This window comes from Lithobates pipiens, unplaced genomic scaffold (genome assembly GCF_037356315.1).
Source record: "Lithobates pipiens isolate NorthernLeopardFrog02 unplaced genomic scaffold, aLitPip1_a1.2 Scaffold_16, whole genome shotgun sequence".
NCBI classification, from domain to species: domain Eukaryota; kingdom Metazoa; phylum Chordata; class Amphibia; order Anura; family Ranidae; genus Lithobates; species Lithobates pipiens.
Window position 1 is genome coordinate 6,900,570 of NW_027507748.1, and position 144,179 is coordinate 7,044,748.

Genomic DNA, 144,179 nt, shown 5'->3' on the forward strand with positions numbered 1-144,179 from the left:
GAGGGCAGGAACTTGGAGCTGATCCTTCCACAGATGACGTTGCTCGATCTGCAAAACATGAATGTAAAGTAAAACGTAAGTCTTACATGCGTAGTCATAAAAAATAAAAAATAGTGAGCTGGAAACAACATATAACTGCAATATATAATGATATATTTTATTTTACTCACCAGCTCTCTGATGCTCGGCTGGACCCTTTCTGCTGACTCCAGGGACATCCTCGTCTGCAAGCAGGCGGCCATCTCTCAGCTCTGCCTCCCACTGTCTGAAGACCACAGCCTTTCCTCCAGTAGACTGGGCCAGAAGATGCTTCTCTATCTTTTTATTAACTGACACCTGACAATCATAAAACCTGCAAATGGAAAAAACTAAGATATAGTATAGTTAATACACGTTACAACAATATTATTTTTATTTTACATGTTACTTTTCTGTGTCTGTGCCAAATAAATATTTATGTTACGTTCAAATCAGTTTATTGACTATATATTGACTATATTGTGTATTTTTCACATATATGTGGGGTGTTCTAAGAGTGATATAATATTTGAATAATTACCTGTGCCTGACACCAGAGGGGGCAATGCGAACCTTGGAGACTGCATTCACTGAGCCCCGGACTCGTTCCCAGGCTGCTCTCTTCGCCGACGTTGAGACATTTAGGCTGAAGAGTCTCTGTTTACTACAGCAACCAATGCAGAATTCTCCTCTGGGGTAAATACGGTTCCCCTTGATCTTCCCTGTCTCTTGGTTCGCTGGTGATGCTACAGGTCGGCATCAGAAATCTCTCTGATGTAGGGGTGGACACTTGTTTCTTTTTTTGGACATGCACCCGCTCCACTCCACCTCCATGGGCATGCTCTCTTCTATGCCTTGGCTCCACTCCATGCCTCCGTTCACCTCCACTGTGGATCAAGGAGGGTTGCCAGCCAGTAATGATCCCTCGCCTTGATCCAAGGAATACGAAGATCCTTCCGCAGGCTTTGCAGGATCAGGGAGGCCATGCAGCGTAGGTTAGCTGAGGCATTCTGGGTCACTAAGGAAGACATGATCCGCAACCACCTCCTCCCAGCCACATACAAGTCCACAGGTTTCTTGGGACAGTAAATAATCCCTAAAAGACTGCTGCTTCTGCTGATGCTGAGTTCCAGGCTCCACCTCCATGTTGACACAATCCTCCTCCTCTTCCTGTGTGATCAGCAGGCCAGCAGGAACACTATCTGGATAAAGGGGGCCTTGAGAGATAAGGAAGTCCTCCTCTTCCTGCCTCTGTTCTGCCTCAAGTGCCCTGTCCATTATTCCACACAGTGTATGCTCCAACAGGTGGACAAGAGGGACAGTGTCACTGATGCATGCACTGTCACTGCTCACCATACTTGTGGCCTCCTCAAATGGTGACAGGACAGTGCATGCATCCCTGATCATGGCATGGGGAAAAAAGCAAGCTCCCCTGACCCTGTCCTTGGGCCGTAGTCGTACAGGTACTCATTGATGGCCCTCTGCTGCATGTGCAGCTGCTGCAGCATGACCAACGTTGAGTTCCACCTGGTGGGCATGTCACAGATTAGGCGGTTCTTGGGCAGGTTAAATTCCTTTTGGAGGTCAGCCAGCCGAGCACTGGCATTATTTGACCAGCGGAAATGCACACAGACTTTCCTGGCCTGCCTCAGGACATCCTGTAAGCCCGGGTACCTGCCCAAGAACCACTGCACCACCAAGTTAAGGACTGTCAGGCTAGGAGCAGATAACAGGTAACAGTTCAGGCAGTGGCGGCCCACCCATAGGGGGCGCCCGGGCGCCGCCCCCCCCTCCCCCTAGGTGTAAAAAAAAAAAAAGTAAAAAAAAACGGGCCCTTTAAGACATTAAAAAAAAAAATATGTCATTTAACAATTTAACATAGTGTACTGTGGCGCCGGTCACAGTGCACTATGAGAAGCGCCACGTCGATGCAATCACAAGATTGCATCCATGGCGCTTCATTTGCGGGTTAAAAACCCGCCTTGCGGCGCACTGCAGAACACCGACTAGCTTCCGCCCGTAAAATCATTGTGATTCTACGGGCGGGATCATTGTCAATCTTAGACAGGCAGGTCACTTCCGGCTTTCGGCTGCTTCACGAAACCCGGAAGTGACGTCGGCAGCTCCGTTCCTCAGCCCGAGCGGAGCTGCAAGACAGTGAGGCAGGAGGTGAGTCACCGACTCCCCGCATAAAGGCTTTCTAGTTTCTACTTTGTTGAGAATGTTCATGCATTTAGCTGAATGAATGGAAAAAAAGCTTTCACAGCCAGAAAGCTTTCCCCAGGCCAGGCGACTTTTGCCGTGGCTAATCAGAGAATGAGCTCTGAAGGGGGAACTCCACGCCAAATTTCTGAAAACAAATTTGACGTGGGTTCCCCCTCCGAAAGCATACCAGGCCTTTAGGTCTGGTATGGATTCCAAGGGGAACCCCCTACGCTGAAAAAACGGCGTGGGGGTCCCCCCCAGATCCACACCAGACCCTTATCCGAGCACGCTACCCGGCCGGCCAGGAAAGGACGAGCGGGCGCCCCCCCCTCCTGAGCCGTACCAGGCCGCGTGCCCTCAACATGGGGGGTGCCTTGGGGGAGGGGGGGCGGGCAGCCCCCCCACCCCAAAGCACCTTGTCCCCATGTTGATGAGGACAAGGGCCTCTTCCTGACAACCCTGGCCGTTGGTTGTCCGGGTCTGCGGGCGGGGGGCTTATGGGAATCCGGGAGCCCCCTTTAATAAGGGGGCCCCTGGATACCGGCTTCCGACCCTATGTGAATGAGTATGGGGTACAATGTACCCCTACCCATTCACCTGTGAAAAAAAGTACAAAAAAAAAACACAACACAGGGTTAAAATATTTTATTGCACAGCTCCGGGGGTCTTCCGTCTTTGGGGGTCTTCTCGCCGGACTCCTCCGCTATCTTCTTGTAGCTCTTTTGCTAGCGGAGGAGCCCGGCTTTCTTCCTCGCCGCCGGCCTCTTCTTCCGACTTCGGGGGTCTTGTCCCCCTCTTCGGTTCTTCTGCCGGGCCACCACGCCTTCTTATAGCTCTTTTACAGGCGGTGGCCCGGTCTTCTATCGCCGCGGCCGCCGCCGCCGTCGCCGCCGCCCGTTCTTCTTCTTCTTCTTCTTCTTCTCCTCCAGGAGATGTTGACTCGACGAGCTCTCCGGCCGCAATGCCAGGACCGCACTGCGCGGCCACTTATATAGGCACAATGGGGCGGTGTCACATGGGTTGATGTCACATGGGTTGATGTCACATGGCAACAGTCCATGTGACATCAACCCATGTGACCAACCCATGTGACATCAACCCATGTGACACCGCCCCATTGTGCCTATATAAGTGGCAGCGCAGCGCGGCCCTGGCATTGCGGCCGGAGAGCTCGTCGAGTCAACATCTCCTGGAGGAGAAGAAGAAGAAGAACGGGCGGCGGCGGCGGCGACAGAAGACCGGGCCACCGCCTGTAAAAGAGCTATAAGAAGGCGCGGTGGCCCGGCAGAAGAACCGAAGAGGGGAACAAGACCCCTGAAGTCGGAAGAAGAGGCCGGCGGCGAGGAAGAAAGCTGGGCTCCTCCACTAGCAAAAGAGCTACAAGAAGATAGCGGAGGAGTCCGGCGAGAAGACCCCCGAAGACGGAAGATAAGCCCCCCGCCCGCAGACCCCGACAACCAACGGCCAGGGTTGTTGGGAAGAGGCCCTTGTCCTCATCAACGTGGGGACAAGGTACTTTGGGGTGGGGGGGCCGCCCGCCCCCCCTCCCCCAAGGCACCCCCCATGTTGAGGGCACGCGGCCTGGTACGGCTCAGGAGGGGGGGGGGGGCGCTCGCTCGTCCCCACCCCCTTTCCTGGCCGGCCGGGTAGCGTGCTCGGATAAGGGTCATGTGTGGATCTGGGGGGGACCCCCACGCCGTTTTTTCGGCGTAGGGGGTTCCCCTTGGAATCCATACCAGACCTAAGGGCCTGGTATGCTCTCGGAGGGGGGAACCCATGCCAAATTTTTTTTCCGATTACATAACGGGCGTGGTTTATGAGAAGTGGGAGGGGCCATAATGATGGGTGGGGTCATGATGGGCGGGGTCTGGCGCCCCCCATCCAAAAACTTCACCAGCCGCCACTGAGTTCAGGTGTGCTGATTATACAAAGAGTTCAAAGAACAAGAGCACATACCATGAGCAGGACTAAGCAGAGCAGGTCAGCTGGGACTTGTAGTTCACCGCTGCAGATGAAGGTAGATGTTTGCTGGACCTTGTAGTTCACTGCTGCAGATGAGGGTACTACAGTAGAATCAGGCAAAGCGTAGTCTAGGCAAGCTGGGTCATACACAGGTAGATCAGAGTCCAAATGGTACCGAATCAGAAGCGAGCAAGGAGGGTCAAACAAGCCGGGTCATACATGAAAGACACAGAGCAGATGTAAGCTGGATGAACCACAAATGTAAACTCTAACATGAGCACTGACTGAATGCTGATAAAGTGATTTAAAGGTGAGCTGGCCAATCACTGTTTCCCAGACAAAGGCTGTGTCAGGTGAGTTGTGCTGGGTCCTATAGGGATTCTAGTACTACAAGGACGTGAGCCAAATAGGGCACATGGGTCAGTTGTCCCTGTCGGAGGGCGGAGAGGAGGTTGGTGCCATTGTCACAAACCACCATTCCTGGCTTAAGCTGGCATGGTGTCAACCACCTCTCAGCCTGCCCCTGCAGAGCTGACAATCTCTGACCCAGTGTGGCTCCTGTCCCCCAAGCACACCAGTGCAAGCACCATGTGGCATCTTTTTGCCTGTGCACTTGTGTAGCTCCTTGAATGCCTACGGAGCACTGCTGGTTCTGAGGATAAAGCACAGGATGAGGCCATGGAGGAAGAAGAAGAGGAGGGGGTGGAGGAGAGAGGTGTGTCAGAATCACCAGTAGTATCATTTTGGAGGCGTGGTGGTGGAACAACCTCCGACACTACTGCACCTTGTCCTGCATTCTTCCCAGCTGCCAGAAGAGTGACCCAATGCGCCGTGAAAGACAGGCAACGTCCCTGTCCATGCCCACTGGACCATGAGTCAGCGGTAATATGCACCTTACCGCTGACCGCCCTGTCCAGCGAGGCATGGACATTGCCTTCCACATGCCGGTAGAGATCCGGAATCGCCTTCGAACTGCATGGCAGATCGACATATATCTGGTCAAGCATGTGGTGTCCAAGCAGCTGATGTTTTGGCCACACAGGATATGCTTGAGACATATCTTGCAAATAGCAGCGGTGCGATCTGATGCACTCATCTCAAAAAAGGCCCACACCAAAGAACTTTTGGAATAACGTGCAGAGGCAGTGCCCTGCACATGCGGAGCTCTGCGGTGTGATGCAGTCGGTGTGCTGCCCTTAAGCTGACCCCTGCCTCATTGGAGATGTGCCTCCTCCTCTCTCCTATCAGGCACCCACATGGAGTCAGTGGCCTCATCACCCCCTCCCTCCTCATCACTGGAGCAAACCTGGCAGTATGCTGCAGCTGGGGGAACATGACTGCCAGATTGCTGTCCTTATTGGGCATCCCCTCTCTCTGGGCTCACGTTACTGCCTTCCTTCAGCTGGGTATCATCATCAGAGCCTTCAAAACGCTGGGCATCCTCATGGAGCATGTACCCAACACTGAGCTCAAACTTTTTGGGGACTCCTCAGGAGGACATTGGTGGGGCTAGAGAAGGAGTGACTGATGCCATTGAGCAGAGGGAAGAGGCCACATTGGCAGCTGCTTTGCCAGTACCCTGAGCCTGGATGAGAGAGGATGAGGAGGATGAGGACGGCTTGGTCTTCCACTCTACCAAGTCTTTGGCATGTTGCGGCTCAACAGGACAAGCAACTCCCACGGCCATGTGCTGATGAGGATGCACTGTGTCCATGACCAATGCTATTGTTTCTAGACACAGAGCCTGCTTGCCCTCTTTTATTGGCTTGTGACTGTCTGCCTCTCCTTGTTGGCCTTTCAGACATACTAATGGCCTGCAGGGAGATATAGCTGCACAAAGCTGGGACGTATATACTGATATACTGCAGCTAGCAGAATCAACTGCCTGCCTGTAATATTATTAGTATGAGAACACCAGTAATTGGGGTAGCTTTATGTGCACACTGTGCAGAGTACACAGTACACCGACTGCAATTACTACAGCTGCCTGCGGTATAGGATCAGCAGAACACCAGCAATCGGGGTAGCTTTAGGTGTACACTATACAGATGGCACAATACCCGACTATAATTTCTACAGCTGCCTGCGGATAGGATCAGCAGAACACCAACAATTGGAGTAGCTTTAGATGTACACTGTGCAGATGGCATAATACACCAACTGTAATTGCAACAGCTTCAAATGACACACACTGTCTCTGTGTCCATCTCTCTCCGCTCCCGCAACACACGGACACGGGTCTGGTAGAGATGCTCAGCAGGGGTATCCGAGATCCGTCACAGTGGTATCAACTGTACTACGGCTGCACGGTATTGTGTGTATTTTTTTATATATATATATATATATATATATAAATATATATCTCAAATATACTGCCTGTACTGACTGAATATAATGTTTACATTGTATATATAGGCTACAATGAATGCAGAGTACACACACACACACACACACAGTATACTAGTGTGTATGTATGTATTGTAGAGGGTCAGCCTGGGGCAGGGGTAAGAGGGGGTTAATTGAAGAAGGCAGGTACTTCTCCTTCAGGAATGCTTATTATCAGGTGTGCTGAAAGTGTCAGTGTGGAGTTGTTGAGTAGGAGAAAGAGACGCAGCAGCACGCTGTGTGGAAATGTCCATTGCTGGATGGTGGACCTGCTGGGTGAGCTTTAGGCTGGGTTCACACTGCTGCGGGGGGAGATCCGGATGTGATTCGCACCCGCACTGCAGTGCAAATCACATCCGACCTCCGTAGCGATGCACGTTCAGCCATACAGATAGTATGGCTGAATTCGCATCGCTCCCGCAGCAAACTCGCATGGGACCCTTTTTTTGGTCCGCAACAGAATCGGATCGCATGGGGGTTCACACCATGCAATCCGATTCCTGTGCGAGTCGGCAGATTGCACTGCGATATGCGGACGGATCTGGGGGTGTCATTAACATATCATTGACACTCCCAGCCGTCCGCATAGGGCAGTGTGAACTGCCGGCGGGAGTAATGCGATGCGGGAAAACGCCGCGGATTCGCGGCGTTCCCGCATCGCAGCGGTGTGAACCCGGCCTAAACCACAAAAAGACTGTAGCTGTGTTTGGAGCCGTGTTCTGTTACCTCTAAGCCTGTGTGCTGATGGACTGTGAGCTGTACCTGTGTGCACATCCGTGTGATAAGACATGACTACAGAATGACTGACGTGCTTCAGCTGCTGTACCAACCACCCAACTCCATAATTGCCCCTTCCCATTAAATGAGACCACACCTTCCTTTGGAGTATTTAGTGGCCGTAGCAGCCTCTTTATTAATCAAAATATAATAATTTAACGTATAACAAAATATCAACAAAACATAATTTAACTTCAAACCCTGAACGCGTTGGTCATCTGCAGTAAAACTCCCCCTCTCCACCCCATTAGCATATCGATCCAAACAAGCACTGCGGTAATATTCCTTTAACTAGGCCTCAAGCCGACATGCTGGCTCAAAGACACCGAACTATTTACCGCAGTGCACCCATTCACCATCAGCCATATCAACCTTCACTATATGGCATATCATCAACGAGCCCATATCTGCAATGGGTCCCGCATCAACTTCTCTGTGGGGAGGGGCTATCTTCCTGTACCTGCATCGACCAACACCCGCCAACCGCTACGACATCCAACACCGCAAACCTGAAACAGAAAAGAACAAGTTAGCCTGTCCTCCCCCCCCCCCCCCGGTAGATTCTACCATAACCACTCCGTCCAAGGTAAGGGAGGGAGGGTGGGAACCTTGCACCTTCCACTGACGCCGGGGCGTAGAGCGCGCACACGTCCTGGCGCTGACTCCGCCCCCCGGCCAATCGCTGCAGTCCGCTGTCCTCATGCCAGCCCTGCGCCTACGCCTTGCTCTCGTCTGCGGGCTGTGCTAGTCTGTCTGCTATTATGTTTTTATTTGCTGTTTCATTGAATAAAAGCCACTTTTATTTTACTGGACTGCCTCTGAGCCGGCTCTTCACCCCACTGATCCCCTACTATATATATATATATATATATATATATACTCTGCATTAAGTGTAGCTTATATATACAGTGCATTTGGCGTTGTACAGTATATAATACAGTGTATTGTGGCGTTTAAAAAACATACCCATCATGTCCAGAAGGCCTCCAAGGAGAGGCAGACACTCACAGGCCACTAAAAGAGGACAAGCAGCCTCTGAAATAATATTTAACAGCAGGGACTGTTCCTGCACCCAACAAGAGTAACTGTGAGGGGTTACTGTGTTCTGCAACCACCAACACCTAATGCCCAATTATTCAGAAGAGTATATAGTGCAGTCAGTATAGTATATATACTGCAGTTCAGAGTATATAGTGCAGTCAGGATAGTATATATACTGCAGTTCAGATTATATAGTGCCATCAGTGTAGTGTATATATAATACAATGCAGTGTATATAGTGCAGTATACAATATATAATATAGTGTATTGTATAGTGGTTAAAGGGAGCCCTATGACAGAATTAAGGCAATAACGGCATGGATTTCCCCCCCTGTCCATACCAGGCTCTTTGGGTCTGGCATGGATTTTGGGGGGACCCCAATGCCAAAATGGCATTGGGTCCCCTCAAAATCCATACCAGTCCCAAAGGGCCTGGTAATGACTGGGGGGGATCCACGCTGCTTTTTTAAATGATTTTTTTATGTACCGTATATACTCGAGTATAAGCCGAGATTTTCAGCCTCTTTTTTGAGGCTGAAAGTGCCCCCCTCGGCTTATACTCGAGTCATCGCTGTCTGCCCGCTCGATCAGCGTGTCGAGCAGACAGACAGCGGCCATTCTATAGTTCAAAAGCCGCGCCTCCGGCTCCGCCTTCGCCTGTGATAGGCGGAACACTGAATTTCCCAGCAGCCTGTGTTCCGCCTATCACGGACATCGTATCATCCTCGTACTACGGACGAGGATGATACGATGTCCGTGATAGGCGGAACACAGGCTGCTGGGAAATTCAGTGTTCCGCCTATCACAGGCGAAGGCGGAGGCGCGGCTTTTGAATTTTACAATGGCCGCCGAGGCGCCGACGAAGAGGGCACGGGACGGAGGCAAGGCAACGCACGGCACGGCACAGGACGGGACGGAGGCAAGGCACGACACGGGACGGAGGCAAGGCACGGCACGGGACGGAGGCAAGGAGGCAAGGCACGGGACGGAGGCTCGGGACAAAGGCTCGGGACACAGGTAGGCTGGACACACACACACACACACACACACACACACACACACACGGATGGATACACACACACACACAGGGATGGATGGATGGATGGATACACACACACACACAGGGATGGATGGATGGAGACACACACACACAGGGATGGATGGATGGATGGATGGAGACACACACACACAGGGATGGATGGATGGATGGATGGACACACACACACACAGGGATGGATGGACGGACACACAGGGATGGACGGACACACAGGGATGGACGGACACACAGGGATGGACGGACACACAGGGATGGACGGACACACAGGGATGGACGGACACACACACAGGGATGGACAGGCATGTCTCACCCTCGGCTTATACACGAGTCAATAAGTTTGCCAGTTTTTTTGGGGGTAAATTGGGGGCCTCGGCTTATATTCGGGTCGGCCTATACTCGAGTATATACGGTATATTGCCGGCAATCAGGACAACATTTGGATACTTTACTCATCTCTCTTCTCCTAGTAGAGATTGTGGTCTCCTCAGGTCAGTCAAAGCTCTTCATCTTTGTTAGTGATTGTCAGGAAGGTGGGGGGATTATCAGGGTGGTATACCAATGAGTCCTAGGGGAAGGAAATGAGATGGAAAGGAGGTGGAACTGAACCAGAAGTCGGTATTATTGGTATAAGAATATTTTATTGATAATACACAAGAAAAAAAATAATACGTATGTTAATCAATAATAAAGATCTACTGTATCTTCTAAGTTGGTTGTCAGATAACAAGAAACAAAAGCTGCATTTAAAAAATAATATATTGTATATAGAAAGTAAAAAATCAGCTGTTGAATAATACGACTAAGCACAAATAAAATCAGAAAACATTCAGATACAGCCACCAATGGTCACCAATCCTTCAAGTCACTTGTCAACTTTGAGCCGGAGACTTAAGCTGGCCCTAGATGGCTCCCATTTCTACCAATACCTGCTGAATCAGCTGAAATTGGAGAAGTTGGTGGCCCTGTAATGCCGGGTACACGCGTATCAGACTATCTGGCGGACAAACCGCCGGACTTTCTGAACGAGCTACCTGCCCACACACGGTACTTTTGCAGCGGACTTAGTCCGCCGTACTATCCGCCGTACTTTTAAAACGAATGGACTCACCCACACACACGGAGGAAAGTCTGTTCATTTTGAGCGTGGCTCCAGGTAGCCAGGACCAGCGAAGGAAGCGTCGCTGGCCCCATCACCTGGTATGGACTTAAAAGGGAATCCCTACACTGAAAAAACGGCATAGGGGTCCCCCCCAGGTCCATATCAGACCCTTATCCGAGCACGCTACCATGCCTGTCAGGAAAGGGGGTGGGGATGAGCGAGCGCCCCACCTCCTGAGCCGTACCAGGCCGCGTGCCCTCAACATGGGGGGTGCTTTGGGAAAGGGGGGGGCCACGCGCCCCCCCACCCCAAATCACCTTGTCCCCATGTTGATGAGGACAAGGGCCTCTTCGTCGCTGTCTCTGGTCACAATGACAGGCACGCGGCGGACTAGTACACACGCGGCCGTATGTCCGCCGGACTAGCACACATACGGCCGAATTGTCCGCCGAAATGCGAGTCCGGTGGACATATTGATGTGCAAAACTACTTTTTTAGTCCGCCGGACTTTTGGGTAAAAAAAAGTCCGCCGGAGACCACACACGGGCGGATTGTCTGGTGGACTTGAGTTCGCCGGACTTTTCTACCGGATTGTTTGATCGTGTGTACGCGGCTTTAGTTTCACCAGTTGGAGTTCTTTACATACGGTGTGCTTTGTTCTCATACAATTTCCAGGCTGACAATCTGGGGAGACGTTTCAATTCCTGTCATTATAGTAAGTTGGTTCCATTTCCATCTCCATCTGATCCCTTCTCCTTGTCTTCCTCTCACTCCGATTCTTCTCATCCTTCATCTTCCTCAGGTCATTGACTATAAAGATGAGGAGAACAGTGTAGAGGACAAAGACCGCAATGGGGGACAGGAGGTGACGTATCCCAGGCCAAACTTCTCCTAAATGGAGATAATGGGGTACAATGAGAGAGTTGTACAGAATAGTAAATTTTATATATGAAATCCAGTCAGATCTTCAGTACAGCAGTGTCAGTATAACAGGACAGAACACAATATTATAGGGCTGCACCATCTTTAATGCATCTTTTAGGGTGCGCCCCCCAAATCTCTGTTAGTATAACAGGACAGTCACACTGGTAACAGGGCAGAGATTCTGGTTGTCTTGATAAGGACATAGCCGGCCATTTAACCACTTGACCACTGGGCACTTAAACACCCTTAATAACCAGACCAATTTTCAGCTTTCGGTGCTCTCACATTTTGAATGACAATTACTTAGTCATGCAACACTGGACCTATATGAAATTTTTGTCCTTTTTTTCACACAAATTGAGCTTTCTTTTGGTGGTATTTAATCACCGCTCGTTTTTTTTATTTTTTGTGCTTTAAAAGAAAAAATACAGAAAATTCTGTAAAAAAAATGAATCTTTCTTTGTTTCTGTTATAAAATTTAGCAGATTAGTAATTTTTTTTTCATAAATTTTGGCCACAATTTATACTACTACATATCTTTGGTAAAAATAAGTACAAATTGGTGGATATTATTTGGTCTTTGTGAAAGTTATAGAGTCCACAAGCCAATATCACATCTGAAGTACTGACGGCCTATTTCAATTCTTGAGACCCCAACATGCCAGAAAAGTACAAATACCCCCCAAATGACCCCTTTTTGGAAAGAAGACATTCCAAGGTATTTAGTAAGAGGCATGATGAGTTTTTTGAAGTTGTCATTTTTTCTCACAATTCTTTGCAAAATCATGATTTTTTTCTACTTTTTTTTTTTTCTTCACAAAATTGTCATATTATAAGGTTATTTCTCACACACAGCATATGCATACCACAAATTACACCCCAAAACATATTCTGCTATTACTCCCGAGTACGGCGATACCACATGTGTGAGACTTTTACACAGTGTGGCCACATACAGAGGCCCAACATGCAGGGAGCGCCATCAGGCGTTCTGGAGCACCCAGGCCAATTCTGACATTTCTCTCTCCTACATGTAAAAATCATCATTTATTTACTAGAAAATTACATAGAATCCCAAAACATTATATATGTTTTTTTAGCAAACACCCTGGAGAATACAATGGTGGTCGTTGCAACTTTTTATCTCGCACGGTATTTGCGCAGCAATTTTTCGAATGCTTTTTTTGGAAAAAAAAAACGGTTTTGTGCTTAAAAAAAAAAAAAAAAAACAGTAAAGTTAGCCCAATTTTTGCATAATGTGAAAGAGGAAGTTACGCTGAGTAAATAGATACCTAACATGTCACTCTTTAAAATTGCACACGCTCGTGGAATGGCGCCAAACGTCGCTACTTAAAAATCCCCATAGGCGACGATTTAAAAAATTTTTTTTACTGGTTATATGTTTTGAGTTACAGAGGAGGTGTAAACATTCCTTGTAATAGGAATATGACATGACAGGTCCTCTTTACAGTGAGATATGGGGTCAATAAGACCCCGCATCTCACCTCTAAGCTGGGAAGCCTAGAAAAAAAATTAAAAAAAATAAAAAGATTCTGGCTTTGATCGTATTGGCGAGTCGGTAGAAGCACCGGAGGGCGGCGGGAGGGGGGGGATGTCTATGGCTGGGTATTGCAGGGTATCACCGACTATGGCTGGGTATCTCAGAGTATTACGTTGCAGAGCATTTCAGGGTATTGCAGAGCGTTTCAGGGTATTGCAGAGCGTTGCAGGGTATGGCAGGGAATTGAGGGGTTAATTTTCGGTGAGCAGCGATGTGGGCACTGCAGATGCAGCCCCCAGCGCTGCTGACAACGATCTCTTCCCCCTCCGCTGTACCGATCGGTACAGAGAGGGGAGGGAGGAACCGGCATCATAACATGACGCCGGTTTGTTTACAAGTGATCACTCCGTCATTTGACGGAGCGATCACGTGGTAAACGGCCGCGATGACCCGGCGGTCACGGATGCTCTCGAGTGCGCGCCCCAGGGCGCGCGAGAGCGGAATTCTGGAAGGACGTCATATGAGTTAAACAACCGTCCCTGTAGCTGTCATTCGTCTATGGGCCGGTTGTTAAGTGGTTAATAACTCATCCAGTAAACATGGAGAATAGAAGAAGGTCAGATTATCATCACACAATGACAGCGGGCCGAGTGAGGACATGACTATGTGGGAGAGTCTCCAGCCATTGTTCTATGTTTAACCAGTTGGCTCCGAGCGGCCGCATATTTGCATGCAATAGCGCCAGCAGTGCTGTGAGCGCGTGGTGTGCACGCTCCCGGTACAGTAACCGGCAGACACAAAGTTCCCAATCGCTCCTTGCAATCGGGAGTCTTCCGATCATGTGGCCACCATGACAGCCAATTACAGTGGTCACATGGCCAAAAGCCCTGCCCCGCCTCCCAGAATAGCTAGCACCAAGGGGTTAAACCTTATAAACCATTAGCAGGGTCCCACATACAGCATGGTGTGTTATGTTTTATTGGGTTTGCTGATACCATGGTGTGTTCTTTCCTTTAGTTGTCTATGTAAGGTGTTTTTGACTATATGGCTGTGTGTTAATTGTATAGAATTACATTTTGATAAGTGATATGTTTTTGTTCTAGGTTCTCAGTGGCAGTCTGTCCAGCTGTGTTTTCATATTTTTTTTTTGGATTACCGCAGTGGCGGCCTGTCTATAGGGGCACACGGGCGTCCCCCCCCCTCCAGCCAGTCACTAAAAAAACTGTCCCTTTAAAAAAAAAAATACAACAAAAAGGTCCTTAAGTGCACTGTGTTCAGACGCCGGACACAGTGCACTTATGGGAAGCGCCATGTTTATGCAATCACGAGATTGCTAAGGCGGCGCTTCATTTGCAGGCTTTTATCCCACCTTGCAGCGCTTTCCGAAGAGCCGAGTAGCTTCCGTCCGGTGCTTGTAGTATCTATTACTGCGGCCGGGTGGTTTGATTGACATCTGAGTTAGATTTCACTTCCTATTTTCTCTCTCCCATTGTGCCCGGGAGAGAGAAAACTAATTATGAGAGCGGACTCCTCCATCACCGCTGCAAGTGTGAAGGAGAAACAGCGGGAGAGGACAACACAGCAAGGTAAGTACAAGAAGGGGGGTTTAATGAGGACACAGCTTTGGACACAGGATGAATTTAATGGGACACAGGCTGCATTCAGACACAGGATGAATTTTATGGGACGCAGGCTGCGTTTGGTGGGACGCAGGCTGCGTTTGGTGGGACGCAGGCTGCATCTAAGGAGGGACTCTGCTTGGGGCACCTGATGTAAGGACGAACTCCACTGGGGACACCTGATGGCATCTGGTGAGAGGCGACATAGCCAGTGACACGCACAGGGCTCCCACTGATTCTGCATTATGGTGAGTTGAATGATTTCCTTTTATATTACAATGTAATAATAGAAATAATGTGCTTCAATCATCCTGACACTAGGGATGAGCCGAACACCCCCCAGTTCGGTTCGCACCAGAACTTTCGAACGGACCCCAAATTCGTACGAACTTTAGAACCCCATTGAAGTCTATGGGACTCGAACGTTCGAAATGGAAAGTGCTAATTTTAACGGCTAATATGCAACATACTGTCCTAAAAAGGGTTTGGGGACCTGGCTCCTGCCCCAGGGGACATGGGTCAATGCCTAAAATGTTTTTAAAAATGGCCGTTTTGGCGGGAGCACTGATTTTAATGACGATTAAAGTGAAAAAAAAAAGGTGAAATATTCCTTTAAATATGGTGCCTGGGGGGTGTCTGTAGTATGCCTGTGAAGTGCAAAGTGTTACCCGTGTTTAGAAAAGTCCCTGCACAAAATGACATTAAATGGAAATAACACCATTTAAAACTGCTTGCGGTTTTAATGTTATATCTGGTTCCTGCAACATGGTTGAAAATCATTGAGAAAAATGGCATGGGTAGCCCTCCCTGCCCATTACCAGCCCCTTTGGGTCTTGTACGCATATCAAGTGGAACCCCGTACCCATATTAAAAAAAGGAAATGCGTGTGGCCCCCAGGCCCTATATACTCAGAACAGCAGTATACAGGCGGTGCAAACAAGACAGGGACTGTGTAGGTTTGTTGTGTTAAGTTGAATCTGTTTGTAATTTTCAACTGATACATTTTTAAAGTGTAGCTCCAGTCAAAAAAAATATTTTTAAGCTTTTTGGAAAACATAGGGAAGGGTTATCACCCCTGTATAATTTGTTTTGTCGTCCATCTTTTTTCATCTCACTTCCTGTTGTCTCCTTCCGTTTGCAAGTAGGAGATGTTTGTAAGTTGGATGTTTGAAAGTAGGGGCCTGCCCTATATGCTCTGCAGAAATGGCGGAACAAGGTGTTGGTTTTGCCACAACATTGTAAGCCCTCAAAGTGACTCTTGGTGGGCGCTGGAGCGCCCTGCTGTGAACGATTATATCAAGAATTGTAATTACATGCCATTGTTGAACAGTGGTAGAAAAATTGACCTTTGGTGGTTGTGGTGCTGGTGCCACAACACTATAAGTCCTCACAGTTACTCTGGGTGGGCACAGGAACGGGCCCTCCTGTGAAATATTATATCAAGAATTGTAATTACATGTCCCTGTTAAACAGGGGCAGAAAAATTTGGCCTTAGGCACTGGTGCTGGTGCCACAACACTGCAACCTCTCCCATATACTCTAGTTGTAGTGCAGGAATGAGCCCTGCTGCAAAGCATTGCATCAAAAATTGTACTTAAACGCCCCTGTTAAACAGGAGCAGAAAAATTGGGCTGATGGCATCACCTAGAACCAGAAATGTTCTTCCAACATATCAGCGGAGGAGGAAGAGGATAGACAATCAACATAACAGGACAGTCACTCAGCATCAGCATAGGCAGTCTTGAAGGGATGTGATATTTCAAAAAAAATTATTCGGTTACATCAGCTTCAGGTGCTTGGTAGCTGTGGGTGATCCAAGACTGATTCATCTTGATGAAGGTCAGTCAATCAACTGATTCGGTGGACAGGCGCACCCTGTGATCGGTAACAAAGCCACCAGCAGCACTGAAGGTGCGTTCTGAAAGAACGCTGGATGCAGGACAGGCCAGTAGCTCAATTGCATACTGTGCAAGCTCTGGCCAGTGATCCATCCTCAAGACCCAGTAAGCCAGAGGATTTTCGGTGGGAAAGGTGTCCAAGTCTGACCTTGCCCCTAGGTATTCCTGCACCATGTAAATCAGACGCTGGCGATGGTTGCTGGAACCGATCATACCTTGGGGCTGCGGACTAAAAAATTGTCTGAAAGCATCAGTCAGATGGCCACCTTCTCCACCGCTCCTTCTGACCGATGCCTCAGCAACACGTTGTCCAGGACCAGGAGTTTGTAACCTCCCAGTCTCTGGGAACGCGTTGCACAGACCTTTCTGCAAGGCCTCCCGGAGATGTCTCATCCTCTGCTCCCTCTGTGATGACAAAATAAGGTCGGCAATCTTACCCTTGTACCATGGATCAAGGAGAGTGTCCAGCCAGTAATGGTCCCTCTCCTTGATCCGAAGAATACGAGGATCCTTCCGCAGGCTTTGCAGGATCAGGGAGGCCATGCAGCGTAGGTTAGCTGAGGCATTCGGTCCGGAGTCCTCTGGGTCACTAAGGACAACATGATCCGCAGCTACCTCCTCCCAGCCACGTACAGGTCCACGGGTTTCTTGGGACTGTAAATCATCCCTACAAGACTGCTGCTGATACTGAGTGCCAGCCTCCACCTCCATGCTGACACAATCATCCTCCTCCTCCTCTTCCTCCTCCTCATCATCCTCTTCCTGTGTGATGGGTGGCACAGCAGGAATACTTTCTGGATAAAGGGGGCCTTGAGAGGCAAGGAAGTCCTCCTCTTCCTCTCTCTGTTCTGCCTCAAGTGCCCTGTCCATTATTCCACGCAGCGTATGCTCCAAGAGGTGGACAAGAGGTACAGTGTCACTGATGCATGCACTGTCACTGCTCACCATCCTTGTGGCCTCATCAAATGGTGACAGGACAGTGCATACATCCCTGATCATGCCCCACTGGCGTGGTGAGAAAAAACTGAGCTCCCCTGACCCTGTCCTGGTGCCGTAGTCGCACAGGTACTCATTGATGGCCCTCTGCTGCGTGTGCAGCTGCTGCAGCATGACCAACGTTGAGTTCCACCTGGTGGGCATGTCACATATAAGGCAGTTCTTGGGCAGGTTCAACTCCTTTAGGAGCTCAGCCAGCCGAGCACAGGCATTAAATGATCGGCGGAAATGCACACAGACTTTCCTGGCCTGCTTCAGGACATCCTGTAAGCCCGGGTACCTGCCCAAGAACCGCTGCACCACCAGGTTAAGGACGTGATCTACACAGGGCACATGGGTCAGTTGTCCCTGTCGGAGGGCAGAGAGGAGGTTGGTGCCATTGTCGCAAACCACCATTCCTGGCTTAAGCTGGCGTGGCGTCAACCACCTCTCGGCCTGCCCCTGCAGAGATGACAAAACATCTGCCCCAGTGTGGCTCCTGTCCCCCAAACAAACCAGCGCAAGCACGGCATGGCATCGTTTTGCCTGCGTACTTGCGTAGCCCCTGGAACGCCTACGGAGCACCGCTGGTTCTGAGGACAGAGCACTGGAAGAGGCCATGGAGGAAGAAGAGGAGGGGGTGGAGGAGAGAGGTGTGTCACAACAAATAGTAGCATTTTGGAGGCATGGTGGTGGAACAACCTCCAACACTACTGCACCTTGTCCTGCATCCTTCCCAGCTGCCAGAAGAGTGACCCAATGGGCCGTGAAAGACAGGTAACGTCCCTGTCCATGCCTGCTGGACCATGAGTCAGCGGTAATATGCACCTTACCACTGACCGCCCTGTCCAGCGAGGCTAGGACATTGCCTTCCACATGCCGGTAGAGAGCCGGAATCGCCTTCCGTGAGAAAAAGTGGCGTTTAAGGAACCGCACATTGAGGAACCGCACATTGTACAAACTCACGGAAGGGGGCCGAGTCTACTAACTGAAAAGGCAGCAGTTGAAGTGCTAGAAATTTAGCCAAGTTAGCATTCAACCGCTGGGCATGTGGATGGCTGGGAGTGAACTTCTTTTGGCGGTCCAGCAGCTGGGGCAGGGACATTTGCCTGCTATAATCGGACGTGGGTGTACTGCTAGCAGAGTGCCCAGAAGCACTTGGCTGTGACACACCTAATTCTACACCTTCATTCCTCTCAGAGCAGGTTTCAGAGAGGACTGAAGGTCTAGTGGGGTTGGAGATGCCAGCTGATGAGGAGCAAGGAGAGGTCCGCTTTGTTCTTTGGTGTGGGTCTTTGAGGTACGCTTGCCAATGAGCTGCATGGCAGGTCAACATATGTCTGGTCAAGCATGTGGTGCCCAAGTGGCTGATGTTTTGGCCACACGAGATACGCTTGAGACATTTGTTGCAAATAGCAGCGATGCGATCTGATGCACTCGTCTCAAAAAAGGCCCACACCAAAGAACTTTTAGAATAACGCGCAGAGGCAGCGCCCTGCACAGGCGGAGCTCTGCGGTGTGATTCAGTCGGTGTGCTGCCCCTAAGCTGGCCCCCGGAGGGCATCCTGCCTCGTTGGACATGTGCCTCCTCCTCCTCCTCTCTCCTACCATGCACCCACGTGGAGTCAGTGCCCTCATCATCCCCTCCCTCTTCATCGCTGGAGCAAACCTGGCAGTATGCTGCAGCTTGTGGAACAATAATATAGCTAATAGCTATCAGTGAGTATAAAAAATAATATATGCAAGCATCTTCAATAAGGCACAGGGCAGTAACATAATGGAAAGATATATATTTTTTTCCAAGAAATAACAATTAGTGTATGATATTTTAAAGATGTCAATACTGGTTGCACATTATGCTAGCATTTGTACTTGTCCACTGCGTTAGAGGAAGAGATGAGGCATTTTTCATTGTGAAAAAAATAGATTTTTTTTTGTCACAGTCAAATGTCACAAATAGTTCATGGACACACTGCACACCATGCAAGCATTCTTACTCGCATACAATGGAATATAAAAAGACCACTCAAGTTTAATCCTTAAATAATAATTAGAGTAATCTTTTTTCTGAACTACAAGGAAGAAAAAGTTAAATGAATTGCTGGACAGCATGTACGCCTTATTTTGCTAAAGCCCCATACACACTATCAGTTTTTCTGCTAAGTTTTTCCTTCAGATTTACCAAAACCATGTAGTAGAAGGGCCTGCCTGATTGCATACACATTGAAACTCCTAAGGTTTTACCTAATATTATATGGTTTTGGTAAATCTGAAGGAAAAACTCAGCAGAAAAACTGATAGTGTGTATGGGGCTTAAGATGTAATGTCTAAGCCCCCGTACACATGGTCGGACATTCTGGCAATAAATTCTGACGGATGTGGTCCGGAAGTGGTGTTGCATACACACGGTTGGACTCAGTTGTCAGAATTTCCGATTGCCAAGAACGCGGTGACATAAGCCGCGTACGGTGGCACTAGAAAAGGGAAGTTCACCCTTTGGGCTCCTTCTGCCGATCTCGTGTTTATCGCGTGTTAGTAGAAGTTTGGTGAGAGACGATTAGCGCTTTTCAGATTTGAGCTTCAGTTCATTACTGCTCTTCAGTTTGTGCTTGTGGGTGCATATCTACTTATCAGTGCGTGTAGTCAGTAAGTATTTGTTGCTCATTGTGGACTATATCTTGGTATAGTACACTTTGATTTCCATTGCTTATTGTCTGCTCGTTTCTGGTTTTCAGGTCGTTCTTTCAGGCATTGCTGTTTATCGGTGCTTTCTGTTGTCCGTTCTGACCAGCCGACCGTTTTAAGCCATGTTTCGTGTACGTACTCGTCGTAGAGTTTGTGCTGTGCAGGGGCTTGGTGTTGGGCTTTTAGCTTTGACACAAGCCCGGTCCATGAACAGGGAGGGGAGGAGTTTGTGGAGCAAGAATTGGTTGCGCCAGCGTGATCAGTTCTCGCACATGCCTTTGCTCGGTGAAATATGGGAGAATAATCCTGATGATTTCAGGAATTATCTCCAGATGACGGACCCCGTTTTTCACCATCTGCTGGCTTTGCTGACCCCTTATATCACCAGGCAGGATACCTGCATGCGGCAAGCCATGACTCCGGAGCAGAGGCTCATCGCCACGTTGTGCTACTTGGCGACAGGGAGAAGCCTTCAGGACCTGAAGTTCTCCACAGGCATCTGCCCCCAGGCTCTGGGGATCATTATTCCAGAGACCTGTTCTGCCATCATTCAGGTCCTGCAGAAGGACTATATGAAGGTAAGTTTTCTCCTTTAATATCACATTCTATGTATTTAATGATTGTTAATGTCTTGGATTTCTTTCCTCATTCCCTAATTACCATGATTGCAATATGCTGTAATTGATATGCTATGCCCCTTTGTCCTCATGCATGCTGGAAGCTTATCAAGTTCCTTTTTTGTCCTTCATGCATATTTGCCTTCACTAACTTCCCCAGCATGCTTTTCTGGGCCCATAAACCTATAGTCTAGTCACTTAGCAATGTATTTTTTCAGCTCCATAGTATTGCTTTCCCCTAAACACCCCCTAAAATGTGTACAAATGTTATGTGTGTGCTTAAATTCATGCAGAGTGCCAGATTTTTTTTTTTGGGTGGGCAAAACTCATTAGGAACCCCCCTCCCCCAACTGCTAGGTCAGCTGATAGCAATCCTCTATCTGCTGACTTTGCCAAACCCAATGCACACTATGCCTACCTTTTTTCTGGTCAAATTTATGGATGAATTCACCAAAGCATGTAGTGCAAGGGCCTGCCTCAATACTTTCAAATGCTACAGTTTTTGTTTTTTTTCTCCTATTATCTTGATAGGTAATAGCAGAATGTCAAAATGTGCTTCCATTTGTTCCTTTTTTTTGTATTATGACACTTCTTACCTGTCCGGTGGGTTGCCAATGGTGTAAGTAAGGAGGGGCCGGCCAAAGTATCACACATTATTTATGCATTCAACTCTCAATGAAGTGGAAAGGGTTACCTGTCCAAAACGCTCCCCCTCATTTTTTGCAATGGCCCATCAGATGGGGGGGATGGGGGGGGGGTGATGACTCTGATAAGGGGACCTTATACTTTAGGCTTTAAATATTAATTTCCCAAAATGTTATACTGATATTGTCCAAAAATGTTTGTGTCTAATCTGCTTGCAATGTTGATGTGCAAAATTACTAATTTTTTTTTCTTGTTTCACTCCACAGTTTCCTTCAACGCCACAGGAATGGCAGACTGTGGCCTCCCACTATGCCAGCCATTGGGACTTTCCCAATTGTGGAGGTGTAATTGATGGGAAACACGTCCACATCGTCCCACCCCCCAACTCGGGGTCCTACTATTATAATTACAAGGGGTTTAATAGTATCGTGATGTTGAAGGTGGTGTCAGCGACCTATGACTTCCTGTATGTGGACGTGGGGCAAAATGGCCGGATGTCGGATGGTGGAGTGCTTGCACGGATGTAATTTTACTGGCATCTCCAGAGTGGCAGTCTGGGCTTGCCACCTCCAGAGGAGAATCTGGAAGGACTCCCGTTCATTTTCGTCAAGGATGAGGCGTTTGCTCTGGCAAACCATCTGATGCAGCCTTTCCCAATGAGGACCCTCACCCCGGATCAGAAGATCTTTAATTTCCGGAAGAGTCGTGGAGAACACTTTCGGAATACTGGCCAGCTGATTCCGCCTATTTTTGACGCCAATACACATGGCGGAATATAAACTAAATCACATTGTGCTTTCCTGTTGTGTTCTGCACAATTTTTTGAAAAAACATTCAGCTAACTATGTGGTCTCAGTTGGCCCAGATGCAGACTTGCCGGAAAATGACAGCCTCACGGCCCTTAAAGCTGCTCGTCCTGGCTTGCCCCCCCCCCCCCAAAGCACCCGCGAGGTCAGAAACCAATACATGGAGTACTTTGTGGGTAGGGGGGCCATTGATATGCCAGACAATGTCTGAGAGGCATTATTTTAATATTTCTTTCTTTGAAACTCCAATAATCTTGGTTTTAATTTACTGTTTGGCTTTGTTTTAGGTGTCTCATAGGTATTTTTGCTGTTTTTTTGGGGCCTTTTTTAACAACAGTGCAAACCCAAGTTCTGAGCAAGATGACGTGACAGTCTATTCTTCAGATAATCTTATTATGTTGTGGGTCTGCTACACACACACCTTGTTTTTGTTGATAATGTATGTAGTGCATTACTGACAAAAATATTGCTCATTTTCAGCACCATGGCAGAAATATGTGGGGTCATGAAAATGGTGTGATTGGGGAAATTTACACATCACAGTAGGTGTTATTTACTAAAGGCAAATCCACTATGCACTACAAGTGCACTGCAAAAGTGCACCTGGAACTGCACTTGGAGTGCAAAGTGGATTTGCCTTTAGTAAATAACACCCATTGCCACAGAAAACAACAACTTTACTACAAATACTGCTTTGCGCATTGAAAAAGGAAGCCACACATTGTTGATAATTTCACTTAATACTCAAAGCACATTCACATGTGCATTTAGAAAAGTGTTTTACAACAAACCAACATATTTGGTGTATAGAAAACATTATTTTGGGTAACATTTTTATAACTTGGCATTTTTGTGTAAACAGGCACGTATCAAAGCATAACATACAGAACACAGGAACTTACAAAGTTCAACTTTGAACAGTGAAGACAATATCAGACATGAGTATGTACAAACTGTGCTGATATTGCCTTCATCACATGGGGTGTCACCCCTGGAAAAGCCAAATTTGGAAGATGAACACACATTGAGAATCATAAAGTGGCCAATTTCCTCCTGATCCCATGCCTAATGCCAACATGTGCTATCTCCCATCATGGGGTATCAATGTACGTGTTTTGGGGGTGCAACCCCTTCATCTCAGCCACTTTAGTAGCAAGGAAGGGGTTGCACCCACAAAACACATACATTGATCCCCCATGATGGGAGATAGTACATGTTCACACACTGTGTGTATCTTCCAAATTTGGCTTTTCTAAAAATATTAAAGTGTTTGTGAAATTTGAAAAACGATGCTAGCTAGTTTGGGGTGTTTCAGACAGTCCCCAAAACATCAGTGATGTTCTTCATTTTTTGTTGAACATCATTGATGTTTTTCTGTATATTCTGTAAATCGCGATTGCACCCCATTATCTCCCCAATGAGGATCTGGGCACTGTCACTGGTAAAATGTGATTCTTCTTCCACATCACCTAAAAAAACTGGAAAAAAAAACACCATGTATTATAAATATGCCGACATACAGTGATTAGCTTACCAGAAGCTCTGGTCTCTGACACTCACCTGTTGTGGTGCCAATTTTGCCAATTTCGACAATCTCTCCTTCCTCCTCCTCCTCCTCTGCTTGTGCTTTTGGTATTTCCCCTTCTTTGGAAGGTGTGGGGTCCCTGGTGTCCTCAGATGCCCCAAGTCTTCTCTCCCATAAGAGAATGTAAAAAAGGAATACTTAGCAGACAGAGGGCAGAAATAGGAATATGAAACATTGCTTGGAAGTGTTGTACAATTGTGTTTTTTGGCAGATTTCAAAGGTGAAAACATTATTTTTGACACTTTCGAAAGCTACAATACTTACTTGTAGTGTGAACAAATGTAGTCAAGTGCAATTTGGCAAAACATCGTTTTTGGAGTGGGCTAACAAACGATGTTTATTATGAACGATTGAACTCATGAACATGAAAGTGGCCATTTTAAACTGTACAACATTAAATCAAAGCACATGGAGCATAGGGATGAGCTTTGTGTTCAAGTCGAACATACGTTCGACTCGAACATCGGCTGTTCGCACGTTCGGCGAATACCGAACGTTATGGGCGTTCGTGCCAAATTCGTGTGGAGCTCACGGCCCACAATGCACTGCGCCATCGCAGTGCATTGCTGGCTCATGATTGGCCAAGCATGCACTGTGACCCTGCATGCTTGGCCAATCACAGCACCGGCAGCGAGGAGAGCCATGATTGGCCATAGGCAGGATGCCTATGACCAATCATAGCTCAGGCTGTGTAGTACACGCCCCACACTATATAAGGCCGCCAGCAGCCTTGTGTAGTGTGTTGGCGTCTGTAGGAGTTAGTGGGTGTTCTCTGTGTACCTTCAACACAGTATACACCGTTCATTATCGGCCGATTTTGCGTTCTTGCTCTTCTGTAGTGGGTGTTGTCTGCGTGCCCTGACCGCAGTATACACCATTATATCCACCTATATAGCTAGCTATATTGCTCTTCTCTAATAGAGCTTGCAGTCAGTTGTAGGAGATTGTGCGTGTTGTCTGCGTGCCCTGACCGCACTATACACAATTATATCCACCTATATAGCTCTTCTCTAATTGAGCCATCTGCAGGATTTAGTTGGTGTTGTGTGCCTTCAGCACAGCACAGTATACACCAGTATCTACCCTTTAAATCCTGTTCTATAATAATGGCATCTGCAGGAGTTAGTTGGTGTTGTTGTTACCATGTCTGGAAGGACAACAAGGAGAGACGGACAGGCACGAGTCTATAAAAGAGGGCAAGCAGGCTCTGTGTCTAGAGACAACAGTGCTGGTCGTTGACGAAGTGCATCGTCATCATCAGCACGTGGCCATGGGACACGCTTGTCCTTCTTTTCCGCAGCTGGACGTGTTGAGCCGCATCATGCCGAAGACTTGGTAGAGTGGATGACCAAGCCCTCTTCATCCTCCTCATCCTCTCTCACCCAGGCTCAGAGTACTAGCAAAGCAGCTGCCAACGCATCGTCTTCCCTCGTCTCAATGTCATCATCAGTGACTCCTTCCCTAGACCCACCACGTCCTCCTGAGGAGTCCCCTGAACTCTTTGAGCACAGTGATGGGTACATGCTCCAGGAGGATTCCCAGTGTTTTGTAGACTCTGATGATGATACTCAGCTAGAGGAAGGCAGTAGCATGAGCACAGAGAGAGGGGATGCTCAAGAAGGACAGCAATCTGGCAGTCATGCTCCACAAGCTGCAGCATACTGCCAGGTTTGCTCCAGAGATGAAGAGGGAGGGGATGATGAGGGCACTGACTCCACGTGGGTGCCTGGTAGGAGAGAGGAGGAGCAGGGGGCACATGTCCAATGAGGCAGGATGCCCTCCGGGGGCCAGCTTAGGGGCAGCACACTAACTGAATCACACCGCAGAGCTCCGCCTGTGCAGTGCGCTGCCTCTGCACGTTATTCTAAAAGTTCTTTGGTGTGGGCCTTTTTTGAGAAGAGTGCATCAGATCGCACCGCTGCTATTTGCAACATATGTCTCAAGCGTATCTCACGTGGCCAAAACATCAGCCGCTTGGGCACCACATGCTTGACCAGACATATGTTGACCTGCCATGCAGCTCGTTGGCAAGCGTACCTCAAAGACCCACACCAAAGAACAAAGCGGACCTCTCCTTGCTCCTCATCAGCTGGGATCTCCAACCCCACTAGACCTTCAGTCCTCTCTGAAACCTGCTCTGAGAGGAATGAAGGTGTAGAATCAGGTGTGTCACAGCCAAGTGCTTCGGGGCACTCTGCTAGCAGTACACCCACGTCCGATTATAGCAGGCAAATTTCCCTGCCCCAGCTGCTGGACCGTCGAAAGAAGTTCACTCCCAGCCATCCACATGCCCAGCGGTTGAATGCTAGCTTGGCTAAATTGCTAGCACTTCAACTGCTGCCTTTTCAGTTGGTAGACTCGGCCCCCTTCCGTGAGTTTGTGCAATATGTGGTTCCTCAGTGACAGGTCCCCAAACGCCACTTTTTCTCATGGAAGGTGCATATTACCGCTGACTCATGGACCAGCAGGCATGGACAGGGATGTTACCTGTCTTTGACGGCCCATTGGGTCACTCTTCTGGCAGCTGGGAAGGATGCAGGACAAGGTGCAGTAGTGTTGGAGGTTGTTCCGCCACCACGCCTCCAAAATGCTACTACTGGTTGTGACACACCTCTCTCCTCCACCCCCTCCTCTTCCTCCATGGCCTCTTCCAATGCTCTGTCCTCAGAACCAGCGGTGCTCCGTAGGCATTCAGAGTTACGCAAGTACACAGGCAAAACTATGCCATGCCGTGCTTGCGCTGGTTTGTTTGGAGGACAGGAGCCACACTGCGGCAGATATTTTGTCAGCTTTGCAGGGGCAGGCCGAGAGGTGGTTGACGCCACGCCAGCTTAAGCCGGGAATGGTGGTTTGCGACAATGGCACCAACCTCCTCTCCGCCCTCCGACAGGGACAACTGACCCATGTGCCCTGTGTGGATCATGTCCTTAACCTGGTGGTGCAACGGTTCTTGGGCAGGTACCTGGGCTTACAGGATGTCCTGAAGCCGGCCAGGAAAGTCTGTGCATTTCCGCTGATCATTTAATGCCTGTGCTCGGCTGGCTGAGCTCCAAAAGAAGTTGAACCTGCCCAAGAACCGCCTTATATGTGACATGCCCACCAGGTGGAACTCAACGTTGGCCATGCTGCAGTGGCTGCACATGCAGCAGAGGGCCATCAATGAGTACCTGTGCGACTACGGCACCAGGACAGGGTCAGGGGAGCTTGGTTTTTTCTCACCACGCCAGTGGGGCATGATCAGGGATGCATGCACTGTCCTGTCACCATTTGAGGAGGCCACAAGGATGGTGAGCAGTGACAGTGCATGCATCAGTGACACTGTACCTCTTGTCCACCTCTTGGAGCATACGCTGCATGGAATAATGGACAGGGCACTTGAGGCAGAACAGAGAGAGGAAGAGGAGGACTTCCTTGCCTCTCAAGGCCCCCTTTATCCAGACATTGTTCCTGCTGTGCCACCCATCACAGAAGAGGATGAGAAGGAGGAGGAGGATGATTGTGTCACCATGGAGGTGGAAGCTGACATTCAGCATCAGCAGCAGCAGCAGTCTTGTAGGGATGATTTACAGTCCCAAGAAACCCGTGGACTTGTACGTTGGCTGGGAGGAGGTAGCTGCGGATCATGTTGTCCTTAGTGACCCAGAGGACTCCGGACAGAATGCCTCAGCTAACCTATGCTGCATGGCCTCCCTGATCCTGCAAAGCCTGCGGAAGGATCCTCGTATTCTTTGGATCAAGGAGAGGGATCATTACTGGCTGGCCACTCTCCTTGATCCACGGTACAAGGGTAAGGTTGCCGACCTTATCTTGCCATCGCAGAGGGAGCAGAGGATGAAACATCTCCGGGAGGCATTGCAGAAAGGTCTGTGCAATGCGTTCCCAGAGATTGGGAGGTTACAAACTCCTGGTCCTGGACAACGTGTTGCTGAGGCATCGGTCAGAAGGAGCGGTTGAGAAGGTGGCCGTCTGACTGATGAATTCAGACAATTTTTTAGTCCGCAGCCCCAAGGTATGATCGGTTCCAGCAACCATTGCCAGCGTCTGATTTACATGGTGCAGGAATACCTAGGGGCAAGGTCAGACTTGGACACCTTTCCCACCGAAAATCCTCTGGCTTACTGGGTCTTGAGGATGGATCACTGGCCAGAGCTTGCACAGTATGCAATTGAGCTACTGGCCTGTCCTGCATCCAGCGTTCTTTCGAAACGCACCTTCAGTGCTGCTGGTGGCTTTGTTACTGATCACAGGATGCGCCTGTCCACTGACTCGGTTGATCGACTGACCTTCATAAAGATGAATCAGTCTTGGATCACCCACAGCTACCAAGCACCTGAAGCTGATGTAACCGAATATTATTATTTTTTTTAAATATCACATCCCTTCAAGACTGTCTATCCTCTTCCTCCTCCGCTGATATGTTGGAAGAACATTTTTGGTTCTGGGTGATGCCACCAGCCCAATTTTTCAGCCCCTGTTTAATAGGGGCGTTTAATTACAATTTTTGATGCAATGCTTTGCAGCAGGGCTCATTCCTGCACTACAACTTCAGTATATGGGAGAGGTTGCAGTGTCGTGGTACCAGCATCAGTGCCTAAGGCCCAATTTTTCAGCCCCTGTTTAACAGGGACATGTAATTATAATTCTTTATATAATATTTCACAGCAGGGCCCGTTCCTGTGCCCACCGAGAGTAACTGTTGTGGCACCAGCACCACAACCACCAAAGGCCCAATTTTTCTACCACTGTTCAACAATGGCATGTAATTACAATTCTTGATATATTCTTGATATAATCGTTCACAGCAGGGCGCTCCAGCGCCCACCAAGAGTCACTTTGAGGGCTTACAATGTTGTGGCAACACCAACACCTTGTTCTGCCATTTCTGCAGAGCATATAGGGCAGGCCCCTACTTTCAAACATCCAACTTACAAACGTCTCCTACTTGCAAACGGAAGGAGACAACAGGAAGTGAGATGAAAAAAGATGGACGACAAAACAAATTATACAGGGGTGATAAGCCTTCCCTATGTTTTCCAAAAAGCTTAAAAATAGATTTTTTGACTGGAGCTACACTTTAAAAATGTACCAGTTCAAAATTACAAACAGATTCTACTTAACACAACAAATCTACACTGTCCCTGTCTTGTTTGCACCGCCTGTATACTGCTGTTCTGAGTATATAGGGCCTGGGGGCCCCACGTCTTTCCTTTTTTTAATATGGGTACGGGGTTCCCCTTAATATCCATACAAGACCCAAAGGGGCTGTTAATGGACAGAGGTGGGGGGGGGGGTCTACCCATGCCATTTTTCTCAATGATTTTCATCCATATTGCCGGAACCAGATATTACATTAAAAACGCAAGCAGTTTTAAATGACTTTTTTTCTGTTAAATGTTATTTTGTGCAGGGACTGTTCTAAACACGGGAAACACGTGGCACTTCACAGGCAAACTATAGACACCCCCCAGGCATGATATTTAAAGAAATATTTCGCAATTTTTTTCTCACTTTAATTGTCATTAAAATCAGTGCTCCGCCAAAACGGCCATTTTTAAAAACATTTTAGGCATTGACCCATGTCCCCTGGGGCAAGAGCCAGGTCCCCAAACCCTTTTTAGGACAGTATCTTGCATATTAGCCATTAAAATTAGCACTTTTTATTTCGAACGTTCGAGTCCCATAGACTTCAATGGGGTTCTAAAGTTCGTACAAATTTGCGGTCCGTTCGAAAGTTCTGATGCGAACCGAACTGGGGGGAGGGGGGGTGTTCGGCTCATCCCTAATGGAGCAGTATGCAAGCAATAATAATAATATGAACACACGACAACTACTTACTTTTTTGAAGAACTCGCTTGATCCTTCTTTACTGATCGTGTTCCCTCAGTTTTCAGGTCTGACGAGCGTTTTCTCAGTTGATCCTTGGATCGTCGTACCCCAAAATTCTTCTGAAGACTCTTCACAACTTTAGTCATGATCTTGGCCTCTCTGATATTTGGGTTTGGGTAAGGTCCATACTTCCCATCATAGTTGTTCCTCTTCAATATGTCCACCATCTCCAACATCTCTCCAAAAGACATGTTTGAGGACATAAATCTTCTCCTCCAGGATCGGGACGCTTCCCTCGCCCTCCTCCTTGTTAGTGGAACTATGATTGCGCACCTGCGTTGTCTTCGCCATGTGCTCTCCCCACTGCGCCAAAATAGAAGGGGCAGGGAATAGTCTAGAAAGAACGTCAGGGCCGGGCGGAGTTTCGCGCATGCACACTGTATATAAAACGCAGTACGCGTGTGTCGTACGTACGATCTGTGAGCAGAGTGAGGACAATCGTGCAAACGAAGGTACAATTTTTAACTTGGTACATCACTAGCCTATACTGCTTCTATATAGGCCTATATTGGGACAAGTTTAGGAGAGTTTAGCATGGCATTATTATTAGGGTTTGTCTTGTGTTGTGTCTTGCAGACAAGATGGATCCCTTCAAACACTCAAATTTTAATAGTCATTGATGTGCTCAGGGAGCTGCCCTGCCTGTGGCAGAGGAACAACCCCTTTTATAATGACCTAAGAAAGAGGAAGGCAGCGCTGGAGAAACTTCTTGCTTTGGTGAAGATCATGGTCCCCACGGCAGACATGGCCTATGTGAAGGGCAAAGGTGGTGCCCTGAGGTGTATATATCTCAGGGGGTGAAAGAAGCACCAGAATTCCCTGAGATCAGGAGATCCACATGACATTTATTACCCCAGGATGTTGTAATACAAGAAGCTGCATTTTATGGCAGACCAGGGGGAACCCACGCCACCACTCTTCAGTCTTCCTTCAAGGCTTCCTTTACCCCGAACTGAGGCTTCCGATGTCCAATCTGGGCTTTCCAGGCAGCAACATGTGGAGGGGCCCAGCTTGAGACAGGTATAGAATTGTTGAACATATTTCTTGTCGTACATTTAATGATGTTAAAGTGGTTGTAAACCCTTACAAACCACTTTGACCTACAGGTAAGCCTAGATTAAGGCTTACCTGTAGGTACAAGAAATATCTCCTAAACCTATACGGTTTAGGAGATATTTACCTGAAGACAGCCACCGCTGTCTACGGTGCATGAGCCGTAGACAGCGGTGCACAGGTGCACTAAGCCGCAGATTGCGGCGATATGCCGCGAGTGTCGGCTTCCGTGCGCATGTGCGGGAGTGACGTCATCGCTGCTCTGGCGAATCACAGCGCCGGAGCAGCGACACCCACCAAGAAGATGGACGCTCGGAACTACAGGGGACAGCGGTGACATCGCTGGCTCCTGTGTCAGGTAGTAGTCCATTATGCTTTACCTTTGCAGGGAATCAAAGAGGAAGTAAACTTATCAGGGTTTACTTACTCTTTAACTAAATGTTATTATTGATCAGTAAGTTGTGATTTAACAAAGTGGTTTACATCTCAATAGACAGTAGTGACCAAAAATGATTGGGACGAGAATGAAAAATGCTGGGCTCAGAATGATAGTCTGTTCTATTTGGTAACATTCAATTTGCAACAGTCATGAGCTCAAAATTGTGTGACTGATGACCAAAAAACTAAAACTATGTCCCATTTTCATACACAGGAAGACCTCAGCCGGGAGGAAGCTGTGGCAAATGGCAGCCGGGAGGTCGACCATCGCCCTCCTCCTCCTCCTCCTGCCACAACTACAGGAGCCGAGCCACAGCCTGGAAGGAAGCCTGGAGGGAAGTGCCCAAGGAAGACCAGAGAGCGATGGCCTGGGTTCAGTCTGATCTGACAGAAGATGCAACCTCTTGTAGGACCACAGCCTGGGGACGTAGATGGCATCTGCTCTCTTGGACTGCTCTCCCTGAGATATGTACTCCTCAGGCCACCAATTTTGCATTTTCAAATTAGTTCATGTCTGCCCTGGGGGCCAAAGGCTTCGGTAAATTGACCAGTTTCTCCAGCGTTGCCTTCCTGTTTATTTGTTTGACACCTAAATAAAGTTTTTTTGGTTGAAGAAATACTTGCCTATGTGTTTTACTTCAAAAAAGAACAGTTTATTTGTGAGTAGGCAGGTACATTTCAAAAATACAAAGTCATGAACTTCCGGTTCCGGCGCCACATGGAGAGGAGGTAAGAGGAGATCGCTCCTGCTGTACCCCTCGCAAAAATCTTTCTAAACACCGGCGGACGATCACAGGGGCCCCCCTCCCTCACCCAGAGACCGGCCGCAGTGTAGATGGATCGGTTTGTGGAGAGATCCCACAACCGATCGGCGCCTGAAGCCACACAGCCTCCCGCAGATCCAGCGGCGGCCGCGGCGAACATGGCGCCCGCCCCCAGCCCCGGAGACACAGTGCCATGCTGGCCGAACACAGCGCATGGGGATTCATCATCCCCGGAGGGGATAGCACAGGTGGTGGTAGCTCTACTGACACCGACGCTGACAGCCACTATAGATACCGCCATACACAGGGCAGTTGATCAGATTCACAAAGAGATTCAAAATCAAGCGCAGCGCCTGACACAGTCAGAAGACAGAATCTCCCTGCTGGAGGATGATGCCTCAGCACAGGCTGCAGCTCTCGCACGCCTCTCTAATGCTAACAGAGACATGTGGGATAAACTCCAAGATTTGGAGAACCACGCACGGAGAAACAATCTGAGGATTATTGGATTGCCAGAATCTGTACCATCAACCCAGCTAATGGACATCTGTGCCAAACACATTCCCGAGCAACTGGGATTGCACACACCATGTGTAGTGGAAAGAACGTATAGGATTGGCCAACAAGTGGAACATAGAACCAAGCCGAGAGCGTGATAGTTAGGTACCTCAATTATGCGGACAAAAACATCATCCTTCAAAAATTCCAGACTCAAAAATCACTTTCCCTTAACGGTGCAAATTGAATGCTGTTTGCCGACTACTCCGCAGAGGTGATGGAGCAGCGTAAAGCATTTGCATCAGTCTGCTCCACCCTGTTCAACAACCAGATTAAATTCACCCTGGCGTACCCAGCAACCCTTCATGTCGCAACTCCCTCGGGAGAACGTCTTTCTTTCACATCTCCAGATGAAGCAGATCAATACTTCAATAACCCCTCGGAGATGGATACCACTCAGCAGACCACGAGCGACCACTCTCCTTCCAGGAAGCCTAAAGACTCCTGGCTGCCACACCGCACTCAGACGACCCCAGAAAAGCCCCCGTACAAACGCAGCAGATCCAACAGGCAACATAACCGCACCGGGGTCCGCTGATTTGGACAACAGTTTGATCAGGTTCTGCATTTTCCTTTTGGGACGGTAAACTAACAATTTTGTTTACAGGTTCTATTTACTGTTTCTTCTCCCTGAACGGTTCTTAGACTGGATCGACAGGGATCTTTCTGTTTTATATGTTTCAATTTGTTATTGTTAGCTGTAGCAATGATTATCTTAAAAACAGTGCTAATTTTCTTTACCTACCAGAGCTAGTCTAATACCCCGCAGATCTGGGATTGTACTCACGGTAATTTGTGTCAGCCCCCACAGGGGAACTGTGTAACAAACTCCCGGCCGGGATCATGGGCAATACCCAGCCCTCTAAATGCCAGGTGATGGTAAAAGGTACATGAAGCCCACTCAATCAGTTAGCATATACCCCCTGGCTCACCCATCCCTCCATATTCCCTTCCCGTCTAATCCTTTTTCACTCCCCCTCTCCCTCTTCCCATTTCCCCTCCCCCTCTCCCCCTTTCCCCCCCCCTAACCTAGCCTCCCTCTGTGACCACTACTAGTTGAGGGAAAAGTGCTAAGCGGGGATGATATCTGGAATATAGGTACCATGCGGAAAGTTTACCCCGTCATCTGCCCACCATACCCCAAACCCTCTATTGTTTATTTGGGTTATTGGGTGCTCTTGAACTGGTTGCCCAGTATAGACATGAATATTTTGAGGCTTCTCGACCTATATACACCCAGTGTAGTGGCCTGCATACACCCCCCACATGCCTAAAGGTTAGAGCAATCACAGTATAGCCTCTGATGGCAGATTATGGCTAATATAGCTAAGAACAACTCTCTCAAAATTATTTCATGGAACGTTAAGGGACTCCGCTGCCCCTGCAAGCGCATGCAAATTCTGCTTCATCTAAAAAGGCTTCAAGCTGATGTGGTCCTCCTCCAGGAAACCCATCTACCCATACATGACTTGCCACGATTACAGAAACTGTGGGTAAGGGAAGTTTATGGGTCCCCTGCAGAGGGTGGCAAGGCGGGAGTTGCCACCCTTTTGCACAAAAATTTGAAAAAAAACATTAAGGATGTGAAAGCAGACTCGGAAGGCCGCAAACTTACGCTACGCCTCACACTGGCGGATAAAGCGATGGCGATAACTAATGTATATGCCCCTAATTCACCTGATAACACCTTCTTCCAAGGGTTAGTATCTTGGATATCACAGATCCCTGAGCCACTCCACTTAGTGGGAAGGGACTTCAATTCAGTTATGAATACACTGGAGGATCACACTTCCTCTGTACCACAACGGATCCAATCATCCTATTTATCAATCCAAACAGTGACGCCACTTGGCAGAGCCGTGTCAGCTATACAATTCTTAGATGCGTGGCGCTTGACACACCCGATGGACCGCAACTTTACCTTCTTCTCACCTTCCCACAAGTCTTTCTCACGTGTAGACTACCTTTTTGTATCCCATAACCTATTAAAGACAATAAGCGAAGTAGACATACATAATATGGTCATCTCCGATCACAGCCCCATTTCTCTACTCATAGCACACGACAAATGGTCAATCGCCCCCCCCCCCCCCCCCACCCCCCACATGGTGCTTCCCCCTCCTATTTGGCCAATAGTGAAGACTTTAAACACGCGCTAGAGACCTCTTGGGAGGAATACACCCTGGCGAACGATTCACACCTGGACAATCCAAACCTGTTCTGGGAGGCCGGTAAGGCCTTCCTGAGAGGTAAGATCATTGCCTACGTGTCACAATTTAAAAAACAGTCCAAACAAAATTACATACGGACCAGTGAACAAGAAAGAGAAATGCGAACTTCAACCTAACACTTTGTCGAAACGCGGAAAATATCAAAGCATGGCAACTTGCCAAACAGAACTTTGATTTTTGGACGGAGCAACAAGAATCCATCAATTCCTCCTATTTTGCACTGCAACTATATAAATATGGTAATAAGGCAGGCAAACTCATGTCCCGCCTAATCAGGGGCTCCAGAAAACCCACGCATATCTCAACTCTCAGACACAACGACGGACACATAGTCTCTTCTCAGACAGAAATCAATACTATTCTCACTGACTACTACACTTCCCTCTATACAAAGGACATGATGGACTCTTCCATTGCGAAATCTATCTTATCTAAAGCTTGCCTCCCCCTACTTGACATGGCCCAATTGGAGGTACTGAATGCACCGATAACGTTACAAGACATTCAAGCGACGATTGCGGCCCTGCCAACCGTGAAAGCGCCAGGACCCGAAGGGTACACCACAGAATTTTACAAGTTGACTACTGATTTTATTCCTACCACGCTGACTCAAGTATTTAACATCATGTGGGAAGGGGGTACTTATCTACTGTCGGGTTCCCAAGCGTACATCAAATTATTGCCAAAAAAGGGAAAAGACCTGCTTCACCCAGGCTCGTGCAGGCCGATATCCCCAATTAATGTTGATGCTAAAATTCTGTCAAAAATAATCGCATCGCGCCTTGCCACAATCCTTCCATCACTACTTCACCCAGCCCAATCTGGATTTGTCACAGGGCAGTCAGCAACTCTGAACATTCGCAGGGTGTTGATAGCCCTGGAACATGCAAAGGCAAACCCTGACCAAGACATTGCGATCATGTCATTAGATGCCTAGAAGGCTTTTGACAACATAAGCTTCTCGTGGTTATTCAAGTTACTCACCCAGTTCGGATTCACGGGCCCATTCATAAGATTCCTACACCAAATGTACGATTCCCCGACAGCATGATTGTCGACCCCAGACTTCATTTCCAATACAATACCTTTCCAAAAAGGGACCAGGCAGGGGTGTCCTCTTTCACCCCTGTTATTTAATCTAGCAATTGAACTGCTTTCCAGAATACTCAACTCCCCAGCAGGTGTTAGCGGTGTTACCATAGGAAACCAAATCATGCGCTCCGCCCTATTTGCGGATGATATTCTTTTGTTCTCATCTAACCCTACAGCGGACTTTAATAGCCTACGGGAACTCTTGGCGGCCTTCCAACTATGCTCATGATTCAGAATTAATTATAACAAAAGCGAGATCCTAACCCTAAACCCCCGCCTTGCCACCAAATGGAAAACATCCATACCTTTCCCGCTAGCAACCCATCATATTACCTACTTGGGAATTCATTTTGATCGAGATCCCTCCTCTGTGTACACCCTGAACTTCCCACCATTAATTACCAAAATTGTAAAGGAGTTGGAGGCTTGGGCAGCCCTTCCCCTGTCTCTCTTTGGGAGATGCCACCTATTTAAAATGATATCCTTTGCAAGACTGCTATACCCATTACAGACCATACCACTCTTATTGAAACATAGCGATATATAAAGGTTACTTACTTCACTCACCACCTTTCTGTGGTCTGGTAAAAAAGCACAAATAGCCCTCCAGAAGCTATGCTTACTGAAAGTAGGGGGAGGAGCAGGGTTGCCCAATTTACGTTTTTACAATATTTCATGCCTACTCAGACAGGGACTAGATTGGCTGTCGGGAAATTCCTGTTACTCTAATCATGATCTAGAGGAAGCTCTGGTATACCCATATACCCTCACAGCAGTCATTCACGCCTCAATTAAAAACCTTCCTTTGCACCTAAAGGCCAATATCCTCATTAAAGACTAGACATGGGCACCGTCAATAAATTTGTTTCGTTCTGTTTCGATTCATAATAAAATTAATTCATACATCGTATTTCGTGTCCGAAATTCTGTTCTGTTTCGTACGAAATACGAATTGTCGTTAACGTGTACGAACGTTCTTTACGATGAATTTAAAGGCGAAAGCATTGCTCATTATGCTTATTATGACTTGCAGAAGACTTCTGTAATAGAAGTCAATGTAAGTTGCCTGAAGACATCAGTGAAGGACTTTCCTCCTCTCTGGGCTGCCAAGAAAGGAACAAAGTGATACAATGGTTCTTCTTCAATGGGCTGAACTCCCTGTGTAGAAGTTCTCAGTTTAACCATTTAAAGACTAAATCTTTTCTGACACTTGTTGCTTACAAGTAAAAATCCTGTAGGTCTTTCAAACGCAAGTTAGCCCTTTTTTTTTCGGTCGACCTCTAGGGAGCAGTGACATCAGCAGCGTGACATACAGCAATGACACCAGCACCGTGATATACAGCACTGACAGCAGCACCGTGATAGAGAGCACTGACATCAGCAGCGTGACATAAAGCACTCACACCAGCACCGTGATATACAGCACTGACAGCAGCACCGTGATAGAGAGCACTGACATCAGCAGCGTGACACACAGCAATGACACCAGCAAAGTGATAAAGGGCTAACTTGCGTTTGAAAGACCTCTGCGCAAATACCGCATCACATAAAATATTGCAACAACCGCTATTTTATTCCCTAGGGTCTCTGCTAAAGAAATATATATAATTTTTGGGGCTTCTGGATTTTTACTTGTAAGCAACAAATGTCAGAATAGATTAAGGGCGCGTACACACGGGCGGACTGTTCGCCCAACTTTGTTCGTCAAACAGTTTCGGCAAACAGTCCGCTCAAAATTAGCATGGACGGACATGGCCACACACGGCACTTTTTGAGCGGACTGTTTCAGCGAACTGTTTGCCAAACAGTTCGCTCAACTTTTGAAATGAACGGACTCGCCCACGTAAGGCGGAGGCAAGTCCGCCCATTTCGAGCGCGTGTACAGGTAGGCAGGGCCCGCGAAGGAGACGTCGCGGGCTCCGCCGCCTGGAATGGACTTAAAGGGGAACCCCAACGCCGAAAAAAATCGGTGTGGGGGTCCCCCCAAGTCCACAACAGACCCTTGTCCGAGCACGCTACCCGGCCGGCCAGGAAAGGGGGGCGAGCGAGCGCGCCCCCCCTCCTGAGCCGTACCAGGCCGCGTGCCCTCAACATGGGGGGTGCCTTGGGGAAGGGGGGGCCGCGCGGCCCCCCCACCCCAAAGCACCTTGTCCCCATGTTGATGAGGACAAGGGCCTCTTCCCGACAACCCTGGCCGTTGGTTGTCGGGGTCTGCGGGCGGGGGGCTTATCGGAATCCGGGAGCCCCCTTTAAGAAGGGGGCCCCCGGATACCGGCCCCCCACCCTATTTGAAGGAGTATGGGGTACAATGTACCCCTACCCATTCACCTGTAAAATAAAAGTACCCAAAAAAAAAACACAACACACGAGAAAAAATATTTTATTGCACAGCTCCGGGGGTCTTCCGTCTTCGGGGGTCTTCTCGCCGGACTCCTCCGCTATCTTCTTGTAGCTCTTTTACTAGCGGAGGAGTCCGGCTTTCTTCCTCCCCGCCGCCGGCCTCTTCTCCCGACTTCGGGGGTCTTGTCCCACTCTTCGGTTCTTCTGCCGGGCCACCGCGCCTTCTTGTAGCTCTTTTGCAGGCGGTGGCCCGGTCTTCTGTCGTCGCTGCCTTCCGTTCTTCTGTCGCCGCCTTCGGTTCTTCTGCCGGGCCACCGCGCCTTCTTGTAGCTCTTTTACAGGCGGTGGCCCGGTCTTCTGTCGCCGCTGTCGCCGCCGCCGCCTTCCGTTCTTGTTCTTCTTCTTGTTCTTCTTCTTCTTCTCCAGGAGATGTTGACACATCGCTCTCTCCGGCCGGAATGCCAGAGCCGCGCTGTGCGGTCACTTATATAGTGACAATGGGGCGGTGTCACATGGTATATGTCACATGGGTTGGTCACATGGTGACCCCGCCCCCTTACGATGTCATAGTCCCCATGTGACATCAACCCATGTGACCAACCCATGTGACATATACCATGTGACACCGCCCCATTGTCACTATATAAGTGGCAGCGCAGGGCGTCGTGTCAACATCTCCTGGAGAAGAAGAAGAAGAACAAGAAGAAGAACAAGAACGGAAGGCGGCGGCGGCGACAGCGACAGCGGCGAAAGAAGACCGGGCCACCGCCTGTAAAAGAGCTACAAGAAGGCGCGGTGGCCCGGCAGAAGAACCGAAGGCAGCGTCAGAAGAACGGAAGGCAGCGGCGACAGAAGACCGGGCCACCGCCTGCAAAAGAGCTACAAGAAGGCGCGGTGGCCCGGCAGAAGAACCGAAGAGGGGGACAAGACCCCCGAAGTCGGGAGAAGAGGCCGGCGGCGGGGAGGAAGAAAGCCGGACTCCTCCGCTAGTAAAAGAGCTACAAGAAGATAGCGGAGGAGTCCGGCGAGAAGACCCCCGAAGACGGAAGACCCCCGGAGCTGTGCAATAAAATATTTTTTCTCGTGTGTTGTGTTTTTTTTTTGGGTACTTTTATTTTACAGGTGAATGGGTAGGGGTACATTGTACCCCATACTCATTCAAATAGGGTGGGGGGCCGGTATCCGGGGGCCCCCTTCTTAAAGGGGGCTCCCGGATTCCGATAAGCCCCCCGCCCGCAGACCCCGACAACCAACGGCCAGGGTTGTCGGGAAGAGGCCCTTGTCCTCATCAACATGGGGACAAGGTGCTTTGGGGTGGGGGGGCCACGAGGCCCCCCCTTCCCCAAGGCACCCCCCATGTTGAGGGCACGCGGCCTGGTACGGCTCAGGAGGGGGGGCGCGCTCGCTCGCCCCCCCTTTCCTGGCCGGCCGGGTAGCGTGCTCGGACAAGGGTCTGTTGTGGACTTTGGGGGGACCCCCACGCCGATTTTTTTCGGCGTTGGGGTTCCCCTTAAGTCCATTCCAGGCGGCGGAGCCCGCGACGTCTCCTTCGCGGGCCCCGCCTACCTTCACACGCGCTCGAAATGGGCGGACTTTCCTCCGAGCGGGAACAGTTTGCTCATTTCGAAAGTGGCCTACACACGGGCGGACTGTTCGCTCAAACAAGGTTTCAGCGGACAGTTTTTCGGAATTTCCGAAAGACTTTGTCCGTCCAACTGTCCGCTGAAACTGTCCGCTGAAAGCCCACACACGAGCGGACTGTCCGCCCAAACACTGTTCAGCGGACAAGGTTGGGCGAACAGTCCGCCCGTGTGTACGCGGCCTTAGTCTTTAAATGGTTAAACTGAAAACTTCTACACACTGAGTTCAGCCCATTGAAGAAGAAACATTGTATCATTTTGTTCTTTTCTTGGCAGCCCAGAGAGGATGAAAGTCCTTCACTGATGTCTTCAGGCAACTTACATTGACTTCTATTACAGAAGTCTTCTGCAAGTCATAATAAGCATAATGACTGAGATCCGGAATTCGTAAACAAAAGTTCGTATTCCATACAGAATTCGGACGCACGGCAATTCGTATTTCGGATCCTCCCGAATTTGAGATTCATACGAAATGAAGCGCACATGTCTATTAAAGACACAGTGGTCGCCTGGGGGGAGACGAGGAAACTACTAGATCTACCCTCGAATATCTCAAGGCACCTTCAGATCCAGGGAAACCCCATGTTTATTCCATACACCATGTACAAAAGCATACAAAACATGGGGGTTGCTCAGACTCAATAAGGTGGAGTCACTGTTTAGAAACGCCTCAGGGCAATTCAAATCTTTCCATGACCTGGTTCAGGAGTACTCTATACCCCCGACCCACCTATTCCACCACCACCGAGTGGTTAACTTTTTCAAAACATGCTACGGACCCAGAACTGATCCACTTCAAAAATCCTACCTGGACGCAATGATTCAAAACAATACCTACTCTATTTCTATGCTATACTCGCAGTTGATTGAGCACCAAGCTACCAAATACCATATCACGCCATTTTGCAAGTGGTCCTCTATACTCAATGATAGCAACATGTCGGAAAAAATTATTCAAGGCCATAAACAAATCCTAAAAATCATTAAGACGGAAACGTGGAGGGAAACCCACTTCAAAATAATTCATAGAGCATACCTTCCTTTTCGCACGAGTGGATCTGATCACTCACAAGCACAATGCTCTTGGTGCTCCTCCCTTCGCCCTACCTTACTTCACTGCCTTTGGGACTGCCCAGTGATCACTAAATTCTGGGAAACAGTACTCGAATACATTAACCAAGTTGACAGCAACGTAAAGCTTACCAGAGACTCAATTTTATGCTTATTCGGGTACAATTCGCAACACGATGGATCACTACTAAAAAACAAATCGACTCCGACCCAATGGACTAATTTATGCCTTCTGGCAGCCTTAACTAGTAGCTGACCACTGGCCGTCAAATGACGGCCAGGCGGCGCACCTATTGTGGCGGGAGGTCGTCATATGACGGCCTCCCATTTAAACAGGGATGCGCGCGATCGTGCGCGCGCATCCCTGTTTCTTCGGTGGCGGCGTGTCACGGAGACACCGCTCGCCACCGAAGGGGGTGAACAGCCATTCGTTATGGCTGTTTACCACGTGATCAGGTACTCGGGTACTCTGATGGGCTGGGACAGGTACTCGGGTACTCTGATGGGCCGGGACAGGTACTCGGGTACTCTGATGGGCCGGGACAGGTACTCGGGTACTCTGATGGGCCGGGACAGGTACTCGGGTACTCTGATGGGCTGGAACAGGTACTCGGGTACTCTGATGGGCTGTGACAGGTACTCGGGTACTCTGATGGGCTGGGACAGGTACTCGGGTACTCTGATGGGCTGGGACAGGTACTCAAATACTCTGATGGACTGTGACAGGTACTCTGATGGACTGTGATTGACAGGTACTATGAGGGGTGGTGACAGGTCCTCTTTATTGGGGGGGGCAATCAGTATGTTTGGTGTACACTGTATGCGGTGACTTCATCACGGCCGATCACAGATGGTCACACCCCGAATGTGCACGGCACATGCGCGTGATCGCGAGCGCGCTGCGCGTGCACGTCGGTGGCGGCGTGTTCCCCGGGAACACTGCTCGTCACCGACGCTGGTAAACAGCCATTGGCCGGCTGTTTACCCACGTGATCGGCTGTGATCCTTTCACAGCCAATCACTAAAATGTAAACAAATCGCGGTAACGGGATGTTACCGGGTTCTCCTCCTCACACACCGATCGTGTGTGAGGAGGAGATTGCGGTAACATCTCGTTACCGCATACAGTGTACACCAAACATACTGATTGCCCCCCCCAATAAAGAGGACCTGTCACCACCCCTCATAGTACCTGTCAATCACAGTCCATCAGAGTACCTGTCACAGTCCATCAGAGTATTTGAGTACCTGTCCCAGCCCATCAGAGTACCCGAGTACCTGTCCCAGCCCATCAGAGTACCCGAGTACCTGTCACAGCCCATCAGAGTACCCGAGTACCTGTTCCAGCCCATCAGAGTACCCGAGTACCTGTCCCGGCCCATCAGAGTACCCGAGTACCTGTCCCGGCCCATCAGAGTACCCGAGTACCTGTCACGGCACATCAGAGTACCCGAGTACCTGTCCCAGTCCATCGGGGTACCCGAGTACCTGTCACAGTCCATCGGGATACCCGAGTACCTGTCACAGTCCATTAGAGTACCGAGTACCTGTCACAGTCCATTAGAGTACCGAGTACCTGTCACAGTCCATCTGAGTACCCGAGTACCTGTCACAGTTCATCTGAGTACCCAAGTACCTGTCACAGTCCATATGAGTACCTGTCACCGCCCTTCAGAGTACCCAAATACCAGTCACCAAACCATCAGAGTACCTGTCACCAGGCCATCAGAGTACCTGAGTACTTGTCACCAGGCCATCAGAGTACCCGAGTACCTGTCACCAGGCCATCAGAGTACCCGAGTACCTGTCACAGTCCATCAGAGTACCCGAGTACCTGTCACCAGGCCATCAGAGTACCTGAGTACCTGTCACCAGGCCATCAGAGTACCCGAGTACCTGTCACCAGGCCATCAGAGTACCCGAGTACCTATTTGCAGCCCATGTCTCATAGAATATACGTTGGGGTGTTTACTTTCTTGGTGTCCAGGACCTTCAAAAGTGTGATGGGTAGGAATGAAATGAGATGTGTCATTTATGCTCCTAGAACGCCTGAACGTACTACTTCAATGTTCAGCCTCTCTATGTGGCCAGGCTGTGTAAAAGTCCTACACATGTGGTATCGCCATACTCGGGAGGAGTAGCAGAATGTATTTTGGGGTGTAATTTTTGCTATATACATGTTATGTGTTAGAAATATCTTATAAATTGACAATTTTGTGTAAAAAAAAAATGCGTTTTAATTTTTTTCCACATATTCCAAAAACTTCTGGAAAAAAATTAACCATTCAAAAGACTCATTATGCCTCACAGATTATACGTTGGGGTGTTTGCTTTCCAAAATGGGGTCATTTTATGGGAAATTCCATTGTGCTGGTACTCCAGGGCCTTCAAAAGTGTAATAGGTGGTTGAGAAATGAGATGCGTCATTTTTGCTCATAGAACGTCTGAAGGTACTACATCAATGTTGGTCCTCTGTATGTGGCCAGGCTGTGTAAAAGTCTCACACATGTGGTATCGCCGTACTCGGGAAGAGTAGCAGAATGTATTTTGGGGTGTAATTTGTTGTATGCATATTCTGTGTGTGAGAAATAACCTGATAATATGACAATTTAGTAAAAAAGAAAAAAAAAAAAAAAAAATCTTAATTTTGCAAAGAATTGTGGGGAAAAAATGACAACTTAAAAAAACTCACCATGCTACTTACTTAATACCTTGGGATGTCTACTTTGTAAAAAGGGGTCATTTGGGGGGGTATTTGTACTTTCCTGACTAGTTAGAGTCTCAAGAAATGAGGTACACCTGATGTACTGAAGGCCTGATCAGAAGTGATCAATTTTCAGTGATTGGCACCATAGATTGTAGACTCTATAACTTTCACAAAGACCAAATAATATATACTAATGTGGGTTATTTTTACCAAAGATATGTAGCAGTATAAATTTTGGCCAAAATTTATGAAGAAAAATTACTAATTAGCAAAAATTTATGACAGAAACGAAGAAAAAGGCATTTTTTTCACAAAATTTACGTTTTATTTTATTTATAGCACAAAAAATAAAAAACCCACTAGTGATTAAATACCACTAAAAGAAAGCTCTATTTGTGTGGAAAAAAGGACACAAGTTTCATATGGGTACAGTGTTGGATGACTGAGTAATTGTCATTCAAATTGTGAGAGCGCTGAAAGCTGAAAATTGGTCTGGTCAGGAAGGGGGTGTAACTGCACTGTATTGAGGTGGTTAAGGATGGTCATGTCCCACTGGATCGACAAAAATCCACCTTCTCTACGCTCAGTGAAACTCACCCTACAGTCGCTGTTTCAACATGAAAGACTGGATACAATCCTATCGAATTTCCAATTAAATATAAAAATTTTTGCCAGATGGAGAAAATTTATTGAGTATACCTATGACACCAAGGAGATTTCATCGAAAACTTTATCCATTTAGATACACAGATTGGTACCTGAAACACTCAATCACAAATTCCTTGGGAAAACTTACAATTCAAGACCGCTCCAACCCCGGTGAGCCGGTGATATAAAAGATACCCCAATATAAAGGTAACCACAACCAACTGGATCAACTGAGCATACATAACCCCATAACTCAGCCAACTTTACAACGAGTAGTTCTGGATCGCAATGACCCTCTAATACAAGAGACCTATTAAAGTAGATTCCAATAGGGTCAATTTAGCAAGCCTCCACTTCTACAGGTATACTTGGGCAACGTATGTGAAACATGGCAGCCACCCCTTCCCTGCCCCTTTACTTTATTACATATGTCTATATTAAGATAATTTTGCTTTATTGTTCCTTTATCTAGACATGTGCAGAGTAAAATATTTCGTTTCGGAATTTCGTTTTCGTCCGAAAACTTAATTTATTTAGTTACTCCCGAAATTCGTTTTTATTTCGTTTTTCGTTCAAAACTTGCATTCGTCCGAAAATCCACATGAATTACGGTCTTTGAAGGCTTATGGTGTCTGTCGAATGTATAAAGAAGATTCGACGGAGCTAGTGTATAGCATACTTTAGAACCCCTATTAAAGTCTATGGGACTCCAACATTCAAAATCTAAAGTGCTCATTTTAAAGACTAATTTGCAAGTTACTGTCCTAAAAAGTGTTTGGGGACCCGGGTCCTGCCCCAGGGGACATGGATCAATGCAAAAAAAAGTTTTAAAAACGGACGTTTTTTCGGGAGCAGTGATTCTAATAATGATTAAAGTGAAACAATAAAAGTGTAATATTCCTTTAAATTTCGTAGGGGGGGGGTGTATAGTATGCCTGTGAAGGGGCGCATGTTTCCCATGCTTAGAACTGTCCCTGCACAAAGTGTCATTTATGAAGGAAAAAAAGTCCTTTAAAATCACTTGTGGCTATAATGAATTGTCGGCTCCGTAATACAGAGAACACTCATTGAAAGTCATTGATAAAAAAAAAAAAAAAAAAAAAAAAAAAGGAGTAGGGGTCCCCCAAATTCAATTACCAGGCCCTTCAGGTCTGGTATGGATATTAAGGGGAACCCTGCCTCAAATTAAAAAAAAAATTGATGTGGGGGTCCCCCTGAAAATCCATACCAGACCCTTTATCCGAGCACGCAACCTGGCAGGCCCTCCTGAACCGTACCAGGCCACATGCCCTCAACATTGGGAGGATGCTTTGGGGGTCTGTGACCCCTCAAAGCACCTTGTCCCCATGTTGATGAGGACAAGGGCCTCATCCCCACAACCGTGGCCGGTGGTTGTGGAGGTCTGCGGGCGGGGGGCTTATCAGAATCTGGAAGCCCCCTTTAACAAGGGGACCGCCAGATCCCGCCCCCCCCCCCTGTTTGAAATGGTAAGGGGGTACAAAAGTACCCCTACCATTTCACAAAGAAAGTGTAAAAAATAGTTAAATAAGACAAACACACTTTTGAAAAATTCCTTTATTAAAAAAATAAAAATAAAAAAAAGATTCCAGCGGTGGTAATCCACTCTTGCTATCCAGCGACGGACGGTCATCTCTCCAGCGATGGCTCATCTCATCCAGCGCAGTGAATACATCCTTCTTCTGTCTCCGCGGAGGAGACACTACAAGGATTCCGGCGGCCTGACGTTTCTTATATACGAAGGGCGGGGCCACCCGTCACCTGACCCCGCCCCCTCTGACGCAAGGGGAAACACGGGGTTCCCTGTGACGTATGGGTGACCCCACCCCCTCTGATGTAACGGAACCCTGCCTGTGTTACATCAGAGGGGTGCGGGTCACCCATACGTCACAGGGAACCCCGGGTTTCCTCTTGCGTCAGAGGGGGACGGGGTCAGGTGACGGGTGGCCCCGCCCTCCATATATAAGAAACGTCAGGCCGCCGAAATCTCTGAAGTGTCTCCTCCATGGAGACAGAAGAAGGATGGATTCGCTGTGCTGGATGAGATGAGACATCGCTGGAGAGATGATCGTCCGTCGCTGGATAGCAAGAGTGAAATACCGCCGCTGGAATCTTTTTTTTATTTTTTTTATTTTTAATAAAGGAATTTTTCAAAAGTGTGTTTGTCTTATTTAACTATTTTTTACACTTTCTTTGTGAAATGGTAGGGGTACTTTTGTACCCCCTTACCATTTCAAACAGGGGGGGGCCGGGATCTGGGGGTCCCCTTGTTAAAGGGGGCTTCCAGATTCTGATAAGCCCCCCGCCCGCAGACCTCCACAACCACCGGCCACGGTTGTGGGGATGAGGCCCTTATCCTCATCAACATGGGGACAAGGGGCTTTGAGGGGTCACAGACCCCCAAAGCATCCTCCCAATGTTGAGGGCATGTGGCCTGGTACGGTTCAGGAGGGAGGGGGGCCGCTCTCTCGTCCCCCCCTCTTTTCCTGCTGCCTGCCAGGTTGCGTGCTCGGATAAATGGTCTGGTATGGATTTTTAGGGGGACCCCCACGTCAATTTTTTTTTAAATTTGACGCGGGGTTCCCCTTAATATCCATACCAGACCTGAAGGGCCTGGTAATTGAATTTGGGGGACCCCCACGCTTTTTTATTTATTTATTTTTTTATTTTTTTTATCAATGACTTTCAATGAGTGTTCTCTGTATTACGGGAACCGACAATTCATAATAGCTGCGAGTGATTTTAAAGGACTTTTTTTCCTGCATAAATGACACTTTGTGCAGGGACAGTTCTAAGCACCAGAAACATGAGCCCCTTCACAGGCATACTATAGACACCCCCCCCTTCGAAATTTAAAGGAAGCCGGGAAAGCGCATCTTAGGGGGCGCATTATTTGTTACGCCACATCCTTTAAACGCAACGCTCTTCAACACTACAAATCGGCCAGCGCCAGACTACACACTGCTCAACAGCAGCTATCCTCCTCTAGTTCCTCTATACATCACGATGAATGGGTATCAGCCAAGTCAGCTTTTGATAATTGGGCTGACACCCTCGAACGTATGAAGAAGGCTCACTTGGATGCTACCCTTCACAGATACGGTAATAAAGCTGGGAAACTTCTTTCCAGATTGTGTAAAGGTGGCCATCGCCCTACACACATAACCTCCCTTTGCGACCACACGGGACGCACACACTCCTCCCCTCAAGCCATTAATGAGACAATGTTGCGATACTGCACAAATCTATATGCCCCAGACCCCATTTTACAAGAAAAGGCTCGGTCCTTTTTAGACAATTTGTCACTTCCCCCGTCTAGACGGAGCAATTGGAGACCCTCAATGCCCCCATCACTCTGTCTGAAATAGAGAAAACCATTCGCCATCTCCACTCACACAAGGCACCTGGCCCTGACGGCTTCACTAGTGATTTTTACAAAACCCATATCCATATCGCAGCACCCACACTTCTCTCAGTTTATTCCTCTATCTGGATGGGAGGTCCGTATCTCCCTTTCGGGAATCAAGCTGTCATTAAACTCATCTCTAAAAAAGGGAAAGACCCGCTACAGCCCGGATCGTACAGACCTATCTCCCTTCTTAATTTGGACGTGAAAATCCTCTCAAAGATCGTTGCCACAAGATTAGCCGATATCCTACCTCACCTAATCCATCCAGCCCAATCAGGGTTTGTCAAGGGTCGAACAGCCACTTTAAACATCCGTAAAGTTTTACTAGCTCTCAAATCAGCCAAACAAAACCCCAAGGGTACCTATGCCATCGTTACTTTAGATGCGGAGAAAGCCTTCGCTAACGTCAGTTTTGATTGGCTCTCCATGACACTCTCCAAATTAGGTTTCTCAGGCCCCTTCAATCACCTCATTAACTCGATGTACTCTTCCCCTACCGCTAGTCTGGTAGCGGCCGGCCTCCTCTCGCCAAGTTTCCCCCTACACAAAGGTACCAGACAGGGCTGCCCTTTATCTCCTCTCCTCTTTAACATCGCCCTGGAACCTCTCTCTAGATACCTATCCCATACGGCTCCCCTCCACGGTATAAAAATAGGAGGCATGGAACTCCACACCTCCCTGTTTTCAGATGATGTCCTTATCTTTACTTCTAATCCTGCGGCTGACATACACACCATTAAAAGTGTTTTCGATGAATTTAGGTTATGCTCAGGGCTCCACATTAACTATTCCAAAAGCGAGATTTTACCCATTGGCTCCCATTCCACCCCGTCCTGGGCTAGTGGCTCTCTCTTTTCTGTTGCCCCTTCCTTCATCACCTACCTGAGAATTAAAATTGGGAAATTGCCATCCTCTTTGTATCAGCTGAATTATCCCCCCTTGTTATCCAAGATATCCCAAGAAATGACCAACTGGATGGGTCTGCCCCTTTCGCTCCTGGGAAGGTGCCACCTAGTAAAAATGGTCAGCTTTGCCAGACTCTTATACCGTTTGCAAACTCTCCCACTATTGCTCAAGCACAAAGATGTTACTTCATTCGATTCGGCTATCTCTAAATTTCTATGGCACGGCAAAAGACCACGTATTGCCTACAAAAAATTACACCTTCCCAGGGGCAAAGGAGGTATCAGTTTACCTAATGTTCAACTATATTATTTAGCTTGTTTACTTAGAACTAGTCTAGATTGGATCACCCACTCATCCAGGTACTCTAACTTTGAATTGGAATCCGCTATGGCTTACCCGTTCTCTTTGTCTGCCCTATTGCATTGCCGCTGGAAATCGGTACCCTCCCCCCACCAACACAACCTTGTCTTCAGAGACACAGCGATAGCATGGAGGGAGTCTAGGAAGCTGGCCAGACTTCCACCTTTTATATCTATCCATCTGCCTATTCAAGGAAATCCTTGCTTCACTCCAGGTCTTCACTGCAAAGCTTTCTCAGTTTGGTCTGCACGGGGCCTGTCCCTTTTCTCCTCCCTTTGCGACCCGAATACAGGCAAGGTGATCAGTGAGTATGAGCTGTTTTTACAGTTTTTTACTCACTGATCACCAGTCTAGTGTAAACACACAACATGCCACACAGTGTAAACACACATGTCCCCAAAACACACATGTCCCCACACATGTCCCCAAATAATAAAAAGACATGTCCCCAAATAAAAAAAAACATATGTCCCACTAAAATCACATGTCCCAATGATTATCTGCACACATATGTACGTGATCACCTGCACACATATGTACATGATCATTTGCGCACATATGTCCGTGATCACACAAACCAATTATTATACACATAACAGCATTTTTTTTACCAAAAACATGTAGCAGAATACATTTTGGCTTAAATTTATAACAAAATAGAAAAATAGAAAAATATTGTTTTTTTTCCAAATTTTTGCTTTTTTGTGCTTATATCTCAAAAAATAAAAAACGGAGTCTTGAATAAATACCACCAAAATAAGGCTCTATTTGTGCAAACAAAATGATAAAAATGTCATTTGGGTACAGTGTAACATGACCGCGCAATTGTCATTGAAATTGCGAGAGCGATGAAAGCTGAAAATTGGGCTGGGAAGGAAGGGGGCGAAAGTGCCCTGTATTGTAGTGGTTAAGGATGCGGGAAGTTGGGAAGTTGCTCCTTCATTTTCTTTTGCTAACCAAAGCCCTCCCCTTCCTGTAAGAATATAACTTATTCTCCTCCCCGCTCAAAGCCTGCCCCCTACAACTACTGACCTATCCTGTGCCCTTAACTAGGTCCTAACAAGCCCCTTTTAACCCCTGTCATGCAGGCGCTACGTCTAGTGCATTCTTTCTTTTCACTCCGGGGCCTTTCTAAAGGGAAGGTCACACGTCACTCACCTGGACAAGGGTCTTGTGTCTGATTGGTGGATCTCTCACTTATGCTGTTCTTTGCTGAACATCTGATATTCCAGGAATGGGGCGGTGACACAGGAGGCACAGTGACACGGACTGTCCGCTCTGAGCTGGTGACATCATATACCTCCAATCCTCCACTCACAGTCAGGTAGATGGAGGGGTCAGTCCCGATCTCCACCCAGCAGGAGATCTCAACGCTGCCATTCTGGAGACACCTCACATCCAGGACTGGATCTGATACCGGAACTGAGAGACACAGAGATGGGGAGATCTGTAACATTGTACTATAATGAAATATGATTTCCCCTGTAATACCCCGTCCACCCCAATCCATTACAGTCATACAAAGTCACAGAATTCCTGAAATATCTTTGCTACAGAAACTTTTATTGCAAGATCCTAAAGGGGCCAATTGTGTGACTGGGATTCCTAGGCTTTAGTTGATCTCTAAAGGAGGGGACCAGCAGCCAATAAAAATCTACTCCTTCCTGGGGGGCGTGGCCAGCCATGGAGCAAGATGGCTACTTAACCACCCAGCTCTGCTCAGCCCCGGGACAAACAGCTGCTCCCATGACTTACCAGCAGCCGCTCCCTCTCCCTGATGCACCGGAGGGGAGCCCTCATCCTCAGCGACTGGACGGTATGTCCAAGAAGAAATACAACAGCCTTCACAAGCTGCGCCGCCTCACCGACTATTTCCCACAGCCGGCCATGCAATCATCCAAAGATGGCACCGGTGCAGTGCCTTGTGATCCCTCATAGGACACAGGCATCATGCAGGGACCTGCAGACAACTCGGAGCCCATGGAAAATCTCACATCAGAGCCTACCTCTCCCCAGCAATCACCTTCAGATAGAGGTGAGTGGGCTGCACTGTCCCCAGCACTTTCCCCTGCTAAGGAACTTCTGATTAAGAAGCAGCACTGGGATGTCCAGAATGCACAAACCCTGAGGAAAATCACTCAGACTGCCTAGCAGCCCTCCCTGCCAGTGACCAGCCAGCATCTGAGCACACACTAAAGCTCATTCTGCTTTCTCTGCAAAGAGACTTTCATAATGAACTGCGCTCCTCTATAGGGATGGCCGAACTATTTGCCCGGCAGTAGTTTTGCGTGTTCGCGATTCGCCCGATCGGCGGACTATTGCCTCTTTTCCCCCTGCGAACATATGTGTTTACAGTGTGAGAAGAACTTTGACCTATGATGACACATCCATCATGGGGTACAGGACAGCCAATTGAGACATTTCAGCACATGGACAATTGGACATTCCCCCTACCTTATAAATAGACCTGATCTGGCGGCCATTTTACATTCTGTCTTATGTCATTATAGGGAGAGGACGCTGTGTGGAGCAGGGAGAGACTGTAGTGACACAAATTGTACAGGGAGGGACAGGATGCTGTGTGTAGCAGGGACAATGAGTTTAATCACTAGCTATTACTATTAGGTCCACAAAGGTCCTTCTAAGGACTGGTATAGGTGTACAGAATATAGGGTTGTACACGTATAATATACTTTCTACCAAATATAGAAAGAATATTATACTTGATGCCGCCCTATTCTGCAGCTGTCCTTTATCAGGACTGGTATAGGTGTACAATATATAGGGTGCTGGTGCACTGCTGCAGATTATTGCCCTATTCTGCAGCAGTCCTTTATCAATGTAGGGACTGAGGTACAGTCTGAAAATCACTAGCTACTAGGTCCACAAAGGTCCTTGTAAGGACTGGTATAGCTGTACTATTTGGTGTGCAGAATATAGGTGTGCAGAAACGGTTCTGGGGAGCTGGGTTTTTTTTCACCACGCCAGTGGCTGCTCATGCGCGATGCATGCAGACTTCTGTTGCCATTTGATGAGATCACCAAACTGGTCAGTCGCAGCCATGGCGCCATCAATGAGATGGTACATTATGCCTTCTTTATGGAGCGTGCATTGTGTCGTGTCATTGATCAAGCCGTGGAGGAGCGGGAAGATGAGGAAGTTGCAATGCTGGATGAATTCCCGGGGGGGGGGGGTCTACTCTATCTGAAACAAGTGAATAACAGGAGTCTGAAGAGGAGTCAGAGGAGGATGGTGCCGGGGCGGATGAGGAGGAGCAAGAAGAGCGTGCTTTAAACCTTTCTGGGATCCCTGTTGTTGTGCGTGGATGGGGAGAGGAGAATGAAGAGGACGACATTATCCTGGATGATGAGCAGGAGCCAGGCCACCACACCGCTTCCAGTTTAGTGCAAATGGGGGCCTTCATGCTCCAGTGTTTTAATAGGGACCCCCGTATAAAAAGCATAAGGGTTAAGGACCAGTACTGGGTGGCAACGTAATTAGACCCCCGGTACAAACACAAAATGGCGGAAATGTTACCGTCGTCACAGAGGGCTGTCAAAATGCAGCACTTCCAGGCCTTGCTTCGAGAAATGCTGCATTCTGCTTTTGCGTGCGCTGGCAGAGGAGCAACTCCCACTCCCAGAGAAGGAGTTGCGGGTACCAATCCAACAGCGCCTGCAAGAAGAGGCCGGTTTGAAGATGTGTTGGTGACTTTGGATATGAGGTTATTCTTTCAGCTGACCCATCGACAGGTGTCATCCGGATCCAGCATCAGGGAATGCCTAGACCGTCAGGTGTCCGACTACATCGGGTTAACGGCCGATGTGGACACTCTGAGGAGTGATAAACCCCTGGACTACTGGGTGGGCAGGCTTGACCTCTGGCCAGTGCTTGCCCAGTTTGCAATAGAACTGTTGGCTTGCCCCTCGTCCAGTGTCCTGTCCGAAAGAACGTTCAGCGCAGCAGGGGGGATCATGACCGATAAGCGTACTCGGCTAGCTCACGACAGTGTTAACTACCTCACATTTCTAAAAATGAATGAGGCATGGATCTCGGAGGAATTCAACACATGTGACCAGTAGACCATGTATATGTCTATAAACAATTTTTTTAATCAAGCACACAGACCTTCTTTCTTCATTTGGCTCACTTCCTTGTCCAAAAAAAGCACACCGTACTATATGCCCGTACCCTCCTGTTTGAAGAGGTTGAGCGGTGTCATATTTCTACTGGGGCTGCTTATTATGAGGGGCTCCCACCATCCCTGTGCTGTGCTGACTTCCTCCTGGGGCTGCTTATTATGAGGGGCTCCCACCATCCCTGTGCTGTGCTAACTTCCCCCTGGGGCTGTACCTCTGCTGTGCATATTATGAGGGGCTCCCACCATCCCTGTGCTATGCTCATTATGAGGGGCTCCCACCATCCCTGTGCTATGCTCATGATGAGGGGCTCCCACCATTCCTGTGCTGTGCTGACTTCCTCCTGGGGCTGCTTATTATGAGGGGCTCCCACCATCCCTGTGCTATGCTGACATCCTCCTGGGGCTGCTTATTATGAGGGGCTCCCACCATCCCTGTGCTGTGCTGACTTCCCCCTGGGGCTGTACCTCTGCTGTGCATATTATGAGGGGCTCCCACCATCCCTGTGCTATGCTCATTATGAGGGGCTCCCACCATCCCTGTGCTATGCTGACTTCCTCCTGGGGCTGCTTACGGTGCAGGTGTCAGTGCTCTCTATCATGGTGCTGGTGTCAGTGCTGTATATCACGGTGCTGGTGTCAGTGCTTTATGTCACGCTGCTGATGTCAGTGCTCTCTGTCACGGTGCTGGTGTCAGATCACTCTATCACGGTGCAGGTGTCATTGCTGTATGTCACGCTGCTGATGTCAGTGCTGTATATCACGGTGCTGGTGTCAGTTCTGTATATCACGGTGCTGGTGTCAGTGCTTTATGTCACGTTGCTGATGTCAGTACTCTTTATCACGGTGCTGGTGTCAGATCACTCTATCGCGGTGCAGGTGTCATTGCTGTTTGTCGCGCTGCTGATGTCAGTGCTCTCTATCATGGTGCTGGTGTCAGTGCTGTATATCACGGTGCTGGTGTCAGTGCTTTATGTCACGCTGCTGATGTCAGTGCTCTCTATCACGGTGCTGGTGTCAGATCATTCTATCACGGTGCTGCTGATGTCAGTGCTCTCTATCACGGTGCTGGTGTCAGTGCTGTATATCACGGTGCTGGTGTCAGTGTTTTATGTCACGCTGCTGATGTCAGTGCTCTCTATCACGGTGCTGGTGTCAGTGCTCTCTATCACGGTGCTGGTGTCAGATCACTCTATCACGGTGCAGGTGTCATTGCTGTATGTCACGCTGCTGATGTCAGTGCTCTCTATCACGGTGCTGGTGTCATTGCTGTATGTCACGCTGCTGGTGATCATCTCCTGCACCCTCTTCTTTGCCTGCCCTGACCTTCCCTCTCCTCCATTGCCTTCATGCGCTCCACAGTCCTGAATTGTCAGAATTTCACATATAAAAAAAGAATGCTTGTAGTTGTCTATCCCAGACTCACCTCATACATGTGTTATGCCATTGGCCATGTGGTGGGACTATGTTTGCACAGCTAGTAATTATTTTGTGGCTGCAAATTTGACCTGTAGGTTTGCAAAGTTCGCCTCCAATTGAAGTCAATGGGGCCTGCCGCGAACGTTACGGTTCGCGAACTATCGGCCGCGTTCGCGGTCGGCGTCCGCGAAGCATCCCGTCGAAAGTTCGTCCATCACTAGTCTCCACTGCAATCTCTGCCACAATGAAGGTAATACAGGGGTCCCACGTAGTCTGGGGGTCCCACGCAGCTCTGATGGCGTTTCCCTTCCCCCCTGGATACCGGCGGTCCTCGTGCTAATGGAGGTGGGGGGAATGTGGTTGCGAGCCGTGCATGTCGGTGTGCACGGCGCTATACTGCACAGGCGCCAGGCGGCAGTTTTTAAAAGCCCAGAGCGTCAGGGGGCTGTAAGTGGAGACACAGGAGCTGTGGGCAGTAAGCATCCCAAGGGATTGGATCCAGGCAAACTTAAGACACCTACTCAGGTTGTGCAGTTTAAGCATATATATTTATTGTGAGACTTTAAGCACAACAGTGATTGCACTTTGTACTAGTACCTCTGCTTTGTAGCTTAGGACTAGGGATGAGCTTCGAGTTCGAGTCGAACTCATGTTCGACTCAAACATTGCCTGTTCAGCGAACAGTGAACAATTTGGGGTTTTCGCTGCAAATTCGAAAAGCCGGAACACCCTATACAAGTCTATGGGAGAAATCTAAAGTGCTAATTTTAAAGGGTAATATGCAGGTTACTGTCCTAAAAAATGTTTGGGGACCTGGGTCCTGCCCCAGGGGACATGGATCAATGCAAAAAAGTTTTAAAAAAGACCCTTTATCCGAGCACGCAACCTGGCAGGCCGCAGGAAAAGAGGGGGGGGACGAGAGAGCGCCCCCCCCTCCCTCCTGAACCGTACCAGGCCACATACCCTCAACATTGGGAGGATGCTTTGGGCGTCTGTGACCCCTCAAAGCACCATGTCCCCATGTTGATGGGGACAAGGGCCTCATCCCCACAACCCTGAGCCGTGGTTGTGGGGGTATGTGGGCGGGGGGCTTATCAGAATCTGGAAGCCCCCTTTAACAAGGGGACCCCCAGATCCCGCTCCCCCCCGTTTGAAATGGTAAGGGGGTTCAAAAGTACCACTACCATTTCACAAAGAAAGTGTAAAAATGGTTAAATAAGACAAACACACTTTTGAAAAATTCCTTTATTAAAAATAAAAAAAATAAAAAAAAGATTCCAGTGGTGCTAATCCACTCTTGCTATCCAGCGATGGATGATCATATCCAGCGACAGGGGATCTCTCAGTCCAGCGCTGTCCATACATCCGTCTTCTGTGTCCACTGCGGAGACACTGCGGGGATCGCAGCGCTGACGTTTCTTATATTAGGAGGGCGGGGCCACCCGTCACCTGACCCCGCCCCCTCTGACGCTGGTGAGGGAAGCCAGGGGTTCCCCAGTGACGTATGGGTGACCCCGCCCCCTCTGATGTAATGGAAACCTGCGTTAGCAAGAGTGGATTAGCACCGCTGGAATCTTTTTTTTTATTTTTAATAAAGGAATTTTTCAAAAGTGTGTTTGTCTTATTTAACCATTTTTACACTTTCTTTGTGAAATGGTAGGGGTACTTTTGTACCCCCTTACCATTTCAAACAGGGGGGAGGGCGGGATCTGGGGGTCCCCTTGTTAAAGGGGGCTTCCAGATTCTGATAAGCCCCCCGCCCGCATACCCCCACAACCGCATGGTGCTGTGAGGGGTCACAGACCCCCAAAGCATCCTCCCAATGTTGAGGCATGTGGCCTGGTACGGTTCAGGAGGGGGGCCGCTCTCTCGTCCCCCCTCTTTTCCTGCGGCCAGCCAGGTTGCGTGCTCGGATAAAGGGTCTGGTATGGATATTTAGGGGGACCCCCACGTCATTTTTTTTTTTAATTTGACACGGTGTTCCCCTTAATATCCATATCAGACCTGAAGGGCCTGGTAATTGAATTTAGGGGAATCCCCACGCTTTATTTTTTTTTATCAATGAATGAATGAATTGTCGGCTAATACAGAGAACACTCATTGAGTGTTCTCTGTATTACGGGAGCCGACAATTTAGCCGCAAGTGATTTTAAAATACTTTTTTTCCTGCACAAATGACACTTTGTGTAGGGACAGTTCTAAGCATGGGAAACATGCGCCCCTTCACAGGCATACTATAGACACCCCCCAGGTACGAAATTTAAAGGAATATTACACTTTTATTGTTTCACTTTAATCATTATTAAAATCACTGCTCCTGAAAAAACTGCAGTTTTTAAAACTTTTTTTTGCATTGATACATGTCCCCTTTTTTGAAAAATTCCTTTATTAAAAAAAAAAAAAAAAAAAAAAAGATTCCAGCGGTGGTAATCCACTCTTGCTATCCAGCGACGGACGGTCATCTCATCCAGCACAGCGAATCCATCCTTCTTCTGTCTCCACGGAGGAGACACTTCAGAGATTCCGGCGGCCTGACGTCTCTTATATACGGAGGGCCCCTCCGACGCAAGGGGAAACCCGGGGTTCCCTGTGACGTATGGGTGACTCCGCACCCCTCTGATGTAACACAGGCAGGTTTCCGTTACATCAGCAATTTTTTGCATTGATCCATGTCCCCTGGGGCAGGACCCGGGTCCCCAAACACTTTTTAGGACAGTAACTTGCATATTACCCTTTAAATTAGCACTTTAGATTGTGAACGTTCGAGTCCCATAGACTTTAATAGAGTTCGAAAGTTCACATGAAGTTTAGGTCTGTTCGCAGGTTCTGGTGTGAACCGAACAGGGGGGTGTTTCCTCGTAAGAGGGTCTCAGGGTGAGGTAACAAGGGCACTGGTAAATCACCGCCTAGATCTAGGGGTTCTAAAATGCCTGTAGATTACCATCCCCCCCTGAGAGACTGGAGCCAGCCTCACAGGATGAGCCAGTGCCCCTGTCAGGTTTTGCAGCCTCTCCTAATGTCTCAGCCCCGGTATACGTCACTGAGGACTCCCTTAGGGCTACATTGGAGGATTTTGAAGGGAGAATAATGAATTTTATTTCAGCTTCCCTGAAAGATAGCAGGAAAAGGGGTAGATCCCCTCCCTCTGCTGACATTCCTCTTTCAGGTGATTCTTCTGACAATGAGGAGAGATCCCTATCTTGGGACAGGGATCTTGAGCAGTCGGAGGAATCAGAGGAAGAGGAAAGAGTCCCCTCCTCCCAGGCGCTCAGAAAACAGGTGCAGTATTATACTGAATTGGTGCGTACCACATTCAGAATGCCTGCTGCTGAGGTCGCTACATCCTCTGTCTCTTCCCTGGGGGTCAGGAAAATCCCACAGACTGCCTTTTCCTTTACAATTCATCCCTTAATGGATAAATTGTTGTAGGAGGATTGGGGACATCCCGATAAAATGTTTGCTCCTCCTAAAAGGTTTTCTATGCATTATCCTCTGGAGGAAAGTTTCACCAAGAAGTGGGGGGTCCCATCTGTCGATGTGGCTGTTTCTTGCGTGAATAGAAACCTGACCTGTCCGTTGGATAATGCGCAGGTATTTAAAGATCCAACTGATAAGAAGCTGGAAACATTGTTGAAAGCCTCCTTTTCCATGACTGGCGCTGTAGTGCAACCTACAGTCGCAACCGTGGGGTTGTGTCAGTTCCTCAAGGAACAGGTTAAGCAGATGCTTGGCCTCCTTCCCAGTGAGGAAGTGGAGAATTATGCAGAAATACCTCAAATTCTGTGTTTTATGATTGATGCGATTTTGAATTCTGTCCAACAAGCATCTCGTTTGTCTCTCCTGTTGGTACACATGCGAAGGGCCCTATGGCTAAAGAATTGGGCAGCTGAGCTATCATGCAAGAAGCATTTGATTGGGTTCCCATTTAAGGGGGAACGTTTGTTTGGAGAAGAATTAGACAAATTCGTCCAAAAAATGTCAGGGGGTAAATCTACTCTCCTTCCAGTCAAAAGGAGCAAACGTCCATCATTTAGGCGTGCTCTCTCTCCCAGAGCATCAAGCTCTAAGCAGTGGCGACGGCTTTCTCAACCCTCCTCTACAGGAAAGGCTCAAGGCCAGGCCCAGGGGCAGAAGAAATCCTGGGGGCAAAAGCCTGCCAAGCAGAGCCCAAAAGATTCCTTGTGAAGGGGCGCCCCCGCTCGGCCGAGTGGGGGGAAGGCTCCTGCTGTTTGCGGAAGCCTGGCTGGAAGAGATCCGGGACAAGTGGGTGATCTCTTCGGTATCTCTGGGCTACAGCCTAGAGTTTCAGGAGATTCCACCTTCTCGCTTTCTAAGGTCAAGGATCCCCAGGGATCCAGTAAAGTAAATACCGCTATTTCTGGCCTTAGATCACTTACTATCCCAGGGGGTGATAGTGGAAGTGGACCCAAAAGAACAGGGTTCAGGGTTTTACTCGAATCTCTTCACCGTTCCGAAGCCAAATGGAAGTGTCAGACCTATCCTGGATCTGAAGGATCTGAACCGGTTTTTACGCATCCGGTCCTTCCGAATGCAGTCAATCCACACTGTGGTCTCCTCCCTGCAAGGGGGAGAATTTATGGCATCAATAGACATCAAGGATGCATATCTTCATGTGCCAATTTTTTCCGCACACCAAAATTATCTAAGGTTCGCGGTAGAGCGGCGCAATTTTCAATTTGTGGCCTTGCCGTTCGGGCTCGCTACAGCTCCTCGAGTCTTCACAAAGATTCTAGACCCTCTCTTGGCAAACCTAAGAGCTCAGGGTATAGCCGTCATGGCTTATCTAGATGATTTGCTTCTCATAGAGAAAATAGTAGCGCTCCTGAACCACAGCGTCACCAGAACGCTAGAACACTTGAAACGCCTAGGTTGGATTATAAACCTAGAAAAGTCATCTCTACAGCCTGCTACCAGGTTGGAGTACCTGGGTATGGTCATCGACACCGCTCAGGGTGGGGTCTTTCTACCAAGGCCAAAAGCCTTGGCCATTGGGGGTCTGGTGCGCCTAATTCTGTGCAGAAGATCTTCCCCTATTCGGTGGTGCATGAGACTATTAGGGAAAATGGTCGCCTCCTTCGAGGCCGTTCCATTCGCCCAGTTCCACTCAAGGCCTCTGCAAAGATGCATCCTTGCGGCTTGAAACAGGAAGCCCCAGGCCTTGGATCTTCCTATGTGTCTATCCCCAGGGACACACAAGAGTCTCGTTTGGTGGTTACAAACCGAGAATCTGCTGAAAGGCAAAACTTTTCTTCCTCTTCCATGGAAGATTATTACGACAGATGCCAGCCTAACAGGCTGGGGAGCAGTGTTGGAGGAGACGTGCTCGCAGGGGAGATGGTCTGCGATCGAGAAGCTATTGCCCATAAATGTCTTGGAGATCCGGGCAGTTTACATGGCTCTCATGAAGTGGTCTTCCAGAATATGGGGTCTCCCTGTTCGGGTTCAGTCCGACAATGCCACAGAAGTGGCCTATATCAATCACCAGGGCGGTACCAGGAGTCTGGTTGCACAAAGAGAGGTGAATCGCATACTTGTCTGGGCAGAGGAGCATGTTCCATGCCTTTCTGCAGTCTTCATTCCAGGAGTGGAAAATTGGCAGGCGGATTTTCTCAGCCGCCAGCAGTTGTGCCCAGGAGAATGGGCTCTGCACCCCGACGTGTTTCAGAACATATGTCACAAGTGGGGTACTCCAGACATAGATCTGTTTGCGTCCAGGTTCAACAGAAAGCTGGACAAATTTGTGTCAAGGACAAGAGATGCACTTGCTCAGGGGTCAGATGCTCTGACAGTTCCCTGGGATCAGTACAATCTGATTTATGCCTTCCCCCCGAGCCCGCTACTGTCGCGGTTCCTGGGAAAAGTCAAGAGGGAGACAAAATCGGTTCTTTTGGTAGCCCCGGCTTGGCCCAGGTGACCATGGTACGCAGATATCATGAAGTTGGCAGTAGGCAGGCCATGGATCCTCCCTCCCTGGCCAGATCTGCTCTCACAGGGTCCAATTTACCATCCTGCTTTACACAGTCTGAATTTGACGGTTTGGCTGCTGAGACCCATATTCTGAGAGAACGTGGGCTTTCGGGGCCAGTCCTTTGTAATCTGGTCAATGCCAGAAAGCCGGCCTCCAGGCTTATTTACTACAAAATCTGTAAGGCATATGTTTCCTGGTGTGAACCCAGGGGATGGCATCCTAGAAAGTATGTCATTAGCAGGATCTTGGCCTTCCTCCAGTCAGGCCTAGAAATGAATTTGGCCGTAAGCACTATCAAGGTGCAGATTTCGACCTTGTCAGTGTTTTTTCAGAAGCCACTTGCATCACATTCCCTGGTGCGAGCTTTCATCCAGGGGCTATGCGGATAAGACCGCCAGTCAAACCTCCGGTATGCCCTTGGGATCTGAATTTGGTTCTCTCAGCTTTGCAGGGGCAACCATTTGAACCTTTGCATCTGGCTTCATTAGTTCCTTTGACTAAAAAATTGGTTTTCTTGGTAGCCATATCCTCGGCTAGAAGAGTATCAGAGCTAGCAGCTCTCTCCAGCAAGGAGCCGTATCTAATTATTCATAAGGACCGGGTGGTCATGCGTCCCAACAGGTCCTTTCTACCTAAGGTGGTTTCGGGATTCCATTTGAATCAGGATGTAATCCTACCATCCTTTTTTCCGGACCCACAGTCCGCAGAAGAAGAATCTTTGCACACTTTGGATGTGGTAATGGCAATCAGTATCTATATTCAGGCAACTGCTCAGATAAGAAAAACTGATTGCTTATTTATTTTGCCGGAAGGCCCAAGGAAGGGCCAGGCAACGTCAAAATCCACTCTCTCAAGGTGGATTAGACAGGTTATTTCTCAGGCCTATAGTATTAAAGGGAAGATCCCTCCTTTTCAAGTGAAAGCGCACTCAACCAGGGCTGTAAGTGCTTCTTGGGCAGTGCATCACCAGGCCTCCCTGGCTCAGATCTGTAAGGCTGCAACTTGGTCATCAGTCCACACATTCACCAGATTCTATCAGGTGGATGTCAGAGGGCAAGAGGATATCGCCTTCGGGCGCAGTGTACTGCAGGCTGCAGTTTAGGTCCTCCAGCCCATGGCGGTCTATATTTATGATCTGTGTCTCCCTCCCCTCAATCTGAGCATTGCTTTGGGACATCCCACTATGTAATGAAGCTCCTGTGTCCCGTGATGTATGATCAAGAAAATGGGATTTTTATATACAGCTTACCTGTAAAATCCTTTTCTTGAGAGTACATCACAGGACACAGGGCTCCCGCCCCTCTTGGGTTTTACGTGGTTCTTATTGCTTTGCTACAAAACTGAGGTGCCTCCCATATGGGAGGGGTTATATAGGGGAGGAATTCTCCTTAATTAGGGTCAACCAGTGTCCAATCACCAGAGGTGCCTATATAACCCACTATGTAATGAAGCTCCTGTGTCCAGTGATGTACTCTCAAGAAAAGGATTTTACAGGTAAGCTGTATATATAAATCCTATTTTTTTCCTGCTTTTTCCCCCTGTTTTTCCTTTTGTTGTCTTGTTTCCTTTTCCTTCCTTTTATTGTTTTCTTTTTTTTTTTCTCCCCCTCGTTTTCCTTCTTTTCCTCTTTTTATTTCCCCTTTTTTTCCTATTCATCTCTTCTTTTATTTTGGTTCTCTCACTCCCCCCCCCCCCCATCTTTTATCACTGTTCTTCAGTTTCTCGTCTTTCCTAGCTTGGCTCCTACACACTAATGCCGCTTACACACGACCGGACTTTCCGTCTGAATAAACTCTGACGGTCTTTCCGACGGAGTTTCCGACTGAGTTCCGCTGAAACGGACTTGCCTACACACAATGACACCAAAGTCCACTTGTTTCGAACGCGGTGACGTATGACGGGACTAGAAAAGGAAGTTAAATAGCCAGTAGCCAATAGCTTCCCTTGCGTAGTTTTTGGTCCGTCGGACCGGCACACAGACGAACGGTTTTCCCGATAGGAATTGATTCCGTCGGAAAGATTTAAGACATGTTCTATTTCTAGGTCCGTCAGAATTTTTGAAAAAAAAAAGTCCGCTGAAGCCCCACCCACGATCGGAATATCCTATGAAATTATTCCTTTTGACCTTTTCCGCTCCGGTCGCGTGTTCGCGGCACTACATTTTCCTTATCACAGTGGTATACCTAATGCGGTGCTGGCCTTACATCACGGGTTTCCGTCATGGCGACGGCAGCCCCGCAGGTAGGCGTCCTTCCGTTACCCTGTTGCTATGAGCGTCGCGTGCATGTGCGGCATACGTGGCGAGTTGTGATTTAGCAGCCGGAGTTACTGAATGGCAACCTTACCTCTGGGTCCTACTGACCGCTATTTTGGATCGGGGGCGTCTGGTTGATGTGCCCAATCTGTTGCATACACATTGACGCTATGCATTCCCCCGTATTGGAAGTTTAGTAATTCAGCCTGCCTAATGTTACTTGGTTACTATTTATTTTTAATGATATTTGGTGGGATTTGACGTCATAATGATGACACAGTGGGGGGGGGATTGCCATTTTTTTTTCAGTTTATGCATGTTCTGATTGGTGGTTGATGTATTTATATTGCTTTGACACTATTACACTTTATCACATGCCTGATGAAGGGGCCCTGCGTGGCTCTGAAACGTGGCACTTATCTCTGTAATGTGGTTGCTCTACAATAAAGAAACCTTCTGCATGGTGATTGCTGACCCATGGAGGAAGGCCCATAGCTAGGAGGAATGAATAAAGCGCAGGGCTGGCATGACAGGGTGGAAGGGGAACCACACAGTTGAGGGTTAATGTGCCAAAAAAGATAGGTGGTAGTTTCTCACTTACGTGATTGGTGAGTAGAGGGGGGTGATGGGGAGGAGCGAAGGAGAAAATACTGGAGGAACGAGTGTTACCATAGCAGTTGATGTTGGGAAGACATCAGAGGAACGTCCCGCCCTCCCTCCCTGAGATAGGGTAAGTTGATTTTTCGGGGGTAGGCGTGGAGATGGCTGTTGGGACCCCTTGGATGGGGTTAAAAAATATCTGTCGGTGGGAAACAAGTGGAGAACCATCGTTGGTATGGTGTCCTCTGGTTGGGTGTGGTCCTCTAAGAGGGACCAGGTAGTGGTAGACCTGTAAGGTCTGTGGGGGAAGTGTCAATGTCCCCGAGTCGTTGTTCTTGCAGCTGTGGACATTTAGCTTTGGTTTATGTACATTTAACTCCAACCAGAGTCATGTGTTAATTGGTGACTGCGCGATCATGCAATGCTGTACACAACCATAATTTATATTTATTTATTTTCACACAAACAGAGCTTTCTTTTGGTGGTATTTGATCACCGCTGGGTTTTTTTTGGGGGGGGGGGGGGTTTTGCGATATAAACCAAAAAAAATAACAAATAAAAAATATTTTTTTTACTTTCTGCTATAAAACATATCCAATAAAAAAATAAAATGTCTTCATATATTTTGACCAAAATATATTGTGCTACATGTTATGGCTAAAAAAAAATCCCAATAAGTTTTTATTGATTGGTTTGCATTGGTTTTTATATATATATGTATATATATATATATATATATATATATATATATATATATATATATATATATATATATATATATATATTTTTTTTTTTTTTATTATTATTATTATTATAATGGGGCTGGGATGGTGTAGCAGAAAATCTGACAGTAACTGACCTGGGGGGGGGGGGGGGGGTGGGGGATTACTAACTGCCACTAACATCACTAGTGACTCTAATACAGTGATCAGTGAGAATACTATACACTGTACTAATAAACATGAATATAATACTTACAATCTCTGTACTTACCCCTATGGGTTGGTGTAGGTATCTGGGGACCCCCTCTGGGCTTCCAGATTCCCATAATTAGCCTCAACAAACTTCCACATTCCTTTTGGGGCATAGGATGTTAGGAGGAAGCCTTTTTCATTAAACATAGGGGGGGGGATTACCCCCCAATGTTGAAAGGCATGTGGCCTGGTCAGGTATAGGCAGGAGGGCTTTCAACATTGCGAGGTGACCTTGCAAGGGAAAAAAGACACCCCCCCCCCCCCCTGCAAAGTATGTTGTCTCCACGGTGAGGGCTGAGGGCCTTTTCCTCACATCCTGTCCCTCAAAAAGGACGTGGGGGATTTGACTAGGGATATTATTGCTCCATTGATGTGTGGTGACACTTGTCTTCCACAACACCCCCAACACACTCACTGGTACGAACTGGGCACATAGACAGAAATGATTTTTTCTTTGTCCTTGTGTTGAGCCTGTGTTAATCAATTGAGATCAATACAGGTCAACGCACCTGGTGTGAATGAGGCCTAAAGGTTTTTCATGAAACTAGTACCTGGCAGTCCTGCTATCAGCGTTCATGTTCAGGCATTTCTTGTTGTAGGCGGCTGCCCTTCTGGGTTTTGTCTATAAGTGGCCGCGCAAACGTCCATTATGCGGCATGGTTTGCAGTTGTCACTATTAGAAAACAACACCCTTAGAAGTGTTTGTGGGAGTCCTCCGTCAGTGTGTGGGTGGAGGACTCTTGTCCAAGGTGTTCCCTGTTGATGGTCAGTATTATTCCTTTTGTTCGCAATAAAGAAAGATATAACTTACTTGTTTTTTTGGTTTCCGAGGGGCCATGGCTGTTGCTGAAAAATACACAGCAAGAGCAAAAAAATAACAGCTAGATGTAGTGCGGAGGGCAGTGACTGACTGAGGAAAGAGAAAAGTTGACAAGTGGATGGTTGACATGTCCAGGAATATTACATAAGTAGAGAAGGCAGAAGAGTGAAGATCGTGCATAGGAAGGGTGAAGTGACTGGAGTTGTGTACAAAGAGAAGGCAGCTGAGAGAAGGTCATGTCCAGGAGGAAGGATGATGAGACTTTGGTTGTTGTATACAAAGAGAAGGTAGTGGAAGGAAGCCCATGTCCAGGAGGAAGAGTGATGGGACCAGTGTTTTTGTATACATGTAGAATTTATAGAAGAGAGGAACATATACATGAGCAAGTGTGATAAGATCATGTACAGGAGGTAAGATGATGTGGCCGGGATTGTTATGTATGAAGAGAAGTCGGAGGAGTGAAGACCATGTCTAGGAGGAAGGGTGATGTGGCTGGTGCTGTAATGTACAAAGAGAAGGTGGAGGAGTGAAGACCATGTCCAGGAGGTAAGAAAAAACTAAGGTCTGGGGTGACCTCCCACACACCTCCATCCCTAAAATACATGAAAAAAAACACAGAATAGCCCCAAGGAAAGAGAAAGAGAAGGTAGAGATGTGAAGACTATGTCCAGGAGGAAGGGTGATGTGACTGCAGTTGTTATATACAAAGTGAAGTTGGAGGAAAGAAGACCATGTCTAGGAAGAATGGTGATACCGGGGTTGTTATGTACAAAGAGAAGGCAGAGGAGAGAAAACCATGTCCAGTAGGAAGGGTGATGTGGCTGAGGATGTTATGTACAAAGAGAAGGTAGAGATGTGAAGACCATGTCCAGGAAAAAAGGGTTATAAGATCATGTACAGGAGGCAGGATGATGTGACTGGGGTTGTCATTTACAAAGAGAAGGCGGAGGAGAGAAGACCATGTCCAGGAGGAAGGGTGAGGGGACAAGCGTTTTTTGGTACCTGGATAATTAATAAAAGATGGGAACATATACAAGGGGAAGTGTGATATGTAGTTGGTATTGTCATGTACATAAAGAAGGTGTAGGAGAGAGGAACATGTAGAAGATGAAGGATTGTTGTGTCCTTGGAAAAGTTGGAGAAAAGAAGAACATGAGTGAAAGGGTGACGTGATTGAAGATGATGTGTACATACAGAAGATAGACAATAGAAGAACATGTACAAGAGGTAGGATGATGTGCCCGAGGTTGTCATGTACATAGGGAAGGTTAGGGAGAGAGGAACATGTATGAGAAGAAGAGTGATGTTTTCAGGGTTGTTCTGTACATGGAGGATATGAGATAGAGGAGAGCATGCAGAGGAGAAATGGTAATGTGACTGGGGTTGATGTGTACACAGACATGTCCACCAAAGATACTGGTATCTAGTGGGCTACTTAAACCTAGCCTCTGCATGACACCATTGGTGAGTTTCTGTTACCCCCGATTCTGAACCTGCTTGATCCTTTTATTGACCTGCTTCTGGACTGTGCTTGCCCGTCTATGTTTGCTGACGATCTTTGTTACCAACCTTGGCCTGTACTTCTGACCAAGATTTCACCTATCGATTCTGTACTTTTCCGCCTGCATGTTGCCAACCTCGGTTTGTCCCTGAATTGATCCTGCACACAATTTGGTACCTTCCTACTTGACCATTTCCGAACTTGGATTGTGACCTGGCTCTGCTCCGTACTGAACTTGGTGTATTCTGGGTGCCCCCACTCTTGTACTTACTTGTTTTCAGTGATCCCAAGTTCAAGTCTTCGGTTCCAGCTTCCAGGCGCCTGTGGCCTTCCATTGCCCTGGCATCCCTGTCCCAAATTTCAAGGACACTCGGATGGGAATTGTACATGAGCCCATCCTCATCATATCAGGTTTCCAATACAGGTACATGACACCGGGTTAGTTGCATTCATAGAGAGCTTAAGAGGGGCGATGAACATGTATGGTAGGAAGGGTGATGTGTCCAGGAATGTTGTGTTCATTGAGAAGATGGAGGAGAGAAGACCATGTATGGTAGGAAGGGTGATGTGTCCAGGATTGTTGTGTTCATTGAGAAGGTGGAGGAGAGAAGACCATGTATGGTAGGAAGGGTGATGTGTCCAGGATTGTTGTGTTCATTGAGAAGGTGGAGGAGAGAAGACCATGCATGGTAGGAAGGGTGATGTGTCCAGGATTGTTGTGTTCGTTGAGAAGGTGGAGGAGAGAAGACCATGTATGGTAGGAAGGGTGATGTGTCCAGGATTGTTGTGTTCGTTGAGAAGGTGGAGGAGAGAAGACCATGTATGATTGGAAGGGCGATGTGTCCCCGATTGTTGTGTTCATTGAGAAGGTGGAGGAGAGAAGACCATGCATGGTAGGAAGGGTGATGTGTCCAGGATTGTTGTGTTCATTGAGAAGGTGGAGGAGAGAAGACCATGCATGGTAGGAAGGGTGATGTGTCCCCGATTGTTGTGTTCATTGAGAAGGTGGAGGAGAGAAGACCATGCATGGTAGGAAGGGTGATGTGTCCAGGATTGTTGTGTTCGTTGAGAAGGTGGAGGAGAGAAGACCATGTATGGTAGGAAGGGTGATGTGTCCAGGATTGTTGTGTTCATTGAGAAGGTGGAGGGGAGGAGACCATGTATGGTTGGAAGGGTGATGTGTCCAGGATTGTTGTGTTCATTGAGAAGGTGGAGGAGAGGAGACCATGTATGGTTGGAAGGGTGATGTTACTTGGGTTGTTTGTGTAAAAAAGAGAAGGTGGAAGAGAGAAGAAGGTGTACAGAAGGAAGATGATGTGTTTCGGGATTGTTGTGTACATAGGGAAGGAGTGTCCACAGTCGGATTTTGGGTTGTTTCCCACTGTGTTCTCTGGGGGGGGGGGGGATTATTTCTTTTGTTTATATAATGTACAACTTACTTGTCCCACTGCTGTATGTTGGACCCATGGTGCTGGTGGATGTGGGACTGACCTCATCTGTGAAAACAAAACCATGAAAAAAAAAATGAATGAAACACGGTGTTACAAATGACCTATCCTCCTAAAGAATGGCAGACAATGGACTGGTGTTGGCTGTTGCTTTAGCAGTGTGACATTTTACCACTAGAATTTAAAGCGCGAAGAGCCTCGAACTGCAGGAAGAGTGCCGTGATATGAAGAGGTGGATGAGAAGAGCGCATAGGTTGAAGATTGATGTGATCTGGGTTCTTACATACATAGGGAAGGTGAATATGGCCGGGAAGGAAGGTGACGTGACTCATATTTCTATAGGTTTTCATGAGCCGCTGAATTATAAGATAGACCTGATGTACAATGGGCACCTTGTGGTGTCTTATCTGCACTGCCTGTGATGGTTCACATGAGTTCTTCCTTACTTTAGGTCTGTGTTGAACATCACAAATTGTAATGCAAAATGGCGTTATACAAATAGGGGTGAATGATTCATGAACAGTTGGCAACCACTTGGGCTCTGGATGGACAGTTGGATAAATGGTTCTATATTTAGGATGTATCCAATCTATAAACCAGAGGCTCTGGATGGACAGTTGGATAAATGGTTCTATATTTAGGATGTATCCAGTCTATAAACCAGAGGCTCTGGATGGACAGCAGGATAAATGGTTCTATATTTAGGATGTATCCAATCTATAAACCAGAGGCTCTGGATGGACAGCAGGATAAATGGTTCTATATTTAGGATGTATCCAGTCTATAAACCAGAGGCTCTGGATGGACAGTTGGATAAATGGTACTATATTTAGGATGTATCCGGTCTATAAACCAGAGGCTCTGGGTGGACAGTTGGATAAATGGTTCTATATTTAGGATGTATCCGGTCTATAAACCAGAGGCTCTGGATGGACAGTTGGATAAATGGTTCTATATTTAGGATGTATCTGGTCTATAAAGAATTTTAAAGTATCCCTACGTATTCTCGCTTTTTTACCTGCCCATATAAATTTTGTGAATCTAGATCTCAGATCTCTCAAATATCTTACCGGGAGCTTTATCGGTAGGGTCTGGAACAAATATAACAGCCTCGGCATTACATTCATTTTGATTATATTGATTCTCCCAAACCATGTAAAAACCGTTTTGTCCCAACGTTCAAGGTCTAACTTAATCTGTCGTATTAATGGGACAAAATTTAGTTCCACCAATCTGTTCAACTTATTTGATATTTTAGTCCCTAAATAACATATGTGGGAATCCGTCCACCTGAACGTAAAATGCGCCGCTAGCTGGGATTTCATTACATTATTCATTTCTATCCCCATCGCTTCCGATTTGCTATAATTTACTTTGAAGTTAGATATTTCTCCATATATGCGCAACTCCAATAACAAAGAAGGTAATGAAATCCCTGGGGAGGTTATAAAAAACAGCAGATCGTCCGCATATGCGGCCAATTTCTGTTCGTCATTTTTTTTTATTGAAATGCCCTGAATATCCGGATTAGCCCGGATTGTTCTCAGAAAAGGTTCTAATGTGAGAATGACATTATCTCATTTATTTTTACCCTCGCTTTTGGGCAGGAATATAAACTATCAATCCAATTCTGCATCCCCTTTTTCAGTCCTATATGCTGTAACGTTGCTCTCAGGAATGTCCAGTCGACCCTATCAAATGCCTTCTCCGCGTCCACCGATATAAGTACTAACGGTTTTTGATAGTATTGTGCTATATATAGAGCATCAATAACTCTCTGCATATTTTCTCTTCCCTCCCTCCCAGGGGTAAAACCTACTTGATCTGGATGTATTAAGGCTGGAATAAATGGCAAGAGTCTATTCGCTAGTATTTTTGTTAAAATCTTAAGGTCTACATTTAATAAAGAAATTGGGCGGTAACTGGCACATTGAGTTGGGTCTTTCCCTTCTTTTGGGATCACTGTTATATGAGCCATTAGCGTTTCTGGACGCATCCTTTGCCCATCTCGTATAGAGTTAAAGGCCTCTATAAATTTTGGTGCCAATTTTTCAAAAAAGGTCTTATAATAAAGTAATGTATACCCATCCGGGCCTGGGGCCTTTCCGGATTTCATTTCTTTAAGGGCTTCTGCCAATTCCTCTATTGTAATTGGTCCATCTATATTTTCTGCTTCTTCTTCGAGAAGCATAGGCATTCCCGATGCCATTATGTATTCTTTTGCCTTTTCCCCTCTGGAAGGTATCCCCACCATGGGCCGTCGGTCTTCAATTTGATATAGGGTAGTATAATAATCCCTAAATGCTTTCGCAATAGCCTGTGGTGAGTTAACTAACACATCTCCTTGGGTTTTAATTTTCTCAATATAATTTCGTGCTCTCGTTTCTCTGAGCGCATTTGCCAGCACTCTGCTTGGTTTATTTCCATATTCATAATATATTTGTCTACACCGAGTTAATTTTGCTTTCGCTTTATCCGTCAATAACAAATTCAATTCCTCCCGTAACCTCAATAATTTTTCTTCAATCTGTTGCAACTGCGATTTCTTATGTACTGATTCAAGTGTCCGGATCTCTTCCAACAGAGTATCTAGTTTAGCGCCCAGAGCCCGTTTCCTTTGAGCTCCTAAAGAAATAAGAATTCCCCTAATATAGCATTTATGTGTTTCCCATCTACATAGCGGGGTTACCTCCTCTGATTCATTTGCTATGAAAAAGAATTCCAGTTCCTGGGCTATCTGGTTCTCGTATTCTGGTTCTCTCAGGAGTGTCTCATTCATCTTCCAGTTCCATTCCCGTGAGACTTTCTCTCCCCATTCCATAACACTATTAGTTGGCGCGTGGTCTGACAGCGTAAATGATCCTATGGACGCCTCCTTTACGCAGGCCAATGCGCTTTGGGAAATAAAAATATAGTCTATTCTAGTATATGTTTTGTGTTTAGCTGAAAAAAAGTATAATCTCTTTCCTGTACGTGGAGAATTCTCCATGTATTTATTAACTGCAAGTCCTGTAACATTTTCTTCACTCTGCGCAATTTTACTGCAGATAGATGAGAGACTCCCTTTGAGACATCTAGGGCCGGGTCTAATGCTATATTCAAATCCCCTCCCATCATCAGAATCCCCTCCTTATTTTGGTATACCAGATTCAGATATGTCTCAAGTGCTGCGACCTGGCCCTCGTTCGGTAAATACAAATTAACTAGTGTTACTTTTTGTTCTTGTAAAGTACCTTTAACAATCAGAAGTCGTCCTGCCTCATCAGTGATTATCTTACATTCTTTCCATGGTACTTGATTTGAGATCATAATTGATACTCCGTTTGCCTTTGTAGTCTGAGAGGCACTATGATATACTGTAGTAAATCTCCTATTTCCCAATTTTGGGATTTTGTCCTTTCTAAAATGTGTCTCTTGTAGGAAAACAATTTGGGTCTTCAGTCTCCCTAGTTCCGTTAACAATCTAGTCCGTTTCTCTGGGCTATTTAACCCTTTTACGTTATAGGAAGTCAATTTTATCCTCGTCATCTTTTATTGCTTGGCTACAACCGAATCCCAACACCGAAAATCCAAATAACAGGGAGGAGGGGAGGGGGCAATGAGGAGGAGAAGGGAAGAGAAGAGAAAAGAAGAAGAGAGAAAAAAAAAAAGGAAACATAATAAAAAGTACCCCAGGACAGGGATATTTTGATATTACCTAAAGAGAGAGGAGGGGTAGGATTCCCAGATCCAGTAGGCTACTATGAGGCATCACATCTAGCACGGGTAGTAGACTGGTGTAGACTCCAAAAAGAAAAACCTTGGATCGATATGGAACAAGCAATAATCCCGATTCCCCTGGAAGGAATAGTGTGGCTCTCAGATATAGAAATTCCACAGGAAGTACGTAAACATCCGACAGTGGGTGCCACACTACAGGTAGTTCAAAAGTTATTTAAGAAAACCAAGATATCAGAACATCCAAGCCCTATGATACCAGTTTTGGGCACTCCTGGTTTTCAGCCAGGTTTGACAGATCAGGTTTTCAGGGACTTAAGACGAAAGGGAATCAGTAGGATTATACATTTCTCAATTGATAATCATGTAATGTATAAGGAAGAGATCGAACAAGAATTTAGAGAGGACTTGGACCCATTCAGGCGAGTACAGCTAAGTGCTTTTTTGCGATTAAGTAGGCAGAGAATACCGGTGATTAGGACACTATCTGGGTTTGAACAGATATGCTTAAAAGGTGAACCACTGAAACATTCCCTCTCATCGATGTATGCATTGCGGATGGAACAAGAAGCTTCACAAGATCTGGCTTTTATACGAGCATGGGAGAGGGACCTGGGAGTCACTTTCTCAGATTTACAGAAAAATAAGATCTTTATGTTCACGCATAAGGGGTCGATAGCAACTAGATACCAAGAAGGGGGCTATAAAATTTTGTCTAGATGGTATAGGACCCCAGAAGTATTGCACCGGATATATCCACAAGTATCAAATTTGTGCTGGCGTTGCCAGGGAGCCGAGGGTACCCTATTACATATATTTTGGGAATGTTCCGGGGTAAAAGATTTCTGGAAGATGGTATCGGAAACAGTGAGGGAAATAACAGATGTGTCTCTTGAGGAAAATCCGGCAGCTTTCTTACTACATGATGTTCCGGTATCTATAGAGAAATATAAAAAATCTCTTTTAAGGCATTTGCTTACAGCAGCAAAAGCATGCATCCCAGCCTTATGGAAAACGACGTTGGCTCCAACCAAATCACAATGGATGAGCAGGGTATCGGAGATCCAACAAATGGAAAATTTGACTATGATATTGAGAGAGCAAGAAGATAGGTATCATGAAGTGTGGAAACCCTATATTTTATATAGGGAACAAAACCTTTAGATGGTGATCCTGGTTATTTTTTTTGGGAGGGGCGGGGGAGGGGGAGAAGAAGAGAAGAAAATTTTCTTTTTCTTTTTTTTTTTTCTTTTCTCTGATCTTGTTTTTTTTTGTTTTTTGTTTTTTTTTTTTTTTGTTTTTTTCTTTTTCTGTTATCTGTTTTTCTTTTTTTCAAAGACAAATAACCAGGGCTATCCCAGGTTAAAGGGAAAAAAAAAAAAAAAATAATAGTGAATATAAGGAAAAATAGTAATGTAATAGAAGAAATCTAGCACGATGAATTGATGAATGGCCAAGTTTAAATATAAGATGTAGATGTGTATGTGTCTAGAAATGAAAGATTGTATCACTATATTATGAAAATAAAGAATTAAAAAAAAAAAAAAAAAGAATTTTAAAGGAAAATACCAGTATGAGAAGCCCAATGCCATGTACACACGACCGGACTTTAACAGACTGAATTCCGTCTGACTTTTCTACGGACTTCCGTTAAATCGGACTTGTCTATACACAATTCGGCCATGATGACGTACGACCGGACTAGACTAAGGAAGTTCATAGCCAGTAGCCGCCCTAGCGTTGGTTTTCATCTGTCAGACTAGCATACAGATGAATGGATTTTTTGACTGGACTCAAGTCTGTTGGAAAGATCTGAAACATGTTCTCAAACTAAAGTCCGTCGGATTTTTGGTCAGCGAAGGTCCGATGAAGCCCACACACGTGGTCGAATTGTCAGACAGATTTGTTCCGTCAGACCTTTGCTGTAGAAAAGTCCGTCCGTGTGTGCACGGCATTGGATGGAAGCTCTTTCCATTACTAATGGAGTTCATACTGGTTTCAGGGCGGAGGTGTCACTCATAGTGAAGTTGAATTGTCTCATCTTCCCCATCAGAGTGTATCATGCGTGGCAGGAGTGAGAGGATAGCAGCTTCCATCTCAGGTTCTCTCATAGCTGTCTGATTCATGACGGGGTTTCTTTAGACACAACTTACCCTGAACAATGAGAATTATTTCCGTTCCTTGAATAACATTATTCACCAGCACCTCCACCTTGTAGACCCCGGAGTCCCCTACAGTCAGGTTCTTTATGGTCAGCCTTCCATCGGCTTCATTGATAGTCGCTCTGTCCCCAAGTTGGTAAAATAAAATATCCACCCGGGGCTTCAGCTCCATGTCCACCAGCTTGTTACCATTTATCTTCCAGTTTATCTCTGAGGGATCTCCGCTATATTGTGGCTCCAGAGTGACTTCTTCTCCCACCTCTGTATGTATTGTGAGAGGAACTGCAGAGAGATCAGAGAAAAGAGGTCAATGAAATCCAGTGCAGAACACGGGGAATGGTCTTCACCCCACATCACTGAGCAGAACCATACCGGAGAACCGAGGGGAGACATCTGAGAGATGGTCGGGTCAGAAAGTGGACTCCCCTCAATTCTGTGGTAGAGACCGTGATTGATCAGCAACGGTGAAGGAAAAAAGAGAAGAAGACACTAGAGCTGCATCAAAATTCCCCTCCAAGAAAACCTGATCAATAAGAGTTCCTCCAAGAATTATTATGGCTACATTGTCCACTGTAATGGAGCCCCACACTGCTACTTCCCAGAGGCAAAGGCCAACATTATCGTTCCAGGAAAAACAGAGAGCACTCCACCCAACACCACTCTAAACTTCCCGTTTACATCACAGCCCCCCCCCCTGTCGGAGCATAGTGTCCCACTTTACACCCCCCCTTCACAGCATAGTGTCCCACTTTATATCCCCCCCTTCACAGCATAGTGTCCCACTTTACATCCCCCTTCACAGCATAGTGTCCCACTTTATATCCCCCCTTCACAGCATAGTGTCCCACTTTACACCCCCCCTTCACAGCATAGTGTCCCACTTTATATCCCCCCCTTCACAGCATAGTGTCCCACTTTATATCCCCCCCTTCACAGCGTAGTGTCCCACTTCATATCCCCCCCTTCACAGCGTAGTGTCCCACTTTACATCCCCCCTTCACAGCATAGTGTCCCACTTTACATCCCCCCCGTCACAGCATAGTGTCCCACTTTACATCCCCCCCCGTCACAGCATAGTGTCCCACTTTACATCCCCCCCGTCACAGCATAGTGTCCCACTTTACATTCCCCCCGTCACAGCATAGTGTCCCACTTTACATCCCCCCCGTCACAGCATAGTGTCCCACTTTATATCCCCCCCTTCACAGCATAGTGTCCCACTTTACATCCCCCTTCACAGCATAGTGTCCCACTTTATATCCCCCCCTTCACAGCGTAGTGTCCCACTTTACATCCCCCTTCACAGCATAGTGTCCCACTTTACATCCCCCCCTTCACAGCATAGTGTTCCACTTTACATCCCCCGTCACAGCATAGTGTCCCACTTTACATCCCCCCCGTCACAGCATAGTGTCCCACTTTACATCCCCCTCGTCACAGCATAGTGTCCCACTTTACATCCCCCCCGTCACAGCATAGTGTCCCACTTTACATCCCCCTTCACAGCATAGTGTCCCACTTTATATCCCCCCCCTTCACAGCGTAGTGTCCCACTTTACATCCCCCCTTCACAGCATAGTGTCCCACTTTACATCCCCCCTTTACAGCATAGTGTTCCACTTTACATCCCCCCGTCACAGCATAGTGTCCCACTTTACATCCCCCCATCACAGCATAGTGTCCCACTTTACATCCCCCCCGTCACAGCATAGTGTCCCACTTTACATCCCCCTCGTCACAGCATAGTGTCCCACTTTACATCCCCCCCGTCACAGCATAGTGTCCCACTTTACATCCCCTGTCACAGCATAGTGTCCCACTTTACATCCCCCCCTTCACAGTATAGTGTCCCACTTTACATCCCCCCCTTCACAGCATAGTGTCCCACTTTACATTCCCCCCGTCACAGCATAGTGTCCCACTTTACATCCCCCCCCCCTTCACAGCATAGTGTCCCACTTTACATCCCCCGTCACAGCATAGTGTCCCACTTTACATCCCCCCCGTCACAGCACAGTGTCCCACTTTACATCCCCCCGTTACAGCATAGTGTCCCACTTTACACCCCCCCCCTTCACAGCATAGTGTCCCACTTTACATCCCCCCGTCACAGCATAGTGTCCCACTTTACATCCCCCCGTCACAGCATAGTGTCCCACTTTACATCCTCCCTGTCACAGCATAGTGCCCCCCTTTACATCCCCCTTCACAGCATAGTGTCCCACTTTACATCCTCCCCATCACAGCATAGTGTCCCACTTTACATCCCCCCGTCACAGCATAGTGTCCCACTTTACATCCCCCCCTTCACAGCATAGTGTCCCACTTTACATCCCCCCCGTCACAGCACAGTGTCCCACTTTACATCCCCCCGTTACAGCATAGTGTCCCACTTTACACCCCCCCCCCCCTTCACAGCATAGTGTCCCACTTTACATCCCCCCTGTCACAGCATAGTGTCCCACTTTACATCCCCCCATCACAGCATAGTGTCCCACTTTACATCCTCCCCGTCACAGCATAGTGCCCCCCTTTACATCCCCCCTTCACAGCATAGTGTCCCACTTTACATCCTCCCCATCACAGCATAGTGTCCCACTTTACATCACACCCCCCCCCCTTCACAGCATAGTGTATCACTTTACATTACACCCCCCCCTTCACAGCATAGTGTATCACTTTACATTACACCCCCCCTTCACAGCATAGTGTATCACTTTACATTACACCCCCCCCTTCACAGCATAGTGTATCACTTTACATTACACCCCCCCTTCACAGCATAGTGTATCACTTTACATTACACCCCCCCTTCACAGCATAGTGTATCACTTTACATCACACCCCCCTTCACAGCATAGTGTCCCACTTTACATCACATCCCCCCCCCCTTCACAGCATAGTGTCCCACTTTACATCACATCCCCCCCTTCACAGCATAGTGTCCCACTTTACATTGCACGCCCCCCATCCCCCGTCACAGCATAGTGTCCCACTTTACGGCAAAACCGTTCGTCTGTGTGCTGGTCCAACGGACCAAATGCGATGCAAGGGCAGCTATTGGCTACTGGCTATTGAACTTCCTAGTTCTAGTCCCTGCTTACGTCATCACGTTCAAAACTAACTGACTTTTAAAAGGACTTTAGTCTGTTTGTGTGTGGGCAAGTCCGTTCGTTCAGAAGTCCGTCATAACTCCGTCGAAAGTCCATCGGGAAGACCGTCTGACCTTTTTTCTGCCGGAAAGTCCGGTCGTGTGTACGCGGCATTAGTGATACAGATAAGGAATTAGGAATTAGGAATTCTAATGGTTGTAGGAGATAAAAAAAGGAAAAAGGACAGAATTAGACGAGGTGAGGATGTGGCACTAAGAGAAATAATCATGCGAAAATGATGAATAGGACCTCTCCAGGAATATGATGAGACATCAATAAAATATCACATAGAAGAGATGTGTATCAGTAAAGTCTCCACTGGAGTTATAGAAGACCCTATCCATGCCGCCCCCCAGTCATGGAAATCTCCAATGGAGATGCAAGATGCTATTAAAAGGGTAAAACAAAGGGTTCCGGCCTTCCCTCACCGTGATAAATAAATTACCAGTGTCTACTGTTGGAGAGATTTCTCCAACAATTTCTGTCCCCACGACAATAAGATAATAAGAGAAAAAGACATAAACTGCACCAAGTATGAGGACACTAAAATCCAACAGGGGATTCAATCTCCATCCAAATCTTAAAAAAAAAAAGTTTGGCTGTTGTCGGAAGAATATGTTGATGAAACCATCAAATTAAAGAATATCCAGCCAATTTAAAATAGTGCCACTCGTTAAATAAAAATAAATAAAATGCAAATTACAAAACTTAAGAATACCATAGACCCTACTCGTCTGTGGAGGGTGGTGGAGGACAACATAGGCACTCTCACTGGAGGTTGTGGGAGGAGGAAGACATGGATCCTTTGAATGGATGGTGGGGCAGGAGGACATCGACTCTCCATGGAAGGCCAGGGAGGAGAACATGGCCCTCTCAGTAAATGGTAGTGAGGCCACTGGCCCTTTCAGTGGAATATAAGGAAGGACATCGGTCCAATTAGTGGAGGGTGCTGGAGTAGGATATCGGTCCTCTCAGTGGAGTATTAGGAAGAAGAGCATTGGTCCTCCCAAGGCAGGGTGGAGGAGTAGGACAGTGCTTTCCACCAAAGGAAAGGATGATATGGACCTTCTCAGTGGGGGGTAGTGGAGGAGAACCTATGCTCTCTCAGTGGATGGTGTGGAAGGAGGACATGGCTCCATCCTTTTAAAGATTGTGGAAGAGGATATTAATCCTCCCAGGAGAGGACCAGAGAGAAAGACAGGGTTTATCCCAGTAGAGGATTGAAGAGGAGGACATGGGTCACTTGAGTGAAAGGCAGAGCAGGGATATAGACTCTCTTCATGAAGGGCAGGGGAGGAAGACATGGCCCTCTAAGTGAATGGTGGGTGAGGACACTGACCTTCTTAGTGAAGTATAAGGAAGAAGGACATTTGCCCTCTCAGTGGAGGGTGGAGGAGTAGGACTAGGCTTTCTTAATTGGGAAGGAGAATATGGACCTTCACAGTGGAGGGTGGTGGAAGGGAACATATGCACTCTGGCTGGATGGTGTGGAAGAAGGACATAGATCCACCCTTTGAAGGTTTGGGGATGAGGACATGAAATCTCCCAGCAAGGGACCAGAGAGGAAGATGTGCTTTTTCCCAGTAGAGGATGGTCTAGGAGGACATGACTCCTTTGCATGGGGGGCAGGGCAGGAAGACATGGCCCTCTCATGAATGGTGGGTAAGGACACTGACCCTCTCAGTGGAGTGTGACAGATCTAGCCAGGATAGAGGCTATTGGAGGGGATTGAATGCCAGCCACTTGCCTTGTGATTATGGGCCCTGGCATTTGGGGAACTGTGCTTTTTGTGAGCTGTATGCCTGGGGACCCCTGAGGTGGTTTTACTTGGATTCAGGTCCATGCCGCCCCCCAAGACAGACAGACTCTGGATATGTAAATGCCATGTTAGCAATAGACTGAATCACACTGTTGGGACACAAACTCTTAGATGCTAATATCATCACCTCCAGCCACCTGTCTGTTGTCTTGTATAATGTAAATGAGTCTAGTCTGGCTTGACACAGATTCTAAAGAGTATTTCACCAATTGTTGTTTTGTTGTTTTCTACTAATTACCCCTGCAATTGAATGAAGGAGTCCAGTGTTGATTAGATAATTAGCTCATGCTAATTAGGTTAGGTTTTAGTCACCCGCTGTATATATTTTGTGTGAGATCAAATAAAGGTGATTCCTGATGTACTCCAAGACTGGTGTTGTCTAGTTGTTGGGAGTTCCTATAGCCAGAGCCATTGGACTTGTGTTCCAGGACTTAGGAAGCAGTATTACTGATGGAAACACTCAAGCGGAGTGTGGGGGATGTTCCGTCACATGGAGTATAAGGAAGAAGGACATTGGCCCTCTCAGTGGGGGTGGAGGAGTAGGACTAGGCTTTGTCAGTGGGGTAGGAGGCTATGGACCTTCACAGTGGAGGGTGGCGGAAGGGAACATATGCACTCTGGCTGGATGGTGTGAAAGGAGGACATGGATCCACCCTTCAAAAGGTTGAGGATGAGGACATGAAGACGTGTTTTTTTCCCAGTAGAGGATGGTCTAGGAGGACATGGCTCCTTTGCATGGAGGGCAGGAAGACATGGCCCTCTCAGTGAATGGTGGGTGAGGACACTGACCTCCTTAGTGAAGTATAAGGAAGGACATAGGAGTAGGACTAGACTTTCTCAGTGGGGAAGGAGAATATGGACCTTCACAGTGGAGGGTGGTAGAAGGGAACATATGCACTCTGGCTGGATGGTGTGGAAGGAGGACATGAAGACGTGTTTTTTTCCCAGTAGAGGATGGAGTAGGAGGACATGGCTCCTTTGCATGGAGTGTAGGGCAGGAAGACATGGGCCCTTTTAATGAATAGAGAGGGACAGGGAAGTGGAGTTTCAGAGGAGAGGGGGGTTGGAGGACATTCTGTTGTGTAGAGATGGATATTTTCCATGATTCCCTCTTCTATACGCCATTCACCCCATTTATTTATTTTTTGTACTTTTGCCCTGCTGTTATGCACTAATCTTGGGATTGCTGGTGGCGTGTTTATACACAATGTGCAGAATATGCTATTTTGTTGCTTTTCAGCATTTCCTGATCTGCTTTCCTTTCTTTTTTTAAACAAGACTGTTGAACACTTCCCCATTCGTCTGTCCTCTGCCCTCATTGCTTCACCACCCCCGCCCTCCCCACCCTCCCCGCCCTCCCCGCTCAGTTATTTTATCATCGATTCCCATAATGCACTTATATTATAGAATGTTTGGTGGCTTCTGTTGCGGTTGTGGTTTCCTGTTTTCACATTACACTTCCTCTTTATTGATGGCACTCAGCAGTCTTCTCTACCATCGTAGTGTATATGAAGGGCTCATAGCGCTGCCAGTCAATGTACATAATAAGTTATACACAGTACAGTCACCCAGTACAGGGTCGGGACAGAAGGGGGGGAGGGGCGGATGTAGGGTTGCCACCTGTCCGGGATTCCCCCGGACAGTTCGGTTTTTGAAACACGTGTCTGAGTTTCAGGCAGACTGAATCCCTGGACACGGCTGTGGCTCTCCGAGTAACCAAGATAGGCACACACTAATCTGTTGCCATCTGGGAGCTGCGAGTGGCTGTCTGGGGGCAGATTCAGGCAATCACTGGGGGGGCCGGGCGATGATGTCACTGCTGCATGCCGTGATGCACACTGAATTTCTACTCTCCTTGGGGCACCCAAAGGTGTCCCAGACCGCAAAAGTGTTCTGGTTTGGCTTAGAGAAAAGGTGGCAACCCTAGACGGGTGCCCTGGGCACTATGGAATCTTAGAAGGTGGGGGGGGGGGCAACACAAGGAGATTGGGAGGGAGGGGATTTGATTTGGGGGAGGTATTAGTATTGTTCTAGAAGGTAATTTCTGGGGGGGGGGGGGAGTGCTGAGAGCGGTGCTTTACGGGGATTTGTGTTGGGAGGGGGAATGTTTGCGGAGGCAGGGGGTAGGTACTGTTCTAGAAGGGGAAATTCGTGGGGGGGGGGGTTGGAGTGTTAAGAGTGTTGATTTTTGGGGATTTGTGTTAGGACGGGATGAAGAAGACTTGTGCTGGGGGGGAGTGCTAGGAGCGGTGCTTTTATGGGGATTCGTGTTGGGAGGGGGAATTTTTGGGGAGGCAGGGGTTAAGTACTGTTCTAGAAGGGGGAAATTTGCGGGGGGTGGAGTGCTAGGGGTGGTGATTTTTGGGGATTTGTGTTAGGACGGGATGAAGAAGACTTGTGCGGCGGTGGGGGGGGGGATTTGAGGGGAACTTGTGCTGGGAAGGGGGATTTGAAGTGGGGGGGTGAGATGTGTTGTAGGAGGGGAAATTTTAGGGGTAGTGAATTTGTGCTTGGAGGGGTACCTTTTTTTTCGGGGGGGTGGGGCTTTTAAGCTGGGGGAGGGCAAATGAGAGGAGGGATTTTAGCAGAGGCGTGGATTCATACTGAGGGAAGGCGGAGCTTTATGCTTGGGGTAAGTATGCAGATTAGTGCTCAGTTTTTATGTGAGGGGGGATATAACGCTCATACATCTTGTGGGGGGGGGGGGGGGGTGCTGTTTGGCATGTCCACCTTGGGCTCTAGATGACCTTGCCCCGGAAATGGTCGGGAGTCGGTCAGGCTCACCCTGAAGAGTGGGAAACATCAGGATCCCTGGTCATTCACCCAATCAAATCCAGGTGGATCTCACACAGCCATGTCCAGTTGGATTGATCGTCCCCTCCTAGAAGCCTTGTGCCCCTAGGGGGGGGGGGGGTTCTGCGATGGAGATCAGGGCCGGGGGGGGGGGGGGGTTAGTATAATACTAATAGAATATGTATGTTGGGCTGGTGGCCCCAAGTAGAGATCCTTTATCATCATTCAGAACAAGGCCTACAGTCAGCGGCACATGCTGGGCATGATAAAGCTTACTTCAGGGCAGAGGCAAGGGGTGGGCATGAGGGGCAGTGCCCCCCCTCCCCCCCCCCCCCCCCCCCCCCCCCCCCCATGTATAGGGCTCTATATACACTCACCGGACACTGTATTAGGTACACCTGTACAATCGCTCTGTAACACAAGTTGCTAATCAGCCAATCACACGGCAGCGACTCAATGCATTTAGACATCTAGACGTTGTGAAGACGACTTGCTGAACTTAAAACCGAGGATCGGAATGGGGAAGAAAAAGGGGATCTGGGTGACTTTGAACGTGGAATGGTTGTTGGTTGTCAGACAGGCCGGTCTGAGTATTTCTGGGGTTTTCACACACAACCATCTCTCGGGGTTTACAGAGAATGGTGAGGAAAAAAGAGAAAATATCCAGTGAACGGCGGTTGTGTGGAGGAAAATGCCTTGCTGGTGTCAGAAGAGAATGGGGCAGACTGGTTCCAGATGATAGAAAGACAACAGGAACTCCAATAACCTCTCGTTACCCCCAAGGTATGCAGAATACCATCTCTGAACACACAACACATCCAACCTTGAAGCAGATGGGCTACAGCAGCAGAAGACCACACTGGGTGACGCTCCTGTCAGCTAAGAACAGGAAACTGTGGCTACAATTGGCACAGGATCACCGACATTGGACAATAAAAGATTGGAAAAACGTTGCCTGGTCTGCCTTGTATCACCGGTTCAGGCTGGTGGTGGGAGTGTAATGGTGTGGGGGATGGGGTATCACCGGTTCAGGTTGGTGGTGGGGGGTGTAATGGTGTGGGGGATGGGATATCACCGGTTCAGGCTGTGGTGGGGGTGTAATGGTGTGGGGGATGGGATATCACCGGTTCAGGCTGGTGGTGGGGGTGTAATGGTGTGGGGGATGGGATATCACCGGTTCAGGCTGGTGGTGGGGGTGTAATGGTGTGGGGGATGGGATATCACTGGTTCAGGCTGGTGGTGGGGGTGTAATGGTGTGGGGGATGGGATATCACCGGTTCAGGCTGGTGGTGGGGGTGTAATGGTGTGGGGGATGGGATATCACCGGTTCAGGCTGGTGGTGGGGGTGTAATGGTGTGGGGGATGGGGTATCACCGGTTCAGGCTGGTGGTGGGGGTGTAATGGTGTGGGGGGATGGGATATCACCGGTTCAGGCTGGTGGTGGGGGTGTAATGGTGTGGGGGATGGGATATCACCGGTTCAGGCTGGTGGTGGGGGTGTAATGGTGTGGGGGATGGGGTATCACCGGTTCAGGCTGGTGGTGGGGGTGTAATGGTGTGGGGGATGGGATATCACCGGTTCAGGCTGGTGGTGGGGGGTGTAATGGTGTGGGGGGATGGGATATCACCGGTTCAGGCTGGTGGTGGGGGTGTAATGGTGTGGGGGATGGGGTATCACCGGTTCAGGCTGGTGGTGGGGGTGTAATGGTGTGGGGGATGGGATATCACCGGTTCAGGTTGGTGGTGGGGGTGTAATGGTGTGGGGGATGGGATATCACTGGTTCAGGCTGGTGGTGGGGGTGTAATGGTGTGGGGGATGGGATATCACCGGTTCAGGCTGGTGGTGGGGGTGTAATGGTGTGGGGGATGGGATATCACCGGTTCAGGCTGGTGGTGGGGGTGTAATGGTGTGGGGGATGGGGTATCACCGGTTCAGGCTGGTGGTGGGGGTGTAATGGTGTGGAGGATGGGATATCACCGGTTCAGGCTGGTGGTGGGGGTGTAATGGTGTGGGGGATGGGATATCACCGGTTCAGGCTGGTGGTGGGGGTGTAATGGTGTGGGGGATGGGATATCACTGGTTCAGGCTGGTGGTGGGGGTGTAATGGTGTGGGGGATGGGATATCACCGGTTCAGGCTGGTGGTGGGGGTGTAATGGTGTGGGGGATGGGGTATCACCAGTCCAGGCTGGTGGTGGGGGTGTAATGGTGTGGGGGATGGGATATCACCAGTTCAGTCTGGTGGTGGGGGTGTAATGGTGTGGGGGATGGGATATCACTGGTTCAGGCTGGTGGGGGTGGTGTAATGGTGCGGGGGATGGGATATCACCGGTTCAGGCTGGTGGTGGGGGTGTAATGGTGTGGGGGATGGGGTATCACCGGTTCAGGCTGGTGGTGGGGGTGTAATGGTGTGGGGGATGGGATATCACCGGTTCAGGCTGGTGGTGGGGGTGTAATGGTGCGGGGATGGGATATCACCGGTTCAGGCTGGTGGTGGGGGTGTAATGGTGTGGGGGATGGGATATCACCGGTTCAGGCTGGTGGTGGGGGTGTAATGGTGCGGGGGATGGGATATCACCGGTTCAGGCTGGTGTTGGGGGTGTAATGGTGTGGGGGATGGGATATTACTGGTTCAGGCTGGTGGTGGGGGGTGTAATGGTGTGGGTGGTGGGTTATTGCTGGTTCAGGCTGGTGGTGGGGGTGTAATGGGCTGGGGGATGGCATATCACCGGTTCAGGCTGGTGGTGGGGGTGTAATGGTGCGGGGGATGGGCTATCACCGGTTCAGGCTGGTGGTGGGGGTGTAATGGTGTGGGGGATGGGATATCACCAGTTCAGGCTGGTGGTCGGGGTGTAATGTGTGGGGCAGGGGCGTAACTACAGGGGGTGCAGCAGTTGCGACCGCAACCGGGCCCTGTGATGCAGGGGGCCCATGCAGCCCCCTCTACATATGGCCGGCAGCAGCATAGGCAGCTAGGGGTACCAGTGCACCATGCACACGGGTGGCTGGAGGTAGAGGGTGACTAGCAGAGCTCCATGCTCGACTATCACACTGGCTGCTCTTTAGTTGTGCATTCCCCTCATGACCTGTGTCCTCGGCCGGCTCCTCAGAGTACCCCTCTCCTGCTCCATGCATTGCCGCTCAGTCCAATGTCTGTTCTCCCCAGCCAGAGTCCCACCCCCCCCCCCCCCCCCCCCCGAGTCCAGCCCACACTGCACTGCATACTTCTCCCGGGTAAACAAATTTTAAGCACACAGATGCAGTGCAGCCCTATGAGAGCCCCCCGGAGGACACTGCAGGCTTCTCTGCCAGCCCCCCTCCTCCCCCATCATACACAGATGATGAAAGGTCTTTCTGGGAGATATGCTGATCACCCGTCCAGCACACTGGATGGAGCCCAGGCCAACATGGATGAGTGCAGGGCCTGTAACTTGGTCATGGTGAGTGAGAGGACCCCATCACCCACACACCATTACATACCCCCTCCATCTCCCCCCTGGGCACAGGGACCCCTTCTCACGTGGGGACAGGGACCCCCACTTCCCCTGGGGACAGGGACCCCTTCTCACCTGGGGGCAGTAACTTCATCTGCCCCGGAGAAAAGGACCTCGTCTCTTCTGGGGACAGGGACCCCATCCTGCCTAGGGACAGTCCCCCAATGGGGCACCTAAAAATTTAAAAATACTGATACCAGTGGTGGAAGTACAGGGCTCACAAAGGTCATACCTGTGACCACGCCCTGGAGTTCCACTGCCGGACTCGGAGGGAAGGGCCCTGGCTGGGGTTCAGGGGGGCCCTTCATGGTTTCTTGCATTGGGGACCTGAAGGTTCTAGTTACGCCACTGGTGTGGGGGATGGGGTATCACTGGTTCAGGCTAGTGGTGGGGGTGTAATGGTGTGGGGGATGGGATATCACTGGTTCAGGCTGGTGGGGGGGGTGTAATGGTGTGGGGGATGGGGTGTCACCGGTTCAGGCTGGTGGGGGGGGTGTAATGGTGCGGGGGATGGGATATCACCGGTTCAGGCTGGTGGTGGGGGTGTAATGGTGTGGGGGATGGGGTGTCACCGGTTCAGGCTGGTGGTGGGGGTGTAATGGTGTGGGGGATGGGTTATCACCGGTTCAGGCTGGTGGTGGGGGTGTAATGGTGTGGGGGATGGGGTGTCACCGGTTCAGGCTGGTGGTGGGGGTGTAATGGTGCGGGGGATGGGATATCACCGGTTCAGGCTGGTGGTGGGGGTGTAATGGTGTGGGGGATGGTGTATCACCGGTTCAGGCTGGTGGTGGGGGGTGTAATGGTCTGGGGGATGGGATATCACCGGTTCAGGCTGCTGGTGGGGGTGTAATGGTGTGGGGGATGGGGTATCACCGGTTCAGGCTGGTGGTGGGGGTGTAATGGTGCGAGGGATGGGATATCACCGGTTCAGGCTGGTGGTGGGGGTGTAATGGTGTGGGGGATGGGATATCACCGGTTCAGGCTGGTGGTGGGGGTGTAATGGTGTGGGGGATGGGATATCACTGGTTCAGGCTGGTGGTGGGGGTGTAATGGTGTGGGGGATGGAGTATCACCGGTTCAGGCTGGTGGTGGGGGTGTAATGGTGTGGGGGATGGGATATCACCGGTTCAGGCTGGTGGTGGGGGTGTAATGGTGTGGGGGATGGGGTATCACCGGTTCAGGCTGGTGGTGGGGGTGTAATGGTGCGGGGGATGGGTTATCACCGGTTCAGGCTGGTGGTGGGGGTGTAATGGTGTGGGGGATGGGGGATCACCGGTTCAGGCTGGTGGTGGTGGTGTAATGGTGTGGGGGATGGGTTATCACCGGTTCAGGCTGGTGGTGGGGGTGTAATGGTGTGGGGGATTGGGGATCACCGGTTCAGGCTGGTGGTGGGGGTGTAATGGTGTGGGGGATGGGGTATCACCGGTTCAGGCTGGTGGTGGGGGTGTAATGGTGCGGGGGAGGGGGTATCACCAGTTCAGGCTGGTGTTGGGGGTGTAATGGTGTGGGGGATGGGGGATCACCGGTTCAGGCTGGTGGTGGTGGTGTAATGGTGTGGGGGATGGGTTATCACCGGTTCAGGCTGGTGGTGGGGGTGTAATGGTGTGGGGGATTGGGGATCACCGGTTCAGGCTGGTGGTGGGGGTGTAATGGTGTGGGGGATGGGTTATCACCGGTTCAGGCTGGTGGTGGGGGTGTAATGGTGCGGGGGAGGGGGTATCACCAGTTCAGGCTGGTGGTGGGGGTGTAATGGTGTGGGGGATGGGGTATCACTGGTTCAGGCTGGTGGTGGGGGTGTAATGGTGCGGGGGATGGGATATCACCGGTTCAGGCTGGTGGTGGGGGTGTAATGGTGTGGGGGATGGGTTATCACCGGTTCAGGCTGGTGGTGGGGGTGTAATGGTGTGGGGGATGGGGGATCACCGGTTCAGGCTGGTGGTGGTGGTGTAATGGTGTGGGGGATGGGTATCACCGGTTCAGGCTGGTGGTGGGGGTGTAATGGTGTGGGGGATGGGGTATCACCGGTTCAGGCTGGTGGTGGGGGTGTAATGGTGTGGGGGATGGGTTATCACCGGTTCAGGCTGGTGGTGGGGGTGTAATGGTGTGGGGGATTGGGGATCACCGGTTCAGGCTGGTGGTGGGGGTGTAATGGTGTGGGGGATGGGGTATCACCGGTTCAGGCTGGTGGTGGGGGTGTAATGGTGCGGGGGAGGGGGTATCACCAGTTCAGGCTGGTGTTGGGGGTGTAATGGTGTGGGGGATGGGATATCACTGGTTCAGGCTGGTGGTGGGGGGTGTAATGGTGTGGGGGATGGGGTATCGCCGGTTCAGGCTGGTGGTGGGGGTTTAATGGGCTGGGGGATGGGATATCACCGGTTCAGGCTGGTGGTGGGGGGTGTAATGGTGCGGGGGATGGGCTATCACCGGTTCAGGCTGGTGGTGGGGGTGTAATGGTGTGGGGGATGGGATATCACCGGTTCAGGCTGGTGGTGGGGGTGTAATGGTGTGGGGGATGGGATATCACTGGTTCAGGCTGGTGGTGGGGGTGTAATGGTGTGGGGGATGGGGTATCACCGGTTCAGGCTGGTGGTGGGGGTGTAATGGTGTGGGGGATAGGGTGTCCCCATCTTCTGATGGCTCCTCCCAGCAGGATAATGCTCCATGCCACAAAGCTCCAATCATCTCACCACTGGACAATGAGGTCCCTGTCCTCCAATGGGCTCCACACTCACCACATCTCATCCAATAGAGCCCCTTTGGGATGTGGTGGAACGTGGTGGCGTTGCGTCCATTAAGGGCACATAGTGCCGCCCCCTCTCTCCAGCCACCCCCTGTATGACTGATGGATATATTTATGCATTGCGTGAATCTATCCAAGGCCGCCGCGGCCACCCCCTATTCATATGCCCGGCCCCTTTACAGACGCTTGGGAGGGGGGGGGTTGAAGCACCTGATTGGAGCCGTAGGCTCTAATAGTCTTCAAAAATGGTGACCTGCGAGTGCAAAGCATTTTGCTCGCAGTCCACCCAGGTGTGTTAGAAAAGCCACTGAATATTCGCTTTTCTAACACTGAACCGCCTCTCCACCAATCAGGTAGCGCGGGTCTGATACCCGTCACCTGATTGGCTGAAAGGACAGGCGCTGCGATTGGATGCCTATCAGGAGGAGGGGAGGAGAGGCATGGAGGACACAGGAGCTTCTGCCTGACCCGCTGCAAGATCCCACAGCTCACCGCCGTCACCCGCTGCCTGACCTACCACCGAGATAGGTTAAGTGCCAGGCAGGCGGCGAGCAGGCGGGGGTGTCACAGTGGCAAATTTTGATGGGCACAGTGGTAGCATTTGATGGGCATGGTGGCAGCATTTGAAGGGCACAGTGGCTGCATTTGATGGGCACAGTGGCAGCATTTGATGGGCACAGTGGTGGCATTTGATGGGCACAGTGGTAGCATTTGATGGGCACAGTGGCTGGCTGCATTTGATGGGCACAGTGGCTGCATTTGATGGGCTCAGTGGCTGGCTGCATTTGATGGGCACAGTGGTTGCATTTGGTGGGCACAGTGGTAGCATTTGATGGGCACAGTGGTTTCTTTGATGGGCACAGTGGCTGCATTTGATGGCACAGTGGTTGCATTTGATAGGCACAGTGGCTGCATTTGATGGGCACAGTGGCTGGCTTCATTTGATGGGCACAGTGGTTGCATTTTATGGCCACAGTGGCTGCATTTGATGGGCAGAGTGACTGCATTTTATGGGCACAGAGGCTGCATTTGATGGCACAGTGGTTGAATTTGATGGGCACAGTGGTTGCATTTGATGGGCACAGTGGCTGGCTGCATTTGATGGGCACAGTGGTTGCATTTGATGGGCACAGTGGTTGCATTTGATGGGCACAGTGGCTGCATTTGATGGGCACAGTGGCTGGCTGCATTTGATGGGCACAGTGGTTGCATTTGATGGGTACAGTGGCTGCATTTGATGGGCACAGTGGCTGGCTGCATTTGATGGCACAGTGGCTGCATTTGATGGCACAGTGGCTGCATTTGATGGGCTCAGTGGCTTGCTGCATTTGATGGGACAGTGGTTGCATTTGATGGGCACAGTGGCTGCATTTGATGGGCACAGTGGCTGGCTGCATTTGATGGGCTGAGTGGTTGCATTTGATGGGCACAGTGGCTGGCTGCATTTTATGGGCACAGTGGCTGCATTTGATGGGCACAGTGGCTGCATTTTATGGGCACAGTGGCTGGCTGCATTTTATGGGCACAGTGGTTGCATTTTATGGGCACAGCGGTTGCATTTGATGGGCACAGTGGCTGCATTTGATGGGCACAGTAGCTGGCTGCATTTGATGGGCACAGTGGTTGCATTTGATGGGCATAGTGGCTGCATTTGATGGGCACAGTGGCTGGCTGCATTTGATGACACAGTGGCTGCATTTGATGGGCACAGTGGCTTGCTGCATTTGATGGGCACAGAGGCTGCATTTGATGGGACAGTGGTTGCATTTGATGGGCACAGTGGCTGCATTTGATGGGCACAGTGGCTGCATTTGATGGGCACAGTGGCTGGCTGCATTTGATGGGCACAGTGGTAGCATTTAATGGGCACAGTGGCTGCATTTGATGGGCACAGTGGTAGCATTTGATGGGCACAGTGGCCGGTGAGTGTATGTACACAGTGTATATATACTGTAGATATATGGTCCTGTGTTAGGCTGTGTGTATGTAGGCAATATATATATATATATATATATATATATATATATATATATATATATATATATATATATATATATATATATATATATATAGTTATATTGGGTCTGTTGCACTCTATATATGTACGCTGTGTATATACACAGTTATATATTCCTCTCTATTAGGGATGAGCCGAACACCCCCGGTTCGGTTTGCACCAGAACTTTCGAACGGTCCCCAAATTTGTACGAACGTTAGAACCCCATTGAAGTCTATGGGACTCAAATGGTCGAAATTAAAAGTGCTAATTTTAACAGCTAATATGCAAGATACTGTCCTAAAAAGGGTTTGGGGACCTGGCTCCTGCCCCAGGGGACATGGGTCAATGCAAAAAAAAGCACTGGGAGCACTGATTTTAATGACGATTAAAGTGAAAAAAAAGTGAAATATTCCTTTAAATATGGTGCCTGGGGGGTGTCTGTAGTATTCCTGTGAAGTGCCACGTGTTTCCCGTGTTTAGAACAGTCCCTGCACAAAATGACATTAAACAGAAATAACATCATTGAAAACTGCTTGCGGTTTTAATGTTATATCTGGTTCCTGCAATATGGTTGAAAATCATTGAGAAAAATGGCATGGGTAGCCCTCCCTGCCCATTACCAGCCCCTTTGGGTCTTGTACGGATATTAAGGGGAACCCCGTACCCATATTAAAAAAAGGAAATGCGTGTGGCCCCCAGGCCCTATATACCGTATATACTCGAGTATAGGCCGACCCGAATATAAGCCGAGGCCCCCAATTTACCCCCCAAAAAACTGGCAAACTTATTGACTCGTGTATAAGCCGAGGGTGAGACATGCCTGTCCATCCCTGTGTGTGTGTCCGTCCATCCCTGTGTGTCCGTCCATCCCTGTGTGTCCGTCCATCCCTGTGTGTCCGTCCATCCCTGTGTGTCCGTCCATCCATCCCTGTGTGTGTGTGTGTCCATCCATCCATCCATCCCTGTGTGTGTGTGTCTCCATCCATCCATCCATCCATCCCTGTGTGTGTGTGTCTCCATCCATCCATCCATCCATCCCTGTGTGTGTGTGTCTCCATCCGTCCATCCATCCATCCCTGTGTGTGTCTCCATCCATGTGTGTGTGTGTGTGTGTGTGTGTGTGTGTGTGTGTGTGTGTGTGTGTGTGTGTCCAGCCTACCTTTGTCCCGAGCCTCCGTCCCGTGCCTTGCCTCCTTGCCTCCGTCCCGTGCCGTGCCTTGCCTCCTTGCATCCGTCCCGTGTCGTGCCTTGCCTTGCCCCCGTCCCGTCCCGTCCCGTGCCCTCTTCGTCGGCGGCCATTGTAAAGTTCAAAAGCTGCGCCGCCGCCTTCGCCTGTGATAGGCGGAACACTGAATTTCCCAGCAGCCTGTGTTCCGCCTATCACAGACGTCGTATCATCCTCGTCCGTAGTACGAGGATGATACGATGTCCGTGATAGGCGGAACACAGGCTGCTGGGAAATTCAGTGTTCCGCCTATCACAGGCGAAGGCGGAGCCGGAGGCGCGGCTTTTGAATAGAATGGCCGCTGTCTGTCTGCTCGACACGCTGATCGAGCGGGCAGACAGCGATGACTCGAGTATAAGCCGAGGGGGGCACTTTCAGCCTCAAAAAAGAGGCTGAAAATCTCGGCTTATACTCGAGTATATACGGTACTCAGAACAGCAGTATACAGGCGGTGCAAACAAGACAGGGACTGTGTAGGTTTGTTGTGTTAAGTAGAATCTGTTTGTAATTTATAACTGGTACATTTTTAAAGTGTAGCTCCAGTCAAAAAAACTATTTTTAAGCGTTTTGGAAAACATAGGGAAGGGTTATCACCCCTGTATAATTTGTTTTGTCGTCCATCTTTTTTCATCTCACTTGCTGTTGTCTCCTTCCGTTTGCAAGTAGGAGATGTTTGTAAGTTGGATGTTTGAAAGTAGGGGCCTGCCCTATATGCTCTGCAGAAATGGAGGAACAAGGTGTTGGTGTTGCCACAACATTGTAAGCCCTCAAAGTGACTCTTGGTGGGTGCTGGAGCGCCCTGCTGTGAACGATTATATCAAGAATTGTAATTACATGCCATTGTTGAACAGTGGTAGAAAAATTGACCTTTGGTGGTTGTGGTGCTGGTGCCACAACACTATAAGTCCTCACCGTTACTCTGGGTGGGCACAGGAAGGGGCCCTCCTGTGAAATATTATATCAAGAATTGTAATTACATGCCCCTGTTAAACAGAGGCTAAAAAAATGGGCCTTAGGCACTGGTGCTGGTGCCACGACACTGCAACCTCTCCCATATACTCTAGTTTTAATGCAGGAATTAGCCCTGCTGCAAAGCATTGCATTAAAAATTGTAATTAAATGCCCCTGTTAAACAGGGGCAGAAAAATTGGGCTGGTGGCATCACCCAGAACCAGAAATGTTCTTCCAACATATCAGCGGAGGAGGAAGAGGATAGACAATCAACATAACAGGACAGTCACTCAGCATCAGCATAGGCAGTCTTGAAGGGATGTGATATTAACCGCTTCCCGCCCGCCCTATAGCCGAATGACGGCCTTAGGGCGGGCGGCTTCCTACGCCTGGCCGTCCCTGGACGGCCTGGTGTTTACTTCCGCGATGCGTGCCGCCGCGGGCGCGCATCGCGGAAGTTCTGTGTTTGCCGTGTCCCCCGGGGACAGGCAAACACAGATCGCTGTAAACGGCCAATCACAGCGGCCGTTTACAGCGTGATCGGCGTGTCCAATGGAAGATGATCTCATATGTAAACATATGAGATCATCTCTCAGCGCCGCTCTCCCTCCTCACACAGACAGCGTGTGAGAGGGGAGAGAAGAACGGCTGCAGCAGCCGTTAGTGTACAAAAGAAAAAAAAAAAAAAAAAGTGTAAAAAAAAGTTTAAAAAAAGTTAAAAAAAAGTGCCATCCTCCCCCAGATCCATCCTCCCCCAGAGCCATCCTCCCCCAGAGCCATCCTCCCCCAGTGCCATGCCCCCCCCCAGTGCCATGCCCCCCCCAGTGCCATGCCCCCCCCAGTGCCATCCTGCCCCAGTGCCATCCGCCTTAGTGCCATCCTGCCCCAGTGCCATCCGCCCCAGTGCAATCCACCCCACCCCAGTGCCACCTGCCCGCAGTGCTATCTGTCCCCAGTGCCACCTGTTGTCAGTGCCATTTGTCCCCAGTGCCACGTATAAGTGGCATCTGTCAGTGCCACGTGTTATTAGTGCCACATAGTGCCATCTGTCATCAGTGCCACATATTAGTGCCACGTGTCATCAGTGCCACATATTAGTGTCATCTGTCATCAGTGCCACATATTAGTGCCATCCGTCATCAGTGCCACGTATAAGTGTCATCATTGCCACGTATCAGTGCCATCTGTCATCAGTGTCACGTGTCATTGTCCTGGTATTTCAAAAGTGTAATAAGTAGTCAACAAGTTAGATGTGTAATTTATGCTTCTAGAACACGTGATGGCGCTCCCTGCATGTTGGGCCTCTCTATGTGGCCAGGCTGTGAAAAAGTCCCACACATGTGGTATTGTAATACTCAGGAGGAGTAGCAGAATTTTTGGGGGGTGTCATTTGTGGTATACACATGCCACGTGAGAGAAATAACCTATTACAATGACAATTTTGTGGAGAAAAATAAAAAAAATGAAAAATCTTCATTTTGCAAAGAATTGTGGGAAAAAAATGACAACATCAAAAAGCTCACCATGCCTCTTACTAAATACCTTGGAATGTCTACTTTCCAAAAAGGGGTCATTTGGGGGGTATTTGTACTTTCCTGACTTGTTCGGGTCACAAGAAGTGAGATCGGCCACCAGTACATCAGATGTGATCAATTTTGTGCGATTTGCACCACAGCTTGTAGACTCTATAACTTTCACAAAGACCAAATAATATCCACTAATTTGGGTTATTTTTACCAAAGATATGTAGCAGTATAAATTGTGGCCAAAATGTATGAAGAAAAATTAATAATTTGCATAATTCTGTCACAGAAACAAAGAAATATGCGTTTTTTTGTCCAAATTTTCGGTCTTTTTTCATTTATAGCGCAAAAAATAAAAACCCCAGAGGTGATCAAATACCACCAAAAGAAAGCTCTATTTGTGGGAAAAAAAGGACACAAAATTCATTTGGGTACAGTGTTGCATGACTGAGTAATTGTCATTCAAAGTGTGAGAGCACCGAAAGCTGAAAATTGGTCTGGGCAGGAAGGGTGTTTAAGTGCCCAGTAAGCAAGTGGTTAAAAAAAAATTATTTGGTTACATCAGCTTCAGGTGCTTGGTAGCTGTGGGTGATCCAAGACTGATTCATCTTGATGAAGGTCAGTCGATCAACTGATTCGGTGGACAGGCACGCAGTGTGATCGGTAACAAAGCCACCAGCAGCACTGAAGGTGCGTTCCGAAAGAACGCTGGATGCAGGACAGGCCAGTAGCTCAATTGCATACTGTGCAAGCTCTGGCCAGTGATCCATCCTCAAGACCCAGTAAGCCAGAGGATTTTCGGTGGGAAAGGTGTCCAAGTCTGACCTTGCCCCTAGGCATTCCTGCACCATGTAAATTAGACGCTGGCGATGGGTGCTGGAACCGATCATACCTTGGGGCTGCGGACTAAAAAATTTTCTGAAAGCATTGGTCAGACGGCCACCTTCTCCACCGCTCCTTCTGACTGATGCCTCAGCAACACGTTGTCCAGGACCAGGAGTTTGTAACCTCCCAGTCTCTGGGAACGCGTTGCACAGACCTTTCTGCAAGGCCTCCCGGATAGGGATGGCCGAACGGTTTGCCCAGCGGTCGTTTCGCGGCGAATTTCGGCTGTTCGCGGTCCGCCCGATCGGCGGACTATTGCAGCTTTTCGCCCCGGCGGACTTCCGTGTTTACTGTGTAAAAGAACTTTGACCTATGATGACACATCCATAATGTGGTACAGGACAGCCAATTGAGACATTACAGCACATGGACACTTGGACATTCCCCCTAACTTATAAATAGACCCGATCCGGCAGCCATTTTACATTCTTTCTTCTGTCACTATAGGGAGAGGTTGCTGTGTGGAGCAGGGAGAGATTGCAGTGACCCAAATCGCTAGCTATTAGGTGCACAAAAGTTCTTTTAAGGACTGGTATGGTATAGGTGTAGTTCAGGATATAGGTTTGAGGCACTGCTATTCAAGTCATTGTTGCAGCAGCCTGTCTTTTGTCAGTGTAGAGAGAGGGACAGGATGCTGTGTGCAGCAGGGACAGTCAGTTTAATCATTAGCTGTTACTATTAGGTCCACAAAAGTCCTTTTCAGGACTGGTATGGTAAAGTAGTACAGGATATAGTTTTGAGTGCTATTCGAGTTATTGTTGCAGCAGCCTGTGTTTTGTCAGTTTAAATAGGGACAGGCAGGAAGCTGTGTGTGGCAGTGAGGGACAGTCAGTTTAATCAGTAGCTGTTACTATTAGGTCCACAAAGGTTCTTTTCAGGACTGGTATGGTAATAGGCTTGTACACGTATAATATTCTTTTTTCCAAATATAGAAAGAATATTATACTTGACTGCTGCCCTTCTGCTGCAGTAGTCCTTTATGAGTATAGGGACTGAGGTACAGTCTGCTAATCACAACCTACTAGTTCCACAAAGGTCCTTATAAGGACTGGTATGGTATAGGGTACTACAGTACATAGGGTTGAGTGAGGTACAGTCTGCTATTCCTTAAGGACTGGTATAGGTCCACAATATATAGAGAAGAGGTGCACTACTGCTGACTGCTGCCTATACTGCAGCAGTCCTTTATCAGTATAGGGACTGAGGTACAGTCTGCTAATCACAACCTACTAGTTCCACAAAGGTCCTTATAAAGACTGGTAAGGTATAGTGTACTACAGTACATAGGGTTGAGTGAGGTACAGTCTGCTATTCCTTAAGGACTGGTATAGGTCCACAATATATAGGGTTGAGGTGCACTACTGCTGACTGCTGCCCTATACTGCCGCAGTCCTTTATCAGTATAGGGACTGAGGTACATTCTGCTAATCACAACCTACTAGTTCCACAAAGGTCCTTATAAGGACTAGTAAGGTATAGTGTACTACAGTACATAGGGTTGAGTGAGGTACAGTCTGCTATTCCTTAAGGACTGGTATAGGTCCACAATATATAGGGTTGAGGTGCACTACTGCTGACTGCTGCCCTATTCTGCAGCAGTCCTTTATCAGTATAGGGACTGAGAGTTTTGTCACAGGGTCATTTAAAAAATGACAGGCAGAGGAAGAGGCAGGCCCTTCCACAGGGGTGGTAGGGGTAGGGCAGGAGCAACAGGCTTGAGCCAAAGTGGGAAGTTGCAGAAGGTGCATTCATTTTTTTTTAGAGGATGCACTAGACTTGGTTGAGTGGCTCACTCAGCCTTACTCTTCTGCACCCTCCTCATCCTCTCGATCTGCACCCTCTTCTTCACTCTCTGCTATGTGCACCCCCAAAGACACCACCACCAACAACACCACCACCACATACCTTCCGCTTGAGTCACAGGAATTATTTTCTGATCCATCACAAGACATTTCTGATGCGCAGCCACTCTTGGCATTGGATCAGGAAGAGGAGGTAGCAACAACCGCCACTCAGCAGTCTGACGACAGTGCCCATATCAGCCCAAGGAGGAGGTTGGTCCCCGGTGTTGCTGCCTACTCCGAGATCTTTAATTATAGCGGTGGGGAAGGTGATGTCGATGATGACGTGTCTAGTGATGTCACGTGGGTGCCCACAAGAGAGGAAGAGGAGGGGAGTTCAGAGGGAGATATGGACCAGCAGATAGGGAGGAGAAGCAGGAATAACTTACATTGCACAGGAGGGACAAAGCAGACTGCTAATGTATCAGGAGCGAGTCATCGGCCATGTACGGTCACATTTGGTGCTCCCAGGACGCCGGCACATGGCTCGGCAGTGTGGGCTTTTTTAACGTGTCCGCTGCTGACAATAGTGTTGCCATCTGCAATCTTTGCAGTCAACGCATTAGTCGCGGTAAGCCCAACACTCACCTTGGGACAACCGCCGTAAGAAGGCACATAAGCAGCCATCACCTAACCTAGTGGGAGCAACGGAACACACAAAGCCACACTCTAGGCTCTCACCGTCCAGCCTCGTCTTCTACTTCTCCTTCTCCTCTCTCCTCACAATTGTCCTCTACTCCCCCTTCCATCACGCCAAGCTCACGTATTTCTGCAAAAAGGCAGGCTTCCATGGGCCTAATGTTCGAGCGTAAAAAAATGATGACGCCGGATAACCCTCTTGCCCAACGGTTGACGGCTGGCTTGTCAGAACTGATAGCCTGCCAACTACTGCCATATTATCTGGTGGACTCGGAGGCCTTTCTAAAATTTGTGGCCATTGGAACACCACAATGGAAGGTCCCAGGAAGGAAGTATTTCTCAGACAAGGGCATCCCAGAGCTATATGGCCATGTTCAGCGGCAAGTGAATGTATCTCTGGCACACAGTGTCGTGCCAAGATACATCTGACCACAGACACGTGGTCTAGCAAACACGGGCAGGGAAGGTATATCACTTTTACTGCCCACTGGGTGAACGTTCTGACGGCCGTCAAGCATGTAACCCGTGGCACCTGTGTAGATTTGGTTTTACTCTCACGGATTGCATGCAGGCCTGGCTCTTCTTCTCCTCCTCCTCCTACTCTATCCTCCTCTCTCTCCTCCTCGGCTGACTCCTCCTTTTCCACTGCTAGCGTCTCTTCCGCTGCACCGCCCAAGCTCCCCAGAACCTATTCGACATGCCAGGTGAGACGTTGCCATGCCGTGCTGCGTCTGTTGTGCCTGGAAGCCAAGAGCCACACTGGCCCGGCACTCCTTTCAGCTTTGCGTTCACAGGCAGATCAGTGGCTAACACCGCTCAATTTGACAGTTGGTAAAGTGGTGTGTGACAACGGTGCCAATCTGCTTAGTGCATTGAAACAGGGCAAAATTACGCACGTGCCATGCATGGCACACGTCTTAAACTTGGTCGTGCAGCGATTCGTTGTCAAATACCCTGGGGTCCAGGACATCTTGCGGCAGGCAAGGAAAATCTCGGCCCATTTCAGAAGATCTTACACGGCCATGGCTCGCCTTGCTGACATTCAGCGGCGACACAATCTGCCGGTCAGACGTCTTATTTGCGATTGCCCGACACGATGGAACTCAACCTTCTATATGCTTGATAGGCTGCTCCAGCAGAAATGTGCAGTTAATGTCTACCTGTATGAACTCTGCGGCAGAACAGGTTCTGGGAGCTGGGTTTTTTTTCACCGCGCCAGTGGCTGCTCATGCACGATGCATACAGACTTATGCGGCCATTTGAGGAGATCACCAAACTGGTCAGTCGCAGCCATGGCGCCATCAGTGACATGGTACCTTATGCCTTCTTTATGGAGCGTGCTTTGCGTCGTGTCATTGATCAAGCTGTGGAGGAGCAGGAGCGGGAAGATGAGGAAGTCGCAATGCTGGATGAATTCCCAGGGGGTGCTACTCTATCTGAGACAAGTGAACAACAGAAGTCTGAAGAGGAGTCAGAGGAGGATGGTGTCGGGGCGGATGAGGAGGAGCAAGAAGAGCATGCTTTAAACCTATCTGGGATCCCTGTTGTTGTGCATGGATGGGGAGAGGAGAATCAAGAGGACGACATTATCCTGGATGATGAGCAGGAGCCAGGCCACCACACCGCTTCCACTTTAGTGCAAATGGGGGCCTTCATGCTCCAGTGTTTTAATAGGGACCCCGTATAAACAGCATTATGGTCAAGTTCCAGTACTGGGTGGCAACGTACTTAGACCCCCGGTACAAATACAAAATGGCGGAAATGTTACCGCCGTCACAGAGGGCTGTCAGAATGGACCACGAATGGACCACTTCCAGACCTTGCTTCGAGAAATGCTGTATTCTGCTTTTGCGTGCGCTGGCAGAGGAGCAATTCCCACTCCCAGAGAAGGAGTTGCGGATACCAATCCAACAGCAGCTGTACCTCTGCTGTGCATATTATGAGGGGCTCCCACCATCCCTGTGCTTTGCTCATTATGAGGGTCTCCCACCATCCCTGTGCTGTGCTGATTTCCTCCTGGGGCTGCTTATTATGTGGGGCTCCCACCATCCCTGTGCTGTGCTGACTTCCTCCTGGGGCTGTACCTTTGCTGTGCTCATTATGAGGGGCTCCCACCATCCCTGTGCTATGCTCATTATGAGGGGCTCCCACCATAGCTGTGCTATGCTGACTTCCTCCTGGGGCTGCTTACGGTGCAGGTGTCAGTGCTGTATATCACGGTGCTGGTGTCAGTGCTGTATATCACAGCGCTGGTGTCAGTGCTCTCTATCACGGTGCTGGTGTCAGTGCTGTATATCACGGTGCTGGTGTCAGTGCTTTATGTCACGCTGCTGATGTCAGTGCTCTCTATCATGGTACTGGTGTGAGATAACTCTATATCACGGTGCAGGTGTCATTGCTGTATGTCACGCTGCTGATGTCAGTGCTCTCTATCACGGTGCTGGTGTCAGATCACTCTATTACGGTGCAGGTGTCATTGCTCTATGTCACGCTGCTGATGTCAGTGCTCTCTATCATGGTGCTGGTGTCAGATCACTCTATTACGGTGCAGGTGTCATTGCTCTATGTCACACTGCTGATGTCAGTGCTCTCTATCACGGTGCTGGTGTCAGATCACTCTATTACGGTGCAGGTGTCATTGCTCTATGTCACGCTGCTGATGTCAGTGCTCTCTATCATGGTGCTGGTGTCAGATCACTCTATTACGGTGCAGGTGTCATTGCTCTATGTCACACTGCTGATGTCAGTGCTCTCTATCACGGTGCTGGTGTCAGATCACTCTATTACGGTGCAGGTGTCATTGCTCTATGTCACGCTGCTGATGTCAGTGCTCTCTATCACGGTGCTGGTGTCAGTGCTGTATATCACGGTGCTGGTGTCAGTTCTTAATGTCACGCTGCTAATGTCTGTGCTCTCTATCACGGTGCTGGTGTCAGATGACTCTATCACGGTGCAGGTGTCATTGCTGTATGTCACGCTGCTGATGTCAGTGCTCTCTATCACAGTGCTGGTGTCAGATCACTCTATCACGGTGCAGGTGTCATTGCTGTATGTCACGCTGCTGGTGATCATCTCCTGCACCCTCTTCTTTGCCTACCCTGACCTTCCCTCTCCTCCATTGCCTTCATGCGCTCCACAGTCCTGAATTGTCAGAATTTCACATATAAAAAATGAATGCTTGTAGTTGTCGATCCCAGATTCACCTCATACATGTGTCATTGGCCATGTGGTGGGACTATGTTTGCACAGCTAGTAATTATTTTGTGGCTGCAAATTTGACCTGTAGGTTTGCAAAGTTCACCTCCCATTGAAGTCAATGGGGCCCGCCGTGAACGTTACGGTTCGTGAACTATCGGCCGCGTTTGTGGTCCGCGTTCGTGGTCCGCGTTCGCGAAACGTCCCGTCGGAAGGTCGTCCATCACTACTCCCGGTGATGTCTCATCCTCTGCTCCCTCTGTGACGGCACGATAAGGTCAGTAACCTTACCCTTGTACCGTGGATCAAGGAGAGTGGCCAGCCAGTAATGATCCCTCTCCTTGATCCGAAGAATACGAGGATCCTTCCGCAGGCTTTGCAGGATCAGGGAGGCCATGCAGCGTAGGTTAGCTGAGGCATTCGGTCCAGAGTCCTCTGGGTCACTAAGGACAACATGATCCACAGCTATCTCCTCCCAGCTATGTACAAGTCCACGGGTTTCTTGGGACTGTAAATCATCCCTACAAGACTGCTGCTGCTGCTGATGCTGAGTGCCAGCCTCCACCTCCATGCTGACACAATCATCCTCCTCCTCCTCATCCTCTTCCTGTGTGATGGGTGGCACAGCAGGAACACTGTCTGGATAAAGGAGGCCTTGAGAGGCAAGGAAGTCCTGCTCTTCCTGCCTCTGTTCTGCCTCAAGTGCCCTATCCATTATTCCATGCAGCGTATGCTCCAAGAGGTGGACAAGAGGTACAGTGTCACTGATGCATGCACTGTCAACTGCTCACCATCCTTGTGGCCTACTCAAACGGTGACAGGACAGTGCATGCATCCCTGATCATGCCCCACTGGCGTGGTGAGAAAAAACCAAGCTCCCCTGACCCTGTCCTGGTGCCGTAGTCGCAAAGGTACTCATTGATGGCCCTCTGCTGCGTGTGCAGCCACTGCAGCATGGCCAACGTTGAGTTCCACCTGGTGGGCATGTCACATATAAGGCGGGTCTTGGGCAGGTTCAACTCCTTTTGGAGCTCAGCCAGCCGAGCACAGGCATTAAATGATCGGCGGAAATGCACACAGACTTTCCTGGCCTGCTTCTGGACACCCTGTAAGTCCGGGTACCTGCCCCAAGAACCGCTGTACCACCAGGTTAAGGACGTGAGCCACACAGGGCACATGGGTCAGTTGTTCCTGTCAAAGGGCAGAGAAGGAGGTTGGTGCCATTGTCGCAAACCACCATTCCTGGCTTAAGCTGGCGTGGCGTCAACAGCCTCTCAGCCTGCCCCTGCAGAGCTGACAAAACATGCGCCCCAGTGTGGCTCCTGTCCCCAAAACAAACCAGCGCAAGCACGGCATGGCATTGTTTTGCCTGCGTACTTGCATAGCCCCTGGAACGCCTACGGAGCACCGCTGGTTCTGAGGAAAGAGCACTGGAAGAGTCCATGGAGGAAGAAGAAAAGGAGGGGGTGGAGGATAGAGGTGTGTCACAACCAATAGTAGCATTTTGGAGGTGTGGTGGCGGAACAACCTCCAACACTACTGCACTTTGTCCTGCATCCTTCCTAGCTGCCAGAAGAGTGACCCAATGGGCCCTGAAAGACAGGTAACATCCCTGTCCATGCCTGCTGGACCATGAGTCAGCGGTAATATGCACCTTACCACTGACCGCCCTGTCCAGCGAGGCAAGGACATTGCCTTCCACATGCCGGTAGAGAGCCGGAATCGCCTTCCGTGAGAAAAAGTGGCGTTTGGGGACCTGCCACTGAGGAACCGCACATTGTACAAACTCACGGAAGGGGGCCGAGTCTACCAACTGAAAAGGCAGCAGTTGAAGTGCTAGCAATTTAGCCAAGCTAGCATTCAACCACTGGGCATGTGGATGGCTGGGAGTGAACTTCTTTCGCAGCTCCAGCAGCTGGGGCAGGGACATTTGCCTGCTATAATCGGACGTGGGTGTACTGCTAGCAGAGTGCCCGGAAGCACTTGGCTGTGACACACCTAATTCTACACCTTCATTCCTCTCAGAGCAGGTTTCAGAAAGGACTGAAGGTCTAGTGGGGTTGGAGACCCCAGCTGATGAGGAGCAAGGAGAGGTCCGCTTTGTTCTTTGGTGTGGGTCTTTGAGGTACGCTTGCCAACGAGCTGCATGGCAGGTCAACATATGTCTGGTCAAGCATGTGGTACCCAAGCGGCAGATGTTTTGGCCACGCGAGATACACTTGAGACATATGTTGCAAATAGCAGCGGTGCAATCTGATGCACTCATCTCAAAAAAGGCCCACACCAAAGAACTTTTAGAATAACGCGCAAAGGCAGCGCCCTGCACAGGCGGAGCTCTGCGGTGTGATTCAGTCGGTGTGCTGCCCCTAAGCTGGCCCCCAGAGGGCATCCTGCCTCATTGGACATGTACCTCCTCCTCCTCTCTCCTACCAGGCACCCACGTGGAGTCAGTGCCCTCATCATCCCCTCCCTCTTCAACGCTGGAGCAAACCTGGCAGTATGCTGCAGCTTGTGGAACATGACTGCCAGATTGCTGTCCTTCTTGAGCATCCCCTCTCTCTGCATTCACGCTACTGCCTTCCTCTAGCTGAGTATCATCATCAGAGCCTTCAAAACACTGGGCATCCTCCTGGAGCATGTACCCAACACTGTGCTCAAAGAGTTCAGGAGACTCCTCAGGAGGACGTGGTGGGTCTAGGGAAGGAGTCACCGATGATGACATTTAGAGGAGGGAAGACAATGCGTTGGCAGCTGCTTTGCTAGTACTCTGAGCCTGGGTGAGAGAGGATGAGGAGGATGAAGAGGGCTTGGTCATCCACTCTACCAAGTCGTTGGCATGTTGCGGCTCAACACGTCCAGCTGCCGAAAAGAAGGACAAGCGTGTCCCATGGCCACGTGCTCATGATGACGATGCACCACGTCCACGACCAGCACTGTTGTCTCTAGACACAGAGCTTGCTTGCCCTCTTTTATCAGCTTGCGCCTGTCTGCCTCTCCTTGCTGGCCTTCCAGACATGGTAATGGCCTGAAGGGAGTTGGGAAAACCAGCAATTGGGTAGTGTATATTGTGCTGGAGGCACACACAACATCCACTAACTCCTGCAGATGGCAGATGGCTCAATTAGAGAAGAGCTATGTAGGTGGATATAACGGTGTATACTGGGTTCAGAGCACGCAGACAGCATGCACAATCTCTTAACACTGACTGCAAGCTCTATTTAAAACGAGCAAGATAGTTAGCTATATAGGTGGATATAGCGATGTATACTGGGTTCAGAGCACACAGACAGCATGCACAATCTCCTACCACTAACTGCAAGCTCTATTTAAAATGAGCAAGATAGCTAGCTATATAGATGGATATAGCGGTGTATACTGGGTTCAGAGCACGCAGACAGCACGCACAATCTCCTACCACTGACTGCAAGCTCTATTTATAACGAGCAAGATAGCTAGCTATATAGATGGATATAGCGGTGTATATACTGGGTTCAGAGCATGCAGACAGCACGCACAATCTCCTACCACTGACTGCAAGCTCTATTTAAAACGAGCAAGATAGCTAGCTATATAGATGGATATAGCGGTGTATATACTGGGTTCAGAGCACGCAGACAGCACGCACAATCTCCTACCACTGACTGCAAGCTCTATTTAAAACAAGCAAGATAGCTATAAAACGGGGGGAGTGGTGTTGCGCTCCTTAAAAAATAATATATATATTTTTCTTATAATAAATTAATAAAATATTTAACTATGCTTCAAACTTAGCAAACATTTATCAGGGTCATCAATAAAGTGCAAAAGTGCAGATGAAATAATATCCTGAATTAAATGGCATATATGTTAAAAGAGACATAATATTTTTCTACTGTTCAAAAAACAAATATAAAATATATATCAAACACGTGCAATACTGCAAAAAAAATAAAATATAATATAAAGTGTAACTGCAAGTGATTCTAAAACTGTGCAACATACACAAAGAGTGAATGGTTCATAAAGTGACTTGTTTTGGCAAAGAGAAAATTAAAATTAAGTAAATGTAAATGAAAACGGATAATTAAATAAAAAATACTTTTAACAAACTAAGTGTAAGGAGTTTTTAGTGCAATATTGGACGTTATTCCTTGGTCCAATGTGCAATAGTAGTACAGGTGTGCAAGTCTTTCACTGGAACACTGTGTGCTGCTATCTTGACATTTGGTGATACTGTGCCTTTAAGTGCAGAAAAGGTAGATCTTCAGTGTCACTGACACCCGTGGTTATAATGAATGATTACCTTACTGCTGTAAGGTAAACAGCATGTAGCAGGATATTATAGGGGGAAGGGGTCCCTTCAGATCGATCCTTTCATAGGCGTTCCTACACTATATGAAGTGAAGCCAGGGGGGGGAGGGAGGGATGGTCCTTTCCTTTTTTCCTCTCTTTCCACTGGGCGTTTAGATGTCTTGGATCACTCAAATCACTAAGGTGCTTTTTACAGGCATCCTGCCTATGGCCAATCATGGCTCTCCTCGCTGTCGGCACTGTGATTGGCCACACATGTGGGGTCATAGTGCATGCTTGGCCAATCATGAGCCAGCAATGCACTGCGATGGTGCAGTGCATTGCGGGCCATGAGCGCCACACGAATTTGGCCCCATAACGTTCGGAATTCGCCGAACGGGCGAACAGCCGATGTTTGAGTCGAACATATGTTCGACTCGAACATGAAGCTCATCCCTACTCTCTATATATGTACGCTGTGTATATTCCCTATTACTGTCTGTCATGCAATGCCTGTTGTTGTATCATCTTCCTATATATAAAGAGGAAGTGTACAATATACGGTGTGGCTGGTGGTGGCGTATAGAGAAGTTCTTCATCACTCCCCCCCTCCCCAGTACACTCACCTGGGGACACCCAGCTCCAGAGTCCGCAGAGCAACAGGAGGACACAGGACACGGAGCGCTCCATCTCTACTCAACAACGACTAGTTAAATGCGCGCCCCCACCCTTCCTGTATTGCTCTCTTACGAAAGCGAAAGAGCAGAGCCAACAGAAAGATCACCGGCAATATATTTTCTGAAGTTTCATAGTTAAAAAAAAGGAAACATGTTTGAAACCAGGCTGGTGGTGGGGGTGTAATGGTGTGGGGGATGGGATATCACTGGTTCAGGCTGGTGGTGGGGGTGTAATGGTGTGGGGGATGGGGTATCACCGGTTCAGGCTGGTGGTGGGGGTGTAATGGTGTGGGGGATGGGATATCACCGGTTCAGGCTGGTGGTGGGGGTGTAATGGTGTGGGGGATGGGGTATCACCGGTTCAGACTGGTGGTGGGGGTGTAATGGTGTGGGGGATGGGATATCACCGGTTCAGGTTCGTGGTGGGAGTTCAGGTTCACTGCCCGCCACAAATCAGCGCTCTTCCGCCCTCACAGCACGGTGGAGTGGAGGTCACGTGCTTCCTGTCATCATGGAGCTCCACTTTGCAGCCAGACCCCCCCCCCCCCCCTTGCTTCAATGTCGGAGGTGTGGCAGGGAGCAGCGAGGTGACATCATCTCTCACTGCCCGCCCCGCATCACCGCTCTCCTGCTCTCACTAAATTGGCAGCACAGTGGTGTAGTGGTTGGCACTTTCACCTAGCAGCAATAGGGTCGCTGGTTCAAATCCCAACCATGACACCATCTGCCTGGAGTTTCCATGTTCTCCCTGTGCCTGTGTGGGTTTCCTCCAGGTACTTCGGTTTCCTCCCAGACATGCAGGTAGGTTAATTAGACCTTGTCTAAAAAAAAAAAAATGGCCTTAATATGTGTGTGTCAATGTTGTATGTGTTTGTAAGTGTGTTGGGACCTTACGGGGTAAAGGACCACACAAAGCTGCAGATGGACTCTGGTGGCAAGAAAGTGCCCTGAGGCGATTCAGTTCCAATAGGTAGCGCTATACAAGTCACTCACTCACTAAATGGATCACTACTGTCAGCCTGCCACCAATGCAGTAACAATGCACATTTGGTGGAACTGGCTGGCATGGCAAGTGACAATCCATATCTGGTGGCCAGTGACGTGGGATGAGCCGGAACTTTCGAACGGACCCCAAATTCTAACGAATGTTAGAACCCCATTGAAGTCTATGGGACTCGAACGTTCGAAATTAAAAGTGCTAATTTTAATGGCTAATATGCAAGATACTGTCCTAAAAAGGGTTTGGGGACCTGGCTCCTGCCCCAAAAAAAAGTTTTAAAAACTGACGTTTTGGCAGGAGCACTGATTTTAATGACGATTAAAGTGAAAAAAAAAGTGAAATATTCCTTTAAATATGGTGCCTGGGGGGTGTCTGTAGTATGCCTGTGAAGTGCCACGTGTTTCCCGTGTTTAGAACAGTCCCTGCACAAAATGACATTAAACGGAAATAACACCATTTAAAACTGCTTGCGGTTTTAATGTTATATCTGGCTCCTGCAATATGGATGAAAATCATTGAGAAAAATGGCATGGGTAGCACCCTCCCTGCCCATTACCAGCCCCTTTGGGTCTTGTACGCATATTAAGGGGAACCCCGTACCCATATTACAAAAAGGAAATGCGTGTGGCCCCCAGGCCCTATATACTCAGAACAGCAGTATACAGGCGGTGCAAACAAGACAGGGACTGTGTAGGTTTGTTGTGTTAAGTTGAATCTGTTTATAATTTTCAACTGGTACATTTTTAAAGTGTAGCTCCAGTCAAAAAAACAATTTTTAAGCTTTTTGGAAAACATAGGGAAGGGTTGTCACCCCTGTATAATTTGTTTTGTCGTCCATCTTTTTTCATCTCACTTGCTGTTGTCTCCTTCCGTTTGCAAGTAGGAGATGTTTGTAAGTTGGATGTTTGAAAGTAGGGGCCTGCCCTATATGCTCTGCAGAAATGGCGGAACAAGGTGTTGGTTTTGCCACAACATTGTAAGCCCTCAAAGTGACTCTTGGTGGGCGCTGGAGCGCCCTGCTGTGAACGATTATATCAAGAATTGTAATTACATGCCATTGTTGAACAGTGGTAGAAAAATTGACCTTTGGTGGTTGTGGTGCTGGTGCCACAACACTATAAGTCCTCACAGTTACTCTGCGTGGGCACAGGAACGGGCCCTCCTGTGAAATATTATATCAAGAATTGTAATTACGGGGCGTGGCCGGATGGTGATGGTGGCAGTGTGTGAGGAGTGAGGTGTGAGAGAGGTGTGTGCTCTCAGCCCGCTGTATGCTGTACGCAAATTGATGTCCGTTTAGCATTGCATAGAGATGAGATCTCTGAATGTCCCTGAGTGCCCCTGGAGAACCTACCCGTACGTGTTTTTTCACAAAGCCTTGACAAAGAGTACCTGATTGTCTGCCGCTGTTCCTGGAGAGACGCCTGGATGGTCTGTGGAGGCTGTGGCGGCGTGCTGGGTGTCTGACGGCAGGATTGAGTGACGAAGAGATCTCGTCCCGCCGCAAATCCCGCAAGATCTCGAGTGGAGGTGGAGATGGAGGTGAGCTGGGAGGATGGAGGACGGAGAGAGGAGACATTCTGGCGTAGCGGTTGTGTCCACGGAGGTGAACGGAGCAAAACGCCGAAGTCCAGGTACTGAACGCGGGGGAATTAGAGAGACAGCCGCAAGAAGATTCCCGGGGGGGTGTCAATGAGGTCAGCTGGGGCTTACTGGCTCCCAATACTCCCCGTGGTATAACGTCTATGGTCAAAGTGATAAGAGTGAGAGGAATCAAGGAGCGCAGTAGCGTGAAGCGTGAAGTTGGTGATTTCAAGGTATATGGATTCATTGTGTCATGGTCGTCTCCGGAATCCAGTGGCTCATGGAAGGCCTACCCACGGAATCCCCTCGTTGAGTGTTAACAGGTTTCCATGGGCGCGTTGGCGCGAACGGACGCACGCGGGTGCGAGTGGGTACGAACGGGCGCACGCGGGTGCGCGATGTTGCGAACGAGCGCACGCGGGTGCGCGATGATACGAACAGGCGCACGCGGGTGCGCGGGGTCACGAACGGCTGCACGGTTTCACGAGGGCGCGCGCAGGCACGCCGTGCGACCATTCTTGGCGCCCAGAGAGCTTCATAAGGAATCCGTTTCAGTGCCTCGGTGCTGTCCAGTCTACAGCGTTCCGGTTACTCTGCCTTCTGCTTACCTGATTGTTCCTGTTCTGTTCTACCCGGCCTGTTCCTGACGACTCCTGCTTGCTGCCAGCCTTGACCCTCGGACTGTTTGACCACGCTTCTGCCTTCTCCTATGTACCGTTGCTGCCCGCCTGTTACTGACCCGGCTTGTACCTTGACCTCGCTTGTTCTGCCAGCTGTTCCAGTCTGACCATCTGAGCCTGCTGTTGTCTGCTGCCTGCCAGCTGTGCCAGTCCTACCACCTGTGCCTGCTGCTGTCTGCTGCCTGCCTGCCTGCCAGCTGTTCCAGTCTGACCATCTGTGCCTGCTCCTGTCTGCTGCCTACCTACCAGCTGTTCCAGACTGACCACCTGTGCCTGCCGTTGTCTGCCGTCAGCTCCAGGGCCAGTTCTACTCTTCACCAGCTCGGCACTTGTGCCCTCTGAACTCTAGATTGCCTGTCCCCACTTCCAGGGATTCTCGAGCCAGAGGCTTACGAGAGGCCGCTCCCTGCATTCCGGGCTCCCTCCACCAGGTACGTGACACATTGCTACTTTCTAAATGGCAAGGCTTCTCCAAATAAATAGCTAAAAGCCTGCTTAGAATCTTTGGCTTTTATGGCATAAGGACACATTGTTATGGACACATAGGTCTCTTTCCTCCTTTTTTTTTTTTTTTTTTTTTTTTTTTTGAGCAATGCAACGCTGCTGCTGCTGCTAGGTTAAAGAAAGAAAAAAAAGGAATAGCCTGCTAAAAGTCTGTTAGTAATTACTGATCTTCAAATATACGGACATACTGTCATTTTTTTGGGTTAAAGCTAATAAATAGCCTCCCTTAAAGTGGAGGTCCACTCTGAAAACAAAATTTTTTTTAAAAATTACAAAAAAATCAAAAAAAAAAATATGAAAAAAAATTTTTTTTTACTTACCAGAAATGCCTGTTGCTAGGCACTTAATTCTAATCTTCCTCTTCCTCCTCCGCGGAAATCTTCTGTCTTCTCTCTTCGTCGCGGCATCTTCTGGGTAATGGGTCGCGCTGTGTTCTGGGAACTGTGTGTTCCAGAACACAGCGCGTCCCATTCAGAAAGCGCTGCGGGACTCGCGCATGCGCAGTAGCTGCGGGACTCGCGCATGCGCAGTAGGAAACGGGCAGTGAAGCCATAAGGCTCCACTGCCTGTTTCCCTTAGAGGGAATGGCGGCGCCGGGACCCGAGAGCTGAGGGACGGGTCGGCCTCGGGCGGCCGACATCGCGGGCGCCCTGGACAGGTGAGTGTGTTTATTAAGTCAGCAGCTGCAGTGTTTGCAGCTGCTGACTTTTTTTTTTTTTTTTTTTTTAATTGGCCCTCCTCTTTAAGTCCGCTAGAAGAATTTTTTTTTCTCTCTCTTTGGCTCCCCCCCCCTTTTTTTTTTTGAGGAGGGGATACTAGTGGCATAGAGAAATGGCTACAAGGAGGAGAGGGGAGGAACACGCTAGCCAGGAGAATGTTGGGACTCAATCACTGAGATCAGCTAAAGATAAGGAGAAGGGGTCCCAACACAACGCAGTATCCGGGAGCGGCAGCAGCGGCGGTAAAGCTGGAAAGATATGCTCATACTCCAGATCATACCCCAACTAAGGGGGTCCAAACAAAAATATTATCGGACAGAAAGAGTCTAGGGCAGGTAACTATGACGGGGACAAAAAGTGTAACCAATAAGAACGCTGGGGCAATTGGAAGATCTGAAACAACCCCACTGCTGGCCCCCTTTGGCAGAAGGAGAAGGTGAACCAACGTTAAAAGAGGTGTTGGAGGCAGTTAACATTTGCAAACAATCACTGTCTGAATTATGTGACCAAACAAAGGGTATTAAAGAGGAAATGGTTATGATGCGGCAGGAACTTCAGAAAACGGCTGACAGAATATCCGCAGCCGAATGGAGAATCAGTCAGATTGAGGATGAGATGTACCCATTAAATCATGAGGTTAAAGAGTTAAAAGCGCAAATGGGGAAATTTGAAGGAAAACTGGATGAAATGGAAAACAGACTCCGTAGGGACAATGTGAGGGTGGTAGGCCTCCCGGAAAAATGTGAAGGCACGGATCCAATCATATTTCTGGAGAAATGGTTTATTAAAGTGTTTGGAAGAGAAACTTTTTCACAACAATTTGCAATAGAGAGAGCACACAGAGTCCCGTTTAGAATACCGTTACGGAGAGGACACCCTAGATCCATGCTATTAAAATTCTTGAACTATAAAGATAAAGTAATCCTACTTCGTAAAGCCAGAGAGATGGGGAGCATTAATTATAAGGGAGCAAAAATATCGTTTTACTCTGACTTTTTCGCCTGATCTGCAGAAGCGCAGAGCGGAATTTTTAGAAGCTAAGCGTAAACTTCAGGGACTGAAGGTCACATATGCTTTGTTGTATCCAGCACGACTCCGTGTAGTAGCACTGGGAGAGACTTTATTTTTTGATTCCCCGACAAGCGTGATAACTTGGGTGGAGGAAAAGGGGGGTCAGTTAGGGAGGAAGTGAAATTCCTCTCCCACCCCTTCTCCCCCCGTTTAGTAGCGTTTACGTGTCAGCAGATCAGCATAGATAAAGAGGGGCGATATATTTTTTTGCAGTGTGTAATAGAGAACCGGGATTATATATTAGCAAATGTATATATTCCTCCTCCTTTTAAGTTGGAAGTTCTTTACTGCCTATTGGAATTTATAGTGGGTAAATCTGGGATTCCAGTTATAGTAGTGGGGGACTTTAATGAGGTTATCAATAAAAATCAGGACAGGTGTCCATCAGGAAGCCATACGCAGTTGGGAGGCGAGAGTCGGCTGTCTCGGTTCTTGCAGGAAGGGGGGCTGTTTGACATGTGGAGGGTGAGGAACCCGAATGCACTGCAATACTCATGTTTTTCGAGTTCCTACTCCTCACTCTCAAGGATAGACCTGGTTTTAGGTAATGAGGAAGCAAATCGAGTAGTGAGGGATATAGTATATCAAGCTAGGGGAGTGTCTGACTACTCTCTATTGATAGTATCAGTAAACTTAGAGGGAAAAAGAACCCCCAGAATATGGAAGATGAACCCAGTTTGGTTTGAGGTAATTGGCGAACCAGATGAGGTACTACTTAAGTTAGAAGAGTTTGTTGAGTTTAATAAAGACCCTGCAGTAAGAGGAGTGATATGGGATGCTTTAAAAGCTTATCTTAGGGGAATTCTCATTCAACAGGTAGCGAAAATAAAGAAAATATCAAAGGAATGGGAGAATAGTGGTAAAAGGGAAGTAATGGAAGCTGAAAGATCATATGTGGAAAACCCCACCACAGAGAAACAAAATATATGGTTGGAAAAACAACAGGAATATAAAGCGGTGATTATCAGGAAAACAGAGAATAAAAGATTGTTTCAGAAACAAATTGCTTATGGGGAGGGGGAAAGAGTTGGGAGGATGCTGGCACATTTGGTGAGGACCAATTCCTCGCCGTCCGCCGTCCCCGCGATCAGGATGGAGAACGGAGAATTTACAACACAGGGTTCAGTGATTATAGACACTTTTAGAGTATATTATGAGAAGCTGTATAGATCGCAGGGGGCGGCGAAGGACGAGGAAATGGAGACGTTTTTTTAAAAGTATCAAAATTCCATCCCTCACTGAAGAGGAGAAAGGAATAATGGAGGCTCCATTAACACTAGAGGAAATTCAATCTGCGATGGTAGAAATGGCTAATCAGAAATCCCCAGGACCCGACGGTCTGCCAGTGGAAACTTATAAGTATTATGGAAAAATTTTGCTCCCAGAGCTCCTCAAAGTATTAAACTGGGCAAGGGAGGAAGGGAGGCTACCCAAATCAATGACCGAAACAACTATAATTGTCCTGTATAAGGAGGGGAAGGATCCATTGGATACGAAATCCTACCGACCTATCTCTCTTCTCTGCGCTGACGCTAAAATATTAGCAAAAGTGTTAGCAGCCAGATTGAATAAAATTATTACAAGACTTGTACATCCTGATCAAACGGGATTTATCCCTGGCAGATCCACTAGCATGAATGTTAGGAGGCTATACCTTAACTTACAGTTACCAACAGAAAATGCAGGGAAAAGAGCAGTCATGGCTTTAGATGTGGGCAAAGCCTTTGATAGTTTAGAATGAGAATACATATGGCGAACACTGGGCGCATTTGGTTTTGGTCCTATGTTTATTGCCTGGGTAAAAACTTTATACAATGGCCCCAGTGCTCGAGTTAGGGTCAATAATGAGTATTCAGATAAGATAAGATAAGTGTCCATTGTCACCCCTGATCTTTGCTCTAGCAATGGAACCATTAGCCATCGCAATTAGGTCAAATATTAATATGGAAGGCTTCCAGAGAAGGACGGGGGAGGAGAAAATTGCATTGTATGCAGATGATGTTCTCCTCTTTCTGGGGGACACAGAGCAGTCCCTCAGACAGGGGATGAATATCTTGACCGATTTTGGTAGTTTTACGGGACTGGTCATAAATTGGGAAAAATCAGCCCCGATGCCGGTAGATTCACTAGGGAACCAAAGTCTGTTGGTGGTCCTGCAGATGGAGGTGGTTGAACAAATAAAAAAATTTAGGGATAATTATTAAAAAAGATCCTAACAAGTATATCAGTGATAATATAGTTCCACTGGTAGCCAAATTCAAAAGTAAAATTGAAATATGGAAGAAGCTTCCATTATCAGTTGCAGGGAGATGTAACTTGATCAAAATGTTATGGATGCCTCAGTTGCTATATTTGTTGCATAATTCCCCGGTATGGGTAGATAAAAAATGGTTTAAGAAAATTGAAGAATTATTTAGAGAACTTATATGTAGAGGGAGGGTGCCAAGGATTAGCTTACAGACCTTACAGCTACCAACCATGATCTATGCATTCGGTAATTACCCCTTCCGTAACTATTCCCTTTTACTACCCCTACCTATTACCATTCCCATTTTTACCTTCCCCATTCCCAATAAATAGACCACACCGGAGTTTGGAGTATAAATTGGCCATAGCAGCCTTTTATTTAACCAAAACTTTAACCAAAATAAAATAAATAACTTTAATGTTATAATAGAAACATACTTATATATATTGCAACAGCAATTACAACTCCCAGTCGTTTGGTCTTTGACGGTACCTCGGTTTCATTTAACGTTACCTTTTTCCCAAACCACTGCGGGACCAAAATTTTACCATACCAGGCCTCCGGCCGTTTAACAGCCCGGAGACAACCCCACCTTCCCGCAGTGTCACCAAACCCGTATCCCAGCCTACCCTTCCGCTGGGATACACCAAAAGGGGCACATACCACCTATGAGCCCCCCACCCACTTCCATCACCTAATTTCCTTTACCCCGTCAAAGACCAAAGACACCGCCTTCCACTGCTATGACGATCTCTTCCACCGAATCTGCAAGAAAAAGGAAAAACCCGACAACAACCTGAAAGCCAAACAACACAGCAACTTAACCTAAAGGGGCGGGTGGGCGGGCAACTTCCAGCTTGTGACCCCATGCTTGCTGCCGTAGCTCCTCCCCCTTCCTATATGGTGCTCTGCCCTCTCTTCTTCCTCTCCTGCCGCTCCACCCCTTCCTCGTTCTACTCTAAACTTAACCCTATAGGGGCTACCTCGCATCTGTCATGCCAGCCCTGCACCTCCGTCCAGCCTGCGTTTCCGGGCCTCCCTGGAAAGGAGGGATGGCAGTGCCGCACCCAAGGAGTTATTTTTTAGCAGCCCAATTGCAACACCTGGGGATAAGCAAGGATGGGAAGGGAGGAATAAATGAGGTACTAATGACAGCAGGGACACCCCACAAGACAATAGTAGAGGTATTGGAGGCAAATTCATTTACTCATAGAATACCCACGATAAAATTGGCCCTAAAACTCTGGAAGGCAGTAAAGGCGGTAAAAGGGTTAGGAGGTCTGACCAAATATACCACCTTATGGAACAATCGGAATTTGTCAGAACTGGAATTGATTGGAAGATATAGAGTCTGGGAGATAAAGGGGATTGATAAACTGGCCCAGCTATATGAAGGAAACATATTAAAAACATTTAACACACTGAGAGTAGAGTTTGGTATCACAAAACACTCATTTTATAAATATTTGCAAATTCGACATGCTTTAAATAAACAATTTGATAAACAAGGACCAGTTTGGAATATTTCCCCTTTTTATGATAGATTAAATTCCCAAGAAAAGGCAGGAGGAGGACTTATAGCAGAAATGTACCCATATATATGTGAAGGGAATATAGAAAGCCCGGAAAAACTTAAATGTGGAAGGAAACGGGAGGAGGAATTTGGGGTATTCTCGGATGAGCAATGGATGAGGAGATTGGAGGGAGGACATTATATCTCAATCTCGCCCGCTCAGAAGGTTTCACATTTGATGTTGTTGCACAGATCATACTACACCCCAAAGCGACTGTTTGGTTTTGGGTGGAGAGCGGATGATAGGTGTCCAAGATGTCAGGATACCGGGGATCTGGTCCATATGTTCTGGAGGTGTCCTAAACTGTTTCGCTATTGGTCAGAGATCATTGATATTTTGAAAGAAATGTATAGAGTGGGAATTGGGGGGGGGGGGGCTAGATTATGTATGCTGGGTCTGCCGGAAGGAATAGGAGACTCACTAAGTACAATTAAAGCAATACTGAGGTGTATGTTTCAGGCAAGAAAGCTTATAGCACAGAGGTGGCAGGCAGAGAAACCCCCCTCGGTAGGGAATTGGGCAAACCTAATTACAGAAACAGTATGGAAGGAAAAGGTAGTATATACAAGGAGAGGAAATCTGAAAGAATTTGTAAAAATGTGCAAACCTTGGTTGGATAGGATGGGATACCCAATATAGGATTTTGGGAAGTATACACGGGAGGAAAGAGGGGAGGGAGGGGGAGAAAAGGGAGGGAAAATGGCTTAGGGTTTTTTTTCCTTTTTTTTTTTTTTCTTTTGAAAGGGGGAGACAGGGGAATAAGAGAGAAGTTAAAGAGTCGAAGTAGGATTACTGTTAAATATGAGAGTGGATAAAAGCTCATTATTGTCATATGCTGGGCTTCAGTCCTGTTCTTTAGCATATACTGTAGTTTTTTTTTTTTTTATATCTTATTGTTATTCTTTTGATGAAATTTGATATATAGGTTGTAAACTTGCAGTAATTTTGTATAAAAGATGTATTAATGAAGAAAATAAATAAAGATTATTTAAACTAGATAAAAGAAGTATCACCCCACATCTGTTGAACGCAGCGAAGGTACTGATACCAAGATATTGGAAGCAATCTAGGTGCCCTACACTGACTGATTGGAAAAAGGAAGTATATATATATATATATATATATATATATATATATATATATATATATAATGATATAATGATATAATGGAGGCTGAAAGGTGGGTACATTTGATTAAAGACAAATATGAGGAATGTAATGATATATGGGCAGGATGAATATGTTACTCCCCAGAGATACCTATAGATTAGACCAGATGCCGCACTCAACCACTCCATCAGAAGATTAGAGAATGTTGTTTCCCCGGTATGGATGTATCTGGCAGAAATGGGAAGGGTAATATGTTGGGGTAGCTCCCCATTTTATTTCCCTCTCTTCCTTTTTTACTACGCATAAAGAATGGAAGAGATATATATACATATACACTAAGGAAGGAGATACAAAGATTAAAAGATTTGATTCATTTAACCACTTGCCCACCAGGCCAATTCTGACATTTCTCTCCTACATGTAAAAATGTATCAATTGTTTGCTAGAAAATTACACAGAACCCCCAAACATTATATATATATATATATATATATATATATATATATATATATATATATATATATATATATATTTTTAGCAGAGACCCAATGGAGAATTTCCAAAAAGTTTCCAAAAAGTTTTGTGCTTTTAAAAAAATAATAATAAAAAAAAACAGTAAAGTTAGCCCAATTTTTTAGCATAATGTGAAAGATGAAGTTACGCCGAGTAAATAGATACCTAACACGCCACGCTTCAAAATTGCGCGCGCTCGTGGAATGGCGCCAAACTTGGGTACTTAAAAAAATCCCCTTTAATTTTTTTTTACTGGTAAGTTTTGAGTTACAGAGGAGGTCTAGAGCCAGAATTATTGCTCTCACTCTAATGACACCTCACCCGTGTGGTTTCAACACCGTTTTCATATGTGGGGGGCGGGACTTACATATCTGCGTGGATGCCTGTGGCCAATCATAGCTCAGGCTGTGTAGTACACGCCCCACACTATATAAGGCCGCCAGCGTGGCAGCCTTGTGTAGTGTGTTGGCGTCTGAAGCAGTTAGTGGGTGTTCTGTGTACCTTCAACACAGTACACACCAATCGTTTTCGGACGATTTTCGATCTTGCTGTTGTGTAGTGGTTGTTGTCTGTGTGCCCTGACCGCAGTATACACCGCTATATTCACCTCACCAATATAGCTAGTGATCTATCTTTTATAATAGAGCTTGCAGTCAGTAGTGTTAGGAGCTTGTGCGTGCTGTCTGCGTGCTCTGTACCCAGTACACACCGCTATATCCACCTACATAGCTCTTCTCTATTTGAGCCCACTTGCCATCTGCAGGAGTTATTGGAAGTTATGTGTGCCTCCAGCACAGCACAGTGTACATCTGTATATACCCCTTTATCTCTGGTGTTCTATAATAAAGGCATCTGCAGGAGTTAGTGGGTGTTTTGTGCCTCCAGCACAATATACACCTGTATCTACCCTTTATTGCTGTTCTCTAATAGAGCCATCTGCAGGGCTTAGTGGGTGTTGTGTGACTCCATTACAGTATACCCCTTTATCTCTGGTGTTCTATAATAAAGGCATCTGCAGGAGTTAGTGGGTGTTGTGTGCCTCCAGCACAATATACACTACCCAACTGCTGTTTTACCCAACTCCCTTCAGGCCATTACCATGTCTGGAAGGCCAGCAAGGAGAGGCAGACAGGCGCGTGCCGATAAAAGAGGGCAAGCAGGCTCTGTGTCTAGAGACAACAGTGCTGGTCGTGGACGCGGTGCATTGTCATCAGCACGTGGCCATGGGACACGCTTGTCCTTCTTTTTGGCAGCTGGACATGTTGAACCGCAACATGCCAACGACTTGGAAGAGTGGATGACCAAGCCCTCTTCATCCTCCTCATCCTCTCTCACCCAGTCTCAGGGTATTAGCAAAGCAGCTGCCAACGCATAATCTTCCCTCGTCTCAATGTCATCATCAGTGACTCCTTCCCTAGACCCACCACGTCCTCCTGAGGAGTCTCCTGAACTCTTTGAGCACAGTGTTGGGTACATGCTCCAGGAGGATGCCCAGTGTTTTGAAGGCTCTGATGATGACACTCAGCTAGAGGAAGGCAGTAGCGTGAATGCAGAGAGAGGGGATGCTCAAGAAGGACAGCAATCTGGCAGTCATGTTCCACAAGCTGCAGCATATTGCCAGGTTTGCTACAGTGATGAAGAGGGAGGGGATGATGAGGGCACTGACTCCACGTGGGTGCCTGGTAGGAGAGAGGAGGAGGAGGCACATGTCCAACGAGGCAGGATGCCCTCCGGGGGCCAGCTTAGGGGCAGCACACCGACTGAATCACACCGCAGAGCTCCGCCTGTGCAGGGCGCTGCCTCTGCGTGTTATTCTAAAAGTTCTTTGGTGTGGGCCTTTTTTGAGACGAGTGCATCAGATCGCACCGCTGCTATTTGCAACATATGTCTCAAGCGTATCTCGCGTGGCCAAAACATCAGCCGCTTGGGCACCACATGCTTGACCAGACATATGTTGACCTGCCATGCAGCTCGTTGGCAAGCGTACTTCAAAGACCCACACCAAAGAACAAAGCGGACCTCTCCTTGATCCTCATCAGCTGGGATCTTCAACCCCACTAGACCTTCAGTCCTCTCTGAAACCTGCTCTGAGAGGAATGAAGGTGTAGAATTAGGTGTGTCACAGCCAAGTGCTTCCGGGCACTCTGCTAGCAGTACACCCACGTCCGGTTATAGCAGGTAAATGTCCCTGCCCCAGCTGCTGGACCGGCGAAAGAAGTTCACTCCCAGCCATTCACATGCCCAGCGGTTGAATGCTAGCTTGGCTAAATTGCTAGCACTTCAACTGCTGCCTTTTCAGTTGGTAGACTCGGCCCCCTTCCGTGAGTTTGTACAATGTGCGGTTCCTCAGTGGCAGGTCCCCAAACGCCACTTTTTCTCACGGAAGGCGATTCCGGCTCTCTACCGGCATGTGGAAGGCAATGTCCTTGCCTCGCTGGACAGGGCGGTCAGCGGTAAGGTGCATATTACCGCTGACTCATGGTCCAGCAGGCATGGACAGAGACGTTACCTGTCTTTCACGGCCCATTGGGTCACTCTTCTGGCAGCTGGGAAGGATGCAGGACAAGGTGCAGTAGTGTTGGAGGTTGTTCCGCCACCACGCCTCCAAAATGCTACTATTGGTTGTGACACACCTCTCTCCTCCACCCCCTCCTCTTCTTCTTCCTCCATGGCCTCTTCCAGTGCTCTGTCCTCAGAACCAGCGGTGCTCCGTAGGCGTTCCAGGGACTACGCAAGTACGCAGGCAAAACGATGCCATGCTTTGGGGGACAGGAGCCACACTGGGGCGGATGTTTTGTCAGCTCTGCAGGGGCAGGCCGAGAGGTGGTTGACGCCACGCCAGCTTAAGCCAGGAATGGTGGTTTGCGACAATGGCACCAACCTCCTCTCCGCCCTCCGACAGGGACAACTGACCCATGTGCCCTGTGTAGCTCACGTCCTTAACCTGGTGGTGCAGCGGTTCTTGGGCAGGTACCTCGGCTTACAGGATGTCCTGAAGCAGGCCAGGAAAGTCTGTGTGCATTTCTGCTGATCATTTAATGCCTGTGCTCGGCTGGCTGAGCTCCAAAAGGAGTTGAACCTGCCCAAGAACCGCCTTATATGTGACATGCCCACCAGGTGGAACTCAACGTTGGCCATGCTGCAGCGGTTGCACATGCAGCAGAGGGCCATCAATGAGTACCTGTGCGACTACGGCACCAGGACAGGGTCAGGGGAGCTCGGTTTTTTCTCACCACGCCAGTGGGGCATGATCAGGGATGCATGCACTGTCCTGTCACCGTTTGAGGAGGCCACAAGGATGGTGAGCAGTGACAGTGCATGCATAAGTAACACTGTACCTCTTGTCCACCTCTTGGAGCATACGCTGCGTGGAATAATGGACAGGGCACTTGAGGCAGAACAGAGGCAGGAAGAGGAGGACTTCCTTGCCTCTCAAGGCCCCCTTTATCCAGACAGTGTTCCTGCTGTGCCACCCATCACACAGGAAGAGGATGAGGAGGAGGAAGAGGAGGAGGAGGATGATTGTGTCAGCATGGAAGTGGAGGCTGGCACTCAGCATCAGCAGCAGCAGTCTTGTAGGGATGATTTACAGTCCCAAGAAACACGTGGACTTGTACGTGGCTGGGAGTAGGTAGCTGCGGATCATGTTGTCCTTAGTGACCCAGAGGACTCCGGACCGAATGCCTCAGCTAACCTACGCTGCATGGCATCCCTGATCCTGCAAAGCCTGCGGAAGGATCCTCGTATTCTTCGGATCAAGGAGAGGGACCATTACTGGCTGGCCACTCTCCTTGATCCACGGTACAAGGGTAAGGTTGCCGACCTTATCTTGCCATCGCAGAGGGAGCAGAGGATGAGACATCTCCGGGAGGCCTTGCAGAAAGGTCTGTGCAACGCGTTCCCAGAGACTGGGAGGTTACAAACTCCTGGTCCTGGACAACGTGTTGCTGAGGCATCGGTCAGAAGGAGCGGTGGAGAAGGCGGCCGTCTGACTGATGCTTTCAGACAATTTTTTAGTCTGCAGCCCCAAGGTATGATCGGTTCCAGCAACCATCGCCAGCGTCTGATTTACATGGTGCAGGAATACCTAGGGGCAAGGTCAGACTTGGACACCTTTCCCACCGAAAATCCTCTGGCTTACTGGGTCTTGAGGATGGATCACTGGCCAGAGCTTGCACAGTATGCAATTGAGCTACTGGCCTGTCCTGCATCCAGCGTTCTTTCGGAACTCACCTTCAGTGCTGCTGGTGGCTTTGTTACCGATCACAGGGTGCGCCTGTCCACCGACTCAGTTGATCGACTGACCTTCATCAAGATGAATCAGTCTTGGATCACCCACAGCTACCAAGCACCTGAAGCTGATGTAACCGAATAATTTTTTTTGAAATATCACATCCCTTCAATACTGCCTATGCTGATGCTGAGTGACTGTCCTGTTATATTGATTGTCTATCCTCTTCCTCCTCCGCTGATATGTTGGAAGAACATTTCTGGTTCTGGGTGATGCCATCAGCCCAATTTTTCTGCCCCTGTTTAACAGGGGCGTTTAAGTACAATTTTTGATGCAATGCTTTGCAGCAGGGCTAATTCCTGCAATAAAACTAGAGTATATGGGAGAGGTTGCAGTGTGGTGGCACCAGCACCAGTGCCTAAGGCCCAATTTCTCTACCCCTGTTTAACAGGGACTAGTAATTACAATTCTTGATATAATATTTCACAGGAGGGCCCGTTCCTGTGCCCACCCAGAGTAACTGTTAGGACTTATAGTGTTGTGGCATCAGCACCACAACCACCAAAGGTCAATTTTTCTACCACTGTTCAACAATGGCATGTAATTACAATTCTTGATATAATCGTTCACAGCAGGGCGCTCCAGCGCCCACCAAGAGTCACTTTGAGGGCTTACAATGTTGTGGCAAAACCAACACCTTGTTCCGCCATTTCTGAATAGCATATAGGGCAGACCCCTACTTTCAAACATCCAATTTACAAACATCTCCTACTTGCAAACGGAAGGAGACAACAGCAAGTGAGATGAAAAAAGACGGACGGCCAAAAAAATTATACAGGGGTGATAACCCTTCCCTATGTTTTCCAAAAAGCTTAAAAATAGATTTTTTAACTGGAGCTACACTTTAAAAATGTACCAGTTGAAAATTACAAACAGATTCTACTTAACACAACAAACCTACACAGTCCCTGTCTTGTTTGCACCGCCTGTATACTGCTGTTCTGAGTATATAGGGCCTGGGGGCCACACGCATTTCATTTTTTTTTTTTTTGCAGTAAAACGCTTGTTTTTTTTTTTTTTTTATAAAGCATTTTATTGGAAAGTAAAAACAAAAAGGGAACAATACAAGCTAAGAAGGAAATGAGTAACAAATAAAAAAAAAAAAGATGGACCATCCGGTCTTACAGAAACAAGCATCTTCAAGGCGAAGACAGCTAAATTCGCATACATATAGTGAAGTTAGTAGATATACATTAACATTTACATTTACAAGCAAGGCGATATAGTCAAATCACAATCTCCCAGAAATCAGATGAAACAGCCTAATCACAACTAAGGACCCAGGAAGGGAGGATCTATACTCCCATTACCATAGGAAAATGTCGTGTGGTATCCAGATTCGATATGCTTTCGATGGGCCCGGGACTCTGATAGCCCATGGAGGTTATGTGGGGCTCGTAGTGTATACTGTATAATGCTGATAGCGCATATTTCAACTTATTCCATGGATGACATTTAGTTGTCGCCAATAGGATGGTCTTCATACGGATTGTGATCTATTAATCCATGTTTCTGCAGGTTATATGATAAGGTGTATGGCTCTGTAATCTGAGGGATGAACGGTCCAAAGAAGGTGTGGGGTAAAGGAGGATCGAGAAAGATAGGGTTAGCCTCGAAACAGAAAAGGGGTATGGGAAGGGAAAGAAAGGAGGAGAGAAGGGGAAAAAAAAAAAAGGGGGAAGGGGGGGGGGGGGGGGGGGTAGGGGAAGTATAGATCCCTTCTGAAATGAAGAAGGGGTTTGCCTTCTGACGAGTTAATTACTCGTCCTCCTCCCCCACCTCAAATGCCACTTTTCACAAAGCAACACTTATGATCTTGCTTGTGTCATAACTCTGGTATATGTTGGGGAAGTGGTAAAGTGTTTCCAGCAGGTCCAGGTTATGTTAAATTTTTGGGTTGTATCTTTGGATATATGAATCAGCTCTTCCATCTCCGCCATTTTATTAATCTTATGAAACCACTCCTTTAGAGTGGGAACTCTGGAGGAACCCCAGTGAACCGGGATACATTGTTTTGCTGCATTAAGCATGAACATTGCTAAAGACTTGTGATAGGTACAGTGTGGTAGGGGAGATAGATGAAGAAGGCATTGGGTAGGGGCATTTCATTTTTTTAATTTGGGTACGGGATTCCCCTTAATATCCGTACAAGACCCAAAGGGGTTGGTTATGACCAGGGGGGGCTACCCATATAATTTTTCTCAATGATTTTCATCCGTATTGCCGAAACCAGATATTACATTAAAACTGCAAGCAGTTTTAAATTTATTTTTTTCCATTAAATGTCATTTTGTGCAGGGACTGTTCTAAACACGGGAAACACGTGCCACTTCACAGGCATACTACAGACACCCCACAGGCATGATATTTAAAGGAATATTTCACTTTTTTTTTCACTTTAATCTTCATTAAAATCCGTGCTCCTGAAAAAATTGCTGTTTAAAAAAAAAAAAAAATTGCCATTGACCCATGTCCCCTGGGGCAGAAGCCAGGTCCCCAAACCCTTTTTAGGACAATATCTTGCATATTAGCCATTAAAATTAGCACTTTTTATTTTGAACTTTCGAGTCCCATAGCCTTCAATGGGGTTCTAAAGTTTGCACCAATTTTCGGTCCGTTCGAAAGTTCTGGTGCGAACCAAACCGGGGGGGGGGGGGGGGGGGTTTGGCTCATCCCTAGTGGCAGAACATTCCATGCCCGTATAGGTATTAACAGCCACCTGCGGACACACCGTGGACAACCAACAACCTGTTAGATGTCAAGGTCCTCTTCAAAAACGACAGACGAACATCATATCATCACATATCCATCAACAATCACATCACCCAGTGATGCAAAATGATGACAGCTAGGGATGGCCGAACTGTTCGCCCGGCGGTCGGTTCATGGCAAATTTTGCGTGTGCACGACTCGCCCGATCGGCGGACTATTCCCGCTGTTCACCCGGCGGACATGTGTTTACAGTGTGAAAGAACTTTGACCTATGATGACACATCCATCATGGGGTACAGGACAGCCAATTGAGACATTTCAGCACATGGACAATTGGACATTCCCCCTAACTTATAAATAGACCTGATCTGGCTGCCATTTTACATTCTGTCTTATGTCAGTTTAGGGACAGGACGCTGTGTGGAGCAGGGAGAGACTGTAGTGACACAAATCGCTAGCTATTAGGTCCACAAAAGTCCCTTTAAGGTCTGGTATAGGTGTACAGTATATAGGGTTGTACACGTATAATATACTTTCTTCCAAATATTGAAAGAATATTATACTTGACTGCTGCCCGATTCTGCAGCTGTCTTTTATCAGTGTAGGGACTGAGGGACAGTCTGCAAATCACTAGCTACTAGGTCCACAAAGGTCCTTGTAAGGACTGGTATAGGAGTACAATATATAGGGTTGTGGTGCACTGCTGTTGACTGCTGCCCTATTCTGAAGCAGTCCTTTATCAGTGTAGGAACTGAGGAACAGTCTGCAAATCACTAGCTACTAGGTCCACAAATGTCCTTTTAAGGACTGGTATAGGTGTAATATATATAGGGTGCTGGTGTATTGCTGTGCTGGCGATTGCAGCTGTCCTTTGTCAGTGTAGGGACAGGACGCTATGTGGAGCAGGGACAGTCAGTTTAATCACTAGCTAGCTATTACTACTAGGTCCACAAAGGTCATTTTAAGGACTGGTATAGGTGTACAATATATAGGGTGCTGGTGTCAGTGCTCTATATCACGGTGCTGGTGTCAGTGCTCTATATCACGGTGCTGGTGTCAGTGCTCCCTATCACGGTGCTGGTGATCATCTCCTGCACCCTCTTCATAGCCTACCCTGACCTTTCCTCTCCTCCATTGCGTTCCTGCGCTCCTGAGTCCTGAATTGTCAAAATTTCGCAGATAAAAAAAAAAAGAATGCTTGTAGTTGTCGATCCCAGATTCACTTCATACATGTGTTATGTCAGTGGCCATGTGGTGGGACTATGTGTGCACAGCTAGTAAGTATTTTGTGGTTGAATATATGACCTGTAGGTTTTTAAAGTTCGCCTGCCATTGAAGTCAATGGGGCCCGGCACAAACTTTGTAGTCGCAAACTTTTGGCCACGTTCGCGGTTTGCAATCGCGAAATGTCCCGTCGGAAGTTCGTCCATCTCTAATGACAGCCACTGAAAAACAAAAACCTGCCAACTGACAGACACATACAATCTTGTTGTTTACTGGCACTGAATTGCATCTCTTGATCCAACCACTAAGATCAACCAAAGGGATGGGGTCTCCTGGGTGACGTCATTGCCTAAATGTGGGCCATAATCGGTCAGGGATGTCCCTGCTAAATGATGGGTTATTCTCAGCCATTAAATGGATGTGGCCAGGTGACATCACTGGTTCTATCATGTACCTGGTGAAGACTGGAATGTTGTGGCGGCCTCCCTTCCACCTCATGCCCACCACTCCTGGAAGACAAAGAGTGTGAAGACAAAGAGTAGCATGAGTGGCAGAGTAGCTGGCTGATGAAGTCCACTCTCCAAGTAGGTAGAGCTGCTAGTCGCAGCCATCAGAATAGATGCAGAAGCAGCTTGGCACCAGTGCAGGAGACAGAAGCAGGACCAGGAGACAGGCAGAAGTCAGCAACAACTGGGCAACAAAAGAACAAAATCAACAGGCAGAGCAAGTCCAGAAGTCAGGCTAAGGTTAGTAACAGCTGGTAAAAGCAGTACAGAATGAGCAGGCAAACACAAGTCCAGTAAACAGGCCGGGGTCAGGATAGTCAGGGAAACAGAGTTGAGGCAGGAGTACAAAGTGAATTTCAAAGGCAAGCCAGGACATACACAGGTAAGCAGATACAGCTGATCAGTTCTCAGGAAAACAGGAACAAGCTGAAGACCATTGAGAATCTGCTCATATTCACAGACCTCAGGATGACAGGCTCAGCAATAACATGCAATGCCAAGCTGCAGCAAGCAAAGCCAGCAGAATATAAAGTAAAAAGTGTCAGGGCAATTAGTGTTAGGTCCAGGGTAGCCACCTACCCCACCTAATAAAGGTTTAACCCCCTGATTGCCCCTAAAGTTAACCCTTTCACCCAGAGGCGTAACTAGCATGTTCAGGGCCCAGGTGCAAGAAACCATGAAGGGCCCCCACCAGGGACGTTGCTGGGTCTACAAAAGATCTCGGGGCTAGAGCCCATAGCAGCAAAGAAAAGAAAGTCATACACTTGGGCGGGCATACACATGTATATTAGAGATATATATATATATATATATATATATATATATATATATATATGTGTGTCATTACATATCTGAGTACGGGTCCCCCACTTACATCAGGCACCCCAGAGAACTTTCCTACTTACATTAGGGTCCCCAGAGAGCCCCCCCTTACATTAGGGTCCCCAGAGAGCCTCCCCTTACATCAGGGTCCCCAGAGATCTCCCCTTACATCAGGTTCCCCAGAGAGCCCCCTCCTTACATCAGGGTCCCCAGAGAGCCCCCTCCTTACATCAGGGTCCCCAGAGAGCCCCCTCCTTACATCAGGGTCCTCAGAGAGCCCCCCCTTGCATCAAGATCCCCAGAGAGCCCCCTCCCTACATAAGGGTCCCCAGAGAGCCCCATCCTTACATTAAGAAAAAAATAAACCGCGCTGGGAAAAAATAGCGAAAAAACAAACTAACAATGTGTAATGTAGGCAGCAGCAATAAATGCGATATAAACACTCAACAATAATCCAAGAATACAGAAAAGCTGCGCCAGCCCTCTAACCAATTATGTAAAAAAAGTGAAATAATAAAAATATAAATAATTAATATATAAATGATTGATGCATCAAAAAAACCTCAAGTGCATAAGAAAAAAAGTGCATAAAAAATGACAATGCAAAAAGTCCATTCATAGAAAGTTCATGTGTAAGTCCACATGATTAACAATTATGTTTTTAAATGGAGACACCACAGTGATTCAACACACTCTGAATGCGCACGAAGTGCCCGTCACCGTATAGTGAGTGCGCTTACCAGAGGGTATATAGATTGGAGCGTTATAAATAGATGGTAGGTCACACCAAAGTAATCCTCCTTATAATGGGTCAGCTCTCCGCATCACAACAGCACTCACGAAAAGGTAATCTATTCCGTGGTCCCAAAAAGGTACTCAGTGGTCCACAGGAAAGAAAGGAACCAACATAGCGTAATAACGTTGAGACAATTTATTAAAAATAAAAAGTAGCGCACTTACATGTAAGTCGAAAGTAAATTGTCTCAACGTTATTACGCTATGTTGGTTCCTTTCTTTCCTGTGGACCACTGAGTACCTTTTTGGGACCACGGAATAGATTACCTTTTCGTGAGTGCTGTTGTGATGCGGAGAGCTGACCCATTATAAGGAGGATTACTTTGGTGTGACCTACCATCTATTTATAACGCTCCAATCTATATACCCTCTGGTAAGCGCACTCACTATATGGTGACGGGCACTTCGTGCGCATTCAGAGTGTGTTGAATCACTGTGGTGTCTCCATTTAAAAACATAATTGTTAATCATGTGGACTTACACATGAACTTTCTATGAATGGACTTTTTGCATTGTCATTTTTTATGCACTTTTTTTCTTATGCACTTGAGGTTTTTTTGATGCATCAATCATTTATATATTAATTATTTATATTTTTATTATTTCACTTTTTTTACATAATTGGTTAGAGGGCTGGCGCAGCTTTTCTGTATTCTTGGACCATCCTTACATTAGTATCCCCAGAGAGCAACCCCTCTTACATTAGTCTCCCCAGAGGGCCCCTTCCTTACATTAGTGTCCCCAGAGGGCCCCCCTTTACATCAGGGTACCCAGACAGCTGACACCCCCCCCTTCCATAGGTTTCCCTGTACCTGGCTGGTGGAGGTGGGAGGCGGCGATCGGCAACTCTATGGTGTCCACAGGCAGGGGGATCTCCCTGGAGCTTGTAGTTCTTCTCCCGAGTGTATACAGTGGAGAAGAGAGGGGCCTCTGACCAGGGCGTGTATCAGAAACAGTGTACAAGCAGAGCGACTCACTGAAAGTGAAACTGATACCTGCCCGGGTCAGAGGCCCCTCCCCTTTCCTCTCCACTGTATACACTGACACTCGGGAAGAGAGAACTACAAGCCCCAGGCACATCCCGCCGCTCACAAGCACCATAGAGCTGCCGATCGCCGCTTTCCACCTCCCCCCAGTGCTTTCTAAAGTGCCAGCCAGAGGTGCAGGGGAGATGCCAGGTCTTGGGCCCCCCCACAGCAGCAGAACGGCAGGCCCCAGTCGCAAGTGCGACTGCAGCGACCCCTATAGTTCCGCCGCTGCTTTCACCCCCTTTTGCCAGTGTCACTAAGCAATCGTTTTTCTGATCGCTGCATTAGTGTCACTGGTGCCGCTAGGTAGCTAGTTATTTTTTTGGGTTCACCGCCAGGTTTTTATAGCGCTAGGTACCCCGATATACTACCCAATAAAGGTTTTAACCCCCTGATTGCCCCTAGAGTTAACCCTTTCACCAGCGATCACCGTATAAGTGTCACTGGTGAAGCTGGATAGCCAGTTAGTTATTTAGTTATTTAGGTTCCCCGTCAGGTTTTTATATAGCGTCCGGGACCCCGATATACTACCTAATAAAGGTTTTAACCCCCTGATTGCCCCCAGGTAACCCTTTCACCCCCTTTTGCCAGTGTCACTAAGCAACCGTTTTTCTGATCGCTGCATTAGTGTCACTGGTGCCCCTAGGTAGCTAGTTATTTTTTATGTTCACCGTCAGGTTTTTATAGCGTTAGGTACCCCGATATACTACCTAATAAAGATTTTAACCCCCTGATTGCCCCTAGAGTTAACCCTTTCACCAGCGATCACCGTATAAGTGTCACTGGTGACGCTGGTTAGCCAGTTAGTTATTTAGGTTCCCTGTCAGGTTTTTATATAGCGCCAGGGACCCCCATATACTACCTAATAAAGGTTTTAACCCCCTGATTGCCCCTAGTTAACCCTTTCACCAGTGATCACCGTATAAGTGTTACGGGTGACTCTGGTTAGTTAGTTTGCTTTTTATAGCATCAGGGCACCCACCATTTATTACCCAATAAAGGTTTAACCCCCTGATCACCCAGCGGGTGATATCAATTAGGTTTTAGGGTCAGGGTCTGCGTCGCCCCAGGCAGCTCTAGGTTAGTGCCAGTACCGCTAACACCCACGCGCAAAGCATACACCTCCTGTAGTGGTATAGAATCTGAACAGATCAATATCTGATCTGATCTGATCTATACTAGCGTCCCCAGCAGTTTAGGGTTCCAAAAAAACGCATTGTTAGCGGGATCAGCCCAGATACCTGCTGGCACCTGCGTTTTTCCCCTCCACCCAGCCCACCCAAGTGCAGTATTGATCAATCACTGTCACTTACAAAACACTAAACACATAACTGCAGCGATCGCAGAGTCAGGCCTGGTCCCTGCGATCGCTAACAGTTTTTTTGGTAGCATTTTATATTTAAATCCGGAAGGCAGTTCTTGTGTTATTATTATGAACAAATGATCTCTCTGGGGGGATTCAGAAGTGAACATGGTTATGACATCTCTTAGATCTGTGGTTATATTCTATATGAGGAAATTAGAATAGGAAGCTGCACACCGCAAGGCGACACCAATAAAACGTCTTTGTTGTAATGTAGACAGACGCAGTCACAGGAAGGAACGGAAGGTTAATATGTTTCACACATCTTCTACTTAGTCATATATGACCTTTGACTTTAGCACCACTTTAAGCTGTAAGTGGTTTTACAGACCATTATGATTCTCAGAGACAGATTCAGAAATGCCATACTGTGGCATCAATTCAATTGCATGTGTATCAATTTAGTTTACTTTTACATCATTTATCAGCTCACATATAACAGCAGCAACCCAATATGATTCATTTTCATTCCAAAAAAAAGTCTTTCTAATGTAGATTTTGCAAAGACAACTGATTTTTTGTGTCACAGAGAAAGGATATAATTAAGTAGTGGAGGTAGCAGAGATAATATAGCTAATAGCTATCAGTGAGTATAAAAAATAATGCTTGGAGAGTATGTAAGCATCTTCAATAGGGCACAGGGCAGTAAAGATATGTATTTTTTTTCCAAGAAATAACAATTAGTGTATGATATTTTAGACGTCAATACTGGTTGCACATTATGCTAGCATTTGTACTTGTCCACTGCGTTAGAGGAAGAGATGAGGCATTTCTAATTGTGAAAAAAATAGATTTTTTTTTTGTCACAGTCAAATGTCACAAATAGTTCATGGACATACTGCACACCATGCAAGCATTCTTACTCGCATACAGTGGATTATAAAGAGACTACTCAGGTTTTATCCTTAAATAATAATTAGAGTGCGCTTTTTCTGAGCTACAAGGAAGAAAAAGTTAAATGATTTGCTGGACAGCATGTACTCCTTATTTTGCTAAGATGTAATGTCTAAGCCCCCGTACACACAGTCAGGCCGCGTACACACGCGGGGACTGTTCGCCCAACTTTGTCCGTCAAACAGTTTCGGCAAACAGTCCGCTCAAAATTAGCATGGACGGACATGGCCACACACGACGGACGAACAGTTTGCTGAAACCGTGCGCGATGACGTGAACGGCACGTACGACGGGACGAAAAATACGACGTCCTATACACTGCATTATAACTTTCGGCGTGAAAATCCTTTCTGAGCATGCGCGCAACTTTGTTTGACGAACAAGCCTACACACGCGGGGACTGTCCGCTGAAACAAGGTTTCAGCGGACAGTTTTTCGGAATTTCCGAAAAACCTTGTTCAGCGGACTGTTCGCTGAAACTGTCCGCTGAAAGCCCACACACGAGCGGACTGTCCGCTGAAACTTGGTTTCAGCGGACAGTTTCAGCGAACAGTCCCCGCGTGTGTACGCGGCCTCAGACATTCCAGCAACCAAATCCGTCGGATAAATTCCAACGGATTTAGTCCAGAAGATGTCCAGAAATTATGTTGCATACACACACGGTTGGACTCAGTTGTTGGTATTTCCGGTTGCCAAGAACGTGGTGACGTAAGCCGCGTACGACGGCACTAGAAAAGGGAAGTTCAGCACCACGTCCGGCACCCTTTGGGCTCCTTCTGCTGATCTCGTGTTTATCGCGTGTTAGTAGAAGTTTGGTGAGAGACGATTCGCGCTTTTCAGATTTGTGCTTCAGTTCGGTACTGCTCTTCAGTTTGTGCTTGTCGGTGCGTATCTGATTATCAGTGCGTGTAGTCAGTAAGTATTTGTTGCTCATTGTGGACTATATCTTGGTATAGTACGCTTTGATTTGCATTGCTTATTGTCTGCTTGTTTCTGGTTTTCAGGTCGTTCTTTCAGTCATTGCTGTTTATCGGTGCTTTCTGTTGTTTGTTCTGACCAGCTGACCGTTTTAAACCATGTTTCGTGTAAGTACTCGTCGTACAGTTTGTGCTGTGCAGGGGCTTCATGTTGAGGTTCTTACTTTGACACAAGCCCAGTCCATGAACAGGGCCAGGAGGAGTTCGTGGACCAAGAATTGGTTGCGCCAGCGTGATCAGTTCTCGCACATGCCTTTGCTGCGTGAGAGCCGGGAGAATAATCCTGATGATTTCAGGAATTATCTCCGGATGACGGACCCCGTTTTTCACCGTCTGCTGGCTTTGCTGACCCCTTATATCACCAGGCAGGATACCTGCATGCGGCAAGCCATCACTCCGGAGCAGAGGCTCGTCGCCACGTTGCGCTACTTGGCGACAGGGAGAAGCCTTCAGGACCTCAAGTTCTCCACAGGCATCTCCCCCCAGGCTCTGGGGATCATTATTCCAGAGACCTGTTCTGCCATCATTCAGGTGCTGCAGAAGGACTATATGAAGGTAAATTTTCTACTTTAACCACTTTCAGACCGGACCAATTTGCTGGTCAAAGACCAGACCACTTTTTGCGATTCGGCACTGCGTCGCTTTAACTGACAATTGCGCGGTCGTGCGACGTGGCTCCCAAACAAAATTGACGTCCTTTTTTTCCCACAAATAGAGCTTTCTTTTGGTGGTATTTGATCACCCCTGCGGTTTTTATTTTTTGCGCTATAAACAAAAATAGAGCGACAATTTTGAAAAAAACGCATTATTTTTTACTTTTTGTTATAATAAATATCCCCCAAAAATATATAAAAAAACATTTTTTTCCCTCAATTTAGGCCGATACGTATTCTTCTACATATTTTTGGCAAAAAAAATCACAATAAGCGATTATTGATTGGTTTGCGCAAAAGTTATAGCGTTTACAAAATAGGGATAGTTTTATAGCATTTTTATTAAAAAAATGTATTATTTTTTTTTTACTAGTAATGGCGGCGATCTGCGATTTTTATTGTGACTGCGACATTGTCGGGGACCCATCGGACATTTTTGACACATTTTTGGGACCATTGTCATTTATACAGCAATCAGTGCTATATAAATGCAGTGATTCCTGTGTAAATGACACTGGCAGTGAAGGGGTTAACCAGTGGGTGGCAGTGTAGGGGTTAAGTGTTCCTAGGGGTGTGTTACTAACTGTGGGGGGGTTGGGCTTTCATTTAGTGTACACTGATCTCTGCTCCAATCACATGGAGCAGAGATCAGCGTCACTAGTTGCTAGGCAGAATGGAAAAATGTTGTTTATACAGCATTTCCTCCATTCGGCCGCTCCGTGAGACGATCGCGGGGATGCCCGTGGCGATCGAGTCCGCGGGTCCCGCGACCGGACTCACGGGGGTCCCGACCAGCGTGGGAGCGCGCCGCCGGCGGCGCGCTCCCGATGGCAGGGCGGCAACGAATATTGGACGTACATGTACGCCAATATGCCTGCCCGTGCCATGCTGTCGACGTACATCGTCGTGCACTGGTCGGGAAGTGGTTAACATCACATTCTATGTATTTAATGATTGCTAATGTCTTAGATTTCTTTCCTCATTCCCTAATTACCATGATTGCAATATGCTCTAATTCATATGCTGTGCCCCTTTGTCCTCAGGCATGCTAGAAGCTTTTCAAGTTCCTTTTTTTGTCCTCCATGCATATTTGCCTTCACTAACTTCCCCAGCATGCTCTTCTGGGCCCATAAACCTATAGTCTAGTCACTTAGCAATGTATTTTGTTAGCTCCATAGTATTGCTTTCCCCTAAACACCCCCTAAAATGTGTACAACTGTTATGTGTGTGCTTAAATTCATGCAGAGTGCCAGATTTTTTTTTTTTTGGTTGGGCAAAACTCATTAGGAACCCCCCTCCCCCCAACTGCTAGGTCAGCTGATAGCAATCCTCTATCTGCTGACTTTGCCAAACTCAATACACACTCTACCTACCTTTTTTATGGTGAGATTTATGGACGAATTCACCAAAGCATGTAGTGCAAGGGCCTGCCTCAGTAGTTTTAAATGCTACAGTTTTACATTTTTTTTCTCCTATTATTATCTTGATAGGTAATAGCAGAATGTCAAAATGTGCTTCCATTTGTTCCTTTTTTTTGTATTATGACACTTCTTACCTGTCTGGTGGGCTGCCAATAGTGTAAGTAAGGAGGGGCTGCCCAAAGTATCACACATTATTTAGGCATTCAGCTCTCAATCAAGTGGAGAGGGTTACCTGTCCAAAACATCCCCCCCCCTCATTTTTAGCAATGCCCCATCAGATTTGGGGGATGGGGGGTGATTAATCTGATAAGGGGACCTTATACTTTAGGCTTTAAATGTTATACTGATATTGTCCAAAAATGTTTGTGTCTAATCTGTTTGCAATGTTGATGTGCAAAATTACAAATTTTTTCTTGTTTCACTCCATAGTTTCCTAGTTTCCTTCAACGTCACAGGAATGGCAGACTGTGGCCTCCCACTTTGCCAGCCGTTGGGACTTTCCCAATTGTGGAGGTGCAATTGATGGGAAACACGTCTGTATCGTCCCACCCCCCAACTTGGGGTCCTACTATTATAATTACAAGGGGTTTAATAGTATCGTGATGTTGGCGGTGGTGTCAGCGACGTATGACTTCCTGTATGTGGACGTGGGGCAAAATGGCCGGATGTCGGATGGTGGAGTGCTTGCACGGATGGAATTCTACTGGCATCTCCAGAGTCGCAGTCTGGGCTTGCCACCTCCAGAGGAGAATCAGGAAGGACTCCCGTTCATTTTCATTGCGGATGAGGCATTTGCTCTGGCAAACCACCTGATGCGGCCTTTCCCGATGAGGACCCTCACCCCGGATCAGAGGATCTTTAATTTCCGGCTGTCCAGCTTCCGGCTGGAGAACACTTTCGGAATACTGGCCAACCAGTTCTGCCTATTTTTGACGCCAATACACATGGCGGAATATAAACTAAATCACATTGTGCTTGCCTGCTGGTTTCTGCACAATTTTTTGAAAACACATTCAGCTAACTATGTGGTCTCAGTTGGCCCAGATGCAGAGTTGCCGGAAAATGACAGCCTCACGGCCCTTGAAGCTGCTCGTCCTGGCTTGCCCCCCCAAAGCGCCCGCGAGGTCAGAAATCAATACATGGAGTACTTTGTGGGTAGGGGGGACATTGATATGCCAGACAATGTCTGAGAGGCATTATTTTAATACATTTTTATTTGAAACTCCAATAATCTTTGTTTTCATTTACTGCTTGGCTTTGTTTTAGGTGGCTCATAGGTATTTTTGCTGTTTTTTTGGGGCCTTTTTTAACAACAGTGCAAACCCAAGTTCTGAGCAAGATGAGGTGACAGTCTCTTCCTCAGATAATCTTATTATGTTGTGGGTCTGCTACACACACACCTTGTTTTTGTTGATAATGTATGTAGTGCATTACTGACAAAAATATTGCTCATTTTCAGCACCATGGCAGAGATATGTGGGGTCATGAAAATGGCGTGATTGGGGAAATTTACACATCACTGTGGGTGTTTTTTACTAAAGGCAAATCCACTATGCACTACAAGTGCACTGCAAAAGTGCACCTGGAACTGCACTTGGAGTGCAAAGTGGAGTTTCCTTTAGTAAATAACACCCATTGCCAAAGAAAACAACAACTTTACTACAAATACTGCTTTTGCGCATTGAAAAAGGAAGCTACACATTGTTGATAATTTCACTTTTTACTCAAAGCACATTCACATGTGCGTTTAGAAAAGGGTTTTACAACAAACCTACATATTTGGTGTATAGAAAACATTATTTTGGGTAACATTTTTGTAACTTGGCGTTTTTGTGTAAACAAGCATGTATCAAAGCGTAACATACAGAACACAGGAACTTACAAAGTTCAACTTTGAAAAGTGAAGACAATATCAGACATGAGTATGTACAAACTGGGCTGATATTGCCTTCATCACATGGGGTGTCACCCCTGGAAAAGCCAAATTTGGAAGATGCAAACAAATTGAGAATCATAAAGTGGCCATTTTTCCTCCTGATCCCATGCCTAATGCCAACATGTGCTATCTCCCATCATGGGGTATCAATGTACATGTTTTGGGGGTGCAACCCCTTCATCTCAGCCACTTTAGTAGCAAGGAAGGGGTTGCACCCACAAAACACGTACATTGATCCCCCATGATGGGAGATAGTACATGTTGACACACTGTGTACATCTTCCAAATTTGGCTTTTCTAAAAATATTAATCGTGTTTGTGAAATTTGAAAAACGATGCTAGCTAGTTTGGGGTGTTTCAGACTCTCCCAAAAATATCAATGATGTTCTTCATTTTTTGTTGAACATCATTGATGTTTTTCTGTATATTCTCTAAATCGTGATTGCACCCCATTATCTCCCCAATGAGGATCTGGGCACTTTCACTGGTAAAATGTGATTCTTCTTCCACATCACCTAAAAAAACAGCAAGGCCTGAAAGAACGAACTGAAAACCAGAAACGAGCAGACAATAAGCAATGCAAATCAAAGCGTACTATACCAAGATATAGTCCACAATGAGTCACAAATGCTAACTGACTACACGCACTGATAAGTAGATATGCACCCACAAGCACAAACTGAAGAGCAGGAACGAACTGAAGCTCAAATCTGAAAAGAGCTAATCGTCTCTCACCAAACTTCTACTAACACACGATAAACACGAGATCAGCAGAAGGAGCCCAAATGGTGCCGGACGTGGTGCTGAACTTCCCTTTTCTAGTGCCGTCGTACGTGGCTTACGTCATCGCGTTCTTGGCAACTGGAAATTTTATGGGGCTATTCATTGATCTGCTCAGGGAGCTGCCCTGCCTGTGGCAGAAGAACAACCCCTTTTATAATGACCTAAGAAAGAGGAAGGCAGTGCTGGGGAAACTTCTTGCTTTGGTGCGGATCATGGTCCCCACGGCAGACATGACCTATGTGAAGGGCAAAGTTGGTGCTCTGAGGTGTGTATATCTCAGGGAGCAAAAGAAGCACCAGAATTCCCTGAGATCGGGAGATCCACATGACATTTATTACCCCAGGATGGTTTACTAGGAGAGGCTGCATTTTATGGCCGACCAGGGGGAACCCACGCCACCACTCTCCAGTCTTCCTTCAAGGCTTCCTTCACCCCCAGCTGAGGCTTCCGATGTCCAACCTGGGCCTTCCAGGCAACAACATTGGAGGGGCCCAGCTTGAGACAGGTATAGCATTGTTGAACATATTTATTGTCGTACATTTAATGATGTTAACTAGATGTTATTATTGATCAGTAAGTTGTGATTTAACAAAGTGGTTTACATCTCAATAGACAGTAGTGACCAAAAATGATTGGGACGAGAATGAAAAATGCTGGGCTCAGAATGATAGTCTGTTCTATTTGGTAACATTCAATTTGCAACAGTCATGAGCACAAAATTGTGTGATTTATGAGCAAAAAACTAAAACTATGTCCCATTTTCATACACAGGAAGACCTCAGCCGGGAGGAGGCTGTGGCAAGTGGCAGCCGGGAGGTCGACCATCGCCCTCCTCCCCCTGCCACAACTACAGGAGCCCCAGCCTGGAAGGAAGCCTGGAAGGAAGTGCCCAAGGAAGACCAGAGAGTGATGGCCTGGGTTCAGTCTGGTCTGACAGAAGATGCAGCCTCTTGTAGAACCACATCCTGGGGACATAGATGGCATCTGCTCTTCCTGATCTCTTGGACTTCTGGACCAAACTTCTCTCCCTGAGATATGTACTCCTCAGGCCACAATTTTGCATTTTCAAATTAGTTCATGTCTGCCCTGGGGGCCAAAGGCTTCGCTAAATTGACCAGTTTCTCCAGCGTTGCCTTCCTGTTTATTTGTTTGACACCTAAATAAAGTTTTTTTTGGTTGAAGAAATATTTGCCTATGTGTTTTACTTCAAAAAGGACAGTTTATTTGTGAGCAGACAGATACATTTCAAAAATACAAAGTGAAATGAATAACAAGGGGCACCAACACCAAACAACCTCCTGTAGATTAAAAAATAAAACAAGAAATTAAAAAGATAATAATGATGTTGTGGTAAGTTGACACACAAAACACACCAAAAAAAATGCAAAGATGAGCAAACTGTCAAAAAAGGAGATGCTGATTAAAAAAAACCTACCACAAAAAAAAAAGATTGGGGAGATGTGACGAAAATATTGTATTGCTGAAATGAGTAAAAAGAATAAAGAAATAAGTTTGTGAGAAGTGTGTGTGAATATGAGCAGCAAAACAACTTCATTCTTGTAGCATTGTAAAGAAATAGAGAATGCGCTGCATGAAAGAATTTTTAACATTACAGCGTGACGAATGTGCTATATCGATTACGAGCAGTAGTTTTACCTGACCGAGCGCTTCCATCTCAGAATTTTTTTGTGAGCAGGCATGGCACCTTGTCCGTCGGACTAGGCTACACACGATCGGAACTGACGTGATCGGATCATGTTGTCGGAAATTTTTATAGCCCAGCTCTCAAACTTGGTCCATCGGATATTCCGCCGGAAACAGTCCGATGGAGCCCACACACTGTCGGATTATCCGGCAACACGGTCCTATCGGACATTGTCCATCAGAATGTCCGACCGTGTGTACAAGGGCTTAGGCCGCGTACACACGCGGGGACTGTTCGTCCAACTTTGTCCGCTGAACAGTGTTTCGGCGGACAGTCCGCCCGTGTGTGGGCTTTCAGCGGACAGTTTCAGCGAACAGTCTGCTGAACAAAGTTTTTCGGAAATTCCGAAAAACTGTCCGCTGAACCTCTTGATAAAGGAACCAATGAGATGTTCCGAAACGCGTCCCTCTTTGATGACTGCTTCCTGTTTTGCTTCCTGTTTGTGGTCCACGCTGGTTGCTGGTTATTGTCTCCTGCCGCTGACGTCACTTCCAGGATCCTCGTGTTTTGAGACTGTGATTGCGGACTGGCCTGCCAGTTCTCTTGGAGCTCCCTGCTGTTTTTCCTGTTGGCATCCCCTGTAGTGATGGACGAACTTCCGACGGGACGTTTCGCGAACGCGAAACGCGAACGGACACAAACGTTCGCGAAAACGACCGTTCGCCGCGGGCTCCATTGACTTCAATGGGAGGCGAATTTCGCAAACCTTTAGGTCGAATTTGCGGCCACGGGGTAATTATTAGGGGGTAGCACGTAGTCCCACCACCTGGACAATAGCATAATACATGTATGAGGTGAATTTGGGATCGATAACTACAAGCATTTTTTTTTTATTTGGGAAATTGTTCTGACAATTCAGGACTATGGAGCTAATGAAGGCAATGGAGGAGAGGGAAGGTCAGGGACCAGGGTAGGCAAACAAGAGGGTGCAGGAGATACAGAGCACTGACAGCAGCACCGTAATACAGAGCACTGACATCAGCACCGTGACATACAGCGCTGACAGCAGCTCCGTGACATACAGCGCTGACAGCAGCTCCGTGACATACAGCGCTGACAGCAGCTCCGTGACATACAGCGCTGACAGCAGCTCCGTGACATACAGCGCTGACAGCAGCTCCGTGACATACAGCGCTGACAGCAGCACCGTGACATACAGCGCTGACAGCAGCTCCGTGACATACAGCGCTGACAGCAGCTCCGTGACATACAGCGCTGACAGCAGCTCCGTGACATACAGCACTGACAGCAGCTCCGTGACATACAGCGCTGACAGCAGCTCCGTGACATACAGCGCTGACAGCAGCACCGTGACATACAGCGCTGACAGCAGCTCCGTGACATACAGCGCTGACAGCAGCTCCGTGACATACAGCGCTGACAGCAGCTCCGTGACATACAGCGCTGACAGCAGCTCCGTGACATACAGCGCTGACAGCAGCTCCGTGACATACAGCGCTGACAGCAGCTCCGTGACATACAGCGCTGACAGCAGCTCCGTGACATACAGCGCTGACAGCAGCTCCGTGACATACAGCGCTGACAGCAGCTCCGTGACATACAGCGCTGACAGCAGCTCCGTGACATACAGCGCTGACAGCAGCACCGTAAGCAGCCCCAGGAGGAAGTCAGCACAGCACAGGGATGGTGTGATCCCCTCATAATAAGAACCCCCAGGAGGAAGTCAGCACAGCACAGGGATGGTGGGAGCCCCTCATAATAAGAACACCCAGGAGGAAGTCAGCACAGCACAGGGATGGTGGGAACCCCTCATAATAAGCAGCCCCAGTAGAAATATGACACCGCTCAACCTCTTCAAAGAGGAGGGTAGGGGCATATAGTACGGTGTGCTTTTTTGGGTCAGGGAAGTGAGCCAAATGAATTAAGAAGGTCTGTGTGCTTGATTCCAAAAATTGTTTATAGACATATACATGGTCTACTGATCACATGTGTTGAATTCCTCCGAGATCCATGCCTCATTCATTTTTAGAAATGTGAGGTAGTTAACACTGTGGTGAGCTAGGCGAGTACGCTTATCGGTCACAATCCCCCCTGCTGCGCTGAACGTCCTTTCGGACAGGACACTGGATGAGGGGCAAGCCAACAGTTCGATTGCAAATTGGGCAAGCTCTGGCCAGAGGTCAAGCCTGCCCACCCAGTAGTCTAGGGGTTCATCACTCCTCAGAGCGTCCACATCGGCCGTTAACCCAATGTAGTCGGACACCTGACGGTCTAGGCGTTCCCTGATGCTGGATCCGGATGACACCTGTCGATGGGTCGGCTGAAAGAATGACCTCATATCCGAAGTCACCAACACATCTTCAAACCGGCCTCTTCTTGCAGGCGCTGTTGGATTGGTACCCGCAAATCCTTCTCTGGGAGTGGGAATTGCTCCTCTGCCAGCGCACGCAAAAGCAGAATGCAGCATTTCTCGAAGCAAGGCCTGGAAGTGCTGCATTCTGACAGCCCTCTGCGACGGCGGTAACATTTCCGCCATTTTGTGTTTGTACCGGGGGTCTAAGTACGTTGCCACCCAGTACTGGTCCTTGACCCTCATGCTTTTTATACGGGGGTCCCTATTAAAACACTGGAGCATGAAGGCCCCCATTTGCACTAAAGTGGAAGCGGTGTGGTGGCCTGGCTCCTGCTCATCATCCAGGATAATGTCGTCCTCTTCATTCTCCTCTCCCCATCCTCGCACAACAGGGATCCCAGAAAGGTTTAAAGCATGCTCTTCTTGCTCCTGCTCATCCGCCCCGGCACCATCCTCCTCTGACTCCTCATCAGACTCCTGTTGTTGACTTGTCTCAGATAGAGTAGCCCCCCCTGGGAATTCATCCAGCATTGCGACTTCCTCATCTTCCCGCTCCTGCTCCTCCACAGCCTGATCAATGACACGACGCAATGCACGCTCCAGAAAGAAGGCATAAGGTACCATGTCACTGATGGCGCCATGGCTGCGACTGACCAGTTTGGTGATCTCCTCAAATGGCCGCAGAAGTCTGCATGTGTCGCGCATGAGCAGCCACTGGCGCGGTGAAAAAAAACCCAGCTCCCCAGAACCGTTTCTTTCGCAGAGTTCATACAGGTAGACGTTAACTGCACGTTTCTGCTGGAGCAGCCTATCAAGCATATAGAAGGTTGAGTTCCATCGCGTCGGGCAATCGCAAATAAGACGTCTGACCGGCAGATGGTGTCGCCGCTGAATGTCAGCAAGGCGAGCCATGGCCGTGTAAGATCTTCTGAAATGGGCCGAGATTTTCCTTGCCTGCCGCAAGATGTCCTGGACCCCAGGGTATTTGACAAGGAATCGCTGCACGACCAAGTTTAAGACGTGTGCCATGCACGGCACGTGCGTGATTTTGCCCTGTTTCAATGCGCTAAGCAGATTGGCACCGTTGTCACACACCACTTTACCAACTGTCAAATTGAGCGGTGTTAGCCACTCATCTGCCTGTGAACGCAAAGCTGAAAGGAGTGCCGGGCCAGTGTGGCTCTTTGCTTCCAGGCACAACAGACGCAGCACGGCATGGCAACGTCTCACCTGGCATGTGGAATAGGTTCTGGGGAGCTTGGGCGGTGCAGTGGAAGAGACGCTAGCAGCGGAAAAGGAGGAGGCAGCTGAGGAGGAGAGGGAGGAGGATGGAGTAGGAGGAGGAGAAGAAGAGTCAGGCCTGCATGCAATCCGTGGCGGTAAAACCAAATCTACACGGGTGCCACGGGTTACATGCTTGACGGCCGTCAGAAGGTTCACCCAGTGGGCAGTAAAACTGATATACCTTCCCTGCCCGTGTTTGCTAGACCACGTGTCTGTGGTCAGATGTATCTTGGCACCGACACTGTGTGCCAGAGATACATTCACTTGCCGCTGAACATGGCCATATAGCTCTGGGATGCCCTTCTCTGAGAAATACTTCCTTCCTGGGACCTTCCATTGTGGTGTTCCAATGGCCACAAATTTGCGAAAGGCCTCCGAGTCCACCAGTTTATATGGCAGTAGTTGGCGGGCTATGAGTTCTGACAAGCCAGCCGCCAACCGTTGGGCAAGAGGGTTATCCGGCGTCATCATTTTTTTACGCTCAAACATTAGGCCCACGGAAGCCTGCCTTTTTGCAGAAAAATGTGAGCTTGGCGTGATGGAAGGTGGAGTGGAGGACAATTGTGAGGAGAGAGGAGAAGGAGAAGTAGAAGACGAGGCTGGACGGTGAGAGCCTGCAGTGTGGCTTTGTGTGTTCCGTTGCTCCCACTGGGCTCGGTGATGGCTGCTCATGTGCCTTCTTAAGGCGGTCGTCCCTAGGTGAGTATTGGGCTTACCGCGACTAACGCGTTGACTGCAAAGATTGCAGATGGCAACGCTATTGTCAGCAGCGGACACGTTAAAAAAAGCCCACACTGCGGAGCCATGTGCCGGTGTCCTGGGAGCGCCAGATGTGACCGTACATGGTCGATGACTCGCTCCTGATACATTTGCAGTCTGCTTTGTCCCTGCTGTGCAATGTAAGTCATTGCTGCTTCTCCTCCCTATCTGCTGGTCCATATCTCCCTCTGAACTCCCCTCCTCTTCCTCTCTTGTGGGCACCCACGTGACATCACTAGACACGTCATCATCAACGTCACCTTCCCCACCGCTATAAGTAGAGTAGGCAGCAACACCGGGGACCAACCTCCTCCTTGGGCTGATCTGGGTACTGGCGTCAGACTGCTGAGTAGCGCTTGTTGCTACCTCCTCTTCCTGATCCAATACCAAGAGTGGCTGCGCATCAGAAATGTCCTCTTGATATGGATCGGAAAATAATTCCAGTGACTCAAGCGGAAGGTATGTGGTGGTGGTGGTGGTGGTCGTGTTGTTGGTGGTAGTGTCTTTGGGGGTGCACATAGCAGAGAGTGAAGAAGAGGGTGCAGATCGAGAGGATGAGGAGGGTGCAGAAGAGTAAGGCTGAGCGAGCCACTCAACCAAGTCTGGTGCATCCTTTAAAGTAATTGAACGCACCTTCTGCAACTTCCCACTTTGGCTCAAGCCTGTTGCTCCTGCCCTACCCCTACCACCCCTGCGGAAGGGCCTGCCTCTTCCTCTGCATGTCATTTTTTAAATGACCCTGTGACAAAACTCTTAGTCCCTATACCGCTGAAGGACTGCTGCAGTATAGGTGAGCGGTCAGCAGTGGTGCACGTCAACCCTATCTATTGTGGACCTATAGCGGTCCTTACAGAACAGCAGACTGTACCGCACTCAAGCCTATGTACCGTAGCACCCTATACCAAGTTACCAGTCCTTATAAGAACTTTTGTGGACCAAGCAGGTTGTGTATTAGTGTTTAGCAGACTGTACGTCAGTCCCTATACCGCTGAAGGACTGCTGCAGTATAGGGCAGCGGTCAGCAGTGGTGCACGTCAACCCTATCTATTGTGGACCGATAGCGGTCCTTACAGAACAGCAGACTGTACCGCACTCAAGCCTATGTACCGTAGCACCCTATACCAAGTTACCAGTCCTTATAAGAACTTTTGTGGACCAAGCAGGTTGTGTGTTAGTGTTTAGCAGACTGTGCGTCAGTCCCTATACCGCTGAAGGACTGCTGCAGTATAGGGCAGCGGTCAGCAGTAGTGCACGGCAACCCTATGTATTGTGGACCGATAGCGGTCCTTACAGAACAGCAGACTGTAACGCACTCAGGCCTATGTACCGTAGCACCCTATACCAAGTTACCAGTCCTTATAAGAACTTTTGTGGACCAAGCAGGTTGTGTGTTAGTGATTAGCAGACTGTACGTCAGTCCCTATACCAATGAAGGACTGCTGCAGTATAGGGCAGCGGTCAGCAGTAGTGCACGGCAACCCTATGTATTGTGGACCGATAGCGGTCCTTACAGAACAGCAGACTGTAACGCACTCAGGCCTATGTACCGTAGCACCCTATACCAAGTTACCAGTCCTTATAAAAACTTTTGTGGACCAAGCAGGTTGTGTGTTAGTGTTTAGCAGACTGTGCGTCAGTCCCTATACCGCTGAAGGACTGCTGCAGTATAGGGCAGCGGTCAGCAGTGGTGCACGTCAACCCTATCTATTGTGGACCGATAGCGGTCCTTACAGAACAGCAGACTGTACCGCACTCAAGCCTATGTACCGTAGCACCCTATACCAAGTTACCAGTCCTTATAAGAACTTTTGTGGACCAAGCAGGTTGTGTATTAGTGTTTAGCAGACTGTACGTCAGTCCCTATACCGCTGAAGGACTGCTGCAGTATAGGGCAGCGGTCAGCAGTGGTGCACGTCAACCCTATCTATTGTGGACCGATAGCGGTCCTTACAGAACAGCAGACTGTACCGCACTCAAGCCTATGTACCGTAGCACCCTATACCAAGTTACCAGTCCTTATAAGAACTTTTGTGGAACAAGCAGGTTGTGTGTTAGTGATTAGCAGACTGTACGTCAGTCCCTATACCAATGAAGGACTGCTGCAGTATAGGGCAGCGGTCAGCAGTAGTGCACGGCAACCCTATGTATTGTGGACCGATAGCGGTCCTTACAGAACAGCAGACTGTACTGCACTCAGGCCTATGTACCGTAGCACCCTATACCAAGTTACCAGTCCTTATAAGAACTTTTGTGGACCAAGCAGGTTGTGTGTTAGTGTTTAGCAGACTGTGCGTCAGTCCCTATACCGCTGAAGGACTGCTGCAGTATAGGGCAGCGGTCAGCAGTAGTGCACGGCAACCCTATGTATTGTGGACCGATAGCGGTCCTTACAGAACAGCAGACTGTAACGCACTCAGGCCTATGTACCGTAGCACCCTATACCAAGTTACCAGTCCTTATAAGAACTTTTGTGGACCAAGCAGGTTGTGTGTTAGTGATTAGCAGACTGTACGTCAGTCCCTATACCAATGAAGGACTGCTGCAGTATAGGGCAGCGGTCAGCAGTA

At 48.1% G+C, this 144,179-nt stretch overlaps 1 protein-coding gene across 1 annotated transcript; it reads right to left on the minus strand.

The window, feature by feature from the left end:
- Nucleotides 1-10,146: 10,146 nt before the first annotated feature.
- Nucleotides 10,147-105,195, minus strand: LOC143981569 (uncharacterized). The gene is made up of 5 exons (XM_077479531.1): nucleotides 105,092-105,195; nucleotides 73,934-74,224; nucleotides 68,055-68,111; nucleotides 50,079-50,342; nucleotides 10,147-11,435 (listed from the first exon to the last, which is right to left on the minus strand). Exons 1-5 carry the CDS (start codon nucleotides 105,153-105,155, stop codon nucleotides 11,242-11,244), a joined length of 870 nt encoding a protein of 289 aa, XP_077335657.1. The 5' UTR covers nucleotides 105,156-105,195; the 3' UTR covers nucleotides 10,147-11,241.
- Nucleotides 105,196-144,179: the final 38,984 nt, after the last annotated feature.

What these genes read in the sequence shown, in the direction of transcription:
- LOC143981569 (XM_077479531.1), bottom strand. Translation starts at nt 105,155, where the DNA reads ATGGAGCGCTCCGTGTCCTGTGTCCTCCTGTTGCTCTGCGGACTCTGG. An exon ending in CTGGAGCTGGGTGTCCCCAG is followed by an intron (nt 74,225 to 105,091) that starts GTGAGTGTACTG and finishes ATCTCTCTGCAG; the next exon opens with TTCCTCTCACAATACATACA. An exon ending in GACACAAGACCCTTGTCCAG is followed by an intron (nt 11,436 to 50,078) that starts GTGAGTGACGTG and finishes ATCTCCATTTAG; the next exon opens with GAGAAGTTTGGCCTGGGATA.